This window comes from Thermobia domestica, chromosome 9 (assembly GCF_964235325.1).
Source record: "Thermobia domestica chromosome 9, izTheDome1.hap1.1, whole genome shotgun sequence".
NCBI lineage: Eukaryota > Metazoa > Arthropoda > Insecta > Zygentoma > Lepismatidae > Thermobia > Thermobia domestica.
This window is the reverse complement of record NC_137462.1, coordinates 67177390-67321568: the sequence shown is the minus strand read 5'-3', so window position 1 is coordinate 67321568 and position 144179 is coordinate 67177390. Positions and strand designations below refer to the sequence as shown.

The 144179-nt window shown below is 34.2% G+C and overlaps 1 protein-coding gene across 1 annotated transcript; it reads left to right on the top strand.

Moving 5' to 3' along the window:
• Positions 1 to 33252: 33252 nt before the first annotated feature.
• Positions 33253 to 132812, top strand: LOC145660861 (phospholipid-transporting ATPase ABCA3-like). The gene is made up of 24 exons (XM_081726287.1): positions 33253 to 33283; positions 38539 to 38717; positions 39527 to 39821; positions 40290 to 40573; positions 43398 to 43659; positions 44897 to 45051; positions 46644 to 46799; positions 47119 to 47190; positions 52844 to 52982; positions 63801 to 64053; positions 67922 to 68019; positions 70810 to 70922; positions 77323 to 77769; positions 89445 to 89736; positions 99347 to 99476; positions 100613 to 101046; positions 104100 to 104247; positions 112880 to 112971; positions 118833 to 119097; positions 120917 to 121019; positions 121948 to 122095; positions 125628 to 125838; positions 129350 to 129566; positions 131858 to 132812. Exons 1-24 carry the CDS (start codon positions 33253 to 33255, stop codon positions 132119 to 132121), a joined length of 4788 nt encoding a protein of 1595 aa, XP_081582413.1. The 3' UTR covers positions 132122 to 132812.
• The last annotated feature ends 11367 nt before the right edge of the window (positions 132813 to 144179 follow it).

Sequence of the window (144179 nt, the reverse complement as noted above, 5' to 3'; positions counted from 1 at the left end):
TAGCTACAAAAATCGGCAATGTCAGTTAGTCTCGTAGTGCAGTTGTTTGGAGTGTCATTTGTGAGCAAACCAGAATGATCACCATACTGGTTTGTAGCTGTTATTTGCAGAGGACATTATTTCACATCACACGTTGGAATCAGCCCCCTCGCATGAACATTATATATCTAACAAACTTCTGCAATAAATGACGAATTCCCATATATCCCATTATAAAATTTGCAATGCTTTTACACTTCATCGTGGTACGTTTCTCAATCCGGAAATTTCTATTTTTACCGAGGAAGTTGCTCCAAACCTAAATGACTACACATAATTTTCAAATTAATTCCAAATTTCATTTTTGGCCAAAGAACGTCACATAGTCCTTTGCATTAAATTTAATTTCTTTAACAAACATATTTCTTTAGTTGCAAGAGTAGAATTACAAATACAAAATGGAGAAGACCTGGAAAGATTTAACTTAGAATGTAAATGTTCATTGGGTAATTTTATATGTAATTACAAGAAATTTTATGGAGGAAAAACAGAGAGGTTAATGATTGAATTTAAAAAATGGTTATTAGAAAACAACTGCTGGGTTATTAAGACCGACAAAGAGAGTAAATGTACTCTAATGTACGAGAATGAGGTTAGGGAGAAATTGGTGGAAAAATTAAATAATTAATACTATAACAACATTATAGTAGACCCGTTAAATGAAATTATGAAAAAAAAAAATACTGTTGTATCAGAATCACTGCTTATTGTTGATAACTTGGCAAAAAGCTTAAAAGTTGACGCTCCAGCTTGACTTGTAGTTTATGGTATGTCAAAATTACATGCACAAGAAGTCCTTCTCAGACTGTGAATATCAGGACGTTTTCGTCCGTAGGTAAATGGCTTTGCAAGAACATATCGAACAACGCCTCTAAGCTTAAGTTTATAATTAACAATAGCCTGGAAGCAAAAACTGAAATATGTGCATTTGTTAATACGAATCAAAGTTAATGTCAATTATATAATAAATATATTTTACTCTGTTTTTATAGCGACCCCGTGCGTTCAAAAATGGCTAAGGTTAAGCAAATTTAATAACCCAGAAATCTATGAATTTACAAAAATCTTATATAAGTCTCCATATAATATAATTATTTTAACTTTGAATACAATATATATCTGCAACAGGATGACTTAGCGATAGGCAGTCCTCTGCCGCCACTGTGAGCAAACATAGTTACTGATTATTTGGAAACAAAAATTCTAGAAAATGAGGAATTCAAATACATTAAGTTTGTTCGTTACGCTGACAACAGTCCTTAGTTTATCGGATTGAAGAAGAAGTACATACGTCGTTGAATATGTTGGAGCAAATTGGTTCTAAAATTAAATTTATAGTGAAACGGGAAATATGCGTTTATATAAATTTTTAGATCTTACAATTTATGAAAAACTGAATAAATTTCATACTAAAATTTATAGGAAGAACACTTCAATCAATATCTACGTGAATAAAAAATTGACCAATCTTTAGCAGGTAAAAGCCAATAATTATATTATATGTATTTAAGAGCATTCTGATTAGCAACATTAACTTTAGGTTTATTATAGAAATAGGTTTATTACAGAAATAGGTACATCAAAGGGACACGACAGAAACACATTGAGAAGATCGCAGGAACATACATACATTAAATTTAAGAGCATCAGAACTAGTAAACCAAGTGAAGTTGATAGTAACAGTGAACAAAAATGAGCACCTTTTTCATTAGTTCCTTGTTTGACATCCAAATTATTAAAAATTGTCATAAAGCATGGTTTGAAGATTAGTCAAAACTGCCCTTAAATTTGAAAAGAAGTTTTAGTCAGTATAAGAGCAATTTTGTTAATAATCTTTCATTAAGTGGCATTTATCAATATTTTGTGAATGCGATGAATTGTACACTGGTACATCAAAAAGGAATGTTAATACTAGAGTTAAGGAGCTCCTTAGAGAATTTAAGGATTATAAATAAACTTTTCTAAGACTTACTAAACACCTGCAAAATTCAAAACATAAAATTCAGGACATCTCTACACTACACTGTACTACCTCGCAAAATGATAAATATGAATTTCAAATTTATTACATTAAAGTTCAATATATGAAAAGGAAATCCAGATAAAAAGTGGGACGAGATTAGTTTCAATTTTATTAACAAAAATCAACTAATTCGCATACAAGGTTTTTTACATTAATTTCATTTCATAGGTATTCTGCTATTATTGGGAGCTAATTTCCCGCAACTGACAAGTGAGAAGCTTCCATGCTCCACGGTCTTCCGCTAACCTCTTTGTCTTCATGTACGATTTCTCGGTTATGATATCCTCCATTAATTGTAGTATCCTTCGTCCTCTTCCTCCTTTTCTAAAACCTCCCTCATGATACAGTTTCTCTTCCTCTTCTTAATAATATCTAAAATTGCCCTTTTATTCCCACTATTTCTGATACCCTTTCATTCGTTTTCCGCTCGACCCAGCTAATTCTCTCAATTTTTCTCCACATCCACAGTTCGAAAGTTTCTAATCGTTTTTCATCATTTTTGCGTAATGTCCATGTTTCTGACTCATACAGAGCAATACTTCACAAAAAACACTTTATGAATCTTTTTCTCAATTCTTTGTTCAAGAATCCAAAAAATGGCATTTTCTTCCTCCTAAAAGCTTCTTTCTCCATTCCTATCCTTGTTTTTCTTTCACGTTCACGTTCACATTTCCTATCATCACAAATAATACTACCCAGGTATCAAAAACTAGTCACCTGTTCTATTCTCTCCCCACCTACTTCTATATAGGATTATAATTTGTAATGCATATATAAGGTTGAGACAAACAATTATACAATTTTGTACATAGATACTAAATTTATTGATTTCTTTTATAATGAGCTTGTACACAAGGAACTTTATTACACTTACAACAACATAAATCTTAAATAATGTATGTACATATAGGAAATATTTTTAAGGTGGATCTGCTATACTAAACGCTGCTTGAATAGTGTGGCATTGCCAGATAGAGTCGAGCATTTACTGATGCCAGATAATAAAAGAAGTCATCATGGAATTCTGCTCGGATACTTACTGGAGAAATTAGTTTTCGACCTTATCGCAATTCACAGCTAAGTTAAGCTTCTGGGGCTGCAACGCTGGAATCCAGGAATTTTCTTATTGGGATTACCACAGTAAACGTACAAATTTGGTAACAACACACTATGGCATTCTGCGCAAGTTTCTTCTCAAAATCTATTTCCTTAAATGTAAATTAATATTTAAATAAAATGTGAAACATAACATGAAAAACGGTCAAACAATATATCTATTTCATAATAAGACCGTTACTTTAAAATACTTTCCACATACAAATAAACATTTCATAAAACTGAGCACTTCTAGTAAGATCTAATAGCAAGTGCCATCTTGTGTGCTCATTGTAAAACGAATCAAATATTTTCTTTTATTTGTTTCCATTTTCAATATCAGAAGGCACAACCAAATGAATCAGTGTCTTGTGTTGTAGCTGAAACAACTTGAACTTATAGTACCATATTTATAATATGTAACGTTTCATTGCGCAGTAGTTAAGGGAATGATCTAAAATATGTACTGACTTCTGTTTGGTGATCCACCTTAAAAGAAACTCACCAAACTGATCAGTATTATTATGCAACATTGACACTGTGTAAGCACATCGCATTTAAAAGCATAACAGATTGTTGCTGAAGGATGGATTAATAGGTACGTGGTACGTGTTTCAACGATTTCTCTATAAGTTTCTTAAGTTTGGTGTCGTTAACCCAAAATATACACTTTTAACTTTAAATTGACTCAATAAAATGCATTTTGGAGTGATATATAATATATTATATTAAAAAAATTCATTTTTAAATTTTTCTTAGTTGTGGCAGTATTGCAGCCTAAGTGCGGTATATAGATTGCAGTATAGTGTTTCTATATATAGTTGTAATTTCTAGCGGAAGTTATCGGTGGCCTCATTTTGTTACTGCTCTCTCAGAAACTCCTTGTTTTTTGACTCTCCTTTAACTCTTTTAAAATAAAAGAATATTATTTTACATAAAATTGTAGACTTACAGTCAGGAAGCTCCTGTTTGTACCGTAACTGCTTTAGATTCATGGTTTAAGAATTAATGTACTTAGGATAAATTGAGGTTTCGAATTATACCATAATCATCCGAATTGGACAAAAACTGCAAAAAAAGTTTCAGAACTTTTCTATAAAATACTTTTTTATATTAGGATTTTGCAAGTGGGACTTGTAGGAACGTACTATCCGTCTGTTCGTTACTCCACACGATAACTCTCAAACAAGAGCGATTTTTTAATTTTTTTACAATAGATAGCTAGAGCGATAATCTCGCCCGAGTTTGTTCATGGAGTCAATCCATTAATACTTTAACGGGTAATTGTGACTATAACATCGTATGCTACTCCACATAATAACTCTTCAACGAAAGCGAATTTTGGAATTTTATAACTTACAGTAGCTAGCTAGAGTCATTATCTTAGCTGAGTTCATTAATGAAGTCGATCTGTTAATATCTAAATGGATAACGGTGACATCAATTGTGCCTATCAACATTCCATTTCCTTCTATCAGAACAAAGCTGTATAATTTTAGAATGTTATGGCAGCAAACATTCTCCAGTGGTTGACATATAATTTTGGAATGTTAGAGGTTACATATTGTGCCGTTAGATGGCAGCAAATATCTTCCAGCGGTTGACATCTACCGGACAAAATTGAAACTTCTACAAATAGAAATAGATACGAATAGCAAGAATGCAACTAGGGTGTTTGTGATTATAGCGTGCTTCTGTTTCTTGGCGTTCCGTGGCAAATCACTGTTATTATTATTATTATTATTATTATTATTATTATTATTATTATTATTATTATTACTGGTATTGTTATTATTATATGGTCGGAGGCATGCACTCCCGAACATTTGTTTTTTGATTTGTTCACACTCATACACACTTGAGTTACGATTGTGTTCTGTTTAATATTAATCGCCTCCGGTTACGTTTTGGTGCTATGTCCATGTGGTTGAACGTTTAGGTGCTATGTCCATGCAAGGGTCACTGACTTGGACTGACTAGGTGTTTTGATATGTTATTGTTTCTGTCTTATGCGTTTATAAGATGATAGCCAGTGTTAATGGATGTTCATATATGACTTTGAACATTAATTCTATTAGTAGCACGGCCAATAAATAGGTGTTAGCGCAGTTTTTACTCGAGCAAGATTGTGACATATATTGCCTTCAAGAACTGACCTTCAATGATCTATCATTTGTTTACAATTATACAGTGATAACGAATGTAGCTCCCAACGTGTTAGGTACATCAGTTTTATTAAAACGAGGACTGGTAGCTTCACATATACAATCTCCTCGTCTTGTAAAGCGATTTGCTGTGTCGTAGACAAGTTATGTATCCTCTGTGTTTACAATCTTTCTGGAACAGCACAACGTGTGGCCCGCGAGTGCTTTTATGCGGAAGAGGTTGTTACACTGTTACCCACTACGTTACCCGCTTCTTCTTCTATGGAAAGCAAACTGTATTATGCCCCTCCAGGACACAACTGGTGATTTTAATCCATGTTTAGCTTTTCAAAAGTTCGCCACCCAACTAGGTCTAACAAATATTTGGCTAAATTCTCATCATAATCATCAATTCACATATAAGTTGGCGCAAATTCAGTCTCGCTTAGATATGTGTTTTATTTCAAAAGGATATCTCCCTAGTGTGTTTGACATTCAATATTTACCTCTCAACTTTTCGGATCACTCATCATATTAAGATTTCCTTAGAACATTCCTTGGTTGTATGGTCGTACTTTTTGTAAATTAAATAGTCAACTTTTAACTGACGACATGATACTACAACTCTTTGCTGATAGATGGGAACAGTGGACACGTGCTCAGATAGTTTACCCGAACATAAATATGTGGTGGTGTTATTTTGTCAAACCCCAAATTGTTTGTTCTTTCAGGGAGTGGGCAAACAGAAACGTCAGAGATACAGAGAAATTTGTGAATTTCTACATTCTACCTTGTGTGATCTCTGGAAACAACCAACTAATACTTCAAATATGGCCACCATCATGCGAGTGTAACATCACTTAAAACAGCTCCAATTGAAACATTCTTTTAGTGTATGCATTCATGAAGGGACAGCAGGCAGAATGGTTTCGGAACCTATCTCCTTATACCATTACATACATAGGTTACGACGCCAAAACTCACAATGTATCACAGAGGTGACGTCCACCACGGGAACAATCTTTACGACAGCTAATGGTCTCTACGCCCATTTTCAGGAATTTTATACCCAGCTTTACTCACTTCAGCGCTGCGAACCCTCGTTATCAGCTCCCTTTGTTGCCTGCATTCCACACAGCCTTTCCGATGAAGAAAGACAACAACTAGTCAAGCCTATAACGCTTCCAGAAATACAGGACGTTCTCCGCTCGATCAAGAAGATTGTCCAACCGTACATCAGTTCAGCTCAAACGGCACTTCATATTGGACGGAACATGCATACAACTCTTGCAACCATTCGATATATTATAGCCTATTTTAAATTTAAAAGATCCCTGTAGGTTTGTTAGCTTGCGATTTGCACAAAGCTTTTGACACTGTATCACACGACTTTTTATATAGGGTCTTGCAAGGGTACAATTTTTCTGTACAAATTATATCGGTAATATGTCACCTATACGCAGGAGCGACTTCGCAGTTACAAATAAATGATCATCTTCTTCCACCTTTTGAAATCCTCCGAGGAGTTCGTCAAGGATGTTCGCTTTCAGGTCTTCTGTTTTGTCTTGCTTTCGAGGCCTTACTCCATCGATTGGTGACGCTTAATGAGGGCGACACTCATCCCTTTCGACAATTAACGGTCATTGCCTTTACAGATGATGTGACTATTTTTTGCTCAACCCCTCAACAACTAATGTGTGAGTCCCATCAAGTGGACTTGTTCTGTCCTGCATGCGGTCTTCACCTCAATATGCGGAAAACAACGATCTTTTCTGTAAACAATTTTCATACTTTATTACCAGACCACTTGTCACAAGCATTTGTTCACACGACCAATAAGACTATTTTAGGTGTTCCTTTCACTTTTGAGCCTATAAACACATTAGAAGCCCATTACTTCGAACTTTGCGTATGCAGCTGGCAGATACTCGCCTGCGCTCTCTTACGATTGCTTACAACATTCAATATTTAAATGTGTATGTCAGCTCTAAGTCATGGATCACTGCCCGAATTTTTCCACTGCCAGAAAAATATGTTCTCCAAAAATTGATTCACTCTATGGATGGCTCATTTGGAAAACTTACATCTTTCATGTGAAAAGGCAGGTGCTCTATCTTCAACATAATCAAGGAGGTTTCGGTCTTTTAAGTGTCCATCACAATTGCCTCGCATTATGTGTGGTCATAGCCAAGATGCATATAGACAATGAAACTTCGACACCACATACAGTTTAGTGGCTTCAATGTTGGATGCCTCACCTCTGGCTTAACAATAATCCCGCATGTGTCCACTTTCCAAATGTGTGCCCTTCGTACATTTTTCAGTTAACGCTCGCATGATCCACAGTGCCTTTTGAGGATATGCGGAAACATTGGACCTCAAAACTACTATATGCTGTGTTACTTACGCTCAGGGGTGCCCATCCCCCCAAAGCTGATGGCGCACTCCCCCCAAAACTAATAATCTCTTTCCTCCTCAAAACTCAAGTCCTCTAAAAACAATTGCCCAGTGTAGCAGTAGTTTTTATAGTACTAGTAATTGTTATTTTTGTTGTTGTTTTTATTTCCTGTAGTAGTATTATAGAATGCTTGTAGTAGTAGTAGGGGCAGTAGTAATTATAAAAATGGCATTACTTTTATTAGTAGTCTTGGTAGTGTACAATACTAAATATGTTCTATAAGGATATTGAAGGGTATAAAAACTTCTACACACTGTGTATGGCACAGGTATTCTTTTTTTACAATTAGTAGTATTATTTTTTTCTTTACAAAATATTGATATAATTCCCTTGTTCATGAAAAGTAAGACGCAAGTTACAAGTTATTGAGTTTGATACCAAAAGAAAATGTTATCCTCGAAATTAGCCTACAAAAAGAAGTGATATCCAACAAAAAACATTCCTGTAAAAGAGCCAAGTACGAGTGGCCTAAAAAAGAATTGAAATCACCAAAATAGGCGCCAAGTTCTGGTGGACAACAGTTACAAACACTCACTGGCTCACTTCAAATTTAGATTCGAAACTTGGCTGTTGTCTGTATGATTACCACTAGCTCACAATTATGTCAAACTACTTTATAATTTTCAACAGACAACATAGGCAAGTTTCAAATCTAAATTTGAAAGTGATTCCTTGAGTGTTTGTAACTGTTGTTCACCAGAACTTGGCGCCATCCTTTCACATAGCAACTTGCGCGGTACTTCATTCATAGAGTTTCTAAGCAGGGGGTAGGGGGATTCATTCTCGAGATTTAAAAAAAAATCTCATCGTGTTCCAATGTTATTCTGACGACAGCAAAATTACATATTCGACATTAGAGTAAAATTCTTCCCCAATTTTTTTTATTCCCCCCCATTTTTTTCCTCGATGGCACAACTTGCGCCATTCATCCCTCCTGTGGGCGGCCCTTCTCTCTTAAAACGAACCAACCTTTCCTTTCATACGGCTACTTGCGCGGTACTTCATTCATCGAGTATCGAAGCAGGGGGTACGAGGGTTCACCCCGGAAAATTTTTGAAAATTAGCTTCTCAAAATCGTGTTTCATGCTATTCCGACAGTAAAATTGCTAGTTCGAAAGTAGAGTAAAATCCCCAACAAAATTTTTCTCAATGGCGCAGCTTGCGCCAAACATCCCCCCTGTGGGCGGCCCTGCTTACGCTGATTCCTCGAAGTGCCATACCCCTATGTCAGCAACGAACACCAGATTGTAATTCGATGACTATTTGGAAACAATTCATGCACCCTACCTTATGGAGAGAGTCACGGACGTTTGGAATGGCATTGTGAATAATCTAGTAGTTATCGACGTACGACTTGCTAAAATAGGTCGCAGTAGATCCGAACTTTGTGACTTGTGTTCGCATAGATACTCTCGAGCATCGCTATGCTTCTTGTGTCTATATTCTGCATGTATGGCAGCGGCTATGCGGCTTTGTCGGACTCATTTGCCGCTGTTCTGTGTCCGCCTTTACATCTACTATTCTATTCTTTCCTGACTTTCAATGGTATCTTTCTATGAAACGGCAGGCAGTAGTTTGGTTAATTGGTACTACGATTCTTTTTATAGACCATTACATATCTTATTGTGATCCTTGCCTATATATGGAGTATCTCAACAGGTCAAGAAAAAATCTTTTACTCAACCTCAAGAACAACAACTCTTCGCTCGCTTTTCATAGGTATTATTTGATATCTGACAATTTTCTTTGTACTTGTATTTGTATCACTGTTTCTTTGTTAATTGGCATTTTTCAGTGACAATATCAGGTCTACCAAGTACCTGTGTGCTAAGCTAAATAGTTTTGTCATGTAACTTGTTTTCTGGAAAATAAAAAAAAGTGATAGAGCGCGTTCACCTCTGGTGCATGGGGTCCTTAGTTCGGTCCCAGCTCTCACCAAGTGAACATTGTGGTGGAAGAAATATGTACGTGGGTTTTCTCGGGGTTCTTTCGTTTCCTCCTAAATTTCTTCATTCCACCATTTTATTCGTTTCTCATCATCACCGTCTCCTTTAACCTAGCCGGCATAACCGTGGGACGTAAACATTTAAAGATTTCATTTCACTTAAACTCTGAATAACAGTTATGTAAAATTTGTCAGCTATGATATTTTTAAGAAGTCCAGTTTGCTATCTATTGATGACTGTTTCTATGGACAAAATTTTTGTCAAGCAGAAATTACTAATCGGTGAGCAGTTTTAACTACGAGTAAAAATAAACTGAACATGATATAAAACATAGGTGAAAACAAAACTTGCACCAAGGCTGAAGCAATTTTTAACTCTCACAAAAGTAATAGAATAGTTATCTTACATAGAATAGATTAAACATTTCTGAATGGAAGTGAAAAATATTAAATTCCTCAGAATTATTAAAATAATTCTTATTTAATTCTTTATAAATCTAGAGACATTTTTACATTGCTTTCTTTACAAGAATTTTAGAAAGGAAGAAAATGAGTACTTGCGTAACAATAGAAGACTTCATAAAACATGAAACAAATCAATAATAACAAGAAACACGATCAAATAAGCAGGGGAAAATCAAATGGTAAAAGATTGGAAATACAGAAATAACATAAAGGGCACGAAATAATGAAAGTATTACTTTCTGTTTATGCAAGGATTTTTGCACATTCTCATGGGTTGGTTTTTGGGATTAAAAAAAAACAATGATATTTACAATCGTATTTTTATTATTATCTTCTTAAATAAGTATACCTCTATTGTGGTAATGGTTCTTGTTTTTCTATGTTTAGGTATTGAAGTGGTGTATGGTTTACCTGCAATACAAGTGTTGATAGACAAGACATATATCGGCATGAGAACGAACAATACAAAATTTCAAGTAAGTTCTTTTAACATATAAAATTATCGTGTGTTATTATAATAAGAGTTTTTCATTATATCAAACTTCTTAAATACATACTTTAATATTCTGTTAACATATACAGATGGTGATCAGAAAAATGGAAACACCTGTAGTTGGCAACACGTCAGATGTATGGGTTGGCAGTGGTGTCGTGGCGCCCGCAGCGCCGGACCGCTGGTGGTGGTGTGTTAGGTCGGTCTCCATACTATGTCAGGCGCAGTGGAACAGCAGTGTCCAGTGGCTGCAGCAGACGGAGGTAGTGTAAAATGGGAGACCTCTCAGATTTTCAAAGAGGGCAAATTGTTGGTGCGCGGTTATGTGGAGTGAGTGTGACGGCAGTGGCTACTGTGTTAGGTGTGTCGCGTGGGACAGTACCGAAGGTGATGACGGCCTACACAACACACGGGAAAACCACATCGGGGAAGCGGAACAGTGGGCGGAAGAAAATCATGAGTGACAGGTCACGCCGGGTATTAAAGCGCATTGTCACGCAGAACCGTCGTGCCACTGCGGAGCAAGTGACGGAGGAACTCAATCAGCACCTCCCCCACCCTGTTTCGACAATCACAGTCCGCCACGAATTACATGACATGAACTTACGGGGTCGTGTTGCATGGGCCAAACCGCTCATCAGGGACTATAACGCTTTCGCACGCCGCAAATGGTGCCGCGACCATGCAACTTGGACCGTTGAGGACTGGAAACGTGTGATATGTTCGGATGAGTCATCCTTGACCCTATTCCCAACCTCGGGCCGTGTTTATGTGTGGGGAACGCCCAAAGAAGCTTATGATCTGCAGTGTTTCCGCCCAACTGGGAAACATGGCGGCGGCTCGATGATGCTGTGGGCCGCCATATCATGGTTTTCATTGGGTCCTGTGGTCACACTTAGCAGACGAATCACTGCCAACGATTATGTCGCAATTTTAGGAGACCACTTGCATCCTATGGTCCGGATATTGTTCTCGGACAATGACGCCATCTTCCAGGATGATAATGCACCCATTTACACACCTGGCGTTGTTGCAGCGTGGTTTGAGGAATATCGGGATGAAGTTCAACATCTCCTCTGGCCCGCCCAATCCCCAGATCTCAACATAATTGAACATCTGTGGTCCGTCTTGGAAACACGACTCCGGCGACGATTTCCACCTCCATCCTCTCTCACAGAACTGGCCGATGCCCTGCACGAGGAATGGTGGAAAACTCCACTTAATACCATTCACGACCTCTATGCCTCCATCCCACGTCGCATCAAGGCTGCTCTGAAGGCGAAAGGTGGCCCGACACCATATTAATCTGGTAAGTTGCAATTTCGTTCAGGTGTTTCCATTTTTCTGATCACCATCTGTTTATTTGAAATACTAGAAACGCGTTAAAGAGAAAATTTCCCAGGGGTTAAAAATTTCTGGTAACACTGACAGTAGTCGCGAAACTTAAAGAATGAATGGCAATTGTATGATAGATATAGATAATATATGATATAGAAAATTGTTTAAAAACGTTAATGAAATAATTCATGATAAATATAAGCTACCCGACAAATATCAACGCGATTTATTAGCAACTCATTTCTCATAAGACGTTTTAAATAAATTTGAATATTATATTTAATTGTGGATATTTTTACAAATTTAAAAATAATTGAAAGAACACAGCACATTGATCCAAACTTGTATTAATAGTGACCTAGTTCTTTTAGAGGAATATCAGGCCATATTAACAGTATTTTAGAGATATTGGGCATTATGCAGAGTCGTTCTGACGCGTGATTAGCGCCATACTAAAGAGTCCGACTAATATATGTTTCCTGCGCTAGTCAGGCCTTTAGTATGATGTCAATCATACGTCAAAACGACTCTGCATAAGGCGGATTAAGTATAACGAGTAGTTTGTATTAGTCAGTGCATTACATTGTACAATATCTTCCTCATATATTGAAATAACTGACCGCTTTTTCAGTCTCACGCTTCAAAATATCCATCCGTTCTTGCGAGCCCACATTGTCGCTCAAGTCATTCATGCGACCAAAGTGTTATATCACCTCGATGTCAAGGCGACTTATTCCGGTCAGACTGTCCATTTTCAAATCAATCCCGTCCCAACCCAAGTTTAATCGTTTTTCATCATGGATAGAAGCCTTCTTATAACGTTACTCTACCTAAATATCCAGTCGTTATGTACCAGGAAAGATCTTCTTTCTGCTCTTTTACGTGAACATCAAGTACATAGTTTCCTATTGAATGAGACTTTCCTGACACCGAAGCACTCTGTCTATTTTCCAGGTTATGATTTCACCCGCCACGATGGTCCTCCAGGGCAACGAGCAAACGGCGGAACGGCTATAGGGACCCAACATAAACTACCAAGTCGAATCATTACTTATAACTTTTCCGAACCTCTTCCGGAACATAATATCGTTACTATTTACTTTAAAGCCAGACCAATCACTGTAGTTACCATATATATTCGTCCCCATGTTCGCATACCAACTTGCTTCTTCACTTATCTGGATACTACCTTCCGCTATTATATTATCATGGCTGATATCAACTACCACAGCAGAAGTGATGCTGAGAAACGTGCATTTTCTAATTTTATCAACTTGCATACGAATAGCGAAATTTGCGCTATACCTAGAGCAACCCGTCCATCTTCAAATACCACTCCTGATGTGGTCATTGCGTCTTCTAGTATCATGCCGTATCTCGAGATCACTGTTCTTGATTCAATAGGTAGTGACCATGATCCTATCAAAGTAGATTTACACTTTCCTACCGCCAAGAAACCACAACCGGAAGCTCTTTGTACCCAGCCAAATTTTGACCGAGCTAATTGGATAGAGTACCGAAGGGAATTAACGGATAAGCTAGCCGATGTTCCACTTCCAAACGATATCCCATCATTTGACGCTACGCTAGGCCAACTCACTACGAGCATTCAAACCGCCAGTGGAGTCTCCATTCCTGTTACCACCAAAAATCTCTACAGGCCTAAATTACCCCCTCAGTACCTCTCCTTCATTTCCTTAGCCTGGACTGCATACAAGGAGTACCTACGCACTCGTGATGCTGTCACCCTACGTCTCCATCGCAAATATCTTCGTATGGTGCAAAATTACATCCGAGCGTATAAGAAATGTAACTGGATCAGAACTGTCAACACTTTAGCCACAGAAAGTCATCCAACACGTTACTGGAAACATTTTAACCGTCTTATTGGGAAAACCAGTGCACCTCACTATCCGCTAGTTGAGAACAATACTGCCTTGACCACAGATACGAGAAAGCTAATGCTTTTGCCCGGATTCTTCAAACCACCTTTACACCAGAAGTCCCGCTTCGAGACAGGTCCAATCTCTACCAACGTGTTGCGAAGTACAGCAACCCTCATAATGGGTACCTAAGAACAAATATGGATCATACTCTGGACAATCAGAATTCTTTGACAGCACCTATAACTCCACTAGACATTACCGAGGTCCTACGCCACAAAAAGAACACTGCGCTTGGCTTCGATCGTATCACTTGCTGTCACATTAAGGAAGGTCCAGCTCTTTTATTCCACATTTTGGCGTCGCTGTATACTTTCGTTCTCCGAACCGGCTATTACCCACCCGATTGGAAGGTTTCCAAGGTACTCATGTTTCTTAAGCCACATAAAGAAAAGTCAGACCCAGCATCATACAGGCCAATTCAACTGACGTCAACGTTAGGCAAAATATTTGAACGAATTATCGTTCGCAGACTTCATCTCCACTTTTCAACCCATGATCTTCTGCCTACACACCAAGCAGGTTTTCGACCTAATCACAGCCTCCTCGATAACCTCTTACGTCTAGTTACTATTCTCACCAATCATTATAATAAAACAGCACCTTCCTGTTTACTTCTCTTCGACCTAGAAAAGGCGTTTGATCGAGTGTGGCACAATGGTCTTATCTATAAATTACATTTTTTCTTTTTCCTGCGGCCTATCTTCGGTTGGTGTATCATTTTCTCACCAGCCGTCTTGCTTATATTTCAATAAATAACAGTCTATCCTTTCCAATCTTTCCTTGCACTGACATCCCACAAGGTTCAGCTTTATCGCTTTATTATATATTCTATTTGTTAGCGATCTACCTGTTATGCCAGAACCGATTTACACTTTCACCTTTGCGGATGATACAGCGTTGCTCGCTTGCTGTCAAACCATGTATCAAATCAATACCCATTTACAACGGGCCATTGATGCTTTCAGCAACTGGTGTAGTCGGTGGCGATTAAAATTAAACTGTGACAAAACACAGGCGTTAATCATCCTTCCGCATAAGAGGCGTAGTCGAGTGAGACGTAATCCATCTCTGCTTACTATTCAAGTCCAGGGTGTACCCATCCATGCAAGTACTACCGCTAAATATCTGGGAGTGATCTTTGATGCTAAATTAATCTGGAAACCTCACATTCTTTCAATCAAAGAGAAGGCCCAAAACCGCTTAAATCTATTGAAGCGCCTGGTCGGTACCACCTGGGGCTTACATGCTGACATATTGTTAAAAACTTATAAAACGTTTTTCCGTCTGTGTCTCACACATGGCCACACTGCCTGGGTTAGCGCTGGAGATGAATTTTATAAGCGGCTTCTCTGTTCAACAACGAAAATGTAAATTGAACAAAATCAGCTAATTCTTATTGATTTTGTGGTGCTGATCACGAATTTGAAAGTTATTTTCGAATATTAGCTCTCCTTTTCGTTTTACAGGCATGTCTAATAATAACGCTTTAAAAATAAATATATTCGCTTCGTTTGGGGTAAAATGTTACACTGATCCGGCAACACTGGAGAAACTATATGAACGCTTGGTTTCATTGTGTTCCTTATCTCGGTAGTGTTCTACTATTGTTAGAAAACACAGGTTTAGTGCAGTTATCAGCGTTTTGGGTGTGACGTTTGTGTAGTGCAGGATATAAAAATACAACTACAAGTACGCAAAAATACTGGTATTTCGAATGTATATTTTTAAATAGTTGTCGGAACTATTTCAAATGACATTTTGAGGATTTCAATAAACAAAAATGCCGCGAAATTGTGTAAACAGTGCGGATAGCTTCTGCTACGTGTGTGGGGAAGTGATATTTTCCTCACAAAAGCAGACTATAACACCACTAATAAGAAAAGCCTATCAATATTAGTTTGGTTGTAAAATTGGAGACCAAGATAAATCTTGGGCACCCCACATTGTGTGTAACACTTGTGCCAGCAATCTAAGAAATTGAATTAATGGGAAGGGGCGCTCAATGCCTTTTGCAGTGCCCATGATTTGGAGGGAGCCAAGCGACCACATCAGAGACTGTTATTTTTGTATGGTTCCTTCCGTCAAGAAGGGAATTTCCACGAAGAAGAAGCGGGCCTTGATCTATCCTAACATTCCTTCTGCAATGCGCCCTATTCCACATGGAGAAGGACTACCTGTTCCTGACCCACCTAAAGAATACGATCTTTTTTCTGATGATGATCAAGAAGTTGAAGCTCCTAAATCAAGTACTTCGAAGGACCTTACGTTTGTTGTAGAAGAACCTCCATGTGAACCACATAGACTTACTCAAGAGGAACTAAGTGATCTAATCAGAGACTTGGACCTCTCGAAAAGCAAAGCCGAAATTTTAGCGTCATGCTTAAAGCAATGGAATTTATTGCAGGAAAAAGTAAATATTTCAGTGTATCGGAATAGGGAGAAGATGTTCACTTCATTTTTTACTATGGAAGACACACTTGTGGCATGTACAGATGTAAATGGTCTCATGAGGGCACTTAAAATTAATTACGAACCTACGGAGTGGAGGCTCTTTATAGATTCCAAGGTGAGTTTAAAGGCAGTGCTTTTACATATTGGAAATGAACTTCCTTCAATTCCTGTAGGTTACGCAGTTCGTATGAAGGAATCTTATGAAAACTTGAAACGTTTACTTCAAGCCATTAAATATTACGATTTTCAGTGGCTCATTTGTGGTGACCTTAAAGTAATAGCACTGTTGCTAGGTATGCAGTTAGGGTATACAAAAAATTGTTGCTTTATATGTGAATGGGACAGTAGAGATCGTGGATCTCATTACCGCAAAAGTGATTGGAGTACCAGAGAAACTCTTCAGCCGAAAGTGAAAAATGTGCAGCATGAACCACTGGTAGATCGTAACCGAATTTTGCTTCCCCCTCTACATATTAAATTAGGTCTTATGAAAAGTTTTGTTAAGAGCATGAACCAAGAGGATGAGGCCTATAAGTACCTAAGAGGACAATTCCCTCGATTAAGTGATGCTAAAGTTAAAGAGGGTGTTTTCATAGGGCCACAGATTAGGCAACTATTCAAAGATCACAAGTTCGACGAAATTCTCCAAGGTGAGGAGAAAGCTGCGTGGGAAAGCTTGAAGAGTGTCTGTTCACAGTTCTTGGGAAGACACTGAGCAACAAATTACAAACAACTGGTAGCAAAGTTGTTATTGTGCTACGAAAATCTTGGTTGCAATATGTCTCTGAAACTCCACTTTCTTCATTCACATCTAGACTTCTTTCCCGAATATTGTGGAGCAGTAAGTGACGAACATGGTGAGCGTTTCCATTAAGATATTGCAGCCATGGAGAAGAGATATGAGGGAAAGTGGAGTTCTAACATATTGGCCGACTACTGTTGGACTATGCAAGGGATGCTCCAGATGTAACCTACAAAAGGCAAGCCAAGCAAAGACGCTCAAAATAAAATGAACATAATCCTGTACAAGGGATCACTTGAAACTTTTGTCTACATAAACTGTTTTGCAGTGTAGTTCTTGCACAAAAAGGTATTTGTACATATTTTTCATGTTTTGATGTTAATACTGATTTTTATTACGGAATTGTTAATGTTTAATTTGACCACGGTCACTTTATTTTCTGTATCGCTGTGAAACTGGTATTTGCGCAATTTTGAAAAGGAAATACAAGGGTATAGAACGCTATAGGTTAGGGTACTTCTTAACTCGCCAGCTTATCACATCACAGTGAAATAGATAAAAAAAAAAGTGAAATGTAGGTTTTTACAAGGATTTTGCTTAAATGTTCTATAAATATTAATACATTTGTATATATACAGCTACTGTTGTACAAGGGCGTTTTTTTTCACAACCTGAGCTAAGAAAATTCTTCTATTATCATTTCCTTTCATATTATGCTTAAATGAATGTAAAAATCGCAATTTCAAAGAATTTACATACTTTCGACCAAAATTTGTTGAACAGTGAATCATCGAACGTCATGTATTACGTCTAGCCTACCGCATCACCTTGCCTAGCCCTACTCGCCTTTTGTACGATAAGCTGACCTTTCCGCATATCACTCGACACCTTGAAGATCTTTGCTCTAGGTACATAGATAAAAAATGGACAACTCAGCATCACACCCTCCTGGAAACCATACACATTGATGCCAGTCTTTCCATTCCTCCTAAGTATGCTTATACACCTTTACAGCATCTACTTACAATCTATAGTCAGAAACATCCAGAGCATCCGGATCAACATTTCTTTCAATCATATCATCCACCAGAATTCAATCATCACGTTTATCCATCGCTTGCACAGTGACTCTCATTCTAACAAGGGCTTTCCCGTGTCGCTCATCAGGGTTGAGTAGCCCCAACACAGAAGATAACCTCATTTGTGACTACTAACACTGCCCTGTGAACTGTGGCGTCCATGCACTTCATCTCATCATCATAACCTTGCGACTACTCAGATTTCATAATATTACTTCCTTGTTTATTTTTTTTTCATTTCTATTGTAAAACTTATGATTATTGCAGTCTCATTTTGATGTTACTTAGGCTCTGTGTATTTATCCTTATGTCTCCTGCCATGATTACGACAATAATAATTCACCTATATGTATGAATAAAGTGAGCATTTTTATTATTGTTGTTAGAAAACCTCACAGCCCATACATGTGTTCCACTTCTCACTGAAATTAAACTTAAGACCCTCCCGAAGAGACGACGATATCGTCTGCGGAAAACAGTATTTAAAAAAAAAAAAAGTGCTGAATTGACATACAAGTAAAACGCTTAAGTGGTAGTCATTTTGTGTTATTCCAACACCTCATTTTTTGCTGTGTAAATTGCAGCTTTATTACTTTGTATTTAATTCTATCGCCTGCAGAAAATTCTATCGCCGTCTTTTCATGCAAAGTATTAAAATTTTACCTGTAAATCTTCCAAAATGTGGTGTACCAAAACTACACCAGCACATTAAATATTTACGCAGATTAATATAAATTTAGTTATTATCAAAAACTCTACTTTTATAATACCGTCGATTCAAGTAGCTTCAGCTATACTCCGAATACATACTTACATATATTTCTACCAGCATAAATGTTACGTGCAACCAATATTATATGCATACAATGTATCATCGATAATCATGCAAGATTACTTCCCTATTATCATGCAAAACAGTTTACAACAGAATGCTACCAATAGGCGTACAATTACTCTTATAACGACATGCACTACCATGATAATACCACGTGACATTATGTCACACTTAGGTAGTGCGACTTCGCTGTAAATCCACCCTCACCTGTTGGGGAGTTCCGCGGTGCATGTGATAGTGTAAACATCTCCTACAGTGAGCTGCTGAAGAGGAATTGATTAAAGTGAATAATCCTCATCATTCACCTTCTATACACCTTCACATATACTCATGAAAACATATACATACATCCACAATTACTTTACACGTATTCATTTAATCTATTTTTCACTTTTTCCAACTTTTTCACTCTTAATATCTGGGTAACTGTCCCTCTTCTTCCCGCTGGAAATCCTTCACAATTTTGACCATTTTTACACCTGATTATGACTATACGTTTCTTTACCTGAATTCGACAAATTGTTTCCCCTATTCTTTAACTTTCACAATTAACATTTTTTTTATTTTAATACATATTTCTTACTATATATGGCAGGTAATGAGACTTAAAAGTCGACTAAAAAATGCAAATGGCGACGTCCGCCATTTGTAAAATTCTTTACAAATTATAACAAAATAATTAAATTCTTATACAAGTAATTCAATTTCCACGCATTTTTAACATATTTGGTTTTAAAGCTGATGCTCCTTTTAAAAACATGGTTAAATGGTAAAGAAGACAAGACAAGACCCTCATCCCCAGATAGCAAAAATGACTTGCAACAAACTTGCAGCAGATTTGCAATTCAAGTCTGGCAAACTTGCAGCAGACTTATGATGCAAGTCTGCAAGTTTGATGCAAATTTAATGCAAACTTCCTAGTTGACGCTCATCGAACTTGCAGCACGCCTGCAGTGCAAGTGTATGGTAAGTTTGCAAAGCAAGTTTCTGCAAGGGGTTTACTTGCACAGCAAGCCTACTACAAGTTTCCACTTGCACTCCAAGTCGACAGTAAGTTAGTGCATATTTGACGCAAGTCTCTGCAAGGATACCACATGTTCTGCAAGTCTACAGCAGGTCTTCAGCAAGTGAGTGTAGTAAGTCTTCTGCAGGTATATACTTGCATTACATTGCATGCCTTTTCAAACCGAACATTTACTGTATACGAACAATCACACAGTATATTTTTCTCAACAACATTGTCAAACAATACACATTAAAAATATAAATTATCTCTACATACTGGATACTTACGTAATTATCTTAATTATCCACTTGTTTTAATGCTTCACACACTTCGCACCTACTACAAATGGCGACCTGGCGGGGAGATTTCTAAGATTAGACTTTTGTGCCACCTGTTGGTAGAAACTAGAACTGAGACACTTGCTACAAAGTTGCAGTAAGCCTCCGAGGCAAGTAAAATCTAACAAGTGAAAATAAAATTACGACATTTGCGGGTAACTCTTTCAAAACGCCTGCAGCAGGTGTATAGTGCACGGAAAGTCTAGCAAGTTAAAATCAAATATAGTGAAAGACTTGCTGCAAACCTACATGCTATTAGGGTCCGCTTCCTTGCTCTTGTTCTTGTTCTAGAACCACTATTGTGGTTGAAAATATTAGTTGATGTAGTCATAAGTCATGTCAGCTATTACCCCCAAAAGTGTTAATAAGTATAAAATTGTTTTAAGCAAATTGATATACACTATAGTTCGTAAAACTAAATGGCGCAGACATATTGCCTGTATTAAACTAGTTGTTCTTCAGCTATGGACATTGTAAAGATTAATATTATTATCATCAAAAATGTCCACACTGAGGAAGAATTTGTATCACACTACAAAAGAACTGAAAACGAACATTTGTAAAAAATAAAACTGAATTAAACTGGAGTTCGAGATGGCTGTTCCTACATCGACACCATGTTACCTCCGCCCGCTTCCTTGTGACCAATTTAAAACAGTTAGGGTAACGCTTGAAAAAAAATGTACCTGTTGTCACTTTGCAGATACAAAATTCCAAAGATTATTATTTAACTGAAAATATTATTATTATTATTATTATTATTATTATTATTATTATTATTATTATTATTATTATTATTATTATTATTATTATTATTGTCACGACAATATTAGGTTCAAGTATTTTTTGGAATTATCTAAAGCATTTCATACAATATAACACAAGATTCTGCTATATAAGATTATTTATATCTTATAGATACACAATTTATAACAATTTTCCGGTGCAGGAAACCAGCAAAAGGGCCAATTAAATCAAAGTTAACTACCGGATTAAAAATTAATTACAAGATATATATCAAAATAAATAGTTAATAACAGCAATTACAAATACAGGCACAAATCGAAAACCTGTGTGCAGACAACTAATAACAAATCGAATATAATCAGAGTAAATTAAGAATTCTAAACAATAAAAACTGTAAACGGCTCGAGGAGATTGTTTTTTATACATGTCAACTATTAACAGGTTTTTAAATTATTAATCTATTTTTCTTAGTTTAATTCAATTGCGAATAATCAATGTAAAAGACTCATTTTCAATTTCTTTGCTATTTTATCAATATATTTTAATACAAATGGCTAGAGTAAGATTTTGTACTATTTCCGGTTAATCTCTTTCTTGATAGGCTGGTTTTGCTCCTATCAAGAACGGATAAATAGGATCCTAGTACACATAAAAATTAGTATGTACTATAATTGACAGTACTAAATTATTATGAACAAAAACATCCGTTGAAAAACACATAGTACAGTCGCAGGCCGTAAAGACATGAACAACTGTAACTGTATAAGTAATAAAATGGAGTAGCGACCACTATTGAACGATTATATAACGGTCAATCATGACACGTCTTATTTGGTCCAAGCAACCAACTGTAATGAGCATAAGCCACTATTACACCAACTTCTCAAACTGAATAGGGAATAAACCATATTTCCCCCAAGGTTCTATGAAAAAATGTTTGTGTTCTATTAATATGCGAATATATTCACTTGGGAAACGCAGTTTGATTGAAACTTATCTAGAGACAAATAAACATCAAACGTATCCAAATCTTGCTTTTGATAATTTTGTGGGATACAGTATCAGGCACGTATTCAGAAATTTTCAATGGGGGAGGGCTGAAAATTTGGGAACAAAACTGAATACAACATAGGCCTATCTTGTGTCAATGAACTATACCGACAAACTGTAAGAGATGATTCTTTACATCAAAATAAAAGAAAAAGTTCATATGAACCTATGGGGAAAAGTGAATAGTTTCAGAGCTAGGGCTGTCCAAAAATCGCGAAATAGCCAAATTTAAATAGACCCTATTTCGAATTCCAGAATCTGTGGATGGTGGTCCTTATCAGCGTAAAGGAAGCCACGCATACGCAATCCAAAAATGCATATTTCATTAATTTTCAGTGGGTGTACACAGCATTCCATACAGGGTGAAATTCCCAGACATTCCATCAACTGAATTTTGAGATACGCTCTGACTTTATGATTGGTCCAAAGTAGGCAAACGATAAGTCTTGGTAGCAGTGAACACAGAATCCTTTGGCACGGTGTTGGAAGTGTTGAGGGTCGTCAGCAGAATGGTTTCTCGCACTCGGTAAACGCATGCTGCAATGTTTTCTTTCACGCTTATAAGTGAAGAAAACGTGAAATATATCGTGACGAAATACATCGCATCACACATTATTACGAGCACAAAAAAACATTGAGCTGCCGGTTCCTAACACTTCCGACTTCCCTCCAAAGCATTGGATGCCCATTGTTGTCAAGGCTTACCTTCTGCCTACTTTGGACCCTCCTTGAAATCAGGGTATATCTAAAAACTCTATTGAGAGCATATCTCAGAATTACACCTTGTAAGGAATATCCTGTATACCTATTGAAAATTGACGAAATATGCACTTTTGGATTGTATATGCGTGGCTTCCTTTACACTGATAAGGATCACCATCCACAGTTTCTGGAATTCGAAATAGGGCCTGTTGAAATTTGGCTTTTTCGCGACTTTGGACAGCCCTAACTCTGAAACTATGCACTTTTCATCATAGGTCCATATGAACTTTTTCTCTTATTTTGATGTGAGGAATCACCTCTTTCAGGTTGTCGATATAATTCATTAACACCCTGTATATATACGGTATGTGTAAACATGCGCAGGAGAAAGGTGCCAAGAACAGAGAGAATCAAATTGGAGTAGGGTTTTAAAGCGTCCCGCTGGAATAACATATTCGCATGTTAAAAGTGTTCGTTGGTGTGTGTGTTGTGTGTGTGGTGCGGGATAGGAGGTAAAGAGAGATGGGTCGTTCTGTTGCATATATGCTGAATTTTGTTCTGCATTTCGACAAGAGACATTGAGTGACAATTTCGTGATTTTTTATCTTATCGCTGCAAGTACATAAAAACCTTTGCACTCAATGGGGATGGGGCTCGAGCGAGGTGAACTCCCATAAATACGCCAGTGTACATTATTTTTCCGATAAGCCTTTCAAGTATTTTATGTTTTTACATTTTACGGTGTTTTATATTATATTTTCTGCTTGTTCTTTCGTTTTAGTTACATATCCAGCAATTTCCACAGCCTCCATACGTAAAGAGTGTGTATGCACATGAAGGAGAAGTTTTCCAAGCTCCACATATCGTAATCGTCATGCTTCTGCTGTTGGTGCCAGTGATAAGGAAAATTGTAATGGAAAAGGAAACAGGTATCAAGGTAATTTCATATTCAGTTCTAGATGCACATAAAACAAAAATATGTTGCCTGTTTTGTTATTACTGTATGTATATAATTATAAATTAATACTCTATATTTTGCCCTTGCATAGTCTGTAAATATAGTAAAATGCAAAAGAATTTTTAAAATAGAATTTTACAGGAAGAGGATGGATTTAAATATATATATATATATATATTAAATAAGAGAATCAATTGAGTTATACAGTAAGCTTATACTAGTTGACGCTCTATAAGATGGGAGAATTTTTGTCATTTGGTTCCTTCAGTATTAATACACAGTAGCTTATAGGCGAAGGACAGTAGATTCTTGATCGTGGTATTATTATTATTATTATTATTATTATTATTATTATTATTATTATTATTATTATTATTATTATTATTATTATTATTACAATGATGTAATGATCTAATCATAAATCGTACTTCAATTGATGCTTGATTAACTTTTCCGCGCGCCCCCTTTATGCAAATGTAAGTAAAATAAAAACAAGACTTGTTAAACTAACTGCTTTTTGGAACAAATTACAGTGGTGGAGATGCATGAAAGTAGGTAGACGAAAAGGGAATATCAGGATCGGTGGCACCAACCGGCAATCCGGCACTCTCTGTTCGGACAAATAACCTGTCGTATGGAGTCTGAATTTCAATCCGAGATATGGATCCCGATCCCATATTCGCTGCATATCTCGGCATAGCTGGAAGACAGCTGTTGCTGGAGACCGGCTGTACTGTCTCGCTATGCCCCACACACGCTCCATAATGCTAAGGTTCGGATACCTGGTAGACCACGGTAAAAGGCATATACTGAATAGAGCATGCTGAGTTTATAGTGATCTTTATTATGAACCAATTTTTAAAACATTCATTTCATTTTATGCAATGGAATTAAAGAAGTACATTTAGTTTTCATTTCTGCATTTTCTTTCATTTTACATTACATTGGATCCTTTATCTACTTGTAAACCTCATCTGTGGGAACCAGAGCTCTCATAGACTTTGATCATATGTCACAATAATGCTCCAACCAATGAGAGTGCATGGGCAGACGAAATTAATAACAATTTGTATGAAATGAGGGTTTCGTGATTATCTTTTACGCCTGAGTTCTAGACCTGTGGGCGGGCCTTCGTGAGAGAAGCGGGAAGATCGACACGTCATTGAGGAAGATGGCTGACAAACACAAGGGCCTATTATAAGTTTTGAGAAAATATTTTTCTTGTTATTTTCATCTAACCTCTATATATAATAAGGAAGTATGTAAACTGAAATTGTTAAGGAATTAAATACAAAAAAGTTCGATCATATGTGTATTTGATTCAGTATTTTCTTGGTGCTCGTTATGTGCATAGTCCGCTTATATTAGTTTTCATATTATATTACGTAGGCTATAGTGAAGTTAAATTACTGAAGTTATTGCTTTCAATATAACACTAATATTGTGGTTAATTGCGATTGTTTGTGATGAGGTTGAAACAAAACTCAATTTTGTTTGAATAACATCAGATATTTGCATTGAAACGGCATTTGTATGCGGATAGTTTTATATATATATACATTCAGGTTGCCATTAGTAAAACTGTCAATGAACAGGTACTGGACGGATTCCAAGTTCGATTCCCGAGCTTGGTTATTACGCTTTTTTGGGGGGGGGTCATCCGCAGTAATCATAAAAAGTTATGCTTTCAGTATGAGACGCTTCTTATCCTGTTGGAAGGTGAGGTCCCACAAACTATCCAGATAAAGTTAGGGAACAGAACAAATATACGACGCAGTACTCATACTCCTTTAAGCGAGGACAAGATGTGTATCTTGATTGATCGATTGATTTGTATTTACAACCTTTGATAACAGCGAGGCTATAAGGCGAAGTGAACGTACCCTGGGTCCCTTCGCTCACCTGCACATCTACGAACATACATATGGCCATCACTGTATACGAGACAGAAGTCGCTTAAATACCACCGCCATCCAGTTGCTTCCCGACTGCAGTCTCCCTCAACGCCCCAACGATGCCATCTGTCCTGCATATCAGTTTTGGGGATATATTTGGAGCAGTGAGCATTCATACGTCTTCATCAGCAAGTGGTGGTCGGAAAGAGACATTGCCGCCATCGATCGAGGTGGCACGACGGTCTACTTGTTCAAAGTTGCCGAGCTTTTGCCGAGGTAGCAAGCGGTCGAAAATCGTAAAATAAAATGCTCTTTGCCGACTCTTTGCCGACTGTTGCCGACCGTCAGAGTCGGCAAAACAGTCGAAAAGGCCTCTTTTCGACCTCTGCCGACTCCTTATGCCGGCCGCTTTTCGATGATTACTGTGCCTTTAGGGCTTTTTGCCGACTTCTCGGCAAGACAACTTTCTGATGGCGGCGCCGGCGCATTTAATGCTCATTTCCGGCTGTTTGCCGACTGCTCGGCAAGGCAACTATTCGCCGCGGTAGAAAAACGCTCTGAAAGACGTCTGCATCCGGCGCTGGCAATCTGACCGCGGCATCTGGTCGGCATGGACAAATTGTCCGACTGTAGGCGGCAGAATCATGATGGGGGTAGATAACTTGCAAACATTAGGTATCTGACACTCAGTGTCAAAGACTAGAAGAAATATTTATTTTATAAATGTTACAGATGCTTTCTTTCATTTACTACAATTATAAAGTTACATTTCTTTTATAGGCTTATATGGAGTCATACATTCATTTTTAGAACTATTGGTTATCTCCATGCACCACCGATAAGCTAGCTATTTGTCAAGCAACGGCATGTCAACGTTAAAAAAAAAACTCTGTTTTGTTTCCGTAACATTGTTTTATTTTTAATATACCCAGTGCGATTTTTAGTAACAATGTTTTGGTATTTGTACTTTGGCCAAACATGCCTTATTGTTCACACGATCTCGGTTCTAAAACCCAACATAGGATCTAGTCTCTTAGGGTAGACCTAGAAGGACCGAACGAAGAATAGAAAGCGTTCCCAAGCTGCTATACTGAAAAATTGTTCATATATCAAAATGTGATCGTTCTTATAAAGAGATGTGGTTTAGACAACGACTGTTTCATAAACAAAATGTAAGTTTAAATATTAGTTTACATTGAATAATGGCAACATAAGCCAACTGTTCCTTGTCACAATCAGTGTTCCTTTCAGAAGCAATGTTCCGGGGGTGGGCACTGCTGATCTATTCTATTTCGTTTATATTATAGACGTTTTATTTTGGCCTCCTCGGGGAACACTCTCAGAGCTCCGGGGGGAGGGGTGCCCCCCGAAAAGCATGTCTGGAAGAAACACTGGTTACACTTACTGACCAGATACCCTAACAAGAAGGAGTGCCGTGAAATTGTAGCTGAAGAGAATAAATAAAATACAGCGAATCCAGCACGTTAACCTATAAACAAAAAATGAACAAACATTCATCGTCATTTTTTATCCTTTGATAAAAGTTAGTTTACAGTATTGTATAATACATTAAAAGAAACTGAAATGTTACGGATTTGTATTTTCAATTCGTACTTCAAGTTTTTCTTTCAAAATATGTACTTACTATAGTGCAATCTAATATCGATTTTGAGATAATGAATACATATTTCTGAGTTAGAATATCCTCTCACTCGTGATGGTAAAATAGTCTAATGGGCTTATAACTTGGTTTAACTGTTACTAGTCAAATGTATATCATAACATTTTATTATTTTTTATGCTGCTTTTTTCTTTTTTCAACTGTATTGTATTATAATTGTATATCAGGTTGAGATGGTAGATAGAGTTTCTTATAGTCTTAACCTCGTCATGTAAAACAAGTCGAAATAAATAATGAAAGTCATATGACTGTGATTTTTTACTTTACTTTATGAATGTGAGATGGTTATACCCAGCGACCATTGTAAAACCTAACGAGCGTATTATAGTTATAGTACCTTGGTGACTCAGCCAATATTTATTTAACGTAAATTTAAGGATAATCCCTACAGGTTATAATAATGGAACAAGGAGCAAAACTCTTCACGTTACTGCAAAATCATAGAAATAATAGCTTACGTGATATCCAGGCCCGTATTTAGGTAAGTGCTATTTTGTGCTCGAGTACAGGGCGGCACAATATATGGGGCGGCAAAATTGTGGATTTTTTAAAAGATTCACAATAAAGTAATATTTAAAACTAGCAACCCGCAAAGTCCCGTGCGAGCACGAGAAATAATACTATGTTTAAGTCGCTCTAATTACAGTAGTTACTAATTAGCTAGCTTATCTGATTATTTTTAAATAGTCATCCTCTCCCACTCCCACCCACAGGATGAGGATGAACTTGAACATCATGAAAACTGATACCGTTAAACTCAGCAACCTCGAAAATTGAATTCAACACTAGTATCTATCGTTTCCAATTACTTTTAAAAATCTCACCCCCTCCCTGCGATGTGGAGTGAGAGTTTGAAGTTGAATTAGATTAAAACTGTCACTATTCATCTCACCGACCCCAAAAACTATGAATTCAACTGTAATAATGGTCGTTTTAGGGGGCGAGAAAAATTTTGTGCAGGGGGCGGCAAATTGTTTAGAGCACAGGGGCGCACAATATATAAATACGATCCTGGTGATATCTGCCAAGAGCTGAGGGTTTTGGGTGTGTAGAAAGTTTAGTTTTGAATGGTAATGTCAGTAATCATGACATACATTCAGACAGTAATAAAATGTAGATTTTCTATTGATTATGTGATGATGATGGAGGTGGAAGGGTACAGTGTAAGTCTTCAATTCAAGGCGAAAGATAATCTGTAGGAAAAGGAGGAAAATATTGACTTTTAATCTGGCGATGTATGAATTTCATAGAGGAAAGCAAGTTGTTTGAGTGTGGTATAAAGCTTTGCTAATGTTGTCTACGGTACTGCTCTGTATATCATTTAATAATGCTTTAGTTTAAAAATTTATTTTGTAAAAAAGTGTGGGGGAGAATGCAGATAAAATACAGAACCATATCTGGAAATAGTGTGGCATATATAGAATAATTTATTTTCACATTAAAGATTATTATTATTATTTAGGTATGACGTCTAAACTTGTAGCTTAAGGCATGAAATTATTTTATTAACATTTTAAATTTTCTTTATTTGCAGGAGTTAATGAAAATGATGGGCCTTAAATCGTGGCAGTTATGGTTGGGGTGGCTATTTAATGCCCTGACAATATCTTCAATTGCTATTACCATAATTGTAATTTTGTTGACAGCAAATTTACGAGGAACAAAATACGGAGCTGTCTATTCTTTCTCGAATGGATTCGTTCTGTGGCTGTTATTCTTATCTTACGCAATTACTGGAGCAGTGTTTTGTTTTGCAATCAGCTGTTTTTTCTCTAACAGTAAGTGAATAATGACTAATTAATTCATAATTTTGGCAGTATAGTGCAACGTGGCTGATTTCTTAATATTGAAACCGACATATAAATTGAATTTCTTCTTATCATTTTGTCTCTCCTACTGAAAGAAATATTGTATTTGTGCGTGTGTAATGGGGACATTTTTCTTCAAACTTTTAGATCTAAAAGTAGGGTGTGCAGTACATACGGAATTTTTCCAACAGTTATGTGAAACTACATATGCTTTCACTAAATTACTGCATACAACACGTAGGTTTCGTAATAAAATTGAACAAATATAAACGTAGTATGTAAAATGATTGCATTCTTAAATAATCACTCATTATAACCATCTCTTTCCTTCAATGACCCCGTCCTTTCTAATTTATTTTTCGGCATTATTATATTAGTGGTACTATTAGCGGAATCAATGATTTCTTTTTAGGATGGACGTTCATTGGGAGATAAGTACACAATGCAGAAACCATATTTGTATGGTATTTTAATAAAGAGTATAATAGTAAGTAAGTTAAGTTAGATAATTTTTTTAAAGTCAGAATTTCAAAGAACTTTTATTTTCAGATACTCTGATTTTCTTCCATTAAATTCGTATGCTGTATCTTACATGCAAGTTATAACTTTTTATTTCGTGTAACATCTCTTTGCTTTTTGCATTATCTAGAGTCAGTTTTGAGAGATCTAATGTAAACAAAAGGCAGTGTATTTTCTAATTAAAAAATAAAACAAGAAGCATCTGAGAACTGCACGTTTTGTACTAGTTAAACAAAGTTTCTGTTTTGTTCAATTTTAAAATTATACAACTTTATTTATTTAATTATTTTTGAAAAAAAAATCGTAGGAGAATATTTTTATATGTTTAGATGAAGTACTTACGATTATTATTTTCTTAAAAATAGATATCTAACTGAAGATAATTAGTTGACACAATCTAAGCATAAAAACTAAAATTTATCTATTATACGACATTCGTCTATCGGTTAAAGTATACGATAATAAAATAAACATAATGTTTCCCACGTATAAAGTAGCAAAGATTTCTCTGGTATTTCCTGACCTGGTTAGACTATATCACGAGAAAATATGATATTCCCATGTATAGAGAAGCGAAGGTTTCTCTGATATTTTTTTATTGATTTGGTTAAACTATATAATAAGAAAATAAACTTAATGGTTCTCATGTATAGATTAACGAAGATTTCTCTGATATTTTTATTGATTTGGTTAAACTATATAATAAGAAAATAAACTTAATGGTTCTCATGTATAGATTAACGAAGATTTCTCTGATATTTTTTATTGATTTGATTAAACTATATAATAAGAAAATAAACTTAATGGTTCTCATGTATAGATTAACGAAGATTTCTTTGATATTTTTATTGATTTGGTTAAACTATATAATAAGATAATAAACTTAATGGTTCTCATGTATAGATTAACGAAGATTTCTTTGATATTTTTTATTGATTTGATTAAACTATATAATAAGAAAATAAACTTAATGGTTCTCATGTATAGATTAACGAAGATTTCTCTGATATTTTTTATTGATTTGATTAAACTATATAATAAGAAAATAAACTTAATGGTTCTCATGTATAGATTAACGAAGATTTCTTTGATATTTTTTATTGATTTGATTAAACTATATAATAAGAAAATAAACTTAATGGTTCTCATGTATAGATTAACGAAGATTTCTTTGATATTTTTTATTGATTTGATTAAACTATATAATAAGAAAATAAACTTAATGGTTCTCATGTATAGATTAACGAAGATTTCTCTGATATTTTTATTGATTTGATTAAACTATATAATAAGAAAATAAACTTAATGGTTCTCATGTATAGATTAACGAAGATTTCTCTGATATTTTATATGCTGATTCGGTTAAAATTATACAACTTTATTTATTTAATTATTTTTGGAAAAAGTCGTATGTGAATATTTTTATATACTTGGATGAAGTAGTTACGATTATTATTTTCTTAAAAATATATATCTAACTGAAGATAATAAGTTGATACAATCTAAGCATAGGAACTAAAAATTATCTATTATACGACATTCGTCTATCGGCTAAAGTATACCATAATAAAATAAACATAACGTTTCCCATGTATAAAGTAGCAAAGATTTCTCTGATATTTCCTGACCTGGTTAGACTATATCACGAGAAAATATGATATTCCCATGTATAGAGAAGCGAAGGTTTCTCTGATATTTTTTTATTGATTTGGTTAAACTATATAATAAGAAAATAAACTTAATGGTTCTCATGTATAGATTAACGAAGATTTCTCTGATATTTTTATTGATTTGGTTAAACTATATAATAAGAAAATAAACTTAATGGTTCTCATGTATAGATTAACGAAGATTTCTCTGATATTTTTATTGATTTGATTAAACTATATAATAAGAAAATAAACTTAATGGTTCTCATGTATAGATTAACGAAGATTTCTTTGATATTTTTTATTGATTTGGTTAAACTATATAATAAGAAAATAAACTTAATGGTTCTCATGTATAGATTAACGAAGATTTCTCTGATATTTTTTATTGATTTGATTAAACTATATAATAAGAAAATAAACTTAATGGTTCTCATGTATAGATTAAAGAAGATTTCTCTGATATTTTATATGCTGATTCGGTTAGACTATATCACAACAAAATAAAGTTAATGCCTCCCGTATATATTCAGTACTGAAGGTTTCTCTGATATTTTATTTGTTGATCCGGTTAGACTATATCACAAGAAAATAAACTTAATTGTCCTCTTGTATAGATAAACGAAGGTATTCGTGATATTTTATTTGTTGATTCGATCAGAGTGTATCATATGAAAATAAATATAATGGTTCCCATGTATAGAGTAAAGATGATTTCTATGATATCTTATTTATTAACTACAAGCTTTGTAGAAAAGGTATGATAAATATTTTGGACAAAAAGAGATCATAATAACCATATCATATTGATAGTTAAATGAAAACCACAAATAGGCAGAATTATTTTTGAGGCACATTTTAGCCTCTGGTACACATGGTCCCGGGATCGATCCCGATGAGAGAGCACAAAAAAGTGATCATTCATGTCCATTAATAATATTTCTCCTTTAGTCTAAAAGACAAAAAGAAAACACATTTTAGTGAAACGAAGGAAGTGAAAGTGAATAAAAAATGTTAAAAGTGTAAATGTGTGAGTATTTTTATCTTTTTTGAAAAAAAATTAAAAAATCAAATAATGATAGAGTAATACACTACATAGAATGACAATACTTATATTAAGATCAAAGGAACAATTTCTCAGCTGGTTTTAAATACTTCAATTTTCATTTCCTTCTTAAAATTTCTATCCTCCAGTTGACCCCCCCCAAAAAAAATATTTCTTGCCTTCAATGATTTATCCACACTATCTGTCACCAGAATATTTTCCTAAGTATCCTTTCCCAATTATGCGTTGGAAACTCCTTTCGCGATGGGAAATTATATTTTATAGGTAATTTATGGAATTTACAACCTTCCAAAATTTCTCTTTAAGAACCTCTTAGCTTCTCTTACAACCATTATTCAACGAAGCTAAATTACTTTGAATCTAATTAAGGATGCTGGGGGGAAATCTAGTGACAGAATCGTATGATAGATGTTATACTAGAAAACTTACATTTATTACATTAAAATATAATTTATGTAAAACGAGTAGTAAAACTCTATTATGAAAGTTAAACAAACAGCAAAATTACTTAGATGTTACTTACTATAGGTATCTGAGAAGAAATATGAACATTGACAAAAAATAATATATATTTTATGGTTTATAGTTTCCTTCAGATATACTGAATATTTAACACTAAGTTAACTATCAATAAATTTAGGAACATTTGGAGCGGTAACTGGAATTACTCTCTGGATTGTAACATTTGTTCTTCCTGGTTTTTGTTTGACTTTGGAAAAATTAACATTCACGGAGAAGATGTTACTTGGATTATTACCCAATATGGCAGTTGTTTGGGGGATGGAAAATTTTAACCTGCGAGAAATAACAGGTGAGTAATCTTGATTTTCTATTGCAATTAATCAACAGGTTTAAAGTTGAGAATAAAATATCAGTACATGAATTAATACCATACCGGTGCATTAGTATTCGTTTGTGCCTATAACTCACCTTAATATATGTCAATGTATTTAACTTATGGAACGTTTTCTGTGGTACCTTCTATTATCCTCAGGAGCATTCTTCAAAACATCAACTGCTATTCTTAATCAGATCTCTTGGTGTCAATCATCATTTCTAAAGATTTTACCAGTATAGTTCATATGTACTAAACGCTAGCATTCTTAATAAAATAAAATAAAATACAAATGTATGAATGAGATTATATAAAAAAGTAATTATTACTTTCCAAACGTCTGGATGTACAAAATAACAATAAACACTCTTAAAAAGTCAGTTCTCAATTCTTGATTTGCTTGATAATAGCCAGAATATAGTGAAATTTTATCTAATATTCGTTCAAGAAATTTTAAAGAAGATTATTGTGTTGTTTTGAATATTCAGATATTTGAGAAATACAACCCAATCAAAAACACTCCGTGTCAAAAGAAGCCAAGATCCGGACAAATGCAAAAAATAATGTTATCAATACATCCAATTTCTTTAGCGAAGGTAAGTTATGCTTTCGATTCTGCCAAGTACCTGAAATAAATTTGCTCATTCTAAAAGTATTTAAAAATTTTGGCCAATTAGTTACATTATCAATACAGTCAAATTCTTCAGCCAAGGTAAGTTATGATATCGAATTCTGCCGAGTTCTTGAAATAAATTTCGTCATTCGTAAAGTATTTAAAGAACTTGGCCAACTAGTTACAATTCATCATAACTTACCGTGTCTGAAGAATTTGGTTGTATTGATAACGTAACCAGTTGGTCAAATATAGTAACCCTTCCACTTCTTACTTAACATTTAAATTGTATATGTGCCGATAATAATAATGTGTAATAATTTATGTAAATTGGGCCGCCATTTTTGCAGCTGTTAGGTATATCCCTACAAATGCTAAAGAATAAAATTTTACTTACAATAAAAATATTTATCATTCTTTGGCAACGGCAATCTGACTTATCATAAACTTGACATAATCATAATTCAGAAGATACTGTATATTCCAAGTTCGTGTTTGAACGCTTGAGATCCGTATTGCTATTGTTAATAAAAAAACGTAATTTCAATTGGAAAAGAATTCTTACGAAATAACTTCCAAAATGCAAAGAAATTATCTAGATAAATACTGAAATAATATTGTGTATCAATTTGGTTAGTCTTTATTCACAACAATTGTATATGAATATTTTAAAAAGGAAAAGAAAGAAATATGTAATCAACATCTCGTAACAGGTGAAATACCAAGGATGTTATAAAATAGAGGATTTGCCCATACGTATCTTCAACATATGATCTCAATGAAGCCAAAAAAAAAAAAAAAAAAAAACGAGCATCCTCTGATCCGGCACGTTTGATTGGCTAGTCTCGTTTCCGCCATGATTGTTGGCTCGAAACATTGCGATCTTAGTGGCGCGGAGTGGGTAGAATAGGTGTGGAGAAGCTGTGACGTATGGCTTCACGATTTTGTTGTATGGGCAGATCCTCTATTTTATAACATCCTTATGAAATACTAAATCGTTATTTTCTATTCATGCAATGTCAAAATACATATTAAATCCAAATCATGATAATAGCCTTGCATGCTTTATACACACTTTATAACATACATCACTAACTTACTCTAATATTGGCCCATACATACGTAGAAACTACACACCATTAGTATATTCCATAATTCACATTTCATTACTTACAATTAAACACAGATATTATCGAAAAACAATTTAATCAGTTTATGTGGGCCACTGAGCTTGCATCTGTACCACGATCAAAATAGGAAGGTAATCAGATCTAAATATTTGTGATAATTAATTTTGTAAACACCAGTAAAGAATCATTTCAAATAAAAGTATCCATTAAACTGTACTTTTGTTCCATTGATATTAATTTGCTGTCACCATATGTACAATAATAAGTAATAATCTACGGAACAAAACTAGTTTGAAGAACTTTATCAATACTATAATTTTAAAGTCATTGAGTTGGAAAACCAAGATCACAGCTTTATTCGCCAAGACTTTTTTATTCTGCCAAGATAATAATTAAAATATTGTGCAGTGCTCGGAGAAGGTGCTTCATTATACTCTGTGGAATGAGAGACTAAAATAAAACTATCCCAAATCATGTTAGTTGCCTTTGCCATGCTTTTAAAATTTCAACTTCTGCTGCTAATAAAAGTAAATTGAACTGTAATATTGAAACTGCTAAACCGTTTTCTTTAGTTCTGTCTTAATTTTGCAGAATCCTCTAAGCCTAAATAAGGGTTCAGCTTACGGTAATGCTCAAGTTTTAATAATGAGAAAACGGTTTAAACATGTTAAATCACTGCTGAAAGAAAAGATACATTTTCACTTCAGATATTTTTCCAAATTGGTTTATTTAACAATTTTTCTTCAACAATTTAGTTCAATATTTCTCTGAGCTTTATTAGTTATACTTCAGCTGTCAAACATATCTTACTTCTGATAAAATTGGCAAAACTGCTAAATATATTCCGGAACGGACATTAACCATGACTGGCTTCTATTTGCAATTTCCCTTGACTAATTTCAACCCCAGATGTTCTTCAAATCAGAGGTTTACATGTCTGTTTCAATGGTAACGTTTACATTAAAATATATGGAAATGTAAATATATGCGAGGCTATGAACATAATCCGCCTATCTTTAACAATCGCCGAATTTTCTGGGTGAATAATTTTGATAATATTTAACTCAATTAAAGAAATCGAATATTTAGAATATGAAAATACTAAAATGATATAAATTTACTCAATTCTGAATAATTTTCCTAAATATATGTATTTCAATGGGTAAGAAATTAGATCATTAATATCACTACGCCAATATATTAGTTGGTCAAATCAAAACATGAATAACTAAATGACATAAACGAAAGCTTGGAAAGATTTTTGAATAAATACTATTAATATACAAAATTTATAACAAATAATGCTAATACAAGTATTATATAAAAATTAACAGTTTAGAAAAAATCAAAAATGGAATTCCTACACAAGTTCTTCAAACACTTTAAGAATGAGGAAATTTATTTCAAGAACTTGGCTGAATCGATATCATAACTTACCTTAGCTAAAGAATTTGACTATTGAAAACATTATTATTATTATTATTATTATTATTATTATTATTATTATTATTATTATTATTATTATTATTATTATTATTATTATTATTTTGTACTCGTTCGGAACTTGGCTTCTTTTTGACACGAAGTGTTTTGGTTTGGGATATTAGAACCTTTTGTAGATTTAACTGGTTGCTGCACTTCAGTATACTATGCAGTAAATAGTTAAATAGAATAGAAGATTTCTAAGAATCAACACCACATTTGCGTCTAGCATTAAGTTTTCTGTAATCTGATATTCTCACATGTTTTTTGTACTTTTTTTTAAAGTTTTGTCCTCATTTCAAGATGGCAGCCGAACAATATGTACTTCACATTACTACGTTTATGTATATTTTAATATGTTGATTGGCTTAACTTTAAGGCAGAAATCATTTCTGTTGAAATTATTTCCATCTTTTTTCCTGTGTCGAATCTACTAAAGAGGTACTCTGGGAAGTTAATTGCGTTCTTTTTCATTCTAGCAATGGTACCCGAAATGTTGGTATTTTCCGGATATATACCTAGGTAAATGTTACCCATATCAATGTGCAAACTTTTGTATTTCTAGTTAGTTGTCAACATATTTTTTTCGATGAAGAATCTGACAGTGAGAAGAGATAACTTAAGGATGCTCAACAGTTGTTCAATTTTTCCATTAGTCAGTAGTAATGTCAATCTCGTCCGCAGTTTACGCGAAAAATGCTGCAGTTTCGATGAGTTCATATCTCGATGAACCCCCATACTTAAAGTTTTGTAGAACATTTCATCATTAGTAAGCAAAGGGGCCACAATAACTCACATTCAATTCTAACTCATACAATTTGGGTTTTGTGGTGGATAAATACGGTGCGTGTGGGTTTTCTCCGGCTTCAGCAGTTTTCAAAAATCTTCGAATCTCCATTAGTTGTGGGGCCCTGGAGCAATTGCTCCGCCCTTAATAGGCCATGCTTGTAACTGTCTTAATTTGGCTTTGTAGACGTTTGATAGTTACAATCAGCAGCCATATCTTGATGAAAATGATCATTTCGATCCATATAACAGATAGTCTGTATGGTTGATGGTATTATTTGGGCCCTTTAGCAGTGGTATCCGAAGTATTGGAATTTTCTGGAGATGTACATATTACCTCCTATGAGTGTGCAAAATTTCATATTTCTAGCTAGTCGGAACATACCATTTATGCCAGTGAGGGAGTGAGTCGGCCAGAAACCACGATAAACGCACTTTCAAGGAGTTCATATCTCAACTGCCGATGGTCCTTTACACGTAAGATTTGGTACTTTTGTACATGTTATTACTACTAATTGTGTGTAATTTGGTGTTGCTCACATTATTAGTTACCCAACTGTGATGTCTTGAAAATGACCATTTCGTCCAATGTTGTCGTTCGTGTAAAACTAGTTTGCAGCACAGCCGAAAGTTGGCTACGTGCACTGCTGCGCCCAATGATTTGTTTTAGATTATTCCATTGATTTAGTTGTGTCTTATTTTATTAAGGTTACCGTTTAGTACATCGAAACCATATTAATAAATTCTTAGAAATCATTCTATCGCTAAGAGATGTGATTAACAGTATCAGTTAATGTCTGAAAGAACGTCAGTGGGGATGATACTAACAATACTGTATTTCTGTAAAACTAAGTTAATAAATAAATAAAATCCCATAAGTTCCATGTATCACATAACCTATGCCTGCTTGATGAATTTGTGTTCAATATTGCAAACAGCGTCCGTGACATTCGCCAGAGGTACAATACCTAGTTATATATAGAAACTATTCATGTCTTGTCGAATTAGTGGAAACTATAGATGTGGTTCAACATTTCAGTATAAAATTTTAGTTGACTATAATAAACAAAATATAAAATTTTGCAGGAAAGGACATATTACACTCCATTCATGGCCTTCGAATTTGTAAAAGGGTAAATTTCCAGTTGAAGTTTACGAATTAATGTAAGCATATCCCTTGATAGATAGCAAGAAAAGTCTTAAATGTGCTTTATTTTCAGGTGGAAGGGCCACACTATTCATACTAGAAGAATACAATGATAGAAGTGTGTTGTCTTTGGGTCACGTATTTTGCTTGTTCATAATAGACATAATATTATATGGTTTTGTGACATGGTATGTTGATTCTATAAAACCAGGAAAATATGGTGTAGCAAAACCATGGAACTTTTTCATTAAGGTAAGGGTAATGTGTATATCTACCACACACATACATGAACAAAACAAAATAAAAAGCACAATTCTCTATATTCATTATATCTGTTTTTTCTTCTTCTTAAAAAAATACTTAAAGAATATTTCAGTATAATAAGTAGAGCCCGGATGGTATGTAATTACATATTTTTCCCTTTGCATGTAGTTCTGAGAAAAGTTAAAATTTTCACGAATCATGTGAACAAGATCATTATACCTAGGTTTTCCTTTACATATTTTTACATATTTTACTCAATATTACATATTTTCAGGTATTTTACATAAAATCAAATATTTTAACAGTTTCTTGTAATTCCTGACCATTCTCTACTTGTGGATGTTATAAGGAATAAAAAACAATTTGTAGAAATGTTACAATAATTTCCGAGAAATTTGCCCTGTCCTGCACTGCATTCCAAGCTTTAGAAGGAGGGGGGGGGAGGAACAGAAGGGCTTGAGGCAGTTCATCCCGTCACTCTTTCAAGGAAAGTCACCCTGCCAGTTTCATCCCTCTGACACAAAAGTAGCCGTACTGTGGAAAATTTCTTCATACGAACATACGTCTTGTGGACGTGTTTATCGTCGATTAAGGGTTTGTGAATTGATATTTCGTCATTGCATCGGTTGCATTATCGATAGCATCTAAGTTAAAGTCGTGGGTTACTTTTACAACCGATGGTAAGGTGGTGATTTGTACAGTATGTGACAAAACGATAAGTTGTTCCATGAATACGAACTGTGCTTCATGCGAGAAAGAAACGGGAACCTTCTTACAAACAAGTTCTTTTGACGCAGATTCAACAGGGATCGTATTCATCGGAGAATGAGTTTTTCGCGGACATGTACAGTGCAGTGGTAGCTGCAAACATTCCTTGGAATAAGCTTCACGTGCCAGAATACCGGGATTTCTTGAAGAAGTATTGCAGGCGAAATATCCCGGGCGAATCTACACTGCGGAAAAACTACCTCGATGCTTGCTACAACAAAAGTGTCGAAGCAATTCGCGCTCCGATCGGTGATTCCTATATATGGGTGGCTACGGGCGAAACTACCGACAGTTTGGAACGCTTTGTATCGAATTTAATAGTTGGTAAGCTAGATTCCAACTTTTTCTCCAAATCCTACTTGATATATTGCAAGGTCCTTGAATGTGTCAATCATTCTTCCGTGCCAAGGTTCGTAAGTGATGGCCTGAAAGTGCTGTGGCCTCATAGTATTGAAGAGAAGAAAGTTCTTGTTTTCTACATGTTTTCTGCAGCGTACATGTTAAAGGCAGGTAACGCACTCAGAGTTTTCTACCCCAATTTAGTTCACTTCACTTGTGCTGCACATGCACTTCAACGTGTCAGGGCATGCGTGTCACATGCACTTCAACTTCCCTGACGTGAATAAACTTATTTCCAGTGGTTTTTGAAATCTCTCCAAAGAGTCCACTGTTTCAAGGAACGTCTGCCAAATGTACCTCTTCCTTCCGAGCTGGTGTTAACAAGTTAGGGTACTCGGCTAGAAGCAGTGACATTTTACAATGAACATTTTGAGGACGTCAAATCCGTTGTAGACTCTTTCCCCGCCGACAGTGCAGTTTCTATGCCTGAACGGCAAGCTGCGTTGTCTGGTTCCAAGATGTCTTCTTTGCTTGCGTACATTACAAGCAATTTTGGTTGGCTTCCGGAGAGCATCAAAACATTGGAAACTTTTGAAACCTTGCTTCAGGAATCCCTGAGTGTCCTGGAGGCTGCGAGAAAGAAGTTAGATGTTGTTCGAGGAGAAACTAATGTGAATGTTGCCGCTAAGTTGCACAGGGCGCTGGAAAGGAACCCTGGGTTCGTCACAGTTCTCAGTGTGTGTAAAATACTGAGTGGAGAAATTACAGATCTGCATGATATTTCCCCCGAGAAAATTCACTTCATGAAATACACCCCAGTGACATCATGTGACGTAGAAAGGTCATGAAAATGTAATGTCAGACGTCTTTCTCTCTTTTGAAAACGTCGCACATTGTATCATGGTGCTTTGTTTTTCTAAATAAGTGCCTCAGATAGTGTTTGGATTGTATTTAAATATATAACATTTCTTAAACTGTCATACAAGTGTTTGTTTAGAAATAAACGAGCTACTTTAACTGAGTACAGTGTATATTAGTGCTATTTTTCTAAATCTATGCAAGAATAGTTTTGATAAGTACTGTGAAAACTTTCTATTATATTTGATATGCCCTCTATTAATAATCCAAAATATATTTTTTCCGAGTTGAACTGCGTTTTGTTTCATGTTTAATGAATGACCTAATTATTGGAAAGCTTAGCAAATTCATATTCAAATGTGCTTAATTAAATTAAACATCATACATACAGTATATGTATACAATATGAAGTATTCAAATTGCATAAAAAACAAAATTTTATAGCAAAACATATATGTTTTAGCGATATTTTGATATTACATATTTGAATGATGTAGCTTGTTTGCTTACATATTTATGTACATATTTGGCAAAATGAAATTACATATAATCCGGGTTCTAATAATAAGTCAGTTTGTAGTTGGGAGTTCGATGTATGAATTTGTCATTGAAACTCATATGATAGAAAAATACTGTTAGTTGAATTGTACTGAAGAGTTGCAGACTGATTTAATGTGATACGAAAGTATTCGTTATAGTAACTGCAATATAGTGCTGGGAAGGCAGTAGGTATCACAGACGTCATTGGTGCTCGGAACTTTTGCATCAGAGTAGTTGGGTTGGCAAAAGCTTTTGATTATCATAAGAAAGATGGTCAGTATACGAAGATTCACAAATGTTTGTAGGTAGTAGAGTCTGAAGTAGCATATAACAAGTGAAGAAATTTAGAATGAAAGATTTTACTATCTCTCTTTTTTCAATTTGCTTTGTTTATAGATGAGATTAAGAGTATCCTTAGTATAGGAAGATTCACAAGCGTCTGTAGGTAGTAGAGTCTGATGTAGCATATAATGAGTGAGAACAGAACAAAAGATTTTACCATTTAAAAAAAATGCTTCGTTTATAGCTGAGATTAGGAGTATCCTTGGTTGGAGAATGCTAAAAAGTGATGGTATTTGATACAGGTTCTCCTTGTGTCCATGGCAAATAGTCCAGTATGATTCATATCGGATGGTGGGTGCTCTTGAAGTGGAGATATTGTATATTGTACGGTCTTCTTTGATGTGTACATCAGTGTCTAGACGTCGGTTCCTAGGAGTAGAAAAATAACAATTTGGTTGGAGATGGACTACATGAATTCAATGAGACTTGTTGTTTGTGGGCTATGGCCACAGTTACAGTGCTAATTGGCATTTGGGTTCATATTAGAAAAATGTTATCCATAAATCGAAATCAGATGAAAGGTTAGGAAGATAGCGAGCAGAAAATTTGTAGTTCTAGGCGCTCATGAATATTTTGACGTATTTTGAGACGAAGCAGTGTTATGAGTTTGAAAATAATGGTTAGTGTTAAATGTGAATTTGTTCATGGTTAGGACAAACTGAGCTGGATTAGGACTTATGTGCTGATGGTGAATTTTTGAAGATCTCAAGCTGTGTATTAATGAATTTTTCTAGAATAGCAGTGGAATAATAGTGTATAATAAATTTACATCTATGGATGTTTTGTGAATTTTAGAAATTTGTGGAGATAATTCGTCTTCTTAGGTTGCTGTGTTTTGAGATAGAAGATAGAATTTGATAATTTTTGATAATATAGCTGTAAAATCTAAAATGATAGTTTAAGATAGGTCACGTCGAGGGACTAAGAAACTAGTTGACTAAGAAACATTGAATTTCTTTTTAAATGGAAAAAATATTGGTAAGATCTTTCTTCAGAAGTCTATAGGAAGTTGCTGCTAAGCTTTGGACAGACAGTCTGAGTAATATACAACAACATTGTGGAATCCTTATCTTCAGCGTGAATGATGATAGATCAGAACGCAAGCTGAGATTGTCTTGTCTTCAACAGATGCGATTTGGTAATGTTCTTGGTCCTCTTTATCATCCACACGGAGGCCACATTAAACGAACTATATTAGAACATATATCTACATCTGATGCCTTCTGTGAGCAATCTTATTGCACTTTTATTTTAAAATATAAATCAAATTTCGTATACAATATTGTATCTCCTGCGCATTTCCTCCCTCTATTTCATTTCCTTGTTACAATGCACTCTTCCACATGAAAGACAATTAACTTAATTATAATAACGTGAATGTTTGTTTCGTAATTATAAATTATAAATATAGAAATTTCATAACGAGGAATTGCACAATTTATACCGCTCACCAAGCATTGTTAGTTTCATCAAGTCTACGAGACTCAGATGGGCAGATCATGTAGCGAGAATCGAAGAAAGTAGGAACGCTTTCAAAGTTTTAACTGGAAATCCAATAGGAAAATGACCATTAGGAAGACCTAGGCGCAGAGGGGAGGACAACATTAAGATGGATCTCGCAGAAATAGAAGTACAAGTAGAAACTGGATCGAGTTGGCTAAGGACAGAAGTCAATGGAGAGCTTTTTGAACGCGGCATTGAACCTTCGGGTTCCATAGGCCATGTAGTTAGTTAGTTTAGATATAGAAATTAAATATGGTAGTTGAGCATTGAAGAAATATGAGTTTCTGCAATTAACACAATTTTCGTATTTCCTTACAGTATTTTTCGCGTTTAAAGGAGCAACCTCAAACGGATTATCGTGATTTCAGTAATGTAATCGCGAATTCCAAATATTTCGAACCAGAGGATACCAACCGTAAAGCGAGTATTAAAATACAAGATTTGCGAAAGAGATTTACATCTCGTGGAGGAGATGTACTTGCTGTTGGTGGAATTTCGTTAAATATCTACGAAGGAGAAATTACAGTATTGCTTGGCCACAATGGGGCTGGGAAAAGCACAACTCTATCCATTTTGACTGGTAAGTATTTAAAGAAAAATTACTTATATTTGTAAGTTAGGTGTATTACAAGCAAATTTAATAGTTCGTGCTGTTAAGAACACTTAACACTGTACCTGTGCTAAATTTCTTTAAAAGAGAAAATTATGTCTTAATATCTGTTAGAAGTGTTTATTTTCAAACACTAAGTTCAAAAGTTAGTTTTTAATTCATTAAAAATACATAAATTATATATGCAGGGTAGGATCCACAGATTTTGATAATCCTGCAACTATGCAATAATTGAGAAGTTGAAAATTTACATTATTCTAAGAAAATACTAATTTTTGAAATTGAAATGTTACTGGATAAATAACCTATGGCAATATCATTTAACAACAATTAACTTCTTACCTCATAAATGCTGATGACGAGGGAGAAAATTATGAAAGTTTCCTCTTACCGATATTTTCCTCTTAAAGATTTCTTTCTACATCCATTTGGGCATTCTCTTATCGCCTTAAATTATCTGGTATCGAAGGAAGCTTAGGGGTGATAGGTAAAATCTAACTATGTATTTAGTTGCTTTGATTTCATTAATTCTAATTATTCCTTGTAAGTAATGTAAGTGATTAAATATCTATTTAGTTATTTTTCCAAAAAATCATTACTTACTAGAAGACATTATTCAACATTCACAGTAATTTTTTTTTTTATTTCTTACATATAATATGATTTACATACTATATTTCTTTTCACAATATATCTGAACATAACAAGCATTCATTTATTAATTTCTATGAAGAGAAAACTAAATTTAATCACGAGCAGATCTAGAAGGTAAAATAGGGGGCAGCAAGAACCCAGACTGTAATAGGTATATTATGAGTTTACCATAAATTTCAAAAATAAATTAATAATAGCTTAAATTATTTTTGGCACTCAAAAAAAGTGATGGAACTAGGCCCCCCGGCCCCGAGCTATATCCGTCATTGAATTTAATATATATTAAATTAAATTAATTACAAATTAATGACAACGTAAATGAGTTGCATCAGGTGAGAAAATCCTGGCATGTTGGCTTCAGGCCCATATGTAACAACTTGGAATCAAACTCATTAATATAGTCTATAAACAAGTTTTCTTGTAACAAGCTATTGTGACCTGGCTTTGTAGTATTACTTATTTTACTTTACAGAATAACAAAAATAATGAATCAAACTGTTTTAATTTATCTTGTATTAAGACTAAATGTGTACCTAGACTTTCATCATTTTAGGATCACTTTCTCCAACAAGTGGAGTTGTAACTATTAATGGACATAATATTGAAAGAAACATTGATAGCATACGGGAAAATATTGGATATTGTCCTCAACACAATATGTTATTTGACGAAATTACAGTGGAACAACATCTCATATTATTTGCATTGGTAAGTTCATGTTAATAAAAGCACAGAAATGAACACAAATATAACTAGTGGTCACTTTATTTAACACCACACGCTTCGTTGATATTTAAAAATATCATATAGATATTCATAACTTCTTTTTTGCTTTCGTATTTCAATATAAAATTTCACATCGTGCGGATGGAGTTTAAGTTGGCATGAAGATATCTCTAGATATTATGTCAAAATTCTGTTTCTTTCAAAATGAATTGTTCAAATGTCTCAAAGACTTATATTTTAGTGATGACTTCGTTCAGATTTATTTAGCTCGTCATGAGGATAATGACTGTAAATGTATTTTTTAAAAGTCTCTAAGAATGATTTAAAAGTTTATATTTTATTAGCATTTTCACGTTTTTACTAGGTACATTCACATAACGGGATAGCGATCATGATTCATTGAGACGTGTAGAAACCAGAGTGAGGAGAAATAGGTGAGGGACACAGAACTGGAGAGGGCGCTACAGTCCGAAGCCATTTCTACTTACAGTAGAATGGATATGTATTATACAACTAATGTAGCTTACAAATTGGTTACATTTTGATTGATGACATAGTAATGCCAAGTATATTAAAAGATCTTCTTATATACATTTCTTTCTTTCCATACGTCTTTTAAGGAAATCATCAAATTACGTTTATGTAAATGTACAATTTACACAGAAATGATTCTCACATATTCATCTGCAAACTAAAGTATTTAATATTAACCGTAATATTTTCATATTCGTGCCTATGTAAGCTTGATCTTCATCTTTTACAGTTAGCGTAGTCTCAGTTCCATAAACTTTAACAAAATAACATTAATATTTCTTTTATTAAATTTGAATAAATAGAATACTATTTAAAAAGGTATTTTAATGCTATCGTGCTGATATCCTGAGTCAATCTATATACTGAAACCAAAGTTAACAAACTTACCCGAAATTATGATTATTTAATATTTTACTGATGCTATAAAAAATAAATTCCTTGGAGCAAAGTGCGTGCAGTTTATAAGAGAAGAGTTTGTAGATAGTTAACGTCTTTTGACATATGTGGATGAAATTGATATAAATACATAAATAAAATATAATAATAATAATAATAATAATAATAATAATAATAATAATAATAATATAAATAACTTTATTTTATATTTGTTGGAAAAAGTTTATTTTCCATCTAAGGCATAGGTCTAATAGATAAAAAGAAATAACTTTTCATCTAAAGATATTTTTATCTTAAAATTATGAATAAACAAAGTTTGACAAACTTAGAGTATATATTAATTTTAAATATAAATTAAAGTCTAAATGAAGTGATTCCTGCCAAAATAAAAAAACATTGTATATTATTTTATTTCAGCATTATTACTTTCATGATTAGTTTTCCAATCATGATTAGTGGTTCATGAATAGTATAATTTTCTATTGTACTTTTATTTATTTATTTTATGTAGTTATCAATTTTGCGTTGTTGAAAATCCAGTGGTCTTTATGTTATCTTTTTGCATTACATATCTTGTCAATTAAAATAATAAAAATAATATGTAAATTATTTATAATTCCTTTCAAATGTAATACTTTTGCCAGCTGAAAGGTCGAAGTTTCAGTGATGCTAGAAATGAAGCTAAAACGCTATTGGCTGATTTAGGTCTCACAAAAAAGGCAAATTGCATAGCATCTAACTTGTCTGGAGGAATGAAACGAAAGCTGTGCCTCGGGATAGCACTCATTGGAGGGTCAAAGGTAAATCATATTTCATAAATTTTAAATCATGCGAATTTAGTGTTGAACATTTCCTCTTACTATTATAAATTCTTGGTGTGTATATATATAATTTTCTTACTTATTTCTAAGTTAATTGTATATGTTATTTTTTCTGATTTCTTTTTGGTTTATATTTTTCTGTCCCAAATATTTAAAATAAAATTAAAACTCTATGCCGTATATAGATGAAATTAAGCTCTTGCCTCTACTTAACATGAGATTTACAGAGTTGAGTTTTTCAATCTATTTTTTACTTCTGTTAGGCATCTTAAATAATTTAAAGTTTTGTTCTTTTAAGATTGTGATTCTTGATGAACCAACGACAGGACTTGATCCGGAAGCAAGAAGAAGAGTTTGGGATATGTTACTAGTAGGTGTTGAGTAAATTTCTTATTTATTTATTTATTGTATATTAATGTAATACTACTAATAAATCTTACGAAAAGAATATTTTGTATCCAGTTCTTGAAAGTGAATGTCTAACTTGTTTGCTTAGATATGCTCATTCCATGCCTTTATGTCCAATACTTCTTACGAAACATATAATTGTCCCACTTCTCTCAACGTATTTGGGGTGAATTTCCGTATTTCTCATTCGAAAAGCAGCTGAATTGTATGCTTAAGCCTTATTAAAGTTAAAAAATAATAACAAAAAAATCTATGTCCACAGTTCAGGATAATATATCATTTTTTGCCTACAGCATTTATCGTCATTATTATAACTGTAAAATTGACAGCAATATTACGTAACTCTGCAAGTCAATATGGTGTAAAAATGGACGTTGCTCAGTCACTGTTTCTTTTCGTCTTCCTGTTTTTTTCTGCTTCCTGTTTGATGAAGTATTAGCGAAAGTGCTAACAACATATTTTTGCCATTATTTGTGTTTTGTGATTGCATATTTGCGCTATCATATCAATATATGCTTTCGAATCATAGATGAAATAGTGGACTGCTGTAAACATATTAAAGGTGTGACAAATTCAGGAATGACCATACTCACCGTATCTTTGAATATTTAAAAATAATTGTAATTAAAGGAGTAAGACATTGCAAATAACTTGATACACTATTAACTTAAATATAGCTACCATTAATTATTTAAGAAAACGTCTGAACTTGTACTATGGATACATTTTGATGAATCTAGGTATATGTAGGAGTAGTAACACACAAACAGTTGACACGAAACTATTTAATAGACTCTTATTTAGTATAAGTATTTAATACACAAAACATTGAATATTTATATGGACATAAATATTCAACACATGACCTCATGGTACTTCCTCCAGTAGTGGATGTCGACACTCTTTTTAGGACTTCTGACAAAGGGATCAATCATCCATAAACATATAGCATATACAATCTTAAAAGTCTTTCATCTCTCAAGTTACTTTTAGTCGTGTCTTTGAAGATCGCATCTACAAAAGATCTGGTATTATGTTATACTAAAAGATCATTCGATTCAGTATGTTGTAAACGGTAAAGTCATAATATTATTTATAGACGTATTATGTTACAGAAGGATATTATATTACAGACGTATGGGTCATGTTTTGGCCTAAGAAGTGGCTATTTAGAGAAGTCTGTTTAACATATCAATTTGCAGCCTCGGCTTTTAGGCTATCATACAGACGGGCCATCATCTACATCATACGGCTATCATTCACAATGTTCTTTTACTTATTTTTTATTTATTTATTTATTATTTTATTTCATTTTATTTTTTTATTTTCATATGCTTATCAAATAACAAAATTCTTAAGTACTTGGGGATAAAAACAAACAGCTCCTTATAATACTGGTTGACAGGAAAAAAATCTTAGATCCAGTCCGACAATAAGTGGATTTGGATACAGCACAAATCCGTTAAAACTTCTTTTCTGGACAGTTTTGCAATACTATTGCAATGAAGTGTAGTCAGATCACATCGGTACCAAATAAACTATATACAATTTCAGATAAGAATGTGTACATAAATTATACAAATATTTTGTTGGCATTGTTCTTACCTCTCAAAATAAATTAATTCAGTTATTTTATTTCTCTTAGATGGAAGTTAGCCAATTTTTATGCGACGCAACACATTTTATAACGACTTGAATTTTGTTACAATCACCATACTAACACTAAGCCTGGATGATGCGTACACACTAAGATGACATCCAGCGTTGTAGCTTGTTCCTTTGTTTGAGTCGGTTTTTGCGAAACCTTTTAGCATATTGCTTTTGGAACAAAATTCATAGCAATCATCGAAAGAAAATTAATTCACTGTAATAGTATTAAGTTTTAACTCTTTAATAAAATTAACTGTTTTACAAAAAGAGAAAAAAAGAGGGGGATTAAACTTTGATCTCTGTTGTAAAACATATACAAAACTAAATTAGAACTTTTTAATAGTATTCATTATTCTTCAGGGGTCAAAATGGAAAATGAGAAGTGCGGTATATTATTGTACTCAATATCCAACTAACCGTCCAATAAAATATCTAATTTTAGCATTAAAATGGATAACTCAAGTGCGGTCTCTAGTATAATAGTAATAACAATGTAATAGAGCATTGGATTCTCATTTGGGAGATCCTGCAATCGAATCTCAGGCCAGACATCGTGACTGGAGTTTTCCGTGACCTTCATCCACGCCATGTAACTAACGGAATAGTGCTCTGAACATCTTTTCCGCATCAACTTTAATTTTCATGCGTCCATTTGCGGTACCCTATCTACAAGATATTAAGTACTTTATTTTGTGATGTAAGTCAAAGTTATTATTTAAACATTAAATATATATATATAATTTATCTGTACAAATCAACCCCAATTAGCTCCAGTGTAGTTCTTCCAGACAGCTTCTAATGCAGATGAATTCGTTTTCGTTTTATTCTCAGATAGTCGAGATTGACTTGCTGTAACATCTGTATGGTGTCTTCTTTTTCCAATTCAAGACCGGACAAATTCCTGGGCTTTTTGAAGTTTCCGATTGGTGATCTGTTGGTTTCCAAAAACACTAGATATCACACTGTGTGCAAAGTTAGTGAGTGTTAGAATATTGTTCGTACAATTGCAACTTCGTCCGCACTTGCTGTAGATACAATTATTGTGTTCACAACAACAAATGGTAGTTGTGTGTCACAATTGTCTTTCAATCTGAAATCTGGACCCGATATCAACACTGATTTTAATTCTCGAATGCACTGCTGGGCTATACTTTGTGATAGTTTAAATAAATAAATATAAATACTACACTAATTGAATTGTCACTGAAACACAAATCTGAATCATGAGGCAACTTGTAGAACTTTCAATTTTTGAAGCACTTCAGTGTATTTGTTCTTGTTTATAGTTTCTTCACTAGCGGAGCAATATGAAGCTTGTGCTGTAAAAGTTCTCGCTTGCAAGTCTTCGAAAGAATTGACTTTGTTTCATTCGATTGACTTTCTCTGAACGTAAAGCTATGTTCTGAAAGCACCTTTCTTCGATTGTCTTTAAGATAAGTTGAAAATGTTCATCGGGGTAGAAATCAAAACATTGATTTCAACTTTGCTTGAAAAGATTATGGGCACCTGAAAGTGTATTAGAACGTTTTTGAAATTCTAACAATAGGTCTTCCAGTTCCATCAACCCATCATATAAAAGATCCATATTCCACACGAGAACATTGTCCGTTATATATATATATATATATATATATATATATATATATATATATATATATATATATATATATTAAACCAATGTAGATAGCTCTTTTTTCTGTCTCCTTTTGATCTGTTACCACCGTGATCAAAATGATATACTAATGCTTTAACATCTCCCAGTTAGACACCACATACAGATCTAGCACCTGGTACTACCCATCGAATTCCAAGAAGATCAATTGATCTTAATCTCACACTTGGGGAATGGTCACAGGTTATCAACTCTCCTTGATTTTATGGTGATTTTGAATACAATGAGCAAAGTTTATGTTAGTAACTCAAATTCAATAAATAACCAAAACTACAAGACGAGATATATACTTGAATTCTTCTATATCTTTATTCTTTATCTGTGCCCTCTTCCCTACCACAGCTCTCTATATCAATAGTATTCCACAATTACACTAATCTTGTTACATCAACCTCTCTCTCTCTCTCTCTCTCTCTCTCTCTCTATATATATATATATATATATATATATATATATATATATATATATATATATATATATATATATATATATATATATAAGGTGTTTCCGTGATGATGTGAAAAACTCAGAAGGATGAAAGATGATGCCAAAAGAAACAATTTAAGGACAAGAACGAGTGTCCGGAAATGCATCGTTTCGGAGATAGGGGCCACCGACAATTGATGAGCAACGGTACAAAAACGGTGCATAAAAAAAAAGAAAATAAGAACAATAGATACAATGTTCTTCATCACAAACTCACTTGGTGGTAGATCTAAAGTAGAACCCCTTGCCATATGGGTGCATACGAACACTGAGTTATCATGAACTCTTTTTCCCCCTCCCGCGTAGCGAACAACAGCTTGTTTACAACGTATGGGAGCTGAGGACACATAAAAGCTACAGTACTGGTTATGTAACAAAAAAGGGAAAAGTCGTGTTAAGAAGGTAGATATCTCGAGAAGAGTTAGTAACTTATCCTCTCAGATTTATTTGAAACAAATTAACATTCCTCAGTGTTGCCTCTTAGGCTAAAGGAGGCAGATAATATAAGAAATATGAAAGGAGTTGAGGGAATGAAAATATGCTAGATAATGGGAGAACCGCGAGGAAACCCATGGACACTTCTAGAGAAACCCCTGCTTAATGCAATGACCAACATGGAAAGTTTCTTGGCCATGTAAGTCACGTGTAGTTAGTAATAGGAAATATGACACATGGTATTGCCAGGTAGTAACAATGATGAAAGTGTCATTGACGGATCAGGAGCACACGGACATGTCTGGGAACAATCTACACTGAAAGTAATTCCCCTACCTTCACCCCTCCCTTCCCTCTTTGAAGTATAAATATACGAGATTATCTCAGGGACAGTGAAAACAAATTGGAGGTTAATTGAATATCCGTTTTCCCTAATAAGTTTTCCCGGGCTATAGGCCAGATGAAGATATTGACATCCGACTTTACCAATAACATTACAGTCCCTGAAAATGAATGTCATGTCTGTCCTCGAAACTTGAGATGTCGGAAACTCGAAACGTATATATAAACTAACTAACTATATGGGCTAAGGAGAGACAACTGTGCAGAGTTTCAGTCACTCACCACATCATCTTCCTTCACGACAACGCGCGCCCGCATATAGCCCAGAAGACTACCATGCTGTTGAAGCAGTTTCGCTGGGACATCATCGATCACCTTATTTACAGACCGGACCTCCCTCCAGGCGACTTTCACCTGTTCTCGCACTTGAAGCAGCACCAAGGAGGCCGTCGCTTCGCTTCAGACGAGGAGGTGAAACATTTCCTGACAACGTGGCTGAACTCGCAAAGACAATATTTTTACCAGAAGGGAATATTCAAACTATTTCCACAATGCGATAAGTGCCTTAACCGATATGGAGACTATGTCGGAGAATAACCTAATGTATGTACTATCTGTTGGCTGTATTGGTTGTATGTAATAATATATATGCGTTTCACTCCAGACTTTGTAATCTTACTTTCTGTTCATCCCTTGTAATATAGGTAGCGACACCTGTTAGCGTGACGCATAAACTGAGAGACTGAGACATTGTTTTTCATTATTAGGACTATTTTGTTTTGCTGCAATCAATCTAGTGGTATTTGTCAATTTATTTATGTAAGTTTCTTTTGTGTTTTCTTCTGTATTTTGTATATATAATTGCAAAGACAATATAAAATAACGATTACACTTACTTTATTTCTTTTTTCTTTTAGAAGTTCTCTAAAGAACCATAAAAAAATCCCTCTTGATTGCTTCATTAATTATTCATAAGTGAATTTATTATTAATACAATATTTAAAACGCTCACAACGTTTCTTCTTTGCAGGGAATGCGTGGGGATAGAACCATCATAATAACAACTCATTCCATGGAAGAAGCTGATACTTTAGGAGATAAAATTGCCATTGTATCCTATGGACACCTGATATGTTACGGATCACCCATGTTTTTGAAGAAAATTTATGGTTAGTTGCGAAATCTAGAGAAAACTGCTAGAGAAAATAAACGGTATCCTCACTTGATTCATTCGAATTCTAGTATTGATATTAGGGTGGTGATCACTGGCGGATCTAGCCCGGAGTCGGAGGGGCCTAGGACCCCCAGTTTCTTGAGTGACAAAAAATTTAAACTATTATTTATATATTTTTTGAAAGTTTATAGTGAACTCATATTATACCTGTCATCATCTGCGTTCCGGCTTCCCTCCCCCAGTTTTTACCGTCTAGATCCGCCACTGATGGTGATACTATTATTTTTAGTTTTATACTTCATATGATTATTGTTAAGGAGTCTTCAGTTCTTTCGCTGTAAGTGTAAAGTATTACAATTTTATAATTATTACAGAATACTATTAAGTAAAATCATTAGTTTCCTTCAAATGAAATATCTTTTTAGTAACTACATTTTAAATGAGAAATAAATGTACAGCTCAATGTGAAATCTGAATCAGATGTGCTGATAGTAGGCTCTTCAATCATACATAACAGAAAACGCATCCGTCTATTAAGAAGAGCTGAAATTTGTCACTCATTGTTTGTTTCTTGAAATAAGGTTTCTTTTCAGTATGGTAACTTATCTTACGCTGAGATGGAAATCTACAGTTTAACATGGGTTCTCTTATATTAACCGAACCCAGGTTTCCTGCATAAAAGGAGATAATGCTAACAATTTATCCATGAGGAAACTTAAGAGTTAGGGATTTTCGAAGTATTCCTCATTGCGAACATAAACTTTCATAGCTTCAGGAAACTAAAGAATACTATTTGGAATTATCTAGTTCGTTCTCACACACTATAGTCCGCTGAGTTTTGTGAGCATATCATTGCTCAAGTCTATGGCATCATAAGAAACTTGAAGACATAATTTTACACAATGAGGAAGATATTGATAACATTTACCATTTTGTTTCATTGTGCTAGAGAATTACAAAACTTCCACAGAGACTTCGTTAAAGGTAACTTTTGATATTCCTGTGCAGTCATATTGTATTGTATCGGAGTTGTCAGATTCCGAACCAATAGCACACTGTCTATATTTAGTAAAACATCTGGAATTGTAGTCCAGTTATTGTCTAATTGACACCCGTCCAGTTTTTATCTCAAATTCTTACTTTTATTAAGAAATTACTTCATCATATATTGTCTATATTATTGTTTGTGTTGAATAAACCTTTAATTTCATTAAACAAGGGAAACTATTTTATTTTAAATATTTAAGTAATCTTAAATGTCGGATGTTCACTTTTTTGTACCCGTAGACGTTTAATTCTTGTTGCTACAGTATATTACTTTTTGTGTCTATATTAGTTATCTCACAGAACAAAGAAACTTGATACATTCTGTTAATTTGTGAATTTTTGTAAATAACTTTTATGACTGGTTGAAAAGATGCAATTTAAAAACTCACTAGGTATTGTGAATTAATGGATGATGATCTCTTTATTTGAAACAGATGTTTTTTTTTTTAATTTTATTTTTCTGGAAAATTAATTTGATAATCCACATCATAAAAATAGTTATAGATGAGAAAAACGAACCAGCTTAGTTTTGTTAAGATGTAAGAAAAATATATTTTACACATAATTTACAAGAAAACAATGACGAGTCTTATGCACATATATTTTTAATCTATGTATTCAATAAAGGAAAAATCTAAAATGGGAGAACTTAGTCTGAAAGGGTTTGTAGTTATGTTCTGACAAGGGAATGCATGTTAATGAGATTAAATATTTTATAAAACTGGGAAATATGTTACTCTATATTTTATAAAACTGGGAAATATGTTACTCTATTCAGAGTTAGGGAATGACTGGGGGAAACAGACTCCTCCCGTTAGCGAAAAGAACAACACAGAAATGGAAAATGAATAGGTTTACCAAGTATCCATATTGCAATACAGTTTCTGTTAACGGATTCTAATGAAAAAATAACTGAGGAAAACGATGACGAAAAGTCTGTCACCCACAAGATGGGGTAAGGCCCTTATGGAGAATTTTCCAACATGGCCACCACGCGCTACTACTATTCGCAGAGTTTCACTTACGAGCCTCCTGTGCCCTTCTAATTAAAATAGAGCAATGAATAATACATTTTTCTAAAGCTTATGGATTGCAGATCTCAATTATATAACATTATTTCCCATTTTACCCACCGACTAGAAGAAGAAGAAGAAGAAATTTTAAAAATCACAAAAAATTCGATTTTCCCGAAAATATTTCATCTTTGGCAACACTGTGTGTACAACAGCACAACAAAAACTTCATTATTACATACCTTACACACTTTTGTGTAAGATGTACAACATACACTGAGATCTAGGCCGAGGAAGGTGTCCCAATATCGGATACCCTTTATGGGCTGTATCACTGATTTCAATGGAGGGAATAGATAATTACATCAGAACACTCTGTGACCATTCTTATTACCACATGACGTACATAGTTGTAAACCTTATAAAACGCAGGTTGCAACTATGTAGCATTGATTCCTATTTGACACACCAGGCAGAAGAAGAAGAAGGAAGTTTTAAAATTACAAAGAAGTTATTTATTTATTGATTTATTTACTCTTATTATTGAAAAATTATAATTGTTCTATACGCATGCTGTATCACAGATTTTACTGGAAGAAATATACCATTTCATGAGAACACCCTGCAATATAATAGTTGTCCTCATTTGTTCCAACTGGAAAATTGACTAATAGAGGTTGAATATGGGCCTTAACAGCCTAACAAATTTAGGTAGAAAAAAAGAAGAAAATAATACTGAACGTCAATCTTATTGTAATATACAATTTAGTATTGAATTTTAATAATAATAATAATAATAATAATAAAATACTTTAGAGAAACGGTGCTAAAAAGCCTACTACTCTCCGAGAACGCATAGGTCCGCTATGGTGAATTTTCCAATATGGGCACCACGTTTCCTAGTACCTGATATTATTATATGTTGAGGATTGTTCAATATTTGAAATCTAATTCTTTATATCAATTGAAAGCAAACTCTTAAACAAGTTTTTATTAAATATTTTTGTTAAATTCAGTTGAAAATAAGAATTACATGTACGAGTATAATGTGTATACAACTATGTTAAGTTCTGCTATATGCAACTGTAAATGAACTAAGCAATGTTTAACACTAATAAGAGTAATAAATATTCAAAGTGCATTAATATGCTTGCGAATAGCGTGTCACAAGTAGCTGTAGCAGATATATATATATATATATATATATATATATATATATATATATATATATATATATATATCTTCACTTATAATATCACTTTTATACCAATCATCATCCATGTCAACTTCCACAGAATTACAACTTTACCTCTACAATGAGTACAAGCATTTGTATACATCATTCCTTGCTTTGTAGCATATTGTGTTATGCTGAATTCGCATTTCACAAATTTTAATAAATAATTGGGTGCTGGTAATTGAGCTATTTACACTGATGTCTAGAGCCGTAGCTAGATTTTGGAGCTCGGGGCAAAGTAGAACTCAGTGGACCCCTACACTCATCTTTACATTTTTTTTTTTTTTTCATGTAAGAAGCAATTTTTGTTGTTACGCTACGCTAAATGTTTATCAAACTGCTTGGAAAGACCATTGCAATTCAGCAAAAAGTGACCAATGTGTACTCTTTTACAAATAAAAGCTGTTTTCAAAAGGTTTACTTTAGACTTTTTGTTAAACTTGACAAAACTATCTTTGCTTGTATACAAATCCACTTGGAAAATAGTTATGGAAGTTTACAACTATTTACAACGTTTCATACTATCGATAAGAAATGAAATTTCAATAAATTAAAAAAACTATTTACTTTTAAAATGTTCGAAATGGGTGACGGCACTTATTTCCAGTAATAATTGTAGAGTTTTGTAATTTTATTCTGTATGTGACCACACATAGCATTTTAATTTCAAGTGACCACACATAGCATTTTTATTTAAATTATTTTACGGTAAAAATAATATTTTGTGAAATATAATGGAAATTCAGGAGCCTTCTTTGCGAATTTCTCAATATTGATCGATGGAGTTGAAGAATATGTTTAATGTTTCTCTTTAAAATCCAAATGTAGTTTGACTACTAGATATGTTTGAAATTATAGTAATTACTTAATTTCTTAATGAATATGAGTTCTGAATTTAAGGTTACTTATTATTAATCAACATACTAAAAATACACTAACACATATACAAACACATTATATATATATATTTATATATATATATATATATATATATATAATGTGTGAAGGATACTTATATATTTTGTGTGTATGTAAATAGATGAAAATATCACAAAACTAGATACGTATACACAAAAAATAACCTGCAATACAAGTAGTTGATGGACAAATGATCCCAATAAATTCCTTCGAATTGGAAGTATTTCATTTGTCAATGGAATTCAAAAATAATCACTGGTAGTGATCAGTCGTTGAGTTAGTGGTAGAAATTCGTTGAGTTAGGTCCTGACATCTTAAGCTCCTATTCTACAACTGCTTCGAGTTCGAAAATGTTATTATTCCCCTTTCATTTTTAATATTCCCGCACGTACAGCAGCTTGCGTGTGTCTCTTCACCTATTTCTTTCTCATAACTTCATTCTCATCGCCGTGATTAATCCGATTGTGTAGAAAAGCGTGATTAACTATGCAAACTCATCACCATCAAAACACCGAATACGTATTTCAGACTTTAACCGTTTCTGATTTTGAAAATGATCCTGCGTACACTCTAAGTCGTTACTTGGCACCTTGTATATCACATTGTCATTAAAAAATCATACAATGCATATAATAATTTTCTTTTTAAAAATAATAACTAAATTTTTTTGTAACCCTTATTGAAACGTTTGGGTTGCGAGCGAATCGAGCAAGAAAAGTTTTACCAAATGCATTTCTTTGCAAACCGACAATAAAATTGATTTAATAGGGTGCCAATACTTTTACGGGGCGCTACATCATTTATTCTTTGCCAATACGTTTTACTTCTGCTTGCTCGTTTGGCGCCCTCTTGCTATCAGCGCCCTGGACGACCGTTCACCCCTTCCCAGGCTACGGCTCTGCTAGTGTTAGATGTTCGTGACGCTATTCCCGTCCCCAGCTACATGGACCCATTTCATTATCCATCCACTGTTGAACCTGATGATACACTCGTTGACTATGAAATTTACATGCATCTACTGAGGGAGGCAGTCCTCCCGGTTTCAGCTGAACTGTTGATTTTGTGGCATTTCGTTTAGTGTATCTCCTGAATTTTCACCAAAAAGGTAGACCATAGTTTTGTGACCAGCAATGTGGACTTTTTTCGATTTCCCAACTGTCTTGAAAACAGCAGCATGTTTCTTAAACATTTATATCCTCTTTAACATTTTGATAGAGTCACATTTCCCTGGGCCGTACGGCTTGGATGTTGTCTAGCACTCTAACATAGCATGCGCGAAAATAATGTGAGAGCAAACTTCTTTACCAAGTTCTTGCTTAATTTTCTTAATGTCATAGACATTTTTTTAGTTCGCAAACCGTACTGCAATTTTTCAATAATAAATAAATAAATAACTTCTTTGTAATTTTAAAATTTCCTTGTTCTTCTTCTTCTACCTGGTGTGTCAAATAAGATCAATGCTACACAGTCGAAATCTGCGTTCTATAAAGTTTACAACTATGTATCATGACACCGTGGTAATTAGGATGGTCGCAGGGTGTTCTATATAATGGTCTATTTCTTCCATTGAACATGAGATAGCATCGTGATTCAACCCATAAAGGGTATCCGATATTGAAACTCCTTCCTTGGCTTAGATCTCAGTGGATGTTGTACATCTTACACACAAATGTATAAGGTATGTAAGAACAACTTTTTGTTGCATTGCTGTACACACAGTGTTGCCAGAGATTAAATATTTTTCGAGAAATCGTGTTTTTTGTGATTTTTAAAATTTTTCTTCTAGTCGGTGGGCAAAATGGGAAATAGTGTTACGTCGCTGGAATCTGCGTTTCATAAGATTTACAAAGATGCATTACTCATTGCTCTATGTTAACTAGGATGGCACAGGCTTATGAAACTTCATCGGTAAGCGAATAGTAGTAACGCATGGCGGCCATGTTGGAAAATTCTCCATAGCGGCCATACCCCACGTCGGACTTTTCACCATCGTTTTCCTCAGATATTTTTCCACAAGAATCCGTTAACAGAAATTGTGTTGCAATTTGTTCCCCGTTCAACAACAATTTGCCTATACTATATCATAAATTCTCATTTGATGAAGATATTTAAAAGATTTGGTTTAAATGCAGTCGTTAAATCACTAAAGAATGTAGAAAAACTCCTAATTCATTATAAAAGCTATTTTAAGAAGAATTATAAAATAGTCTTGTGTCTAATGTTTCTTACTCTTATGAACTAACTTACATGGGGCAAAAAAGGAATATGATTTATCAACTAAAACAAAGAACACCTAAAATACTGTACAGGGTGGCCCAAAAGTAAGTATACAATACCATACTGATCAGCTCATTGCATTTTATATCTTTTCGTATTGTTATCCATCAGGTAGACTTAGTTTCTTTATTATTTGTTCTTAATGTCTTTTTACTTATACCTTAAGCTCGGAAAAGCCGAATAAACCCATAAACTAGAATGTTATACTTGACCAATGCAGGGGTGTGTATAGGGTTGCCAGATTTGTAAAATAAAAAAGGAGACACTTTGACTTTAAAAAATCACTAAAAGATTGCTTTTACCGAAACTTAAGTTTGCTTCCAGATTATATCAAACAGCACATTTTAAAGAAAAAGAAAAAATATAGAAATTAATACATTATTAAAGTAAACTAATAGAAAAAGTACAACTGCAAAACGATGACTGACTAGCAGGCAGCAATACTAATGATACCTTTAAGTCATGGTATTTAGTAAAGTCATGGTACTAACAACTTATTTATCCTATCTCCATTCTGGCAAATTTTCTGCATCTTGAAAACCTATTTTATTGATTCACCTCCTGAATCATTCCTGTTTTATTAATTACTTGATCTGTTTTATTAATTAGTCTCCAAACTCGAAAAGGAGGACAAAAGCGCGTCTGGCTTGGGTACAAAGCTGGACATCAATTTTTGTGTCCAAAAACCGGACGTATGGCAACCCTAGGTATGTACCTACTTTTGGGCCACCCTGTATAAGCAAAAGTAACCATCTGACCTCTGTAGTGAGCAAATATTTAAAATATAATAATTTTCCTAATTTAATAAAGTTAAATTTGTATTTAACACAAATAACAATGAGATAGCATCGTGATGAAGTTGTATATTTAGTAGGATTATGAATCTGGGATTAAATTTGGACAGGTATCTACTAGACAAAAATTGAACTGAAATTGTAGCTTTTTTTTTTCTGAATATAGGATGAGAATTGGTCCAGGACTTGGCAATTTGGATACAATATAACATAGCAGTACAGAAATAACAAACTCAGTTCGAGCTCCTCTGTGGCTAAGCGGTTAGCGTACGCGCCTTTGGCGCGGGAGACCCGGGTTCGATTCCCGGCGGGAGCTCATGTGGTTCGAATTCCACGTTAATCAGTAGGTCCACGTCTCATATAGCCTCGCTGCTGAAAAGGGACGCTAAACTGAAATTCAACTCAACAAACTCAGTTCGACGAATTAAGTCTCTGTGAGAATACTATTTTAAAATTACCTACTCGTGGGACTGATTAAAGTTTGTTTTCGTCTATCTTTGCTATGCTCCTACTTTCTATTTTTTTCATGTGCCTGACGAAAACCTACCTAGGTCTGAAATATAGTGTGTCTATATTGAAAATTTGAATAATAAATAAGAAAATACTTGTATAATGATTTCGAGCTGCCATTTTGGGGGGGCCACGGTGGCTCAGTGGTAGAGCGTTCACCTCTGGTGCTTGGGGTCCCGGCTTCGATCCCAGCCCCCGCCAAATGAACTTTGTGGTGGACAAAAACTGTGTGCGTGGGTTTTCTCGGGGTTCTCCCGTTTCCTCCCACTTTCTTCATTCCACCATTTCATTCATTACTCATCATCACCGTCTCCTTTAGCCTAACCGGCATAACCGTGGGACGTAAAACTCAAAGATTTCATTTCATTTTTTCGAGCTGCCATTCGTAATTAATGTACTGAAGACACTGGTATGAGTTCTGCGTACCAGATTACAAACAAATTGTAATCGTATTATCGTAGACTCTGTAAGTTACGAATATGGTGTTAAAAGTTGTATTATTGACTGAAACGATTTGAAGTATTTGTCTTATTCATTAAAAATATATTAAAAATACAGTGTTTCCGGGAATAAACCGACAATCTTCGCATACGTGTTCAATACCTTAATACAAGAAAAAAACGTTTATCCTGGCGACTTTGGTCGTAAACGTCTAATTACGAAAGTTGTTGAGCCAATTTAAATTAATTGCTGGAATCAGTCTTAAGGCGGTTACCTTAAATTGACCCATTCTCCGTAATTTGGCGTTTTCAATCAAAGTCACAGATAAACTTCTTTCTTGTATTGAGATTCTGAACACGTACGTGGAGTATCGTTTTATTCCCGGAACGCCCTATATATTGTGCTTAAACACTAGAAATACAGTGTTTCGAAACAACATCGACAACATTGGGAGGAGATTTCTGACACCAAAACAAGACAAAAAGTATAAACCAACCTGGGTACAGAAATCCGTCATTTCGGAGTTATAGGGTGCCGAAAACATGAAAAAAAAAAAAAAACCTTTAAAGGTCTATAGCTCCAATACTATGGGAGCTACCGTAGTCGGGTCAAGGCTTTACTGAGGAACTAATATGTGTGCTATCCAAAAATACATGTTTCAGAACCATGTGGTACTCACCAACAATTTTTATGAAAAGAGTTTGGCTATGGGCATATAATTTGAAGTACTCACCAACTACCTCTATCCGGTAAGCCCTGTAGTATTAGATCTATGGACCTTTAAAGTTTGTTTTTTCATGTTTTCTATACTCTATAACTTCGAAATAATGGATTTCTGCACCCAGGTTAGTCTATGCTTTTGTCTTATCTTGATGTCAGGAATCACCTCCCAAACGTTATCGATGTTGCTTTGAAACACCCTGTATTTATAGAGTGGATTTCTTCTTAGCGACATCTGTGTTAACGTACTATATTTTTTGGTTGGTTGGTTAGTTACCCTTTCAGCACCGAAACTATGTGAAATGTGTACTTACAGCTTAAAATGGAATCCAATCCACATGAACTACCACCAAGAGTCGAACCCGAAGCTCCCGCGCCGAAGGCGAGTACACTAACTACACAGCCATGGGGAAGGTTTGAACTGTTATATTTTTTGTGTCATAGATTTCTTTCTAAGATAATAACATGAAACTCTAGGATACAGATAACCAAACAATGTAGTGATATAAATAGTGTAGGAAGTAATTTCTATTACTTCAACATCTTATATTTATCATACTTACGTACACTTCTATTTTAGTATTCCACATTTATACCAAATAGAAATTTATAATCTTAAATATTTGAACATGTGATATCAATAATAATAATAATAACTCTAATATAAAATAGCATTGTAAAATACTAATAATTGTATAGATTCCCTTTGCAAAGCTCGTTTTTAAAGAAAAGTGCCAGTAAAAGGAACGTTACTAACATTTCTTGAAAGATGAAACCTCTCATTTGAAGACAATATACGAAATACTGAAAACATACAGGATACTATTTCTATTAGGATTAGCCTTCAATATTCTGCACTTTTATGTATTCAATAGTTACTCTCAGCTATTGTTTTTCAATCCTTACAAAAAAAGAAAAAGAAAAAAAAAGAAAAATAAGAATAGTTGTTTTCTCTTCCCATGTTGAATACGTTCCGTTTAATACAGATTTAATTACATTGAATTATATAAGAAAATTTGCGAAATTGCAAAATTGTTCAGAAAACACAAGTTTCTAAGGATAGGTTTCACTAAAATTAATTTCTATACAATATTTCACTTAATTTTTCCCAAGCTTATTTCCAATGTAAATGTAAAATATCCTTAAAGCCACAGGATTACAAAAAAAAAAAAAAAAAAAAAAAAAAAACTTAAAAACACCTATCTAGAACATATATATTGTGACATTAAACCATTTTCTTCACAAATCGTCTTCCGCACTCTATCTACCAATCGTGCATGCTTGGTGGGCCGCCGTCGCTCAGTGATAGAGCGTTTACCTCTGGTGCTTGGGGTCCCGGGTTCGATCCCAGCCCTCACCAAGTGAACTTTGTGGTGGACAAACACCGTGTGCGTGGGTTTCCTCGGGTTTTACCGTTTCCTCCCACTTTCTTCATTCCACCATTTCATTCATTACTGATCATCACCGGCTCGTTTAACCTAACCAGCATAACCCTGGGACGTAAAACTCAAAGATTTCGTTTTCGTGCATGGTTGCTCACACAATCTGCAGATTTTAGTATAGTGAATATTTTTTGATCTTTTTGAAATTCTGTTTTTGTGCATTGTTCGTTATTGAATGTGCTTGTTTCTTGGTTATTCTTTATTTTCAATATTTAAATTGTGTTTGTAAATCCTTCTTTGTTTCTTTGTAGGTTTATTCAATGTTTCTTGTTCATATTTTTGCCAAGCCCTTATACGTCTGAAAAATTTTGGATAAGTGAACAATATATTGAACAAATATTCTTAATATTTTTAGATGTTATTGATATTATAATATCCATATCAATGATATTAATATTAATACCTCTGTTATAGGTACTGGTTACAATTTAAATATTACAAAGGAGATCAGTTGCGACATAAATAGCCTTACAAAGGGTATTCAAAGGATAATTCCTGAATCCAAAAGAACCTCTGCTGATGGCAGCACGACGTTGACCTATCATCTTCCATCCGATCAGTTGAGAAAGTTCCCCGAATTACTTAAATACCTTGAAGATCACAAAGAAGGAATTGGAATTGCTGGAATCGGGATTTCAATAACAACTATGGAAGAAGTGTTTCTTAGGCATGTATTCTTTTGTGAATACCACATCATCTACGCTTATTTTTAAATGGTAATCCTGCCGGTGGAATATGAGAGTAAAATTTTACTTCAGTTAGTAAAAGGAATGGAATAAATGTTTCATCTCTTACAGTTAGATTTTTTCGTTCTTATCTATATCATGCTCGTATGCACCATAAGATATGGTCAAGACCATAGCCAGGGAAAAGGGAACATTGATGTCAACATCTGCTCAAAATTCCCAATCTTATACTGGATGAAATGACATTTCAAGTTTTTCTACGAGTTTGTTCATTTATTCATCATTGGAAATTGTCATGTTTACATTTTTATATCTGAAGCAAGAAGGATTCAACCGTCCGAAATAAGACTGTCGTATTTCAAAGTAGGTTTTAAGTTATCATCAATTTTAATGAATAACAATTATAATTTTTATGTATTTCAGAATAAAAGGTTTCTCTACAAACTATACAAACAACTACATATATTCAAATAACGTTAAAATTCATTAAAACAGAAAACATAATCAACTTTCTTTAGATACAACTTTTTTTTTTTTTTTTTTTTTTTTTTGCTTGCCTGTAAAATTGACATTTTAGGATAACGATAGTCTTATTCTGGAAGTGTAAATTATATTTGTGCGAATTATTCTTTCTATCTAATAAATTTCTAACTTTAACTGCGAGTGGTAATTTGACCTCTTCTGTAACTACCACACTGCCATTATCTCCTTTATCTCTGCAATATATAATGGGAGGTACTAGTTTACACTTCTCCTAATAATCATTTTCTTTTACTTATGACACGTGAGCTTTATATCCTTTTTTCAATGCTTAATATACACTCTAAATTTATGGTCTCCCAGCTTTTCAATGATCTTTTGCTTATTATGGACATGTACAAAGATATCAATGAAGTTTTTAGGAAAGGTTTTCAACCTCGCTTTTATATATTAAAGAAAGCGAAGGGAACACTTCTCACGAAAATGGATAGTATTTTGAATAGCTGTAAAAATTTATTTTGATCATTTGCTAAACAAACAGCAAAAATTAGTGTTCATTGAGAAAGTGAAATACACACACCAGAACTTATATTCCAGAATCTAACCAAACAGAAATATAAATTGCTGTAAATAAGTTAGATCTCCGAGTGAAATAATTATAACTGGAGGCGATAAATTGTGAAACGAGATACACAAATTCATTCTCCTCATCTGGAACAAAGAAGAATCGCCATAAGAGTGGACAAATCAATCATTGTTCCAATTCACAAGAAACGCAACAATCTGATTGTAATAATTATCGAGGCATCTCTCTTTTGATAAAATGCTATAAAATCCTCTGAAATATTGTTAGCAAAATTGACCCCATACAGAGGTGAAATTATTGGGGATTATCAGTGCGGATTTAGGTGAAATCATTCAACTATCAACCAGATATTTACCATTCCCCAAATACTCGAAAAGAAATGAAAATACAACACCTTAACACATTAATTATTTATTAGTTTCAGAAAGCCCTGTGACTCGGTTAAGAGAGAAACTTATGTAACATTCTTACCGAACTTGGTACACCAAACAACCACATAGATTAACAAGGATGTCCTTAAATGAAACCCAAAGTAAATTAAGAGTAGGGAAATTTGTGTCCACGAAATTCCATGACAAGAATGGCCTGAAATAACGATATAGGTTGTTACTACCATTATTATTCAGTTTTGTACTAGAATATGCTATAAGGAAAATTAAACATAGCAACTAGGGCCTAGAGCTGAATGATATTCACCAGGTAAGATTTATGTTGATGATATCAATCTAATAAAAAATGATACAAAGACAATAGAAAAAAATGCAGAGGTTTCATTAAATACCTGCGGGGACATGAATTTAGAAATAAATGGATAGAAAGCTAAATATATGGAAACTTGTAATGATGGTAACGCTGCAAATTATGGATACGTTAAAATATCAAGTAATACTTTCAACGAAATTGATACTTTCAAATATCTTGAATTAATAATAAACAGATCAAAACTTGTTCTTATTCAGTGCCAACTCTTTTGTTATCGCGAATTCTGTCGAAGAATTTGAAGCTTAAAATATATAAAACGATAAATATATCTGTAGTGTGTATGGTTGCGAAATAGGGTTGCTTTCTTTGAGGGAAAAACGCAGGCTGAAAGTATTTGAGAATAAAGTCCGGAGGCAAACGTTTGGACTCAAGATAAACGGGGAGAATGGCGGAAGTTTAATAACAAGGAACTGCATAATTTATATCGTTTACCTAACATTGTTAGGCTGTTAAGTGTAGATGGTTCAGGTGGGTAGGTCGTGTAGCTACAGTAGAATGGAAGAAAGTAGAAAACTTATTTCAAAATTTCTCTCAATCGGAAAAAGATCATTAGGAACACTTAGGCGCAGATTGGAGGGCCATATTAAAGCCGGCCACACCGCAACCAGAGGATAGGACAACCAGGGATCGGCAAAACTTTTTTCATATATATATAAAAACTGGAAACCTGTTTCTAGAAAAACCGAAATCGGAAAAACTGACATTTCGGTTTTCTCCGAAACCGGTTCGGTTTTCACCGAACACAAAACTATTTCTGTGGTAACGGAATTGGTTTCTGGAGAACTACGAAACACCATTCTGATAAGAAATAGAACCAGTTTTGGAAAACTGAAAACGGTTTCGATGAAAAACAACCGGTTTTGGAGAAAATCGAACTGATTTTTGGAGAAAACCCAAAACCGGCTTCGGAGAAAACCGAAACCAAATTCGGCGAAAAACCGAAACCGGTTTCGGAGGAAAAACGGTCCAGAAACCGAAGACCGGTTTTTGTGCCCAGCACTAGGTACAATACTGTGAGCAATGCTACAAAACCTTGCACTACATTTTAATTTAAGCACGTGTTAGACAAAGCCTTCAGCAAAGTTGTGATTGAGACACAGTCCATAGACTCATTCCTTTCTCCGCATCCTCTCCAGCCTTCCTCTGCCTTGATTTGATTGTCTTTCCACTCTCCGAAAATGTATCTCGCAGAAATAGGAATGCAAAGTAGAAACTACATTCAGTTCGCTAAGAATAGGACTCAATAAACAGCTTTTCTGAATACAAAATTGAACCTTCGGGCTTTATAGACCATAGAATGAGTGAGTTAGTTTTATGATTTATCATGATGTGATACCGTATTTGCGTGAATATAGGCCGTACTTTTTTTTCTCTAAATTTTGGCTTGATAAATCATGGTTCGGCCTATAATCGAGATTTTCCCCTCAGATCATAAATCGTCAATTTCAAAATGGCATGTACACGTATCTTGTGGGTTGAAAATTAATACAATTACAAGATACTGCAGCTTCTTTTGTAAACCATCAAAGACTTACGAAGAAAATAGCAGAAAAACTTAACTTGTTCGCAAAAATTGCTACCTTCCTACTTCAGCTTCCTACTGAAACTGTCCTGTTGGTGATGAGTCACCTTTAGTTATGCGAGAGTTGAAGAAGGGGAGGGAGAGAGATGCAACTCAAAATACTGTTTAATTGAACTTTCTCGTAAATTTAGTAGTGCGGCCTATATTTGAGATTTAATTTTTCTGTAATCTCATGTCAAAAGTTCAGGTGGGAGCTATATTCGCGCAAATACGGTAATTGGGGATTGTATAGGATCACATCGAAGAGGAGGGAGCGAATATCTAAAATATATTTTTTTTAAGATTTTTCAGAAGTTTAGAGTAATGAGTAAGGTTAGATTATCTTTCATTGCAACAAATGTTCATGGAATAGTGTAAGATAATTGCTTTTGATATTTAAATTATATAAAATTTTAAAAAATGCTATTGACAAAAAAACTGTTCTTTTTCTAAATAACAGAGCAGGAGAAACAAATAAAAATGATGACCTAAACAACGGAAAACAATCGTCTGAAGAAGTACCAGATATATGTTGTGAAAAAGGAGTAAGGCATAATAGTGAGTATTGTAGCTATTACTTTCGCTTTGAAAAAGTTATAGGAATATAGAATAAAAATGTAATTGCTGACAAAATCTAGGTAGCACAACTGTTGAAATATGCGAAATACCATTCTAGACATTATATTGCATTAATTCTAGGAGAAACTCCCTTATACGCCATGAAATCAACCCATAACACAAATAAAATTAAGCTGAAAGAAATCGTGGAATTCAGAAATCATTTTAAAATACTGTAGAGCACAATAAATCCTAATTTTGTGCAATGAGTCTTGAAGCGACAGTTTTTCAATATTCTTGCACTTATATTACTTTTTTTTTCTTGTGCTCATTTCATGACTAAAGCAGAATGGGAAAATAATATTTTCTTAATCTGCGGAAAGTTTTTTTTTCATTTTTAGTGAAACTGAATTTAGAAACAATGTTGATATACTGCAGCAATTGCCATAAAAATAATTTTCAGTACTAAAGTAAGTGATGCAGGTATTACAACATACCTTTTCTTAAAACGCTATCTCACCAAAGCAATAGTGATCGTTAAAAAGCGGTCCGTACGTATAATATACAAAAGTAGAAGGGGGGCAAGTAAGACGGGTTACTAGTTTTCAGTACCTAGCTAGTATTATCAGTAAAGACATGAATTGAAAACATAAAATGAATGCAAGGATAGGAATTACTGAAACATGATTAGGAAGAAAAGAGTATATTCTGAGTAATTAATTGAAAAGTTACCAAGAAAAAAAAAACAGACACTAATCAAATATAAGTACGGTGTTCTATGGGCCAGGAAAAGGGAAGCTATGTAAAAGCAAAGAAAATTGACGAAGAGTATTCAAAATGTGGGTGTGCTGGAGAATGGAGAATACTACAGTAGATGGGCTGAAAGGAAAAGTAATGAATAACTACAAAGAGTAGTTGGGGAGAAAAGAACAATTTTGAATGGAACTAAAAGAAGAAGAGAAACTGGCTGGGCCTATGTCTAAGAAGAAACTGCATCCTAAAGGGCATGACGGAAGGAAGAAGAGAAAGATATTATAACTTATAGAAAATGTTAAAAAGAGTAATTGCTATAGTTCGGAGAGATTAGCTAAGAACTGTAGTGCAAGTTCTCAATTTGCAGTAACTGACCTCTCAATGCTGACAGATTACTTATGATGACGATGATTCTTAAAGCTCTAAAGTAAATATTAACATATAAAAAAAGTTTCACTAAATTAAAATGTGAATTTCAGTAAGGTTAAAGGTGTAGCCAGGTGGTACATGCATTTGAGAATTGTGGTCTTTATGTTCAGAGGTCCTTTTCAAATCCCAGGAGCAGTGGAGGTTTCAGCGGATAGGTCGGGTAGGCACAGGCCTACCCAAAAAATATTCAAAATATATATAAATGTTAAAAGGTACAATAAAGAGTGAATATATTTTCCACTATTTATATTAATGATAGATAATTATTTAACAAATAGCATAAACCACCACTGTAAAAGTAATTTCTTACTGTCATTAATCAATCAAATGTGTATATGTATCCATAAACGATGGAGCGGGCCTACCCAAAATTAAAATTCTAAAGCCGCCCCTGCCTAGGAGATGGATGTGCTTCTTTCGGTAGTTAACTCAAGCAACATACTAACACGTTCTTTTTAGCGGGTGAGGGAGGAGGTGCAGAATCCAATGAATTTTAATTACATAGAAATGATGTGATAAAAGCAATTACTATATTAAGTTATAATGAGAAAAAGGGTCGAATATATTATATTCGTTATTTTGTGGCATAGAAATAGTAGTTACAAAAGTTCTAGAGTATAACAAGACACATTTTTGTATTTTGATGTATTTTACTGTATTATTTTTAGCGGAAATCGTGTTAAAAGTGCAATCATATTTGAAATATACATGAAAGCAAAGACTATAGTTACTGCTAGATCTTTCCTTACCGGGAATTTGTTCATTTGAAATTCGTGAGATCACAAGGAAAATTATACAGTAAAATTCATAGTCACGCCAAAATCTTGAAGATCATTTTTATTTAGAAACACACAAAGAACGATTGCCAATAGAGTACTCAATCCAAATAATCTTTTGTGCAACTTATCAGCTGGTAATCTCAAAATAGTAAAGACGAAAACCGGTTAAAGAAAGTATTAGCTGAAAGAAATTAACTGAATATTTTTTTTAAATTACTCATTAAAGAAAGGAAATAACTTGTAAGCTAGTGGTAATTTTAAAACAAGAATGAAGTTAAGGTCTTCTACACTTATTTTTATACAACTTACATTGACTTTTCTAGTTTTTGTTATGTCTGGTATCGTGTAGATGTGATAAATGGATGGAATAAATACTACTGCCATTAGAAAGATGAGCAATCATGACTAATTATAGCGTCATTAATATTGTTTATCTATTGATATTCTCAATGTTTCTAATGAATTAGGGTGGCTTTAAAAATTGACTACTGTATATCAATTTCAAGATTAATATAATTAACACTGTAAATTATCTGCAACTTAAGTTTGAATTGAAGGTTTTTAGTTTGTATTTGTTTCTCTCTGTGGACTATATCTGAACATTTGAAGCTCCAAATCTTCAAATGTCGTTGTTAACTGTCTTCTGTACAGTATATTTATTTCACTCAACATTTACAGATCTCATATATTAATACACAATTTATATCTTCGTCCAGTATACAGTTACAGTATGTCAATTACTCAAAAGAGTAAAAAAAGAGTACAAATAAAATGTAACTTATTATTAAGTTTCTTTACCAATTAAAATATATCTCTACTTTATTTATAGCTGAAAACTCAAATAAAGTTACTGGACTAAAATTACAAATTCAGCGTTTTAGAGCCATGCTTCGGAAAAAGGCGCAATACACGTACATGAGAAAATTCACGTTTGGAGCTTTGGTAAGCGTTTTCAGATTACTAGCTTTGAATTTGACGTCTTAAGTCTTTCTCCTTTGTTTATTTTGTAGAAAGAAGATTGCGTAATGTCTTTAAAAAACTGAAGTTATTTGAAATAAACACATCGTCACATTGATGATGATATACAAAAGACATATGCAAACGAGTGGCATCAACAGGGATTCACAGTGGGAAAGAGATTTGGCTAGAAATGACTCTAAGCTAATTGGGATACCTTTTTTCAAATTTATGTTATTATTAAGGCCTGTCTTAGAAAGGTTTGCACACGTTTAGTGTAAAATGAGATTGGAGAAGAATATAACGATAATTTTTTGGGGAGGGGTACATATGTATTATTCGCTTAAGTTAAACATAAGTATATACTTTTAAGTTATAGTAAGAAACTCAAGCTTCTCTTACCACAGTTTTATATTTAACTATCTGTTTGTTGCCTTGCAACCACATCTTTCTGAAGGATGTGAAATTTTCAGCATATTTACCTGCCTCACATGAAGTGTAAGGGAAAAAAACAAGGAATATCCATGTATGTGCTTTATCGGATGCTTTGTCCTATCTGTTGGTGACTCTTTGTACTATTTGACTTTATATGCCATGCACGCGTAGATGTAGAAATGTTCACGTAAAAAGGGGCGAAAGATTTGACTACCCTATTCTTTTTTACGCGGTTTTCAATATTAAAACTCCGTTTTCTCGAAAATGCAGTTTTGTGACATTCTTCTTTTTCCCCCCTTACCCTTCACATTATCTTTATTTCACGATTGCGCAGTATCACTCAATCTAACGAAGTTCAGGTAAGTTGAGGGAGGAGGTTGCATTTTTCCTGCACAAATTGCACGTCGTTAACTACTCACATGTTACTTTCAAATAGTGTACTGTGGTTTAATCTGATCAGAATAGTAATGCATCAAGGTGCTTCAGCAGGAAAGGTACTAGATATTTCTCAAGACAACGTGTAACATACAAAGGTGCATTGATTGTGACTTTACGGAAAAAGAATGCGCTTCTCTCACCACACTGACAATCTGCCTGCTAGTCAAACACCTTGGAACCATTTTTTTAATGGTAATTTCTCTTCACTATCTGAAATCTGATTTGTACTATTTACGGCAGTAAAATTCTGCAGTTCTGACAGTGTGGAAGATCATATTTGGAGCAAGATTCGTCGTCTAACATAAGCAGTGGTTCCTTTTAGTCAACAATAAGCGATATAAGTTTTCCTCGTTTAGTATTAACATTTCGTTGTTGAATTGATCTCTTTGGCATAAGGCTTTACATTATTCCTTTTACTGATTCGTTCAATGGTAAATTTTGTTGTTTCACAGTTTATGGCCAAATCATGCAGCGAGAACGATGGAGTCTTCTTGATTTGTCTCAGTACTTTTCGTTCTAAGTTTATGTACGTTGTACCGCACATTCTTCCAGTTATTGATTTTTATTCGCGCTATAAATAAAATATGAATAGCTAATGTCCCTGAAGTTTTCAAATTTCGTTTCACTGTCTATCGTGATGTTTTCACCTTCATTGCTATTAAACTGTACAGGGAGTCTCTATATTTTCCAACCAACAACGGAAACTTCGAGAACGCACCTCCGCACATTTTGACGTCATTCTGTTCTTCGAAATAATACCTATTCGTAGAGAAAGTCACATGCATTCTACAATCCACATATTAATCCATTATCAAAACCGGTCTTAGCGAAACTTTTTGGGATATGTATTATTATTATTATTATTATTATTATTATTATTATTATTATTATTATTATTATTATTATTATTATTATTATTATTATTATTTCCTTAAATATTATCGCATTTTCATGAAGTATGGCGTGTGACTTCTTTGAAACTTGAAAATTTGCTTGTGGTTGAAATCGGTTAATGTAAGGGGCTTAATTTTCTCCCCGCTTTTAAAGAAATATATTTCACTTGCTTTTACGGTGCACGGCGTGTCTAACATTAAAGGAAACCTGAGCGAGATTCTGTCACTCGAAACAATAGGTATTTGTTTTTTTCCATGCTACCTTTGTGAAGTTTGTGCTATTTTATTTACATTTTATGTGTGCTGTCTTTGGGACTTCCAAAACAGACAGATTGCAATTCAATTCTGATATTGCTGAAGAATAGAGGAGTAAACGGAAGGAAATTCAACACAATTTGAAAGTGTGTATGCTCCTGTACATTATGCTCGTAAAACATATGCTATTTTGTTAAAATAGGTTGCACATTTTCTTTAAATCCTCTGATGAACTCTGTTGTTTGATTGTTAAAATAGATCAACAATAAAGAGGTGAATTTATCCCATGTTTCAGAACTGATTTTGTAAGAATTTTCAATTTCTACAAAATATAGCGTGTGTTTGTGAGAATTACAACTTATCATTATTACTCAGGATTGAAACCAATCATATGCAGGAATGGTTTGAGAAAAAAAATATGTTTAATGATAACTCACCTTAAAACTCACCCAATTTTCATGAAATATGACATGCTTTTTCTTTCAAACTTCGTAAAAGAGTTGAAAACAGTCAGGGATTAGGAGTAAATTTATCCCGTCTCAAAACAAAAGTCTTTAACGATCACTTACCTCAAATTTACCAGATTTACATGGAGCAAGGTGTGTATTTCCTTTGAGACTCAAGAGTAATTCCTATTGCTTGGAGTTCAAATCAGTGACGGATTTTTTTAAAACTTCGATCCTTATTAATGTCTACGAAACCATTTAACAAAACGAGTATGAATACAAAAGAATGACGCACTGTCACACTTCAGACTTTCCCGGATAAGAAATTTTCAAGGTTTCCAAGTCGCTGGATTGGATGCGGCACTACGAATGTCAAATGTCATTATCGTAGCCACCAGTAGGTCCTAATTTTTGCACTCTGGACAATACTTTGTGGGGAACTATAAAGAATTATATATATATATATATATATATCTGCGTATTCCACAAACAAACATACAATTATGAAATAAATCCTGCGCGCTATCTCAATAGAAACGCTCTGTTCCACGTCAGAGAGGACGGTGGAGGTACTTTTTCGTCTATGGAACACGGTCGTGGATGTGTAGATTCATTAGACTCATAACTATAAACATTTTGAAACTTTTCGCTTACTTCATGCTAACAAACTCTTAATTTACATTCTATGATGAGTATAAAAGACAAAGCTTTCCAAGTTAAAAAATATAAGTTCTTTGTGTTAATTTCATAAAAGCGTTTTAAATCAAATTCATGATGTATACTCTACTTTTTTTTTCTTTATTAGGCAGAATACAGCTACATAGGTGATAAATATCATAAAGTATAATGTTGTAAGTAAATTTTTTTGATATTGATTCAAGTTATATCAATATCAAAAAAAGTGAAGACAGTGAAAACAAAATTTGTATGAAAATACATTCTTGGAACAGATTTATTTATTTATTTATTTATTTATTTAAAAAAGATATTTCATTCAAAAGTATTACAGTATTTCTTTCTCTATATTTATACAAGGTGTTACAAAAATTTGTTACAATTTTTTGGGAATAGATTCCTCACATCAAAATAAGAAAGGAGTTCATTTGGAGCTTTGGTCGCAAGTGCATAGTTTCGTAGTTGCCGAAAACGTGAAAAAAATGAATTTTAAAAATCCATAGTTCTACTACTATAGGACCGCTCTAAAAATTGGTGTGCAAGTACTGAAGCATTCTTAAATATGGATATTTGGATGGTTCACATACCAGTTCCTCAGCGATGTCTTGACACGACTAACGATGAGCCCCATAGTAGTGGAGCTATGAAATTTTAAAGTTCACTTGTTTCACGTTTTCGGCACTCTATAACTCCGAAACTACCTACTTTTGAGCACAGGTCCGTATGAACGTTTTTCTTATTTTGATGGGAGGAAACTGTTCTCAAAATATAGTGACACATTTTTGTAACACTTTCTATACTTAGATGTTTTTTCCCATTACTTTTGTGTATTTAAACGCTAATAGTTGGTAAATATATCAAATTATATGCCCGTAGCCAAACTCCCTCTATAAAAATTGTCAAACTCAGTACTGCAGGATTTTGAAACATGTATTTTTTGATAGCTCACATATTAGTTCCTAAGTGAAGTCTTGACCCGACTACAGTAGATCCTATAGTATTGGAAATATGTACCTTTAAATTTCATTTTTTCATGATTTTGGCAGCCTATAACTCCGAAAGGAAGCATTTGTGCACCCAGGTTGGTCTATACTTTTTACCTTATCATTGTGTCAGGAATCACCTCACAAATGTTGTTGGTGTTGTTTCGAGACACCCTGTAAATACATTGCATGAGACGTAACTTTCAATTATTTCAACCATAAAATATGTAATTTCTTCATCGCATCATATAACATTTTTCATCTTATATTTGAAAAATAGGAAGACATAACTCGAAAAGTGTAGGGGAAATACTTCATTCCTGGAGCAGTTTAGGAAATTTCTGTGCTGTTTTACAATATTTATGAAAGCTGCACCAACAGTGAAAATGTTAAATGAATATGAAAGAAAAGTTAATCTAACATGTTCATATTACCTTATATGAAATCAGATTTCCCATTTTTATTCTATAAACTATTGTTGTAAAATATAAAATTACAAATCAAAAGAAAACTAGTGAAATTATTTGTGGTTCTATTGTAATTTAAGCTTCATGTTTTTTTCTTTCGTTTTTTGTTATATTTTGGAATAATTCACAGTACATATTGTAAGTTATCTCAGAATTTAAAAACGGTTTAGAAAGTACATGAGAGCTACATATGTTTTCTCTGATAGATGTTTCCTTTTCTATAACCAGAATTAAGTAGTTGTGATTATATATAAAATATGTTTATTGTACTTCTCGAAATTGGGAACAAATACTCATTTTCATTTATCGTACTTTTTTTTTTTTCATTTTAAGGTGAATATGTTTATAAATCCTGACCCTAATAATACGACCAGTGTTGCCACAGTCCTAGCTCTGGAGTGGGCTGAAAAATAGTACCAAATTGACACAAAACGGGCTGAATTCATTATTTTATAAAGAAGTAAAGTTCTAGAACACTCCTTCCCCTCTTCCAAGAGTCCAAATCAAGAAAGTACTCTTTTAAAAATTAATTTTTAAAAACATCCAAATAGGAGGACCCCGAACTAGCATTTATTTCTAGTAGATAAAACTTTTCTCGCACGTAGGAAATATAACAGAGGCCGCAAATTAAAAGGGAAAACACTTATCATCTTCAGTATGTATTGTAAGGAAACCAAACGTGCCTCTATTTCAAAGTGACCAATAAACCAAACAGTATTATGGTATTATGGCCATATATGAAAAAATATATAACACGAAGAACATATCAATTACCTTCGAGTTCGTGTGTAAACTGTACGTCATAATAAAATATTAAAATATAAATTATTGCACCTTATTCTTTCCTATTTCAAGGAGAATAAGAGGCTGTAAGAATATAAGGTAAGTAAACTGACATTTGTAATAAAAAAAAAAAAAAAAAAGTCAAACCGGTCCAGGGTCTTAGAACCTTCCCTGAAAGCCATCACAACACATTATTAATCATGTTAAGTCACAATGGTATCTATTATTTCTAACAAGTGCAGCACACATACACATAATACACATACAGAAACATAAAACGTATAACATCACACCTCATGTGCAGTAACACAGTACACATACACGTAACACACAGGTGTAGGAGAAGTTTTACTGACACTTTTGAAAATGTGACAAGTATTTGTTAAATGGGTAGAAGTGTACCAACTTTTTCGCAAAAGGGGCTGAAAATGCCAGCGTGGTACCAACGGGCCGATGAAGGATAAAGAAGGCTGAATTTGGTACAATTGTACCAAGCGTGGCAACATTGAATACGACCAAAAATTTTGCTGACACAAACGATGAGATTGTTGTAATAAATACAGCATCAATCCATTACGAATCAACAGTTCAGTACAATCGACATGAAAAGTTGTTTGTGTTTCGTTAAACAATACTTCAGAGTAAGTCCCTCTAGTTTTACAAAATTTAATCATTTGCTTGCATTGTAGTAGAATATGTCTGTAGGAAGTAACTAATATTGTGTCCTCTTAACGCATTCCGAAATAATTGATATTTAGAATTTATCTTGAAAACACCATGTAACTCTACGGCCAATATCCTGGAATTTAACAATGCAATACTTATTTATTCACCCGAGGAAGCTTAATATGATTAGCAAACTACTTTAATGATTCTGTATAAGAAAGTCTCTAAGTGCACAATTTTAATATATTCTATCAAGTGATTTTTTTTTATTTTTGCCGTCCATGCTTCAACGTTATTTTGTTCATATTTTATAAACTGACATCTATTTCTTCTTATTCATTCAGGTTGCAATTCTTATTGTATGGATAATTCTAATGGTTCTCATTGCTACTGAATTCCCAGAGAGGTATGATGTAGAAGTTCCTGAGACAGCATCAATCAGTAAATATGGGCATACGAACGTTTTTTATGAGGATGAAGATGATGGCAAGGAAGGTCCAGGAAGCTACTACCGCCAATTACTTGAGCCAGTTGCAAACGTTCACTCTACTAATAATGTGACACAAGATCTTCTTAATGCAGCCGAAAAGGATGAATACGAATTTTGGCGTCGTTATGTTGTTGCTGCCATTTTTAATGACTCAGAGAATGTTACTGCTTTATTTTCATTATATAAATGGCAAAGTTCGGTGACTCTGTCTTTGAATTTATTAACCAATGCTATGCTTCAGTATACAACTGGAAGTAGGAATACATCAATCACGGTGATCGACTATCAATTCGAAACATTCGTAAGTAGCGTACACTTTCAATATAATTATTATAAAATTGATGAAGGCATAATGAAGTTATATTGAACTATTCGGGTTTCAGAGCACAAAGAAATCGAATCCAGTTACTAAAATTGTGAAAAATAGAGAGACATAAAGTTCGTACATACTAGGTACCATACTAGGTACGGCTAGTGAAGTAAAGACGTACGGTTCACTTAAGTACATAGAAATGTTAACACTGTTTGTTACATTATAAGACATGTTTACAATATCTGGACTTGAACCTCTAAAAATAGCTTCAGATAGAGATCTTAACGACATTGGGTGTGTCGCGTGGGATGACAACCTTGAATATTCTTATTCTATTCTGCGATGTCTAAGAAATGCCCCAGTGAGTCCTGTAAAGTAGAATATTAATAAGATCAAGCAGTGGCGTATTTTGTGGGCTACCGGGCCTACCGGCGGTAGCCCTAGAATATTACAAAATAAAGTTATAATAATATAAACTAAAGTATATTGATAATTTTGTACTTTAGTATCTTCTTTCAATGATATAAATTTCTGAGAATTTTATGTATCCGCTAACTTCTTTGCACGCAATCTGTCTCTCGAAACCATTCTCTAGCTACTACAACAAAAATTGTATCAGCGCATTCCCCTTCGCTCCACCTCCGCCCACACCGTACAAACGGGCTGCCAGGTAACAGCAGTTGCCTCCAGAGAAATCGGTTTCTTGAGCGTGAGCGAAGACTAAAGGGAAATTATACGATTAATGACAAGTAGTGGAGTAGGGTAATGTCACGAGATAGGGGAATCTTGCAAATCATGATACAAACATGCCACTTAGTAATGTAGTAGATATATACCTAAGAATGAAATTTAGATGTAGACCCCAAAAATCAAACCCTTTATTTGCCCCTGTGACGTCATCATACAACATGGCCGACATGGGCATTACAGAAACACAGTAAAGGCGCATAAACCGTTGATTACAAACGATACATTCTATATTTTGATGTGATGAACTGAATTATGTCTTGATTAAAGTCTTCTACATTGCCATAATAGAAAAAAAGTATCACTATATAACGAGTATTAAGCAGAGGCGGCTCGCGAGGGAAGTCACAGGTAAGATTTGGATTTTTCTATTAAAACTTACAGATGGAAACTTTCCTAATTTACTGATTGTTATATATAACAATTATTATATTAACTTTTTTTTTACTTAATTTGAAGAGAAAAAAACAATAATTTTTACCGGTGCAACTTCCCTCACAAGCCGCCTCTCGTATCAAGATTATCAAGAGTGTGCAGATTACACGATATTTCTTTCCTCTAACATTAACATACCTCCGTCACTCATAGACCACTAATTTCTATTGGAAGTAATTGTTTGACACTGACCATCGCACACACACAATGGTGTGCAGGGAAGAAATAATTTAGCACATTTACATGCACGCGAACACAGTGATTTACACCCACAGTGAACAAGCTCTTGGCAGTGTTAAGACATTTGTTTCAGTAAAGACCATAAAGGTGAGTATGAAGCACCAGCTTTCTTCCAGCTCCATTGCTGAGGATCGGGTATATTAGGTTTTAACTTATGCCACTGAGACCAAATATGTCCACCTTGAAACGCTGCTCGTTTCACATGCTGAAGAAGTGCTCCCTCAGTTGGAGGCACACTTTTCAGTGAAGAACCTTTCTTGGTGACGAGCATTTTCCGACATTCGTTAACACTCTCTGCGTTGCTGCTGCGATCATACGAGTACACAGTAAAGCGCTGCACTTCTCTAAAAGAACTGGATGCAATTTTTGAAGGACACTGTGAAAGCTCCACAAATGCATCAGTGACATATGAGTTTGCTTTCTAAGCTTCCCAGGCTGTTTTCTTCCCACGTCCTGCAAAGGCTGATACCGTATCGCAGCCAGTGAATGCGTGCCAGAATGAAATTGCTTTGCAAATATTGGTTTCAAGCTCTTTTGCATACTCATGGACAGGAAGGTATCTTCGATTCCTTCCAACTCCGTAATCAATCCATAGATGAGACAGGATTAGGTTGGGAAAGGCATGTAAAGCTAGCACCACCACATCAGAATCAACTGTTCTGATGATAATCGATTTGTGACCAGAATCACTGGCCTGTTTGGCATGCAGAAGTAGTCGCGTATCGGCTTCTTCATGTGTACAGAGTGCGAGTTTGGAAACATCAACATTGGGCGTGCTCCATATGCCAGTGTCTTTAGTGCAGACCACAGTCTTGCCTTCTGGTGTGCCAATATTTGACAAGAAGTCTGCAATGAGTTGGAATAACCCTTTTTTGTTATCTTCATTATGCAGAAACATGGTCCAATTTTAGGAATCCGAGTAGAGTCCCCAACTCGTTCTCGTGGTGAAATCCCTCGTTTTCGACGCTCTTCACTTTTCAGGCTGCCTGGAAGATAGCGGTCAAAAACAAAGTCCACTCTAGTTTTGTCCGTGAGGATTGATAATATATATGGTTTCACTTTCGTATCAAAGTAATCTCGAAAGATCTCTGTAGGAGATGGTTTCAACATGCGTATGACAGCAGAACCATCAAGTATCACACATGTGGCCTGGGGAGCATTATGCTGGGAATCTCCGAACTTTTCCAGGCACGTAACATCTGACTTAGTTCCCTTGCGAATGAAACCATCGTCAGAAAGTGATGAAGGATACTCCAAATTTTCATGAGCAAAGAAGTCAGAAAGATCGCCTTGTCGGCTCTGACAAGCAATAAACATTCGGCTGAAAAGAGAACAATCATTTTTCATGATATTAACCTTGCGGTGTGCGACAATGGTCTTTGTGATTTGTTTACGGTGGAGGGCTAGATTATTTCGATGAATTGGTTCAAAAATTGATTTACTGCACTGTATTAGGCGTTCTTTTTTTAAAGCTGTCGTACTGGTCTCTGCCGAGCTTTTCAGCATTGTACACTGATGCAAGTGCATCTTCGCTCATAATGACGTCAGACACTATGCTTACAAGGTCAGTGCCGTCTTGCGTGAAAGGATTTCTGTCGTCTTCTGAAAATGTACACACTAGTCTTGAGACATCTTTTACAAATCGTTTATTAGCAGCCACAGTATCTTCGTGATGTCTGACAATCGCCTTCATCAAGTAACAATCTGTATTCTTCTTCAAAATTGGAAATGGGATTGGCAATAACTGGACCAGACACCATCCACTTCAAGAGCACTGAAGGATTGTCAATTATTCCAACTGCTCCACCTTCAGATTTGACGACTTTGTTGCATTGTTCATGTATTTGATCATGACCCATACAAGAATAAGGACGACTTGTCTTAGTTCCAACGAAACCTCCTCGCACAAACTCTTCATAAATGATAGGATGTCTGCAACTGAGCTCCTGTAATGACTTAACAAATATTGGCATACAATGTGCGTAGTGCGTGTGGTCCAAGGCGAACATCCAGGGACACAACTCTGATAGGGAACTGATGTAGAGTTCAAAATATGCAGAACGCAAGCTGTGCAAGAGTCTAAAGAGAAGCATTTCAAGTTCCAATGCTGTGTACCAGTATTTAAACTGAACGGATTCATTCTGTCTAATTTTAACCCACTCTTCAATTCTTTGGGGACATTCAGGCGATGCACTCTCTGAGTATGCTTTCTTCAGCATTATGTATAGGGCTGCAGATGTCACTTCGTGAGCATATCTCGCTCGCTTCATGTGGAATCCAATTAAGCAATTATCTGCTTTTCCAGCAGTGGTTACTCCTGCTTCCACTAGAAGATTAGTCCACCCACTCTCAGCCAACCAGTTACTCAACATTTCTAAGGTTGCCATTTCAATATGAAGTGGACCCATCATAACTAACATGTTGTTTTCGCCATACTGAAGAGGCTGGGACCACTGAATTTGCTTCGCTATAGCAAAAACGGGTTGATCACAGGTAACCACGGGGACTTGGGAAGGATTAAGTGATGACACAGTCTGAATGATTATATCAAAGCAATGACGAATCATGGCAGGCGAGTTTATGGAGTCTGGCAACAAGGGTAGTAGAACACGTCGACTTGTAGGTTGAATCTTACCACGAAGTTGCTGGGAATGGAAAGCTGCCCAGGTAATATGTTCTTCGGAAATACTGCCGTTCTCTGTCAATAATCTCGATTGCTTTCAACCACATATTTGATAAAATATCTTCCTGTAGCGGTAATTCAACACTATTAACGGTAGAAAGAGGCACGTGAACCATGCAGGCAAGTCACCTTTGCATTTGCGAGACCACTTGTTAATTATAATCCCAGTATCGCTGCGAGGATAAGATGGCTGAATTATAGATATCCCTATGCCGTGAAATGCTTGCGTAGAGGTTGCTGACGACGGGTTGTGATCGATATTGTCTATGGCAGCACAAGTAAAAACGCCAGCTTGAAGGTTATCTTGATGTACTCTCTTCTTAGTTTCAAATTGTTCACACAGTACATTGGTCATGGTGACCGATACCTCCCGAACTCGATCATATGATACACTCACAGCTACTTTATTCAGTCTATCTATAATCCCTCTGTTCTGCGTTTTTGAATGGATCATTAATCCAATGTACAGGGGCAGGGGAGTCTCGCTAGATAGTGGATGGCGTACATTTCCCTGTCCTTGCTTTCTTTCTCGTCTCACTGCGTTAAACCGGAGTAACTGAGACACTGACAGCGCAGCACGGCTTACATTAACAGTTTCTTCATTTGCGATATTAGGACCTTCAAGAATCATCCGTATAAGTGTTACTAGTGATTGTGGAACTGATTGCTCCTGGCAAGCTGTGGTAAAATGCCCATTGAATTGTGGGAAAGCTTTAAACATGTGTTTCCGCACGATCAATGCAGCCCTAGCCAAACACATTCCATCATCTTCTGTATTCTGTAAGCAAACACCGTAAATCAATTCTGCAACGTCTCCCTCACTCAGATATATACTTGGACTTTTGACTATTATAGTTCCATTACTTGAGGTCCAGGTACTCCGCCCAGTTTTAAAGGTTGCAACATATTAAATTGAAGATGACATATTTCCAACAATTTTTCTCTCTTTACCTTTCTTTATTTCTCCAATAATAATGGAGTTGGCCGATTTCAACGGACTTTTGTTTCACCCTGTATAATACTAATTACAGCATTCAGTGACAAAAAATGTACCTTTTATTAGCAAATATGAGTAATAGGAATTCAAAATTTGATGTGAATCGTTTGTAATCACAATTTTATTAGATTTTACTGTGAGAAACGGTGTTTCTGTAATGTCCGGGCGGCCATGTTGTATGATGACGTCACAGGGGCAAATAAAGGGTTTGATGTTTGGGGTCTACATCTAAATTTTATCCTTAAGTACTGGTCTACCACGTCACCAAATGGCATGTTTGTATCACGATTTGCAAGATTCTTCGGTTACCCTACCCCACTAAAGGCATTTTAGGGGTCTCTGGGAATTGTCTGGGACACCTTGAGCCTCTTTCGGTAGCGGTTTGCGTCAACACAACGAAAATTTTGTTTTATAGTATTTTGCAATAGCTCGCATAGCTCTTATAAATACTTGTTTTATTATTTGCGTTTCGTTGCCAAGGCTCTTACAGACTGAGGCTCCTTCGTTGGTTAATCGCATATTTTAGCGTTCTTTATTTATTACTTGGACAGCTTCCATTTACTCTGTTGGATAGGGTTACCACTTATCCAATACAAAATGAAGGGATACTTCATGCAACAAATGAAGGTAGAAATGCGTGGTCGTTTTTTTCGTAATACTAATAAGATAATATAAGTCTTGCTAGTGAAGAGAAAATCATATTTATTTACTTGATAAAAGGAAAGGTTTTTGTTAGTGTTTTTCTTATTTTGAAGAGTGTATAATAACGTGGAACTAAACCCCAATAATAATAATAATAATAATAATAATAATAATAATAATAATAATAATAATAATAATAATAATAATAATAATAATAATAATAATAATAATAATAATGTGTTATAAAAGTTGGTGGTAACCCAAGCCATCAAACCAGTATACGCCACTGAGATCAAGAGCATCCTTCCAAGAATGACTTATTGGAAAAATTTAAAACCTTAATAAAACCCAATTAGGATTTTTATAGTATCTCCTCAACTTACATGCTATACATCTGGGACAAATTTGGTTATTACTAGAGCTCGGAGTTCCATGCACAAACAAACCCCAAAATATGCATGCAAATATGCATGGAAAATATATAAAATATGCACTAAAATATGCATTAAAAATTTTAACTTGTGCACTGAAATATACATCAAGAAAATAAAATTTCAATCTCTTATAAAAATATCTCATCTTAATCGCTTCTGTTGTTTGAACTATTAACGTCTTCCTTAGATTTTCTTCTGTAAATCCTCTGCGTTTATCAGTGAGAAACGTTTTGTAGGTCGAAAAGTTCCTTTCTACATCAGCAGAAGTAACTGATGCACGTGAAAAATATCGAAAAATACCAAATGTCTTTTTGTGTTAGGTCCTCTTTGAATTTCATGTTTTCACAATTAAGTATATTTGCAATGTCACTGATTGTTTTGTACCACTGATTGTGGATTTTGCATAATGCTTGGCAAAGTTTTACTTACGGTATTTTCGCAACACCGTGAGTTTCACTGGACAAAGTCTGCTGTAATTCACCCAACAAGGAGAGCGAATGCAGCAAAGCATTGTTATGTCATTCCAACTGTCTGATAATTTCAGATATTCTCAAGAAGTGGTTGTGTATGTACTTAATTTTGTTCTCAATGCCACTTGTGGAGAAACATTTTTGTAACATATAAATAGCGGCTGTATCATCGAAATTTAGTGAGTTTACAATTGTCTTCACTTGATGATTTAAGTTTTCTGCATAATACAACACAGTTTCTACCTAGGAGCCTCATTGAGTTTAAACTGGTTACGGAGACAGCGGAACATTTTTCGCAACTTCGCGAAAGATACGTACGCGCGAAGGAGCTTTCACAAATACTTTCTTTATATTTGATACAAGCGCGTCTACTTCCAGATATTGGCATCTGATTTTTTCTGCTACACGATGAAGACCGTGTGCAAGACAAGTCAGGTGGGCTAATTTTGAATACAACACTTTATTATATTATTCTATCTATTATTCTATACAACGTTTTATTCCACATCTGCATTTATAAAGTGATTCAGTTCATTTTAACTATAACCTACTTTCTTGTGATATACTCTGAAATATGCTAGTATGCAGCAATAAAATTCGGAAATATGCAGTATCCTGCAAAGTTTACGAAATATGCATGCACATTGAAATTCACTCAAAATATGCACTTATATGCGCTATCATATGCGTCTCAAACGAATCCTTACAAGGCTATTGGAAAGAAAAAATACTTTCCATATGTTTCTGCATGTTACTATAAAAATGCACTTTGCATATAAATCCGGACTGTAGTTATTATTTTAGGTCTGCCCCTCAGGATTTTCGTCGTATTCATTCCAGAACTCCTTAGGATGTATTTATAACTTCAGTGATATATATATATACCTGAGTTTTACTTGGGATTACGATTGTGTCCATTTGGAATTACTTTAGAACTTATTTATTACTTCAATAGTTTGCATTCGCAGTTTGCTAAGAGTTTTAACGGAGTATGTTTAAAACTCTTTTTGATTAAATGATAAAACTGTTACAGAATATTTTGTTTTACCACCTAATCCTCTTCTTCCGTTTATATTAAATGTTTAGAAGCGAGTTCATTAAATAGTACATTGATTGTTCTAGACACTCTTATAAGTATCCATAAACATAAGGAAAGAGTGTAGTTGATGTATGAAAAGCAGCTTTGTCGTGAGTTTTTTCATTGAATCAAATTGTACACCTTAGATTAGAAGCTAGCATACATAAATTAACAGAAATAATGACAAATTTATCATTTGTTGGCCTTTTGGTGAAGAATTACTTGGCATGCCAACAAAAATATAAAATAGAAAAGTCAAGTGTCAGCAGGCTATGATATATTCAAATTAATATCTATTCAATTCAAATCAACTATTGCTAGAATTTTATTATTCTATAAGTATTATTCGGTATTTTCTTATATCTAAATTATTATAATTTCCTAATTATATTAACATTTTGATTTTATTGGAAGTTTATTTTTACCATCTTTTTTCTTAGAAAACAGTGTAATATTGTATTAGTATTTGCTTGAATCGCTGATTTAGTTTCCGAATATCAAAGAATTAGGATTGGAAACTTCCGAATAACTAATAACATATTCCAAACGACTTCCTTTTATGGTTTATACCAAAGGTTTCAATCCGTTAGACAGTGCGTCCCACATTAAATATTTCAATGCCATTCGTAAACCAGTAAGCCATACTCGGTAGTTAGAATACAATACATTGCTATCTATTTGAACAAACTCCATGGCTCTGGATATGTAGCTTAACAAATAAAACACAGTTCTGACCAGAGCATAATGAAATATATTAAAAACTATACTTACAATCTGTTATAGTCTCAGAGTGTTGGTGTCTGATGAAGAGGACGTTAGGTCCTTGAAACTGTAACAGATTGTAAGTATAGTTTTTAATATATTTCATTATGCTCTGGTCAGAACTGTGTTTTATTTGTTATGCTATCTATTTATTTTATTTATTTAATCTGATTTTCATGTTATTTACTTAATTCTTGAAAGAGCATAGGTCACAACAAAGAGTTCTGCGGGCTATGAGTTGAAGGCTACCGGTCCATACAGTTTCGCAGTTTTTGAAACGATGCCTGGAAGCACACACCAGTCTTTTTTCGAAACACCTGTAATTCCTTGCTGGTACACTTGAACAGTCTCTTCTGCGTTGTCAAACGTTTCCCACAAATATTCTCTTTCACTTTCGGGAATAGAAAGAAGTACTATAGCGACAGATCTGAACTACAGTTTGGGTGATAACCCACCAATCAGACGCGTGACTTCTCCAGTTGTCGATTGTGTGTAGACAAATTGTCATGATGCACATGAAGAGCTCAGATACCCGTTTTCGATCACCTTTCACGAGTCTGGAATGCAAACTGTCCAATATCAATATGCACTGTCCCCCTTCTGCTATTTAAGGGGAAACACTGGTCATACTTCTGTTTTGCTTTAAGGAAGTATCCATCTTTCACCGACTAATGCCACTACAGAAAACTTTACTGTAGGACATTCGACTTGAATGTCAAATCAGGTTTCAGTATGCAACAGAGTTCCTCCGTTGAAAGTTCTAGCTCCAGCTAATCTCTGAAAATTGAGGTAAGTTTAATTTAAGAGATGCAGATATGGTAAAAGAAAAGCCTATATCCTGATTATTTGTGGAGGGAAATTTAAAATTTTGGATTGTATGTTTTTTTTTTTTTTTCGAATTGGATTGCTTTCCTGTAAAATTAGTTAATGTTTAGAGTAATTGGAGCAAGTTATTTATATATCCATGCGCCAGTGGCGTAGTGAAGAGAGGGGCCCAGGGGGGCCGAGCCCCCCCCCCCCAAATGGTTCCGACAACTTATTTTGGTACTTTGATGCTTGTAATTTTGTTTCGAAACAAACAACAATTGCCTTCTATGTACTCTATTTCAAAACAAAATATGTCACTAAGCAGTTCCTAAACAAGCTCTGTTCACCAACGTCGTCTTTATTATTTCAATATGTCTGTATTTTGGTCTGTCAGTTCAGAAGATTTACTTGAGTTAGACGTGTTTAGATGTCGAAATAAAACACAATTGCAATCGCGAAATGTCGGAAAATGTTTTACAAAATTGATTAAAAGCAAAAAGAAGACAATTGTTCTAATTTCGGTGAGGCACATGTGCAAAGAAACCAGAAGACAATGGAGAAAAATCTAAACAAGATATTAATTCAGATAATGGCTCGAAAAACGTTTTAGAAAGATGGGTAGAACGGAAAGAAAGAAAATAGTGGTGTTAATTTTGGCGAAGAAGATGTGCAAAAACAGCAATCGAGAAACAACAAAGAAATATTTAAAGAAGAGAAAAATGTAAGCATTATATTATTATTATTATTATTATTATTATTATTATTATTATTATTATTATTATTATTATTATTATTATTATTATTAAAACTAAATCTTTCGCGGCAAGGCCCTCTCCAAACAAAATTCCTGGCTACGCTACTGCCATGTCCACATCAAATCATAATCTATTTAAATTACCGTACTGACGACGATAACGAACCTTTCGAAACGGTTAGAGATGTTTCTTGAAATAAATAAATGCTATGAAAGCTCTTGGCGGTTCACCTTCTTTTACGTATAACTAGCCTCTATCACAGATCTCTATTACGTCATCACTATCATCTCGCTAGAGTTCCTCTGATGGTATTACGTACAAATAAGAGCATAAAATACACACAAGCTACGATGATTGACTAAAAGGAGTTTGTCTCACTGCTTGTGCAGAATACGTAAATAGAATGACAGGATTGTTCTTACGAGAGGTTAGGGTCATCTGGACACATCAGTAAGGTAGGAAATGAGAAGAAGTTAGTAATCTTTCTCCTTCCTGCAACCCATTTCACTTATATGGTATGTAGTCTATAGTTGAATGTTTTGACCTAAAATATTTATAGGTGATTTTTCAATGATTTTTCAATATCTCTTACTATTTTAGCCAGTTCACTTATTACAGGATATTATTGATAGTGCTTGTAACAGATCGGTTCCAAGTGTTTCTGTGAGAAAATGTCTATGCACATATGTGTAGACGCCTAGGTCTATCCTGTCTTATTAGCCAAGGATTTATATTTCCTTTTCTAAAGGTTAAAAATACATCCATTTCTCAATATTAGATTTTGTGACATTATTTGCTACAACAATTTTAAAAGAAATTTTACATATTTAATATCCAATATGTAACTTCATGACGATAACAATGTTGGAACTTCAAGTCTCGTCACCTATTACGACATTTTCTACATGTTCTGATTTTCAAATTTTTCGATCATATAGCGGCATGATTGTACCCAAGCTTGCTGTGATATTCTGCTGTGGACTAGGAAAAAGCAAAAGCTTTCCTCGAATAGAGGTATTGGTGCAGGAAAGTGTGTGTTGAAGTTAGTTTGGTGATTCGAGTCCCCTCTATGTGTTGGTAATCGATCATGAATTTGCCCGAAGCACATTCTCAATAATCTCAAAAGGAATTTCATCAAACAAGACTGACAGATGGATTAGATCTTGCTTCCTCCTACAGAGAGAACTTTTGTTTCGTCACAATTTCAAAACCAAACTAGTATACTTGCGTTCGTGATAAAGGAGAGTGTGGACATGCTCTCTGCGAAGTCCCAATGAAGTCCGCATTTGTGTTTCAGTTAAACAACTTAAAACGTTTAAAGTAAAGCATCACATAAAAATGTTTTCGTGACAGCTGCATGTGTCAATCCCTAGTGGGAACCTGGGACTTTTCGCTCCAGAATTATTCAAACACAAATGCGGTTCTATGTGTTTGTACCCGCACTGAGTTAGAGATGTTAAAATCTCCAGAAGTTCTTCTCTATTTATAGTGAGTTCCCCATGTCCGAAAATTAAATTACTGGGCCTCTTGAAACTGATCCACATCACAAGATAAAATTTATGCTTTTCTGCCTAGTTTATTTAAATCATGTATCATGTTTTATTTATTTCTAGGAGACACCATATAACTGGTGGAGTTTATTTTCATTACATCGGGCAGCAATGTGGTTGTATATGATTCCTATTGGAATGCTTATATTCATGGCATATTACGCAATCTTCCCATTAATGGAGCGAGTCTCAAAAGTTAAGCAATTGCAACTAATGACCGGTACAAACAAATTCTTATACTGGTTGGCTTCCTTTACATGGGACTATTTCTGTTATTTTATTGTGAGCATCACTATTGTTTTTGTTACTTGGCTGGTTGACAATCTGAGAGTTTTTAGTGATCCTTCTGTATTGGGTAAGTATGTTTTCATTATTTCTTCAAAGACAAATACAATCATAAAGTTTTCTATCGGTTGTCTGAACATTTACCTTCCTTGAGATATGTCTATACTTACTATCTTAAATGAATTTGAAAGAACTATCTCTTTATAGTTATATCTAGTACAGAATAAAATACTCCAAGCAACTGGACTAGTTTTTTTAATAAATCATAATAATTCTTATTTGCATCACTAGTAACGTGTCGCACAGATGTTGGAGATTCATAATCTCATTATTAGAAAGAAATTGTGGATATTGATTCATAAGTTTGAAGGATGAAAACGTTGCTGCTGTCTTATAGCTTGTGGTGACACATATACTGAAATGTGATAAAATAATGAAGGACAATTCACCTCTCAGGCGATTACTTCACACATAAATAATACTTCGTTATTACTCAATTACTTCGTTAATACATAAATAATACTCAATTGCAATATCTGCACCCTAAAATTCAATGGCAAAGAAAAACCTCAATCAGTGATACTTATTTTATCCACAATTATGAATCCTTTCAAATTTTGCTAAATCTTGGGCACCAGTTAGGAGTACAAATAGGGTCATTGCCAAGGATAAGTCTCACTAACATATAATAGAGACGAGTAATTGAAAGTGATGGGAAAATGAACGAGACCCTTTTGATTTATAAAGTCTAACATTCTGGAAGTTTCAAAAGTGATATACTTAACACGTCCCTCAAGGAACAAGTCATTTGAAAATAGGAATACTAAATCAGAGATAGAATTAAGTTTAGTATGAGGCATGTCGTTGATGTAATACGCATATTCAGCTTAAGTGGGAAGAGCAAAACTAATTGTTTGATATTTGTTGATGTTTATCCAAACATGTACTCCACCATGGAATATTGTTAACGTCGTGTTATAGGATTAATAATAAATTCCATGGCCCGCTATTCTGACCTAGATCTTTTTTGCAGATTTTCCATACAATATCGGAATAGTAGTACTCTTAAGTATAGGCTCTGTCTGACTTTCCTGACACCCTTTCCCATTGCTGCTTTGTTTTTATTGATTATTAATGATTTCATTATGAATTCATTTATTTTTTAATGATTTTCCTCTAAATACTTTCCTATTGCTGTTTTGTTTTTGTTGATTATTAATGATTTCATTATAAATTTATTTATTTATTAATGACTTTCCTCTACATCCTTTCCCACTGCTGTTTTGTTTCTGTTGATTATTAATGATCTCATTATAAATTTATTTATTTATTAATGACTTTACATCCTTTTTCATTGTTGTTTTGTTTTTGTTGATTATTAATGATTTCATTATAAATGCATTTATTTATTAATGGCTTTCCTCTACATCCTCTCCCATTACTGTTCTGTATTTACTGATTATTAATGATTTCGCTATAAATTAATTTGTTTATTAATGACTTTCATCTACGTCCTTTCCCATTCCTGTTTTGTATTTGTTGATTATTAATGATTTCATTATAAATGTATTTATTAATTAATGACTTCATTTTCGTGCTATGTTAAGACTCTACAGCCTTCTCTAAGCACTTTATCACATGCAGTCTGAAAGAAAAAACTCGCCACCCTTCTCTCTTAAAGAAACCCTGTACTCTTATCAACAGTTGGAATTAAATCAAACAAATATGAGCTTTCTTTGACCTATTGAGATCTTTACTTAGAACCAAATTATTAGAATTTTCAATGTACGACTGCCAGAATATGGCTTTCTAAAGTGAGGTGAATGGCCAAGATTTTTTGAAGAGCATACGAAAAAAAAACTCATTATAAAAGAAGAAAGTTTTAATCTAATAAATATTAATTCTTCTTGACCAATTGAGATCTTTACTTACAAGAGAACATTTCGATTTTGTGAATTCAATTGCTGAAAATGATTGCTAGCACTGGATTCAACGCCAAAAGAAACAGAGAAAATGAGGGTCTTTAGTGGCAGACCGTATACAGACTGGGAGATAAGTGAGGCCAAAGTGCGAAGATAGCACATAGAAAATGTCTACAAATGCCATGTTAATTTTGAAACTAGTAGAGGAATTGAGGTCAAATATTGGACATGAGGAATGCATGGAGAGCTCCACTGAATAGACGTAATGTGAATCATGGGGGACTTCTGGAAAGCCGCTATATGTTGGTTGAGCGGAAGAAGAATACGTCGATGAAGAAATTTTGGAGTTGATCGATTAAGAAATTTTTCCATTTTAAGATTAAACTCTATTGTTTGGAGCGTGTTGTCCAATAAGTGCTTATAATCAATTATATAATTTGTTGTGTGTGTGTAATGTATTATTCCCCTACATACTAACTATCAGAAAAAAAAAAGAAACAGTCATGATACACCTGTTAGACAATAATTGAAATTAACTGAAAAGATTAATTCTGGAACAATTAAAGGAAATAAGTTTCTAAATCCATGTATTCATTCATGGATCTACTTCAATTCCCATCATTCGAATATATTTTTCCTTCTCCACGAGAGAAGATCTTGCTTATCACTCTCAGTATGGATTGAAATTGAAATTGAAGCATGTAAAAAAGTTCGGATCTGTGGAGATTCGAACCCGGCCAACTTGACAGAAATTCAATATGTAAATCACTTACCTATGCCGACCACTTACTTGATGTTTCACAAAAACTCTTAGCTAGTTAAAAACCTTTCATGTAAGTTTAGACGAGCAATTAAGGCTTATGTGAAGAGACGATCATTAGTTGAGTTAATTTTCTTCATTAAGTTTTGTTTAGGTAATTATATTGTAATTCTCTTATTGATTTATTGTTATTAACTATCATTTCAGCTCCATAACTTCATAGATTCAACCTGTTTTACACAAGTTACTGTGACGTGAAACAAAATGTGACTTGTGCGAGAAATACATAAGGGTGTTTTAAAACAACACCGACAACGTTTGGGAGGTGATTCCTGACACCAAGATAAAACAAAAAGTATAGACCAACCTGGTTGCACAAATGCTTCCTTTCGGAGTTATAGGCTGAAATATATATATATATATATATATATATATATATATATATATATATATATATATATATATATATATATATATATATATATATATAAAGATTCATAGCTTCAAAATTGTGGAACATACAGTAGTCGGGTCAAGATTTCACTTAGGAACTAATACGTGCACTATCCAAAAATACATGTTTCAGAATCATAAAGTAGTTCTGCAACAATTTTTATGGAGGTAGTTGGTGAGTACTTCAAATTAAATGCCCGTAGCCAAACTGGCGGAAGTACCACAGGATTCTGAAACATGGATACTTGGATAGGGCACATACTAATTCCTAAATAAAGTCTTGACCCGACTCCGCTAGGTCCCATAGTATTGGAGCTATTGACCTTTAAAGTTTAATTTTTCATGTTTTCGGCAGCCTATAACTCTGAAAGAAAGCATTTGTGCACCCAGGTTGATCTATACTTTTCGTCTTATTTTGGTGTCAGGAATCACCTCACAAATGTTGTTAGTGTTGCTTCGAAACACCCTGCAAATGCATTGCAAGAGACGTAACTTTCAATTATTCACCGCAAACTCAGTCATATCTGATAGTAAATAAATTCTAATGTTGAACAGAAAACCACTTTACACACAACAATTTTGAATTAGCGTAAGAAATTGTCAAGCTGTTTGGGTGAATGGTTTGTCAAATCCCAGAGTAGGTAATTTTTCCTTATGCTTCTAATTTACTCGGAGACTAAAAACATTTCTTTGAATAACTCTTTATCAAATCTTTTCTTTTCAAATTCGATTAGGAAACCGTATTATATGAATTGTATATGTAAAATGGCATTGCTGAAAACATAATATTAAGTATGTTACTATTCTACCATAATATTATCCTCTTGAGGGCGAGGCAGTAGGGTTCAGTTCTCGGTAGGAACTTATAACCTTCTTTGTTTCTGGCATATAACCTTCTCTCGTTACTACGCTCAATGAGACTCTCACACTTCACTAAAATAAGTAACCTTTAATCATGTCAATAGAAACCGAAAAATCGAATTCTAAATTTGAAGACAGCTTATGATTTTAACCAAATTCTTTTCAAGCAAACATGTATACCATGGAGAATCACAAGCTACGTAACTTATCATTGTATAGGCATACCTACTTGTAATGAGGCCTTTTTTCCTTATTTTATATATCACAATGTAAAATACGATAAAACTGAATCGTTTTACGTTTCCATAAAGCAAATATTAATGGTACACAAGAATACCTTTTACTGTTATTTAACCAGAATGTTCCATATGTTTTTCTGAGGGACTCAACGTTTTTACGACGGTCACACTGAAACTAACTTTCACGCCACAAGTTTGCTACACAGGTTATTAGCAAAAATTCATCAGGATTTGAATTAATCGACGAGTTCACTAAATTGTCCATTTATTATAATTTCCACTAACTAGTAATCTTAAACAACGATTTTTGTATCACAAGTGTATTCAATTATCCTCTTTTCCTCTATTATATCACAGAGATTAATACGAGCCATCTTAATAAATAATCTTATTTCAAACAATTTTCATTTAAAACAACATTAGTGAAACAGGGTTCTAAGGCAGGGACTTCCTTTAAATAAATCTCCCGTAAGGAAGGTAACTGGAACTGGAAATTAATCTAAAAATTTTCACACATAATTCACTTTTTCGTTGTGTCATCCTCAGTTGAACTTTTATAAAGTTATATTGACGCTTTTTGTTTTCTTAATATTTGTTTCGTTTTGAACAAAGACGAATTTTGCTCACTTTTTTCCCTTTCCCTCCAAACGCCATTCGCCTTCTTTTCACTCTCTTCTTCGACAATAACGTTGCCAGCTCTAAGTGCGTAGTAGGATTCACAGAAACAATCGCTACTTTGAAGTGATATTAAATAATTATGGAAGATTTGGAGAAAATTTTTCCCTATTCCACTGACCAAGTTACAAGATCTGAAGTTTTTTACACTCTTCAATTTCAATTTCAATCCATACTCGGTGTGATAGCAAGATCTTCTATTGTTCAGAAGGAAAGAGATATTCGAATGATGGGGATTGGAGTAGGTTAATGAATGAACACAAGGATTTACAAACTTATTTGCTTTAATTGTTCCAGAATTGGTTTTCAGTTATTCTCAATAATTTTCTAACTCATGTATCATAAATGTTTTTTTCTTTCTTTTGACAGTGTGTAGTGGAATAATACATTACACACATACAATGAATTATATCATTGATTATTAGCACTTATTGGACAACACGCTTCAAACGATAAATCTTAAAATGTCTTCATGGATCAACTCCACAGTAAAAGCTTGTTCCAGTGTTGCTCCACAGATTTACCAACTGTCATCTCCTGGTTGAAAATGTTAGGTCAGGCACGTAGCCAGGATTTCGCGAAGGAAGGGATGGGTCCGAGACATGAAATACTGTGGTCATCACACCAGGGGCTCGATCATTCTAAACAATTTTACTGGAACATATATTGGTTCGTTTAGCCAGGATTTCGTAACGGGAGGGGGGAAGGAGGGCGTAACATGAAATTCTAAAGGCCCAGGAGCTCGATCAATCTAAACTACTTTACTATCAACATATATTGGTTTGTGAGGATATGTTGGTAAATATTTAGGTCAATAAAATGAGGATATGTTGGTTAGTATTTTAATAAACTATGAAGAAATCTCGAGTAATAAAAGGATAAAAAATGTATTGAAAAAGATGATTTTACAATATTTACGTTCCTTTCTTTGTTTATTCAAATATAACAATTTTCCTTTCATTTTGATCTCAACTGTTATGAAAAGTACCTATTCACTATTATAAAAAGTACATACTCAATAATGTCTTGTAAAATATTTTGCAATATCTGCGTTCCTTTTTCTGTTGAATCAAATGTTAACAGAACTTTCTTTCCACATATATTTTTGTTTTTATTATTCCGTTAACTACTGTCTGTTTCAAATGACAGGTTAAAGGAGCAGTAGAAAATTGTTTTTGAAAAAACATGTTTGATATTGCAAGGATGCGATGACGAAAAATTACGATAAAAAATGTCCACGCTATTACACAACGGCACTATGCTTTCGGAAGCTTGAAATCACCTTGACTAGTAGCAGAAATTCTGTGAATTCCGCAACTTTTCTAGAAATTTCAAATTCCCTGACTCTTCCAGGATATATCGCTCCCCTCGCAACCATGTATTTCAAGTAATACAAATTTCCTCATAAGAAAGAGTAACCAAAAGCTTCATGTAGTTTATTTTTAACGCTGATCCTTCTTTTTTTCATTTCATTTTGTTTCATCCTTCCCTATTTTTTTTTCATTTCTGGTCTCGAAGGGGGGGGGGGTAGTCCGGACCCTCCGGACCCTCCGCCCTTGGCTACGTGCCTGGTTAGGTGTAAGTTGGATTGCATCTAACCAGGTGTTTGCTATAGCAGCAAAAGCAGTGGACCAGGCTTAATGGAGATATAGTAGTCAGTGGACAGATATCAGTATATCCTCACCGCTGGTGTAGTGGTTAGCCCAAGTTCCATTGGTGCACGGGGTCACGGATTCGACTCCTTGTGAGAGAGCTTTGAATGAATTACAATGGTTCGGTTTCCATCACAAAACTGTAGGCACATATAGATTCGGCGCCAAAATGGTAAACTAAACCTCAACACACAACAATTAAGCAAATATGTCATAAAAGTTCTAATTGATTTAGCTCGCTTCATACAGAATAGAAACCAATAGGCTCGTACAGAATATGTTTCAGCATCGATAAACACTGGGATTTCCTAAGTCTGATAGTTACTAAACTATAGTTACTTTGAGCTTTCACTTTCTTCGTGATAATTAAGTGAAAAATCGAAGCAACTGTAAAAGATAAATATTGAGTATGAAAAATAAGATAATTCAATATAAATTAAATGTTATATCGTAAAGGACCTTTCTGTAAGAATAGAAAGAGTAAACACTGATTAGCTTCAATTCATCAAATAAAATATAAATCTATATATATAAAAGAGAACGTACAAATCCTTTGTTAGCTCATCACGCTAATACGGCTGAACCAATTTCTTTCATTTTTGGGGGGTTATTAAGATTTGGACCCTAGATGGTTTTTATCATATCACTTTAATTTTCAATTACCAGTGTCTTGAGATAATTGACCATTCAAGTGTCCATAACGTAGAAATCCTTTGTTAGCTCATCATAGCTAAATCTAACCGTATTTATATGCAACCCACATGACCGTGTCACTCGGCGGGTTAACATAAATAACAGGCGATATAATGTTAACATTTACTCCAATCTTCTATGGTTTTTATCATATAACTTGAAAGCGAAAAAGTAAAAATTATCTAAGTAACAAAGTTTATTGCATTCCGGGGTGACCCTAGCGAAGCAGGGTGAAAGCTGCTAGTTTAATATAATTATTTGCAAATACAAATTTTGAGAGCGCTTTCCTTCACACAATTGGTTAATTGCTTCATTTTGCTGGAATTCTTTAGTTTGTATCTATGAGCCTGAACTTTTCTCGTAAATGCACTTTCCCTTGAAAAAAAAAGTGATGTTTTATCTACTTCAATAAATTCTAAACAGGGATTACCTTTCTGATGCTTCTTAATGTTTCAAATTACGTTTAAATGTTTATTTGTATCCTTCTGTTTTTGTAGACCAAAGAGTAATCATTCTCTTAGTTGAGGCTTTTACACCCTCCATTCCAAAAGAAACCGAACGTTTTAAAAAAACAAAAAAAAGCAATGTACATTTTGGAACAAATCATTTTTATTAATCAATGTATTCCCCTTCTGCATCGATACACATATTTGCACGCTCCAACAAGTTGTCAAACGACTTCTCCATGTCCTTTATTGGAATGGTCTTTAGGACGGCGGTCGTCACCTTCTCAATGGCATCAATCGATGCGTGCCACTTTCCTTTCATCGCCAAATGCAGTTTCGGGAACAGATAGAAATCGCACGGAGCGAGATCTGGTGAATAGGGCGGATGATACAACCGAATAATGTGATTTTTGACCAAAAATTCAGTTACAAGTCGCGAACGATGTGATGGTGCATTATCGTCCAAAAGAGTCCAACTGCCGATTTCGCGATATTCGGGCCGAATACGACGAATTCTTGCCAGCAAACGCTTCATGACGCCCAAGTAAAACTCTCCAGTGACTGTCTGGCCGGGCTGAATATATTCTTTGTGGATAAGTCCTTTTGAATCGTAAAAACAAATCAGCATCACCTTAACTTTTGACTTCACCAAGCGACTTTTTTGGGGTGTTCCTTTATCCGGCGCTCTCCATTCAGCACTTTGCCGCTTTGTTTCGGGCTCATATTCAAAACACCACGTCTCGTCACCAGTTACAATCCATTTCAAGAAGTTTCGATCCTGCCGAGCACTTTTAACGATGTCTTTGCAATGCGCAATTCGATCAACTTTTTGGTCTTCGGTGAGTTTGTGTGGTACAAACCGCGAATTAACCTTCTTAAGACCCAAAACTTCGGTCTAAATGCGGTATGCGGTTGTTTGAGGAATGCCTAATTCCATTTCAATAACTTTCACCGACGATTTTTTGTTATGTTTGATGAATTCACGCACTTTTTCGATGTTTTCTTCCGATAATCCGGTTCTGGGACGGCCTGATCTTTCGTCATCATCCAGCGTCTCTCTACGCGATTTGAATCGCCTGAACCACTCGTAAACTTGCGTACGGGATAGACACTCATCACCATATGCATTTTGTAGCATTTGGTGCGTTTCACTAAAAGTTTTACCCAGTTTAACACAAAACTCAATTGCAGCTCGTTGTTTGAAACTCATTTTCCGACCGATGTACACAACACACTGACAGTTGAAACGCAATAACTTTGTTGCCGTGCATCCAAATGTCATGACATTTATACCAGTTGTCAATGAGGGCTACGCCATCTACCGGTAAAATATTACAACAGATGGCACTAGTGGTACTATTTGTTTTCAAAAGTTCGGTTTCTTTTGGAATGGAGGGTGTATGTCAATAAAGGAAAGAAGACCGCACATACCAATATTGATTAAAATGTCACTGCAAGAAATGCGTTATTAACGGACAACACCCTTCCCTCTTCATCTGTTATCTTTATAGGATGAAATTCGGGATGTTTTGTTCTGCAAATTGATATTTATACATTTTTAAGGTGTGTGAAATTGGAAAGATTTTCCCCTCTTAATCGATTTTAATTACCTTTTTCGTTATTTCTGTGTTCTCTGTTTTCAAGTGGAAGAATTTGTTTACTATCCTGTATTCATCTTTCGATAATTCGTCACTTACAATAATTCTGGTGGGTCTAATTTACAAACATTTCAGAATTAGTCTGTAAAATAACAGAAAATGATTAAGAAACATTCAGGTTCTACGTTACGGAAAATATTAAAGAAGTACTGAAGTTAATTGTAAAAGAACTGAAAAAATATTGTATTATTATTATTATTATTATTATTATTATTATTATTATTATTATTATTATTATTATTATTATTATTATTATTATTATTAAGTACTTATTGGATCATTTTCTACTTAAAACTTTCTGTATAAAATTCTATTTTGCAGGAATTTTGCTGCTGATTCTACTTTTGTATGGATTGAGTATGATTCCCTTCGTATACATCTTCAGCTTTCTTGTGGAAACGAAGACTGGAGCATTTGGTGTTTTAATCTCTTTAAACTTGGTTATATGTGAGTAAAAGACTTCTTTATTACATTAAAATTTTCACGTAAAAATATGGAACTTTTATGAAAATGTGTATTTTTAAAAATGCAAGTAGTTTCCGCGATGAATATAGCAAAATAATCATTAAAATCCCATACAGTTAATTTTCTTTTTCTTCAAAATTATTTATAAATCTTTGGTATTTCCAATTTATTTTGTGTTTGTGATTCAATATGAGAATAATCAAAAATTAAAGTAGGAGTTCAAACATAACTAACTAACTAACTCTATGGTCTATGGAATCCGGAGGTTCAATGCTACGTTCATAAAAGCTCTCCACTGACCTCTATCCTTAGCTAACTATCCAGTTTCTGCTTTGTATTCCTGTTTCTGCGAGATCCTTGATTTTTTTCATTAAAGATGTAAACTTGATAGCGCATAATCTAGCCTTTCCAACGATGTCGGAATCTTTGCTCTATCTTTAAAATGAAGAAAGCTAGTCGATTTTATGTATTACAGGGCGTTTGCTTTGAAATCTTCAATTTCACGCCAATGTGTAATTATTTTCTCAAGCAGTTACGATGATCACTTTGTTATACTCATTAAAATGAATATTTTCGTATTAATATTTGTTAGCTCTTCCTCCCTTTTGGATAGCCCTTCCGCCCTTCTTAACCCTTTTTGGACTGACGGGATTCCTAAGTCCCACTAATTGTATTGTTCTATTATTTCGTCTGGGAGAGTGGAAACGTGGTTTTGGGCTGACGGGACATTCTGGTTCTGTGTGGAGAGGGTACTGTGAACGAGCAACAGATGGCACGAGCGGTTTCAAGGGTTGGAAATAGAGGGACAAATGAAATATTTACAAGCTGTTGTTAGTGTGCAAAAGTTTTTGTAGTGAACACGTCGTCGTCCGATTTAGCGCTAAATTTTATTGGCTGTTAAGAAAGGTAAGACGTTACTGATTTTTTATGTTGTTTTAGAATGATGAAGCAATAAGATCATGGAAGAAAATCTAGTGTGGGGATTATGGTGTTACTTTTATTATGAATTTGCTTTTATGTACTTCTACGTCCCGTCAGGCGGCTAGGTGTATGTTGGTACATAAAGAAACGAACATGTGTTATGATAAATTGTCACAATTGCCTCCAATTGTTTTCTTTCAGAACAATGTCGAAGAGGCTTTCAGCAGTAGAGATTGAAGAGTATCTTCTAGAAGAATTTCCTTCTGATGTCGACACTCCTGTTGAGGACTCAGAGAGCGAAAATGAGCATAATGACGAAGTTGGGAACATGAGGAACAATGAGCCACTAGCGGGACCCTCGAATGCTTACATGAGTAGCCGCATACCAACAGCCAGCGGACCTTCGCAATCACACACTATGTCGGATTCTGATGAATCGGAAGATGAGATACTGGTACGAGATAAAAATTCGAAGAGTAAAGAACCGGACAGAAATTTCAAGAAAAGAGAAAGCGTAACAACTATTCCTATATTTTCTTTGGCAAAAGGAACTATCAGCCAGTTCTTCGGTGTTGAAAGTAATCCAACGGACACCCTTCTGTCAGAGAGCGTAGTAAATGATATAGTGTTTCAGAGTAACTTATATATAGGGTCTACAGCAAAAGCAAAGGAACATCCGTCCAATCACAGCACATGATTTATATGGATTTATGGGTCTTCAGTTTCTTTTTGGTTATCATCGTGTGCCACAATTTTATCATTATTGGAGTGCTGATATTGACTTGTGTGTTCCTGTTGTTCCTCAAACTATGTCACGCGATAGGTACAAACATATTTTATCGAACTTACATGTGAATGATAATTCTGCAATCCCTTCTGATAACCAAGATAAATTGTACAAAATCAGGCCTTTGATAACAGCATTGAACAATAATTTCCAGAAGTACAGACTTCCCGATCAATATCAGTGTGTAGATGAAAGCGTAGTTCGTTTCAAAGGCAGATCTTCACTGAAACAGTACAATCCGAAAAAACCTATAAAAAGAGGCTACAAAATTTGGTGTAGGAGCGATATGTCGGGGTACATATACGAATTTGACGTTTACCAGGGTAAATATGGACAACCAATCTCAACGCAACATTTTGGATTAGGGGGGAGCGTAGTTCAAAAACTGACTTCATCACTTCACGATAATAATTACATTATTATGATGGACAATAACTTTACGTCGTTAGAACTTTTTGAGTGCCTAAAAAGTAATCAAATCTACGCATGTGTAACAATACGCTAAGATCGTTCAGGACTCCTGAAATTAGCACGAGACAAAGATTTGAAGAGAGGTGAATTTGATTTCAGAAGTTCGGATCAGGGACTGACTTACTTCAAATGGAAGGATAGCAAATGTGTCCATTTCCTGTCTAATTATCACGGCACAGAAACTACAACTTTGCAGCGTACACAAAAGGATGATTCTAAAATCACTGTATCAGCACCAACGGTGGTCAAAGATTTCAACGTGCACATGGGAGGGGTAGACAAAGCTGATATGTTGCGTTCGATTTATGATCGTGACAGAAAAGGGAAAAAGTGGTGGCATCGCCTTTTCTTTGCGTTTATGGAAATGACCTTGGTAAACTCCTATGTCATCTACAATGATCTTACGACCATATACCACTTCTTCAATTCAAGAGGCAAGTAGTGCAGGGTCTACTAACGCTTAGCAGGCAATCAGCACAAAAACGAGGAAGACCAGAGCAAGAATCTTCATCCTTGCTTCAAGTAAGCCCATAAAGAGGAGAAAAACTTCATTTTCTGTTAGCAAGGACATAAGACTACAAAATCTAGGAGTGCATTGGCCTCGGTTTGTAACTGAAAGAGGAAAATGCGAATTCTGCTCTATGAAAAACGTGGAGTCACGGCCACACTCAAAATGTACAATGTATAACATTTTTCTTTGCGTAAACCAGACAAAAAATTGTTTCTATGATTATCATCATGCTTAGAAACCTATGCTTTTGACTTGAATTATATATTTTTTTTTATTAGTGCAAACATTTTTTTGTGTAAACGACTACAATATGTATTTTCATACAATACTTTTTGATACTGCGATAAATGCGTATCTCTTGTACACTGTACTTTATTATTGCTTTTTGACATTTGTATGCTTTCAATCATGTCATAAATATTCATCTAATTTGTAAAACAAATTATACCAGCCTTCCCACCAGCGTTTTGTAATAATTTCTAAATAAACAAGTCATCAAAGTATAAGCGATTTCTTTTATATTTTACATGTAAATTTACATAAGTGTAAGCCTAAGTGCCTGACGGGACTTCAGAGTCCCTTTACCCGCTGCGCATTGTTGAACAACAATGGAAGATTTCTTTTTCTTTCAATGATCATATCTACCCACTATGTGCCTAAATTTAATTTTTCATCTACCTGCTATTATTAAAACATAATTCAGTCCAAAAAGGGTTAAATGGATGCTTGCTGGGCCCGAAATTTCATCTATGATTCAAGACTTCGAGGAGGATCAATTGGGATTGCAGACAGAAACAGAATATATGCACCATGAAGAAACATCGTCTTTTCAGAAGAGATTTCGTGCAAAGATGAAAGCGCTTTGTGAGGTGTTAGACGAGCTTGGAAATCCGTTTCTTGAAGAAGGAAACGAATTATTTTCCCTGGAAACCGGCGTTGTAGTGCAAAAGAAACCTTATGATTATTGAAGAAACAGGGAAGAACCAATACAAATCGTACTTAGAAGATAGAATTTTGAATCAACGAGTCTCAATATACTCACCAATATCTAAGAATAATTTCAAGATGTTTGGATTAGCTAGAAAGGCTCGATCCACTAATATGCTTATAAAGTCATTGAAATACGACATAGATCGCTTTTCTAAGCTGTTTGTAATATGCCTGAACAGAGAATTGGATATCGATAACTTCTTTACCTTTGAAAACCAACCATTTCCACCCTCCATTTCTCAGAATGGAATTATGAGAACTGATGATAAAGCTCAGTTGCTTAGGTGCTTTGGTACTGGAGAACAATATATTATGAACGATACAATAGTAGGAGACTGCTCTAACACAGAAAGTGAAAATGACTAGGAGGAATCCATTATACCACACCTTTCTACCATTACGTTAAAGGATGTAGCTTCTCTTAATTTGATGCAATTACGTACGATGGGGCAGCCCTTGTTCACATTCTTAAGCCAATAGTTACAAGTACGTTCCTTGAGTACTCATCAATGATATTTCAAGAACACATGAAACAAGACGCTAACAAATATAATGGGCAACGAGTGGACATTGTATGGGACACTGATAACATATCTAGTATTAAATCTCATACTAGGGAATCTCGAGGTAGTAGACAGAGACTACAGGTACGGCCAAATGGATCATTGCCAAGGAACTGGCAAAACTTCCTTAAAAATTCCGAAAATAAATCTGAACTATTTCCGTTCCTAGGAGAAGAAATAGTAACTTCGGGGTCCTTTTCAGACATTGTAGTAGTATCTACTCATGGTTCAGGAGTTACAACAAATCGCTCTTGTCTTCCGAAAGTTCTCTTGAAGTTTGCAACCACGAAGAAGCCGATACCCGCATTATTTGGCACGTTCAGGATGCTGTACTTCATGGTAAACATGACATATGTATCAGAACAGTTGACACCGATGTTGGGGTTTTGGCAATATCGTACTATTTCGAGTTGAAACTTCAAGGTCTTAAACGGTTGTTCATAAAGTTTGATAGTGGACAACATGCCAGATTCTTCTGTGTCCATGTTATTCCTGAACAACTTGGAGAACGAAAGTCAGTTGCACTTCGCGGTTTCCACGTTTTCAGTGGATGCGACGGTGTTTCGTTGCTTTTTTTTTCGGGCGTGGAAAAGCAACCATGTGGAAGCGATGGAATTCATTTCGTGAAGTATTGGAAGCATTTAAGTTTCTGTCGTTTTCTCAAAATACAATCACAGACAATATATTTGATCTACTCCAACGATATACCGTGTTCTGCTGTGCTCAGACGAGTGACTTAATGACTGCAAACGAGGCTCGAAAGCAACTATTTACTTCCTTCAACAGAACGATGTTCAATATTCCACTAACAGCTGATGATTTGAAGCAGCATATTTTAAGGGCACTTTACCAAAGTGGTCACATATGGGGACAAGCCACATCATTAATCATTAATACTCATTCATTCCGGTTTTGAGTTGAACATCATTAATACTCCACCACTACATGATTGGGGATGGATTTTACTAGATGGAAAACAGCAAAATGTTCAACTCAACCGGAAATTTGTAAGGCAGTAAGAGAACTGATTAAGTGCAGTTGCAAGAAAGGATGTCAGCAAACCGATTGCAAGTCAAGAAGAAAGAACTGTTGTGTACGCTTATGTACAAAAATTATGCAGGAGCTTGCACCTGAAGTGACTTGACGCTTTGAAACTTCTGTTATTCATTTTTTTAAAAGTCTCATATAATACAATTTCTAATAATAATATTTCAAAATAGTATTCTACTAATATAAGGGTTGTACAGCGTTCATTGTAACTGTAGACAAATCAGTGTAACATGCGACTAAACGAGCAAATATAATCTGCTAATCTAATATTTTTTGGGAAATTCATTTTCTTTAATTTGACTCGAGAAAGAAGTATTTATCGTATTTTCTTGAGAACATAATTACACGTTGGTGTGAAATTGAAGATCCCAAAGCACAACACCCTGTAATACATAAAGTCGATTAGTTCCTTTTATTTTGAAGATAGAGCAAAGATACTGACATCGTTGGAAAGGTTAGATTATGCTCTATTATGTTTACTTCTACGTGAGAGTACAAATCTGATAGATTCATAGATTCATAGTCTGATAGATCCATTATAGCAATATTCAGTAACGAATACAACTAAAATTTACTGATAACAGTCAACATATTTAAATATGGTGGCTGTACAAATAACATGTACTAAGTTTAAATTCTTAACTCTTTCATTATCTTTAATTTGACGCAAGAAGAAGGTTTCTTGGGTAGTTCAGTGAGGATATATTATTATTTAAGTAAAAGTCTGTGCCTTCGCGTGAACACCCTATTGATTTCCAAGATGGCGGCCAAACAAGAACGAATTTTAAATATTTTCCATAAGTTAGTTATCTCTATATACGTGTGTTTATATATGTATATATGTAATGGTATATTTATATATAGATATATGTGGTTGTACAAATATATGTGTATATACTATACTGTATGTGTGTGTCGTCTCTTTAAGCGTATGCGTAATTGTATGTTTATCTGTTTATTTTTATATTTATTTATTTATCTGTATTTGTATATATTTATATAATCATTTAATTATTTATTTATGTCAATTATTTGTTAGTTTAGATTAGTTGTTCTAAGATCGTCCTTTGTGTGTGTGTGTGTAATTTACAACAGATAGGAAGCCTCGGTATAGGAAAATACAAATCAGAATACTTGAAGGGGATTGGCTGCTGCCAGGAGCCAATCAGAAGCAAGATGTCTCAGCTCTTGTTTGTATATAAGACTGCACATTTCTCATGTATCTCATAGTGTCTGATGAAGCCAAAATGTTAGTTGGCGAAACTGTAACACGTATGTAGTTTTTTATGTGAATATATTGTTTTGCTCAGCAAATAGTTTGTTTGTGTTTAAGAATTTTAAATGTCTCCATATCTTTTCATAATTCTTTCACTAAATACAGTTTTTTATGACTAAGCCGCGTTACTAATGTAAATTCATACCATGTGGCATTGATGCAGAACGTTTCCTACTACACTGTTCTCATTTACAAGCAGAGGCTTGACCGAGAGTGTTATTGAGCACATGAAGAACACCAAGCGTGCAGGTTTGCTATCTGTAAAGTAGGTAACAAATCCCTTTTCTCTCCCTACCTAGCATCAAAAAATAATTGCTTCACAATCCTCCATAACACATGATCTCTATGGAGACTGGGAATAAACTTTGTTTCCACTAATGTAGCATTATGATACAAAATAACATCAATCCTGTAACTTAATACTGCAATGTCAAACCACAAAAACATCAAATTAATCAAGTAACAATCATATTAATATCAATCAATATCATATTAATAAAGTAACAATCACCTGCGTAGAGAATAAGGAAAAAGAAAATATTTCAACACAATCATATTAATTCGTGCAATAAATAATTAAATTATATGTTCTATCATAAAACGTTTTTTGATTCTCGTGGCTGGAATACAGTGTTCTTATCAAGTGCTTTCACGATTTTAAATAGCTGAGGGTTTGAACTAGGTGTTATATTTAAAGCAGGGATGCAAATAAGCACAAAATTTTACTCGCCCAAAAAAAGGGCTACTAGCCCACATCCCACAATAAAGAAATCATTTGTATAGTATTAAATACTCGCCCGCACCGATGAACCACCCGCTCCGGGCGACTGGGCGAGTGGTTATTTACATTCCTGATTTAAAGCTAGTTAATATTTTTGGATTATTTTGCTTATTTATTTCTTTTCAGCGGTTAGTTTGATAATGTTCGATGAAGAATATGAAGCCACCAATGTAGATATCATTTTTGGACTATTCCCCCAGTTTTCGCTAGCTCTTGGCCTTAAAAACTTTTGGACCTTGCTCTTAGAGAATAAATGGTGTGATATCATTCCTGAAGAGACGTTGGATCGTATGTGTGCAGTGACATCATCGGACTACTGGCTAAAATGTTGTAGTAAGATTATTTGCATAATTAAAATCTTTATCTTTGTCTAGTTACGCAAATTTGGAAGACTTGAGACATGTTTAAATTTAACTTCAACATTTAACAAAATTTAACTTCATAACTCTCAGAATACTGTTACGAGTACAGATTGATTTATTTATAAATAGTAAGGACATTAATTATATCAACTGGCTTCTTTTTAGGTCTTGTTTTCGGGTAATATCTATATATCTATCTATCTATCTATCTATCTATCTATCTATCTATCTATATATATATATATATATATATATATATATATATATATATATATATATATATATATAGGGTGTTCATTTATTATGTAGTCAAAATTTGCTGGTGAAATCCTTACACCTAAACAATAAAAAAAAGCCCATATGAACATACGTTGGAAAACGCGTTGTTTCGAAGTTACGGGATGCCAAAATCGAGAAAATTGCAACTTAGAGGCTGCCTGTAGCTTCAGTACATAATTCTTTATAATTAGATGGCCAGCATATTTGGCAATCACGCAGAAAACAACACCGAAGATTCTACACTTGTGTTAATTTAACACACTGTCTGTGTGTCATTTCAACTACCGGCATTTGACACACAACTCCAAATGGAGAGTGATGTGTTCTAACCACCTGTTTGTGTTATATTTTAACACAAGTGTGTTAGTACATAGGCATGTCGTTGAAATAACACAACGATTTTTTACAGTGTACATATACATATAGATATGGAAATTAGTATAAACGTTTTCATCTTTAATTGACATATAGAAGTAATCATTGTAGTTATTTAATGGATTTTCAGATCAATGTCATGGCCTAACATTTCTCTACGATGTTCCTACACTTTGAAACTTTTGATTGGAAATAGCGTCCGAAAGGTACATCATTGTATAGCAAGCCATATTTAGATTACCCGATAATTTGTTGAAAGAAAATAAAGTGAGTACATGTAAAATACTTTTAAAAATATTCATAAGAGATGGAAACTCTTTCTTTCTCCTTGTCTCTGCTTTCTTAAAAACTTTATTAGTATATTCAGTTTACATATTAAGATGTGAGGAGTATATATGTGCTTTTGGTATATTTAGAAGTTGGTATTTGCAATTTATAAGAACAAGCTGGTCACCTTTTCTATGTACCCCATCTCTATCTATTTTTTTCTAACTTATCTCCTCATACTTGATTCTAGAACTTGTTTCCAGTTGTTGGGATTAAATTATAGGAACGGACATTTTAGTTATATTGCTAAAGGTTTATGTAACTGTTTAATGATGCTAGAATTTGTTCTAATTTCTTTTGGAATCTTTATTTATTTATTTTTTAAAATATAAGATTTACAAACTTGTGATCTGAAGTATAGGCAAAAAACGAAGAAATTTGAGTAATATTTATAAGCGAGTGATAAAATCATCAGACTGGTAAGTGAGAGTTACCACTCGTGAAAGTGACTATGTTTGTGACTCTTAATCTCTTGAACCGCTAGACCTATCTCGATCAAATTTTTGATGTAGATACGGTTCTAGCCTGAAAGTGTTTATAACTATTCACTTTGACGTAGCAACATAGGGTGGAGGGGGAAGGGAAATCAATATATATAAAAATAAAAGTGACTATGTTTGTGAGTTAATAACTAAAACTTAATAACTCTTTAACCACCAGACCGATCTCGTTCAAATTTACAACGTAGATGAAGCTTAGACCTGAGATGGATTTTCTCATATCATTTGACGGTGTGATTTGAGGGTGGAACAGGGGAGAGACATTCAAAAATGATCGATACTTCTGACGCCGTTTAAATCCAAATTCAGCCCCGCAATTTGGGGCGGGAGAGAGGAGGGGCGCAATGACCAATATCCGTGTCGAATTCATAGCTTTCGGGGTCGCTGAGATGAACAATGATACTTCCGATGCCATGCCCCGTAATATGGGGAGGGGAGGGTGATACAGTGGAACTTGGATAATTCGAACCTCAAGGGACCAGTAGAAAAATTCGAATTATACAAAAATTCGAATTAGAAAAGTTTTTGTAAATGGTTGAATAAACAATCAAACTTCAGGTTTTAACATAAAGACCATTATTGGAGCTAATAATAAGTGTTTTAAGTACCATACACTCATTGTAAAACTAGAAAAAACATAGGTTAATACAATATGAAGTAAAATACTGTACTGTAATACGTACGTACATACACTAGCACTGTATTATGCATGAACATTGAAAAAATCATAAAAACAGAAAAGAATATTACTGTATTAATAGACAAATAACTGTCATGAGACTCAAAAAAAAAAAAAAAAAAAAACAGTTTTCAAAAAATGCTGAGATCTTTGCTTGTTTCCTAGAATTTAGTCTCTCGATCATTACAAACGAATCTAACAAATTCAAGGAACGGAATAGTTCATCACTTACTTCATTTTTGCTTTCCAAAAACCGTCTGAGTTGTGTGATGTGCTTCGCTGCCTCGGCCGGGGTGAGTGCGATGACCTTCAAGCTGAGTAGTCTGCGGGTGGGGCGGAAAGCCTGCTACAGGCTTCATCCATTTTTTGGAAAATCCGACCCGATGACTTGACCTCCTTTTAGATTTACACGGCAAAAACTTCGAATTATTCAGATTATAATTCGAATTAACCATGATTTTTTAAAGCATTGTTTGTATATAAAATTCTAGGGACCAAGAGAAAAATTCGAAATAAAGAAGTTTTCGAATTACAGAAGTTCGAATTATCCAGGTTCCACTGTATATAAAATTATCAAAAATGACCAATATCAAAAAGCGCTTTAGTAATAGTGAAAAGTAACTGACAAACGGAACATATTACTACTTTTCTTAATTTAACCCTGCGAAGCGGGTAATTTATGCTAGTGTATATATATATATATATATAGATATATATATATATATATATGGTCGGATACAGAATATTCTAACGGGGTGCAACAATCACACTGAAACTCGCCAAAATGACACGCAACAATATTCTTTACCACTGACAATGCTGGTACATAGAACGGAGGGAGTATTTTAATGAGAGTCACAAGTGATTGCAGAAATGAAATATTTGATCTTCTCTGGCTTGTGTTTTCTTCCCTAGTTGACAAATGTTATATTGTTTTGCATGGTGAATCCTTTTTCCTTTACCTTCACAAAGTCGACTTAAACTATTGCGACTAAGCTCTGCTTTCTCTTAAGCCCTGAACGGAAAAAATAACGGTAGAAAATCAGTGGCGAAGCGTACTATGAGGCTCTGAGTCCGGGCCTACCCTGTTTTCTACCGTATATTTTCTTCATCTTTGGTTTCTTATAAAATAAAGCCAATGCTTCAACATTTCTTTTTTTTTCGGTAACAAAATAGTAGGTTGGGAACACTTAAAGATCCTTCCGTCTGAGCTTGCTAGACAGGCTTACGAGCTATGTTGCTCAGCGAGCGAAGCTATTGTCGCCGTGAATTGCACGCATTGTTGGGAAGGTGCGAAGGCTCGCCTCTGGAAGTTTAGTTTTAGCGTTGAAGACATCTTTCAATGCTAATATGTTATAAAATGATTGCATAAACCAAAGTAGGAAGTTTCTGTGTAGAATTATGTATTTCTATTAGTGATAGTTTGTTTAATTTAGGTATATACTCTCAGGAGTTATTCAGAGTAGCTGTTTTCTTTTTCCTATATGGGACCTGGTGCATAATAGCTTGTAGAATATACGTCTGAAACATTAAATATATGTGTAAATTTACCAATCGCTACCATACAAGACAGAATAATAAAATGTGTATGTAATTTTTGTTGAGTTTTTAATTTCATAGAATCAGTACGGTATTTAGGATTTTCTTTGGGGGCTTTATTAACTTTATTCCTGGAAATGTGGACATTCTGCAATATATATAAAACAATAAAAAGTTGCGATAAAATTTTGGTGAGTGCTTCAGCCCGGAAGCCTCCTCGTTGAAAATGCCACTGCATACATTAGAGTATTAAATATCTTGAGTTGATTAAAATAAAAATCCTTCTCAGAATTTCTAGTGGTCATTACCACGTGATACATTAATTAAATGCAGTATTGTATTTACTTTAAAGTGGGAGATGCAAGTAACAAACACTTATTCAAAAATTTGACAGCTAACTGTAAGAACGTACTTTTTTCTCTCTCCATTTTCAAATGTGCAGGAAATGAAAACAGCAAGTGAGGAGATAATTCCCCTCATCCTCTCTGCAAATCCTAGACAGAAGTGTATATGAACTACACTTCAAAATATTTGTAGTGGAGCTAAATGGGAATATTCCATTAATAGATATTGAGTGTTTTCCTCATGTAAATATTTTAGTAATAATAATAATAATAATAATAATAATAATAATAATAATAATAATAATAATAATAATAATAATAATAATAATAATAATAATAATAATAATAAACTACTTTCCGTCTACTTTTGCTTATATAAATATTCATTCTTTCTTGTTAAATTAAACAACAAAAAACTACTATGTACACATGCATATAAATTTAAAGACTTAGAAATACAACTAAGAAAGTTCTTTAAACTAAACAGATTTGGTAGTGTTTTAACTCAATAAGGGAAATATAATTTTGAACACTTTATGATGCATTAAATGTTATTTGTGTTATTAGTTTATCGGGCCTACATTACTTGTAGGATTACGCTTCGCCACTGCAGAAAATTTCGGAAAGTGTTGTTATTTTTATTGTTAGCTTCTCATTTCGGTAGTGCATATTTACAACGAAGAAGAGGTGCACGTGCACCGGTGTATCACTAAATCCGGCCATATATATATACTGGGTGTATCGAAAGTCTGGGGTGGTAACTTCGTTACAAGTAAAGATACGAAAAATAGAAACAGAGACAGGTTGTGAGAAGTAGATGGTTTTCGATCTTAAATGGTAGATTTTTTCCAATAGCACCGTTTGGGATCAACACTGGTAAGGGATCTATGTTAAATGGAAAGGTGACTTTACCAGTTCAACAGGCTTTTCCTTTGGACCCTCCCATACCAACAATACAGCATTGTTGAGAAACTGATTCGTGGTGTTCTAGATTCCCACATATAGCTATGTGCACGTTACCTGTGTCATAATTAAGTGCCTTTACGTTTTCTTCGAATACCGTACTGGATTTGTTGATACGTTTCTAACATTGTTTGAAATTCCATTTGATTTCTATTATTAGAATTACTTTCAAAGTGTATGCTCTCTAATTTAAAGTTAAATAGTGATTTGTTTTTGTTTTTGGTTAAAAAAAAGAAAGAATATTAGTTATTACAAAATATAAATAATCAACTATTTCTCATCTATATAGTTCTCAAATTTAATATATATACTGAATAAAGTTTTTAAAAAAGCAGAGATAAGGAGAAATAAAGACTATTCATCTTTGGCACTAAGAAATACTTATAGAGCATAGAAACAGGCATCTACACATATATATAAACCAATCAGAATAGCATAGAATTAGATAAATATCTCCTTACGTTGCTTATTTTCCATTAATTTATTTATTTTTTAGAAAATACGTGTAGTAAGAAGGGTATCTGCCACGAAGAAACATCATACTTTTCTGATAATGAAAATAGTATTCAGCGTCAAGTAATATTACTTGTTGCTGATAGTGTGCTTTATTTCCTTCTATTGGTTGCAATTGAGTGTGGACTTCATTTCAATCTCCAAAAAGTGATTATCAGGTTTTTCAAGAAAGCAAGTGTAACATCAGATGTTTCTGATATAGAAGACGATGTCAAACGAGAAAGACATAGAGTAGCACAAGAAGTTCTGGGTAAGTTATAATAAATCTTTCCTATTGCACTGTATATTTTTCCCATATGTAAATGTTGAAAACTGTTTTACTTCTGTATATCTTGCTATTTTAATTTTTAAAAAATTAGTTCATATTTTATTTTTATTTATTTTTTTTATATTATATAGTTATAACATTTCTTAAATGAATCAGTTAATACAAAAAGAGCTTCAGTCAAACAAACGTAGTTTTTGAGAAAAATAAGAAAAATATTGGTTTTGAAACTAATAAAAATTAAAATGAACATTTTTTTTCGTGTAGGCCCTACATAGAAATTACTGTATATTAATCGAATGCTGTATAAAAAAAGAACATTTTTATGCATATTTTCATGATAAAAACAAAATAGTTTTCGTTGTGGACTGAAGCCTTTCTTGCATGTACGTAAAGTATTGACAAAGCCCTATATGCATGTACTTTTTGTTTAATTATTAATTCGTTGCTCTTTTTTTTAAAACACAAAACTGTGTTAAGATGTTGTTTGTCAAGTTCACATGTTGCAGGTCAACCAACCGAATGAGACGAAATCAATAGCTATTGCCACTAACATATAGACAGGGCTGGATCAATCCCATCTGGAGACTCAGGGCTAGAAAAATTATGTGGCCCCTGCTGACTTCACCTAATACATTTCTGTGTTTGATATTTTTGGTGATATTTTATTTTATGATTATGATTAAATCTTTATGATTCTTTGTAGATAGCCAGTTGAGGTTTTGATCAGAGTAGAAGCTCCTGTCAACCTAGTGGCCTAGGGCTATACCCCCCTAAGTCCTTCCCTTAATCCGGCCCTGCATATAGAACAAATATAATTCTCCATGCAGAAGGGGCTTCAGTTTTTGACTCAAGCCCATACTGCTTAGAATAATCGAAGTTGACATATGTTTATAAAACGTTAGACCAATGAAACTGAAGTTCTTTATGCAAAGAAACATAGCTGTACCCAATACGAAAAACTCCGATGTTAACTCAATTTCACCATTTTGGTGACTGAAGTCTCTTTTGCATTAACTAATTCAAGTGTGATCAAGATGTTCTTCATAAGAGCTAATGTCGAACCTTCTGATGATAAAGCCATATTCATATATGAGCTACCTGAAGCCAGACCGAACAAAGCATACACTTTCATGCTTATGTAAATTAGCCCTTATGGAAACAGTGGCAACTTGACAAGAACTACTGTCAAAAACAAATATTATATATACAAATGGTTTGCTTCTGTTATTTCGTAGAACATGGAAAAAAATAATAAGAATAATTTGATTCAGTGATACTATTATTATTTGAGCTGTCTGAAACCAGAGTGCACTAACTATGTTTTCGCCGATTTCTGAATTTAAGTATGAAATCAATTGTCTTTCACGTATTTCACACTGAACCTTATGTCACAACAAACCAAGTGTAGAAATTGACGCGAACAATCACCTAAAGCCCATTTCTCAACGAATGATAGCAGTTCATGTCAAGTAGTTACTGTTTCCATAAAGGCCAATTTCCTACAGCACGAAAAAAATGTTAGTTCGATCTGGTTTCAGACAACTCATATATAAGAAATATTAATTTCATATTTTTCAAAAAAAAAAATAATTTTAGCGTTCCTTTCAGCAGCGAGGCTGTATGAGACGTAACCTACAATTTAACGTGATATCCGAACCACAAGAGCTGTAGCCGATAATCGAACCCGGGTCGGACCACGCCAAAAGCGCGTATACTAACGCCTTAGCCACGAGGGAGTTCAATTATTAATTTCATATTACCATAACAATAATATAATTCCATCCTTAAAATTCAGATGTTTGTTTTCTATTGTTGATATCGTCGCAGGATTAAAATATATGATCATAAATCACCAACCATAGTGAACCGAACTACGTATCTATCTCGGGCAATCCTTTTCCACATTACTGTACAGTGCTTCTTAATTACGCCATACCATCTTGTATGAGAATTTTCTAAATTACTTCTTGTTTCTTCATATAAAGTAGAATTGCTGGTCTGTCGATCATCATTTCTTGTTGCAATATGTTCAGTGTTATTACTAGTAATGCTACTTCAGTGCTTTTATTTTCATTACAATGTTTATCACTTCTTTCATCTATTTTATCTATTGTTTCCCTATCTTTGCTTGTTATTACTAGTATACACTTTCTCAGGCTTCGTCCTCTAGTCTAGTTTTATTTGTGTTCATATCATGGATTCAGATACAGATAAAATGAATTCATTGAAAGTTTACTAATTTAGATACAACGCCATTTTATTTTTAAATACCAAGGTGTACCTTCCTAATGCGCTCCAGCCTACCATAATATTTGGTCGAGGAATTAATTCGTGCGGTTGGTACGCACACATTGAAGCTGTAGTACAAACACAAAATACATAAATACCTTAAGAAAAATATTGTCCATCGCTAGCCACCACTTTCGCCCATCTGTCAGGCAATGTACGGATTCCGTGGCGAAAGAAGTCCTCATCCTTGGAAGCGATCCAGTCAGAGAGCCATGTTTCGATATCTTCTGAAGAAGTAAACCGCTGTCCAATCAAATCGTTGTTCATGCAATCGAACAAGTAGTAGTCCGAAGGAGCAACGTCTGGTGAATACGGCGGGTGGGGTAAAACTTCCCATCCGACATTTTCTAAATAGGTTTTGACCGGTTTTGCGACATGTGGGCGAGCGTTATCATGTTGAACAATAAGTTTATCATGTCTGTTCTCCCATTCTGGTCGTGTTCTGGCCAGAGCTTGCTTCAAACGCATTAATTGTCGTCGATAACGTTCTCCATTCATAGTTTCACCCGGTTGCAGCAGCTCATAGTACACCACACCTTTCATATCCCACCATATGCACAGCATAACCTTTGCACAGTGAATATCTCGTTTTGGTTGTGATGGACCTGGTTCACCTGGTTTCACCCAGGCCTTTTTTCGTTTAGGGTTCTCGTAATGGATCTACTTCTCATCACCCGTAATAATTCGATGTAGAAACCCCTTTCTGCTCTGTCGTTGAAGCAGCAATTCGCAAATGGTTTTTCGTCTTTCAACGTCTCTGTCTTTCAATTCATGTGGAACCCAATGTGACATCTTTTGAATCATTCCCATGGCTTTCAAGCGTTTGGAGACTGTTGTTTGATCAACGCCTAATGCTGCTGCAAGTTGTTCCTGCGTTTGACATGAATCCTGCTCGAGCAATGCTGTCAATTCTTCGTCTTGAAATTTTTTTGGCTGTCCAGCTCGCTCTTGGTCTGTCAAGCCGAAATCACCACTTCTAAACCGTGCAAACCACTTCTGACACGTTCGCTCAGCTAGAGCATGGTCACCATACACTTCCACCAAAATACGATGACTTTCAGTCGCACTTTTCTGCATGTTAAAGTAATGCAGCAGGACACCCCGCAAAAACACTTTATCAGGCACAAATTGTGCCATGTTCACTTAACTACAAACTGGTGTTGTTGACGCTTTAATCCACTGCCCTATACTACGAACGATACACGATGACAGGGGTTTGCAACACATGTGTGGATACACGGAACTGTGGGACGCTCCGTTCGTTGCGCCATCTCTTGTCCACCCGCACGAATTAATTCCTAGACTAAATACGTCTGTTATTTCTTCTCTCATATTGAAACATATAGAATTTTTTGTTGCAGCTAGACATAAGTAATCATTTCCTTTAATTTCATATTTTTAACATCTACACTTTGGAAGTTATTGCCCACTTTAATCTTTTCCATATTAATTTTTTCACTTCCCTCCTCGTTCAAATTAAACTTTAAATCTTACCGTTTTGTGATGTTTCAAAGAGAATAATGCCGTACATAAACAGATAATAAGTAAGATATTTCGTCTAAACGCTCTGCTTTTTAAGATTCAGAGTTAAACGTAACTCCCACAATAAACAAAACAATATTCTTAAGAAAATGTAAGTTGATAAATAACGTCATTGAATTTCTCGAAAGTCGGAAATTTTAAAATTTTGATAAATCATGTAATAGTTTCTCTAAATTATTATATAGAGCTACGTCTGAAATATAATTTTGAGATAAAGAGTTAAAAATAAGCAATTAATTATTTTTTGGATTTTCTCTATTAGAAATATTAATAACTTATATTTAATAACATCCAGATACATAAATCAATATCAATAGAAGCTTAATAAAAATAGAAGAGAAAAAGAGGAAAAATTAAGTGACAAGTAAAATTACTTTATTTACTAAAACTGCTTTGTTTGATATGAAAGCAAGTGGCTGCAAGCGAAGACAAGCACTCGTTTTGTATCCTCGATTTTCTCGTCAACCAATTTGTTATTAGCATGGGCGGCTATTAGGGGAGCAAGAGAGGGCAGTTTTCCCCCACTTTTTTGAAGTGACTCCTTAATGTATATAGCTTCATTTGTAAATGTAAAACTTTTGTACGTGTTACTGGTTCATAGAAAAAAAACTGGTGCCCGTACAATATTTGTCGTTGCGTGAGTACGTATTGTTATTAAAGGAATTGCGTTTTAATTGCAATTCAAAGCAATTAATATTGCAATTGCGTTTTTATTATGTCGTAGCATTTGCTTATAGTGTTTACTGTCTTTCATTTTCTAAGGGTAATAACATACATTTATTAGAATGTGTGGAATTAAAAATATAAGTTGTTCATTAATCTCTAGTTTTAATATAACTCCTCCAAATCAAGCCTCATTATTCATTCCTAGGATTAATATTATCCTTTCTATTTATTTGTTTTGAAAATTTGTTATTAAGTAATCTGATCATACAGTTTTCCAGACAGAATTTTAAGATGTTCATGACCAAGGAATCAAGTCTCTTCTTACACTTTCGTTGTTTAAGAGTACAAAGGACTAGTACCTACTTGCGTTGTTCTTGTCAATTTACTTAATAATGTATGAAATACGATATACGGTATTTTAACTGAAAAATATAGTATCCTATTAGTTATACAACCTTTCGTCAAACAAAATGTTAGAATCAACCAGGAAAACTAACATTGATATACAAATATTCAGATCATGTCCTACCCTCTACTTTTTACGCCCAATCGCCGCCACTGGTTATTAGTTTCTAAAATAATTTCCGAAGAGTGTTTGGCGAAAGTTCACGTAATGAGCAAACAATATGTAAATAGAAATCTAATTTTAAGGGAAGAGATTGTATTTATGAGCGGAAGTAATCAGGCCACTAACCAGTGAGTGTTTATATAGCTGAGCGTCTCTATCCTAGTGTAATCAGACTAATGAAATCCGACAGTGTTCAATGATGAAGCCACCTTACACTTTTCGAAAGAGTAAACAAACGTAATGTTATTATCTGGAGGACACAAGATCCATATGCCTACGAGAATTATATGAGCGACCCACTCAAGATCATCTTGTTTTGCGGTGTAACTCACGAAAAAGTTTAGGGTCCTCCTTGTTCGGTAAGAAAACGAATGTGAGAAAATATACATTTGTGTACTGCACAGGAAGCAATTTTAGTTCCGTTCTTTAGTTTCTAATCTTATTTACATGCTTTAAAGTAAAATTATAAAATATAGATCATGATTTTCGATTCAAGTTTTATTGCACATAAAGTAACCCTAAGCTTTTAGTTTTAAATTAATATTAGCTAAAGTATTAGATTACTTTGGATCTACTCTTTGACTGCACTATTGTGCAGTTAATATTGAGAGTTTTATAGCTGTTTTGAAGCAGTGGTTTGTGCAATAAAGTTACTGTTATTAACAAAGGAATGGATAATATATTAGACATTAAAAATAGTGTACAGAGAATATATTAATTTTTTAATGTATCGTGAAAAATAATAAACTTCATTAGACATTCTGATTTCATTTTTTAGGTCTTCCGGAAAACTTGCGTTCCAATTCTGATGTTTTATTGATTGAAGATTTGAAGAAAAATTTCAAGAAGTTTTCAGCTGTTCGAGGATTACAATATGGAGTTGGTTATGGAGAATGTTTTGGTCTTTTAGGAGTCAACGGCGCTGGTAAAACAACAACATTTCGAATGCTCACAGGAGACTTAGATCCAACTTCAGGAAATGCATATCTTATGCAATGGGACTTAATTAATAACAAACAACAGTATAGAAGTATATCCAACACGTAAAAACTATTTGAGAGTTAGTGTCTTTTTAAAGCAAAGTGGTTAAGGTTCGTACTTCTTGCGTCCGAATAATAGTTTGGATCACACTGAGAAATTATATCCCGTTTTATATACTTCCATCTTATATAAACCCCTTTCACTTCCCCTACACTCATCGAAATATTACTCGAAATCGTTCTTTGCATCCATTATCCGTGCCTGGAATGATCTTCCATCCATACGACAATCTCAGTCCATCATTCTATTCAAGAAGTCGGTTGAGCAGACCATCCATGAATCTCTCGAGACTTACTGGTATCGGACAAAATTGCTGGTTTTTATTCTTCTTACTTTTTATTTGTTTCTCGTATTCCACTAAATGTATCTGTATATATTATGTGTTTATATAATTTATATCGAGTGTTCTAAAAATGGTGCCCAAAAACCACAGAGTATTATTCTATAAGTCAAAAGCAGAAAAATATATACATTTTTATACCTCTCGAGTCCTCACCTGGAGACACAAATTGCACTATGTGGCAACGCCGCAAATAAAAAACCATATATAAGATCTACCAATCTATCAAATAGTTATATCGATTCTCTCCAGATGGCAGCTAAAGTCGATATTAATTGACAGAAGCATCAATTATTAGTGTAGCAATCGATTCAACTGCTTGTTGTATTCATAGAGTAATGCTAATGGCTCTAAGTTAATCTGTGACATTGCCACATTGGGAAATTTTGATTCCCCACAGCGGCTGAAGGAAGCTCCGGAGTGCATACTGTCAAATAACATTTCACTTGATTTTGGCCTATAGAATACTGCTCTACTGTCCGTTGGCGACATTTTTAGAACACCCTATATATCTATATCTATATATATATAAATGAAATGAAATCTTTAAGTTTCACGTCCCACGGTTATGCCGGTTAGGCTAAAGGAGACGGTGATAATGAGAAATGAGTGAAATGGTGGAATGAAGAAAGTGGGAGGAAACGGGAGAACCCCGAGAAAACCCACGAGCACGGTGTTTGTCCACCACAAAGTCAACACGCCGCGAGCTGGGATCGAACCAGGGACCCCAAGCACCGGAGGTAAACGCTCTACCACTGAGCCACCGCGCCCCCTATATCTATCTATCTATATATATATATATATATATATATATATATATATATATATATATATATATATATATATATATATATATATATATATATATATATATATATTGTGTGTGTGTGTGTGTATATGATTGGAGTATAATCTTTGTCATTTCAATAAGTGCTTTTTCAATTATTATTTTATAAGTACTTGTTATTGTAATATTAATATTGATCATTGCATGGTCAAGTGGGAGACAAGGCATGATTAGCCTTAACTACGCCATGTAAAATAAGACTAAATAAATAAATAAATATAGCCTCTGTGCGAAAAGAGATTTTAGATTCATCGGTCAATGAATTTGGGAGCTATTTGGATTAAGAGAATTGTGGTCTAGAAAGCTAGAGGTAATGGCGTTAAAAATCAGTAAGATGATCACGCATCAGTTAGTTGTCGAACTTATTCATGAACTGTAGCGCTCAAGAGTTTAATACAATATCGTTTCTAGTAAATGATTGTTGATTAACAACTATTAGTTTGAATAGCTTTAAAAATACAAAGAAGCTTTCGTATTCCATTTGTACAACACGATATTTTAAATTTTATTAACTCAGGACAGCATTATTGAACTTTTACATTATTAATTCCATATCAAAACTTCGTATTTTTGCCATTAACTTTGAAATACTTTTTGTTTATTCGTTATTATTTTAAAAGTTCCCTGTCTGTAGTCATATTCAACTACCTGACAGTCGTCATAAAATCAATGATCTCAAAATATCTGTACAAATTCACTCTTGGCCAGCTCAAATCCGAAACATTACTGTCAGAATTGTATTTCTAAATTCCATTCAGACAAACTCGTAACACACATTTTGTTCATTTAGTACGATCTAGACCGTCAATAGTTGAACGCTTTCTATTCTTCAGGCTTCCTAAGTTATACAAGGAAATATCACATACACCCGTAGATTTATTTAATTCTGAAACTACATAAAATTCTCCACAATGACGTCATTTTAATGGATAAACTCTGGTCAGCTATTGTCAATCTTTCTTATTATTACTTTCACATTATTATTATTATTATTATTATTATTATTATTATTATTATTATTATTATTATTATTATTATTAATAATAATAATAATAATAATAATAATATCATCTTATGTTATCATCTCATAGATTTTTTAGATATTTCAGTGTAAACTGGTGCTCAGCTGTATCTGAAATTATGTTCGTAAATAAATAAAGAAACTAATGCTTGCTGTTAGTGTTTATAAAGAAATTAGTACTAATTTGACCTAATAAGCTATCATAATTAACGCTATCGCGATGTAAAATTGATAATGAGGCTGACTTTGGTACGGGATTCTATTCGTAATGATGGAGGAATATAAATTTCTGTGGTGACTCCGTATCGTGAAGCAATATGGGTACTACTTGAACTTAGAGGTAGGAACCATAGTCCGCCTAGTTAAATGTGTATATGTGGGAGGCTTTTAGCTCTTCATTGACACAACCCTATTGAGTTAAGCTTAAATTTTGGTTAACTGAATTATCATTAATTGGTAAAATATATTTTGTATAATTTTTGAAACATTAGGAAAAAGGAAGATGTGGTCTAGTTGAACATCAAGTGTAAATAAATGTTACGAAAAAAATATCGCTGTGGTGAAAATAGATATTTAAAGATAGTTATAGTAATTAATAAAATCTCAGTTATGTACATATTACACATTATGTAACTTTTTTATAGTTCTTGGAACAAATAGGATACTGCCCTCAAACTGATGCTTTCATAGAAGCTCTTCCAGGAAGAGAGATGTTAAGATTATTTGCTTCTCTGAGAGGTGTTCCAGAGAGTGATGTTGAACAAGAAGTTAATAAATGGGTTGATGCAGTAGGTATGAACATCTTATTTTTGCTTTGCTGTAACCTAAATCGATACATATTGATGGATTCAGATATAAAGTCATATCTCATTTATATCTATTTTAAAGAAGAAGCAAAAGAAAGCTTTTACAAACATTTTACATCCATTAATCCGTTGCAATTGTGTTCCGTTAATGCCGATTTCTAAATAATATCGATCACAAATTTAGCAAATGCCTATGCGCTTTTTTCTGATATAGTTGAACTTAAATGTATCTTTTCCCAGTTACTGAAATAATTAGATAATTTAGAGATATTCTTTGTGTCAGAAGATAATTATAATTTGCTTATTCTAAAATGTGAAATAGATGCTAGTATACTTAGAAGATTACAGTGATTATTCATCGATTAGATGCAAGCATTTACGCATTTACCTACATTTAATGATAAACTCTAAGCGTTTTAATCATTCATAATTAAATAAAGCAATTGACATGCTTTCCGACGTTCATGCATTAGACTATTGTTTTTACTTTGTTCCTTAAGTTCTCTGACTCGTTTCCTAGGGTATATATATATATATATATATATATATATATATATATATATATATATATATATATATATATATATATATATATATATATATATATATATATATGTATGTTACATTTGTTTTTAGGTCATCTGTCAGGGTTTCCTTAGATTCATGATAGATGATGCAAAGACTACATTGGTCTCCCTTCGAACAATGAAATGCAAGATTCTTTAGTCAGAAACTCTACTGTACGTCTGAAACAAAACTTTCCGCGAAGATTTGCATTCGTTGTACATTTCCACATTTTCTTGACATAGACATTTGGATTAAATATTCTTTTGAAGAATCTTTCCAACAATAGTGTGGCTCTAGTCCAGGAAAGTTATTACTATGCTTTAAAATTGTTATCCTGTTTTTTGTCCATCTGCTTTGTTTGTATCGTCCACCTCTCTCCTCCTTTTCAACAATGCCAGTGTCTCTCATTTTCTTGAGTGTGGTGCGAACACAGCAGTCACTAACATCAAAAATATGAAGAAACATTTTCTCATAAACTTTCAACCTCATTCTGTTCACGGTCAAATAGTAAAATATTGTTTTATTCCGTCTGGGTGCTCCTTTGATGGTAGACTGCAACACTTCCACGTGGCGCCTGATGAATTTCTTTGCAAGTGCTAATTAACTAACTCTAACTCTAAGGCCTATCTAACCCGAAGGTTCAATGCCACGTTCACAAAACCTCTCCACTGACTTCTATCCTTAGCCAACTGGATCTAGTTTCTACTTTGTATTTCTATTTCTGCGAGATCCATCTTAATATTGTCCTCCCATCTGCGCCTAGGTCTTCCTAATAGTCGTTTTCCGGTTGGATTTCCAGTTAAGATTTTGAAAGCGTTCCTACTTTCTTCCATTCTGAGTATATGACCTGCCCACCTGAGCCTCCTAGATTTGATGACCCTAACAATCTTTGGTAACATGTAGTTGCTCGTTATGAAATTTCCGCCATTCCCCATTCCCGTTCCTCTTGGGTCCGAATATGCGTCTCAGGATTTTGTTCTCAAATACTTTCAGTCTATGTTCTTTCCTCAGAGTAAGAGACCGTGTTTCGCAACCATACAGAACAATAGGCATGATTATCGTTTTATATATTTTAAGCTTCAAATTCCTCGACAGCATTCGCGACAACAAGAGATTTTGAACTGAATAATAACACGAATTCCCTGCTTTTAGTGGACATTTATTTTTTTCTGAATATGTTTTTTGTCTGTTAATATTGATCCTAGATATTTGAAAGTATCCACTTTATCTAAAGTATTATTCGATATTTTAACGCAACCATAATTAGCTGTATTACGATCCCGAAGGATTTCCATGTATTTAGTTTTCTCTGCATTTACTTCTAAACCCCTTTTGCAGTAAGTTGCCTAAACTAAGTTGCTAATATCATAGAACTCATGTAAAAGTTCTTCGTGCCTTTTTGTCTGTTTTCAACTTAAAATACCGTCTTTTTTTCTTTAACAACCGGCATATGGATATTTCAGAACTCTTTGCCTAGCAACATGTTTTCCTGTAACTGTACGTATTCGAATTCTTGGTTGCGTAACTTTTTGTTCATTTCTTCCATAGATCCTTTTTCCTTTGGGATTAGTACCTGTATTATTTGCTTTACTTTATTTTTTAATTTAGTTTTTTTTTCTTTTTGCGCAAACATTCAACACCGAAGTCCTCAGGAGACATTGAAATAATTTTCGCAAGCACGTCATCTTTTTTAACTGTTAAGGTCTGTCTGTTCCTGTCGTGTTGATTGGCTTCTGCATCATTCAAAATCCTCATATGACACTTCACATGGTGAGTGCATCCTGGATCGTAATTGAAGTGGTTCCAACCTAAAAGTGTTTGACATTTTCTGCAAGACTGAAATGTTCCTTTCTTACAGCAGTCACCGATATCAGCCACATATTTTAAGCGTACTTCTGTTGCTGAATAAAACGTTATCATTTCCATTGGATTCCTTACTTTTATTCACAAACATAAACAAGAGTAATCTTTATCCAATGAAATGGACGTGTCACCTATGCTCTCCTTTGTATCACTTACCTTTTGAGGGCCACTGTAATTTCACCACTGAAGCAATCTGTATAATCTTCTTGGTTACGGCAGAATACGATTCATTTGATTTTACAATGATCATTGTACTATCTTGCCTTTTAATCAACAGGTCGATCTTAAAAAACTAGTAAAGTATAGTTTTCTGTTGCGTGTCAAATAGTGGACTTTAGTGTATAAAATCTTTGAGTAAAATGCGTTTCAACAGTAGATATGCTTTTTTTTTTTTTTACCCTTATCACTTCAGTTTACAGATAATATTGTTGAACTGCAACGTTGATAAATCTTGTTTGCCGTGACTGAAATACGTCTGCACGTAATTGCATTTTCTTTAAGGTTTTGCCTGATCAGTGTCGTATCTTGAGATACATCACAATGTTGATTTGGTTTAAAATATACAGGGTGGCCCACAAGTAGGTATACACCCCCACAGTGATCAAATATAATATTCTAGTTTATGGGTGTATTTGCTTCAGCTGTTCCGAGCTTAAGGTATAAGTAAATGGACATTAAGAAAAAATAATAAACTAAGTCTGCCTGATGGATAACAATAAGAAGCGATATAAAATACAATGAGCTGATCAGTACGGTGCTATGTACCTACTTTTGGGCCACCCTGTATTTGAGATACCTAAAACAATTAAAATTCTAAGTTCTTTACTATTGACTTTTGAGATGCGGCATTTTATGAGATGATTAATATCATAATCGCATTGACTCGGTGGTAGAGGTTCCATGTTGTGATACTATGAAGTGTGTAGCTCTAAACTTTTTTACTCTTGTTACTCGGTTATCAAGTTCTGGAAGAAAGCCCATTTCGAGTTTTGTAACTTGTGTGTGATTATATGCTATTAATACATTACTTTATAAAAGTTTCCAAACAAAAGATATGACGTAATATATTATATTTTCTTCTTAATTAGGGCTGAGAAACTATGGTGACAGAGAATGTGGTTCATATAATCTTGGAAATAGGCGGAAACTAAGTACCGCCATGGCATTAATTGGAGACCCACCAATGGTGTTCCTTGACGAACCCACGAGCGGAGTAGATCCTGCTGCTAGAAGACATTTGTGGAATACCCTTCAGCAAAGACAGAAGGCAGGACAGTCAATTGTTCTCAGTTCACACAGGTAACAATAGTTGGAAAAGTGAACCTTGCTTAGTAAGGTTTAAAGTGTTATGTTGAGAAGAGATGTTTTGTTTTTTTCCGAAGAGATTTTTGTCAAGATCAAATTTAAATTGGTTTTGTCATAATAAACAGATAGTTAAATTTATTCACCATGAATAATCTTTCGCAAATGAAGAGCTTACTAACAAGGGGGCCGATCCTTGGGAGGCTGAGGGGGTCCGGGCTCCCCCAAAGCTCATGAGGGCCCCCTCATTTTATTTATAAATTTACAAATTTATAAATTTAGCATAATTGGAATGCAATTTGTCTTAAAATCCTCATATATGCTTTCTGCATCTGAATCTGACCCCCCAAATTTACAGAGAAATCGGCGCCCTTCCTTACTAAATATCTTCTATCATATTTCAAAACGGTTTTCTTTTGCCAATTCAATGAAAATATTCCCTTTTCATGATAAGACTTGGGGGACTCCTGAACAAGATTTTCTACAGACGTTCTAAACGAGTTTCTCTGAAGTAAGAACATATTAAATCTCTTGCTCACTTTTGAAAATCTCCAAAGCAGTAAAAATCGTTAGAACCCTCTTCAAGTTAAAATACAAGTAGTCGAATAAGATATTATTATTATTATTATTATTATTATTATTATTATTATTATTATTATTATTATTATTATTATTATTATTATTATTATTATTATTATTATTATTATCTCACTGACACTCTTAAGTGAATTTTTCCAAAGTAGAAATCTAGCTAATACCTAAAAGCCAGGGATTGGATGACATTAAACTTCATGAAATTCCATAGAATCAGTTAGAAGCAATATTTGAGTATTCCAATAAGGTATTTTATCAGGCTTCCCGAAATGAGATTCCCCATCATCGAAACTAACTAAATCGCTTTCTTGCATCCAAACACGAGTATGTCAAGTATCATATAAACCTTTTTAGACAATCTTCAGATACGATTGAGACGGTGTCACTAAATGATGTTTCCGAAAGTCGAAGCTAAATCTATAATTCCGATTCTCCATAAATGGATTCACAGGGAAATGCGTGAAATTGTTACATCCGTTTTCAGACTAAAGTTTACAATCATGCTTATTCGTGTCAAAGTTTAAGAATAACTGAGACCGAATGTTGCTCGGTGAGATACAAAAAGCTATTTACGTAATTTGTTCATGAAAATCATATCTTTAAATTAGTGTAAACAATATTAACTATTAACTGAAATACCTGTTCTTCCACCACAAAGTTCACTTCCCAGCCCCCACCAAGTGAACTTTGTGGTGAACAAACACCGTGAGCGTGGGTTTCCTCGGGGTTCTCCCGTTTCCTCCCACTTTCTTCATTCCACCATTTGATTCATTACTCATCATCACCATCTCCTTTAGCTTAACCGGCATAACCGTGGGACCGTAAAACTCAAAGATTTCATTTCATTTTCATTTCTGTTCTTCGCGTTAAGAGAAAAGGTTTATGAAAATTATATGAACTTATTTCCCATCAGGATACACATGAACTTTAACGGCATCGGGTAATATCTCTATTCGTCCTAACGACACCGAAAATTATAGATTGGACACTACTATCGGTCGTTTTCGATTATTTTAGATGACGAATTTTCCACCTTACTTCTCACTTCCATGCCTATGGGGGTTAAAATTGAATTTCAATGACATCAGAAGTGTCAACATTCATTTCAGACACCCGAAACTAATGGATTGAACACTAATATCGTCGTTTCCAATTATATTTTCATCAACTCCTTCATCCCTTCACCTCTCATTGTTGAAAATCTTGTAAAATCCTGTTAGGCCAAAGTCCACGTATGTACCAAAAATAATTAAAATCAGTGTAACGGTCTAGCAGGAGTTAGCAAATCAACATCGTCAGTCACATTTATTTTTATTTATATAGATAAAAATAAATATTCCAGATGATTTTTTTTTTAATGAACGGTGTTTATTTTGTGATGAAAAATATGTTTACTATAATATAAAAGTTTTAAGAATACGGACATTATTTCTTCCTTATAAGCACATCTAAGAATACATAGATTATCTGTAGCCATCATATTTGTTCCAAAATAAACATCGGACAGCTTGACAACAATATCTTTCGGGTCTTTAACGATTTTATTATAATCCCAGATGAACTATAATTAGGTTGACTCAAAATTGTTTTATCAAGATCGTGAACTATCTAGTTTGTTTAATAGCACCCAAAATTGGTGCTTCACGTTATTTCATAAAATTGTTACGTAGTCGTTACTTAGTCATTTTATGAAGTAATAATAAAAAATATAAAGTAAAACACTACGAAAATAAGAGATACAAAGTAATAATATACATAACGTTCAGTATTAAATGTATGGAAATATTCATAAAAGTAAATAATAAAATTGTACAAAAGGTTTCCTATATTAAATACTTAATAAAGATACAACAATTAATAATAATATCCAGCAAGATATAAAGCTGAAGTCAAAAAACCTATGCGATGTATACAATACTACTACTTAGTGAAAACATTACCTACTACTATAACACATATTTATCTTTGGATATCACTACCCACCTAAATACATAGTACTAATACAGAAAATTTACTTATTTCATGAAGTTCGTGCATGATGATTGGTTCATCCGACGAAAGTTCTGCAAGAAAACTGTTGAAGCTGAAAACAAAGAAATTTTGCAATTAAATTATGAAATTTACAAATATTTGTTATATTCTAATCGCTATTCAGTGGATGCTTGGAAAATGTTATTATTCTGATAATTTGAACCAATATTTGCGTTAATCCAAATTTCTATTTCAGATTATTTATTGTTATTACTCATATCTTGTATGTATACATTTTATTACTATTAAGTTTCAAGTTGTATTCGGATAAAAATAAATTCAGTGAGTCGTCTGAAGGGCAAAACACATCTATTCTATCGCCGGACCTGCGCTTCGTTTACCTACATAATTTTTTACAGATCGCAAGATTTGTGTGGTGAATCAATACAGGCCAAATAAAGCGAATGTACTTACCTTATATGCATTCCTTTGTGTGAAGTTCCATTAACGTTGTGCAAGAACTCTCGTAAGCCGTCATGCTACGAAGAACTGCGATAGAAACCCTACTAGAGCAGAGCAGCAACAGATTGTAAATACAAGTACATTATTTTCAATAATATGACTCAACGATGAAATTATATACCGGTACGCTACTATATACGATATTTGTTTACCGCATTCCAAAGCTCTGCAGATGTGACACGAGGCACAAGGTGTAGTTATAACTATTTCAAATACGTTAGTGCTTTCAACGTTTTCCCTTAATTGAAAATAAAATCTGTCCAAAGCAAAACACTTTTAATTCATAATTGTATTACAGTTATGTATTAAAACATTAGGAAAACATAGTTTCATATAAGATGAATTAACAGTCTATGGTACCGAAAATTTACGCAAATTTTGCATGTAATTATTGATACAATGATATTGATTTATTTTTCAGCATGGAAGAATGTGAAGCATTATGTAATAAAGTTGGTATTATGGTAAATGGACAGTTTGTGTGTTTTGGTAGCATCCAGCATTTGAAATCAAAATTTTGTCAAGGATATACTATTTTAATAAAGGTGAAATCATCCATTCAGAAAGACGATTTAGAAAACTTAAGCCGTACTGTTGAAAGACAACTTCAACCTTGTATATTGAAAGATGAACGCCAGGTAATTCAACTGATTATTTTTTTTTAAAGATCTTATTTATATGGTATCCTTTAGTTTAGTCATTTTTTTCTTATTTGATGTAATTGGTGCCAGTTTACTAATTATAATGATACTATTTTAAAAGATTGATTATGTCTTTTATCAACACCGAAGACCATAGACCATATCTATAAGATACTTGCGACAAACAAGGCCCGGAGCGAAATAAGGCCCAGTGCAAAATTTTATAGGTTAGAATCACTGTAAGAGAAATATGACTACATCACAAGTAGCTATTACTCACACAATGCCTGCTAGAGAGAGACATCATCTTCTTGTACATGCTTAGACAGAATACTGGGAGTATTGAAGCATCAAGATTCCAGTTTCCATATATTGATATAATTTAGGGGGGCAAAATAAGTTCAATTTTTTTCTGCGGCAACTTGAATGTGAATTAGTTTGTTATTCTTTCTTGGCCAGTGCGAGCCTCTGAAGTAGGGCGATATATCGTGTTTGGGCCTAGTTTTTGACTATGGGGGTTCGCAAGTTCGAGTTCTACGTTGGTGTTTTTCATAATGTAAATCTCTATTTTTAATGCATGCTAATGGCTCATGCCACTGTTTTTTGGTATATTTTAAGCACGTTTTCATGCGATTCTGAGCGTTCGAGGTATCGTCGTATCGTTCATTATGTGACAAAGAATAGATTGGTGACATGCGAAGCTGTAAAGGGTGCGATGTATGGGTACACGACGAATGAATTGGCTTGGTCGACACCAATAATGAAGAATTCATTTGCTACAAGTGTTATCAAATGTAAACAATGTTGAAAGTTAATGTGAAATTTGTTTCGAATGGTGATTTGTTTATTATGTGTCGCCCAGGCTTATTCTTTAAATTTAAGTAAGTTGCAACAACTTAACTAACAACTGCATAACACAAGGGAGATTACTTATATCCTTAATATTTCATATCCATATTGTTACTAAATATCGTTTTATTATTAGTATTTGAAGTGCTGTAAAAATGTGAAGTGTTAATTGAGTTCAGTGGTCTCCCAGGTTGTAAAATTTGCAAATGGTGGGCTTTATTTACCTATCGTGCGGGTAATATGGCCATTTTGTATGTTTCTCTTTCAATACGTTTTTCATACATTTAGCTTAATGTCTAAGTTAAAGTAAATATACCATAAAATAGATAAAACATTGACAAATAAAATGCATATAATTTGTTGCCTACTACATCATATGCATGTAAGTAATAAAGCATTTATACTTAGGTGGGCCTTATTAGCCGCAAGAACTTAGTTATTTTGTAGATTATGATTTTTTTTTAAAGTGAAAAGAACCTTGTATATAAAGTTTTGATATAGAATTCATGTATAACGGCAGTACTCGAATAGACTTCATAGCAACAATGCATTATAGAAAATAACAAATGCATAATCATTGAACATGTACATAAATTACTGGTACTCTACTAACATCCTGGGAGAAGTGAAATAATAAATCTGAAATAAGAGGATTTTCGATGTTATGAAAATACCCAACATAAAGATAAGAGCAGATTTATTGCTGAAATAGAACATTTAATTATGGATTTTTGTAATGTCAACGAATACGCTTGTAGTTGGGTTTCTACTTCATTTTCTAAAAGAATATATAAGATATGATAAATACACGGTAAATTCGAATGTTTAATAAGATAGGAACTTTAGTTTGTGTTTTCAATTAGCAAAAGTTATCTTAGCTTTGTTCTCGTTATAGTAAGTTTGTTAGGAACTTTAGTTTGTTTTCAATTAGCAAAAGCTATCTTAGCTTTGTTCTCGTTATAACAAGTTTGTTTACTTTTATCGAATGGTTAATTAGGTAGATTATAATATGTGCTTATCATATACCTAGGTAGACATTAAATAATTTTAGAACATTAGATTTCAACAATAAAGTCATGTGTTGGCTTATTTTTGTTATCCATCTAAATTGCTCGAAAAATGAATCTATGTTCTCGAATATATCCACACTTCCTAAATTTACCGGTTAGTAGTTAACTGTTTATTGATTGTGTGAGTGTTTCCGCTCATACTCCGATTACTGTAATTTGTTAACATGATTCATCATGTAATTAAATCACTTTTAATCAAAGCAGTGAATCGGAACATTAAACACTTTTGCCATAAATTATAATTGTTCCATCAGTTGAACTGTTGAACACTTAACTTGTTTAGTGTCACAATCTTACCCTAAAATATTGTTCTTGTGTATCATTTTCATTTAGTGCAATAAACATATCTAATTAGAGCTACATTTACAGGGCGTGTTACATTATCACGTAACAAATCCATATACTTCTTTGGCGAAGTTGTTCTCTGCGATGGAAGAGATAAGAAGGGATTATTCAGCAGTTGAAGATTATTCTGTTTCTGAAACAACTTTGGAACAAGTGTTTCTGTTGTTTGCAAGGAATCAGGAAAAAGAGAGAAAACCCAAAGGAAATCTTCTAACTAGGAGTGCCAAAGCGATTTACAGAAAAGTCAGAGGACAACGTGAAGATGATGCAACGCTGATTGCACAATAAGAAAACACCTATAAAATGTATAATAGAGTGCATTGATTTAAAAAAAAATTAACGAGAGGAGAAAATGGATTTTTTGATGTGTATTATTGTGTTCATAGAACTTGTGTACGTACAATTTGAAGAGCATTCTCGGTTTGTAATTAGTATTCGATTAAAATACGATTTCATTCAGTATGAACTTAATAATTTGGTGATATTTCATTCCCAAATATTTAGTCCACAACCCTACAGCCCTAGATTAATGTGATTTAAATATCCGGCAGACATGTATCACTTTCAAATGCTACGTAAATAAAATAAGCATTACATGAATAGTCAAAGTACCATGTCTCTGTATCCATACTTTTGCCATTTCTCAACCAGAGGCTGGAATCCACATCGAAAAATTCAAGAAGTCTATATGTAGAGGTGTTGTCTCGTGCCGAACTCCTTTATCACATTTTTGTGATTAAGTTAGCGGAAAAAATATATTAAGTGGGAATAAAGTTAGGATAATAATATTCCTCAGGGACGGTTTTATACAGCAACCCAGTCTTTCCAACGATATCTGTAGATACCATAAAGATGTGTGAAACTTCTCAATGTTATTTCTCTTTTTAAACCGCAGAATACTACGTGAGTGGTACAGGAATTTTGTCCTAAACTGGCACTTGTGATTTTATATTGACACTTGTATATGTTAAATTTTTATTTCGCGGAGAAGGAATAAATTATTTTATTAAGAAAGCCTTCAGTATTGAAACTTGTAAGCTCAGTAAATAAAATAGCTTCAAAATCATTCAATCTTCTACGCTTGAAACTAAACAAAATTATTTTTAAGAAGTAATTATTTTAAGTTGTCATTATAGTCAGAAACAAAAGGAAAAGAACAAACTTGTATTCCATATATTGTTAATGTATTTAACAGTGTAATGAGTACGGATTTATGACTTTGCAAATTTTATAATCGAAGTTTATGATTCTTGTGTTACTCGTTTCTATTAATGTATTACATGCCTCTCTCAGCTTCCTTTTCCAACATGATATCCAGGCATGTAACTTACCTGGACTCTCTAAGTGCAGCAATGAGTGAGGAGTTTTGCAAAATATATAAGATTATTTGCTTCCATAAAATTTTATAGATTTGTTTACTTCAACAAGCTAAAATGGGAAGATATACACCGAAGAAGGGAAAATTCTTCAATAAACTGAAGGATAAACAATATACACTAAAGTGCTTTTCATTATTTAGAGTTCTGTTTTGAATATGTTTATTGCATAGAAGTAAGCGACGATTTGTTTTACTTCAGAAGAATAACCTTCAAAGAAACAATATGAAAGAGTATACTTTTCATTTCTTATGTTCACAAACATATAGATGACTAGCAATGAAAGATGTTTGACGTTTGATATTACTGAAATTTTGCCAGTAGTGGTAGCCACAAAGTTATAACAATATATCTATTTTTCAGATCTTTTCAGTTTTCTTTAACATCAACGTTAAGAAAAATATGTATGTGTGCTTTCTATGAAAATCTATTAAGTGATTATTCTTTGATCAATATACAGCGGGGCCGCGGTGGCTCAGTGGTAGAGCATTCACCTCTGGTGCTTGGGGTTCCGGGTTCGATCCCAGCCCCCGCCATTGAACTTTGTGGTGGACAAACACCGTGTGCGTGGGTTTTCTCGGGGTTCTACCGTTTCCTCCCACTTTCTTCATTCCACCATTTCATTCATCACTCATCATCAACGTCTCCTTTAGCCTAACCGGCATAACCGTGGGACGTAAAACTCAAAGATTTCATTTCATTTTCAATATACAGCGTTATAAATATACTATATTTTTAATATCAGATTTTGTTTCATATAACTGCTATCCGTCTTCAAGTTTTCACAGTTGGAATCTATGACTTTAACGTAAATCAATCTTTTTATAGATCGCTGCAAACTGTAATGTAAGCTTTAAACATAAACTGATTAACAAATCATTCATATATTTTGACGTTATTCTATATATGTATACAGCTGTATTTTAATGTATACTGTTAAGAAAATTATTATTGCAGAAAGCTATGGATTTTATGATGATGATGATGATGATTATTATTATTATTATTATTATTATTATTATTATTATTATTTTGTAATTAAACTGATTGTTAGTACTTGAATTTCACTTTAATTTTGAGATTATTATTAGAACATTGAGAGAAAATGACTGTATACAGTAATGAAAGGTTGGAGAAATATTAAGATATCATCTCATATCTTTGTCTCCAAATAACGTATTTACTTTTAGTAATGTAAAGCTGCAAGCAACGGCGGATCTAGCCCGGGGCCGAGGGCTAGGCCCCCAGTTTTTTTTTAGCAAAAAGAATAATTTAACCCATTATTCATATATTTTTGAAAGCTGATAATAAACTCATGATATACCTGTTATGCCACTGATATTACGGACACCACCAATTTTTACTTTCTACATCCGCCACTGAAAGTTTGGAAGATTCTGATTGTGTTCTTCACTCTTCACTCACTCTCATAAAATTTGTAGTTTTTTTTATAAGGGTTCAACATCATATGCTACGCCCCCTTTGCCCGCTAAGGCGCTGTCTCACTAAAACAGCAATCCAGACTTAAAAAAATGCATACCTTTTATACTACAAGAACGCCAATTTTCACATTAATTGACCAAAAAAAGTTTCTTCCCATATGCCCCTGCTAAGGATATTTATACCGAATTTTTTGTGAATTTTGGACGGGAGCTGTAGCCCCTTACCAGTCACTGACACATGCAAGAAGCAGGTCTGGGAAGTTGGCCTACCCAAATTAGCTTACCCACTTTTATCTACATGAGCCGTTAGGTCCAGGTTAGTTCCCGTCAGTTCTTACTAAAGTTATGTTAGTTCCGCGATTTTAAAGAAATTATACACAAAAACAAATGGGCAGACCAATTTCACATCCGAAGTTGGTGTACCTAACAACCTTTCCCACATTTTTCGGCATAAATCGTTGGTTCCACATTAGTTCTCGTTAGTTCTTACACAAGTTCCGTTAGTTCCGCGATTTTAAAGAAATTATACAAAAAAATCGGTAGACCAACTTCACATGTGAATTTGGTGTACCCAACAAACTTTCCCACATTTTTCGGCATGAATCGTTAGTTCCCGTTAGCTCTTGTAAAAGTTACGTTAGTTCCTCGCTTTTATACGAATTAGAACAAAAAGGTGGGTAGGCTAACTTCACATATGAAGTTGGCGTACCCAAAAAGCGTTCCAACATTTTTCGACATCAATCGTTATTTCCTCGTTAGTTATCCTTAGTTCTAGCACAATTTCCGTTATTTTCGCGATTTATACAAATTAGAGCATAATCAAAAATGTGTGGGTAGGCTAACTTCACATATGAAGTTGGCGTACCCAACAAGCTTTCCCACATTTTTCTACATGAATCGTTAGTTCCTCGTTAGTTCTCGTTAGTTCTTAGAAAACTTCCGTTAGTTTCGTGATTTTGTATAAATTAGAGCATAAACAAGAATGTGTGTTTAAACTTACTCACATGTGAAGTTGGCGTACCTAACAATCTCTATCAGATTTTTTGACATGAGTCGTTAGTTCCTCGTTATTTCACGTTAGTTCTCAGAAAAAGTTTAGTCAATTTCGGTATTTTATACAAATTAAAGTACAAGTAAAGTTGGTGGGTAGGCTGAGTTGATATGTTAAGCTGGCGTGAACAAGCAGCTTAAACACATTTTACTACGTGATTCGTTAGTTCTTCTATAATTGCCTTTAGTTGTTACAAAAGTTCCGTTAGTTCCGCGATTCTATACATATTAGAGTATAAATAAATATTTTTCGGTACGCTAACTTCACATGTTAGCGTACCAAAGAAACTTAGGCAGGTTTCTCGATATGAGTCGCTAGTTCTGCGTTAGATCTTATTAAAGTTACGTTTGTTCCGCGATTTTATACAAATTCTATGTAAATAAATATTAATCCTTTGCGTTCCAGATGTTATTTTCCTATGTGCTTGCTATAGCATTTTATGACATGCGCATGGATGTCACTGGATCTCAAAGAGTTAATGGGTACGCTAATTTTACATGTGAACTTGGCATACCGAATCAGTTTTCATGAATCGTTAGTTCTTTCTTAGTTGCTGTTAGTTCTTACAAAATTTACTTTAGCGGAACTTTTGGTCGGAGAAGGGTTATAGGACTTTTGATATTTTGACTCGAAATTGATGTCATTTGATTCTACACGTCTTACGTAGTCTACACACTAAATTTCAACTTGCCCAAGTGAAGGGATCCAAAATTATGGGGGTCAAAATTTTCCCAAAAACAGGGGATTTTTTAAGGAAAATAGTGTTCGAGAGCGGATTATATTATTACATTCTGCAGGTGAAAACAAATCCAATTTTGTAATTATGTTTATCATTTGTGGGGAAGGAAGGAATTAGATTTATGGGCTGTCGGCATGTTTGGCCATTTAGCCCGTCACGTATAGTATCTTGGGTAAAGATGCTCCACTGAGTGAAGACGCCCCTGCTTGAATTCCTCAAGGCCTGTGACTCGGATTCACAGCACTTGCCATACGCGTGAAAGTGTACTCAGTCTTGAGTAAATATATATGGAACTTGCATCGGAGAAAAAAGCTGCTTTTGTTCAGGTCTGTTCACAAATCTAAGTTACTCTTATTTCAGTCTATAATTTTAGAGAGTAAAACGTAATAATTCTCTTGACGGTAGTTAAATAGAAGTACATGTATAAACCATAATTGCTTAAGAACTTCAGTTTTTCACAAACGTTAATATGCTTTGTTGTGTTCTTGCGTCCATGAGTATGTCACGTGATCGACTGGGGCGTCTGCTTTAAAATTGGGAAAGTTGCCCCAGTGAATTCCCCATTTCTACAACAGTTTGCAACTAACACCATTAACGTACCTCTTTCGATATTTCCATAATGGCTTGGTCACTCCCATATATTTCAAATAATAAACTACAGTATCTTACTCCACTAATCCGAACTACATTTAATATCCAACCACTCTGTGCATTTTCCCTTAAATCTGCAAACTTCCTACTAGGTTAAAACTGAACAGTTTCTATTTTCTTCCTTCCTTGCTGAAACAAAAGTGTTCTTTAGACAACCTAGAAATGATGTCTCTATACTACGTTATGTTGCATAGGGCATTTTATGTAGCATATCATTTGGCAGTTGGACACTTTCTTCGTATATTGAAAGTAACAGGGATTAAGTCCTTCTACACTTACATGAGAAGTAAACAAATTCTTTTTAATTCATGGAATTGTGCTAATGCACTAGGTGCAGAGAGGTTTTAATTTAAGATTATTATTATTATTATTATTATTATTATTATTATTATTATTATTATTATTATTATTATTATTATTATTATTATTTTATTTACTTAAGTTTCCTGAATATTAAGCAATATTTCACAAAAAGGTAGTATTTTTAAACAAATGTGTTCGATATCAAGTTTTCATAAAGTAGTCACTCTCTCCTATAAATAATTTCAGAGGGGCCGCGGTGGCTCAGTGATAAAGTGTTCACCTTTGGTGCATGGGATCCTTGGTTCGATCCCAGCTCGCACCGAGTGAATTTTGTGATGGACAAATACCATGTGCATGGGTTTTCTCGGGGTTCTCCCGTCTCCTCCCACTTTCTTCATTCCACTATTTCATTTATTTCTCATCATCACCGTCTCCTTTAGCTTAGCCGGTATAACCGTGGGTCGTAAAACTTAGATTCGATTTCCAATCATTCCAACCCAAACAGTTGCAGGAAGTATGTCATTTCGAATAAAACAAACTACTCTATAAAATTCTGCGTATTATTATTTTTTATATATACAATTTTAGTGGACCTTATTTCTAAATCGAAGGGTAAGAGGACTAAATTCACTCTCTTATTATTATAGATTCATTTCAATTGAAGCAGTTAAAATAGTTGGGAAAAATTAGAAAGCCATACCCTATATTCCAGTGTGCCACAACCGGATAACACAGCACACTGGTGTGTCCAGCAAAATGAACAGTGTGACGCAAACTTTTACCTATTATTTACAAAAGTGTTTGTCGAGTTTATTTTATTTATTATTTTCAACGATTCTTCCACGGATCAGCTGTCTATATACAGTTACAACAAACAAGTATCACATTGAGGGAATAAGTGTAATTATTTACTTTAATAGTAATAGAAAGGTATATTTTCTTGTATTTTCTACCGGGAATAACTGCATCCGGTGTAGAAAGCTGGAACTAACAACAAAGGAAACCGATGTGCCAACCACACACCACCCTATAGTCGTGAGTGCCACAAGTCCTTTTCTACGTCTTGGCACCCTAAGGCCTTGGCATCGAAATAACTTAAGTCGATTGCACTTCCATGCTTAAATAAATAAATAATGTAAATAACTGTTTCGTTTTCTGTTTATTATTATTATTATTATTATTATTATTAATAATAATAATAATAATAATAATAATAATAATAATAATAATAATAATTTCTTAGGAAGTTGACTGCCATATGTATGCACACGGCTCTCCCGTGCAGCGCCTCGTGTATGATTTTCCATACACAAACTATATATTCCAAGTTTGTTGTGTTCGTGTTATAGGTGTGTTTGTAATTAGATGCATATGGCGTAGAAGTCAAAATTTAATGTCCACGCTACGTATATGCAAAACCATAGACAAAGAAATTTATGAACAAAGACATTTATGGCGCTTAAACAGAAGGCAAAAATAAATAATTACTGGCGGATTGTTGCTCATAGTGCACAGGTGATAACGGTTAACAGTGTTAAATTTAAACAAACGGAGTTTTAATTAAGCACGAATTTAACTTATAGTGTACAGTGAGGAAGGATCAGGAGTTCGCTAGGATCGTTACAATATCGAACTCACTGAAATGCACTGCAAACCTGTCTGCAAGCCCCCCCCCCGTAATGTTCAACAGATATTGTGTTTTAATGCTCATTTCAGTGCAAACCTACATAGGCCTACGCACTTCAATACTCAACGAAGGTGCAGACTATTCATGAGTTGCAGTATTAAACTCTCTCACCCACTGTATTCTCCTAACATGTCTCCCAGCGATTACATTTTTGGTATCTCAATCACTTCCTAGTAGGATAGCTTTACCTAGAGACCACTGATTAACCTGGTATTGGATGTTTCATTTTCTTACCTTTGGAGTTGACAGTCATCGGTTGGATATTTCACATGCAAATACCTAATATTAACAACGTTTCTTCTATAACTGCGTAATATTGTATTATTTCTTTGTATTATTCATTAGCTTGGTTAGGCTTGTTTAAACACTTTTCTCTTTGCACCTAGTTATTATCTATACCTTAACGTTGGATAAAAATACACTAGTTTTCACCCGGGAATCAAATCCAGAACCAATGCACTTGAACCATTTGGCCACAACGAGGCACATTTAAAAACAAGTTTCGATTTTGTTAGGAAAATTGATTTAAAAATATATTTAAGAATGGGTACGGATGAAACGCACTGAATTTTCTCGCTCGAATTTCTTAAACTGACTCGTGTTAGGCTGCAGCTATTACTGAAGCATTTATTTGGGAAATGCGAATAAAATAATGTGTTTTGGAAAACTTTGTTCGAAGCAACTTACGCCAAAAGTAAAGTACTCATTGGTCATATTTCTATTAGAAATAACTTACGTCATATATTAGAATTATTAAGGAAATAATTGTATGTGAACTATGAGCAAAAGCGTCTGAGTACTTTATGAGAAAATCGTCAAAAAAGTCTTCCGCAAGAATAAAATATCCCTTGTATATCTTTTCAGGACAAACGAGTTATGCTATTTATGAAATGCAAACAAAATTGCCTGAGTCGTTCTCGAGAAAATCGTAGGGTAAAACTTACTCCGAAAAGAAATATACCACTTCTAGCTTTTTAGGATGATGGAATTATACCATATCGTTAGGTTATTTATGTAACATTTATTTATGAAATATGAACAAAATTGCGTCAGGCGTTAATGAGAAAATCGTCGGAGAAAAATAAACCAAGAGTAAACTACTACTTCTGAATGTTCACAGGACGAACGAGTTGTGTCATATTGTTAGATTATTAATGCTACATTTATTTATGAAATGTGATTGAGAAAATTGTTCGAAAAAACGCATTCCATACAGTAAATTACACCTTATGTATTTTTTCAGAGCAATGATTCATACTACGGTGAAGGGTTATTAATAAAATATATATTTGTAAAAAAAATAAGCAAAATCTTTACAGCTGTTTCTGAGACAATTTAACTATTTTAAATTTTCATCCTTCAGTAAACTACCCTTATTTTTAGGTGTCGGAGGATATAGAATTCGAAACGATAAAGTGTTATAACGTCGAACAGTATGGCCTCTATTTGAGTGCATGTAAAAGCGTGACGAACCGACAGACGAACAGATGGACAGACATTAAAATCACTTTTTTGATATGTGGGGGCGTGAAACTTGAATTCATTCAAATCTCGAATTCGATTTTTATCACTATCACTACAATTTCTTCTTCGAACGTGAAAACGAATAGGACAACGACACGTAAGGTGATAATTTGTAATCCCCAAAGTTTAATGATTTACGTTTAATGAGTTGCCATGCTGGAAAAAAAAACTTACGCCTGTTTGCTATATCATTTTAATATAAGTTTTTTCACGCTACTATATAATACAGAAATATGGCATGATTATCGTTCATATTCATGCTATCTTTTGGAAATATTCGTGTTCGGCATACATAGATTTGTATAATTTAGTTACGTTCAACGAAAGCATTCTTGCACTTGTGGATATGAAAAAAAGAGAGAAAGTAAATACTCTAAAAAGCAAAAAACACAAGCACACACACACATAAACGATAATTTGACATCAAGTCGATGTAACAAGGGGTAAGATTGGAAATACTGTCAAGGTCGCGTATGTTCTTTTTCCTGTTCCTGACACACAAATCCGAAGTGAGTTGTCTGCTGTTCAAGAACGGGCGGAGAAGGTGTAACATACAAGACCATAAACTGAAAGCAATCGCTGTTTCCAATAGTAGGCGTACACGTATTCTAATACTGAATAAATATGTCGATTAAAGGATACTATCAATAAGTTATTTCCTTATTATATTGTTTCGGTTCTTATTAACATCAAAATTGGGTTGGGATGGGATTGGATCTGGTGTCAAAATAACTGCTAGTCCGCCACTCTATCCACCTAACCACGTAGAGTACGTTTTGTTTGCTTTCTTTTTCTTAACAAATAGTGCTCATAACCATGGTGCGTATCGCTTCGAACCTTAAGATAAGAGTTTTTCTGTTTAATTCTATATTTTCGTACGACATCTTAGTTACAGAAGCTAATTTATATTTGGCAAACCATCTAGACACTAGATTTAAACCAATAAATTCAATATTTTTCTCCACTTTCCAGTTCCTTCCTTCGTCTATCGCCCCTCGTTCACTGCCTATTGTCAATTTCCTTTGGCAATGGTGCTCTGCTACTGAAAATCCCTCGAAGGCATGATTGCTAGTATACAGAAGACCGAGCGTAATTTTGTTTTTTGCTTATATTTTTATTATTTTATTATATTTTTTGGAAATATCTCCTTAGATGGATAGCTTTCTATCATCTCCACATACTACTAACTGAATTTTACTCATAAACGTAAGGAACATGGAATAAATGCGAAAAATCGTGAGTTACAGTATACGCGCAATTTTGTTTTTGCGCATGTGGGTGCGTTAAAAAGGTTATCAGATTGACGTAAACAACATTTCTTTCCTATAACTTTTTTCTGTGCTACATATTTATCTAGATTGTACCCCAATAATTTCTTGTGTAAGGCAGGAACAACGGAAAGTAATATTCCAGGTTGATTACTTTTCCCCTAAGAAACCACTGTCCTGCTTCTCGAGTCTAACAAAGCTAAAAGTGTTCTAGATTTTACATATATATATATTAAAGCGTTGAGAGGAATCGCTCAATTACGAAAAAGGATAAAATGTTTGGATTTCTTTAGTAGAATGGACTTGAGAGTAGAACGATATTATGAATTTAATGATAGAGTCACTTCGTTTCCATAATCATGATTTTGCAATTTAAAGCTTAAAAGATAGAGGAAACATTGCTCATGCTAATTTATTTCTTTTCGTTCTTTGATTATTGTTGGATTTAGCGAATGTTCCACTGAGATAAGAAATTTCTGCTCTCGTCTCGATTCTCGTTTGACGAGAAGTACGTTTATAAATTCGAGTTGAGATAGGAACTTTCTCGAGTCACGTGAGAAGCACTACCCAAGTCTTTTATCTAAAGTGATTGTGCGAACATAGTGAAGAGCATTTATCAATGTTCAAAGATACATAAGTTATTACACAATAGGCTATATTCCAAAAATAAATATTATCTAAATGCTGTTATATCACACCTTCGTGGGTCTTTCGAGACGAAGATCGATTCTGATAGCTTCTAGATGAAATTATAAGAAGAAAATATATCAGCCATAAATTTTGAACATAAATTTACAAAAGAGATGAAACGAAATAAACTTTCCGAGAATCAAGACGAGACAAAAATTCTACTAAATGTACGGCCAGGAGACAAGACGAGAATACTAGTGAAGTTGAATTCGGACCTATAGTGCTGTACTCCCATGGGAATTGATTACAGTATCACACCTATAAAAAGTGTCTGCTAACCAATCAATTAGATGACGATTTTCTGCACAAGTGTGCTATTGTGCTTTGTTGTTTGCATGAAACACCAACCATTCATCTAACAGACAATTACGCAAGGTACTTGGTACTATTTTATCAGACGGTTGTATCAAATATAACTCAATTAACACAGTAGTAACAAACTTGTGCTGCCTTAGAAATTGTTCCTGAACAAGAATAAATTCATTATGCACCTTGTAACCAAGTTACAAGAGGTCTACGTTCAATGTTAACGGCACACTCACCGAATCAACTTTTGGAATATTCCATTCTATTAGATTCTCAACATAGCTAAAGGAGAAGTATGAATGACAGCGTAGAGTTCTCTGTGGCTGAATGGATAAAGTCACGGTTCGATAGCTAAGAGGTACATTATTCGAGGCCCGTCTCGGAAGCTGAAGATTTTTTAAAATTCTTAATTCCTCAGACCTTAAGGTCTTTCTTCTCCTTCGCAATCATCTGTTGCTCTAAAACGAGTTCTCCATCTTAATTCGACAACGTTAGATGTGATCCTCGCAGTTCGGAAACTTTCCTTCTTGTATTTCACAAATCACAAATTTCGTCATAATATGGATGCTGTCTGATCATTTTTCCTCCAATTGTAAACTTTCATATATAAATTATCCCTCACTGTCCCCAAATTTTAATCCCTCTCTTCCTCAATGTCGTCCACTATGAACGCACATGGCTTGGGATCAAGCCTTCGGCTCTTGAAACCAAATGTAAGCGCTCTAGAAATGTTCTATCGTAACCCTATAGGTTTTTTTGCTAAAAGCAGGGTCATTGTAGATTTTGTTGGAGGCATAAGAGTCTCACTTTCAATATCATTGTTTTACTATACATTTTTTACAAAAAAAAAATCATATAAAATAAATAAATAAAATAAAAATGTAAAATAAAAAAAAATGTAAAAAAATAAAAATAAAAATAAAAATAATGATGATGATACTGATATTGTGTTTCTGTATGATGTTCCCTTTCCTCGAGACTATGGCTGCGTGAATGTGTCACTGACCGCTGAACGCGAACCCACCGGGCCCAGACGAGTAAGCTATCAACACCCACTGACCCATCCACTACACCAATCATCTCCGGAAAATAGAACTCAAGTTGACCCTAAATATAAAGATTTCTAAGCCTCCTTCATTCTCACTCGCAGCCCAGTATCCCGATCCGCAGTTCATAGCCTGCATCCCATCGCGAGATAAGGTTACAAACTACAATCCGACAGAACAAGACACTGACCCAAGAGTGAAACTGACGGTGAGTGCTTCGAAAATCTAAATGTGTGTGTTTACTAACCCAGATAAAAAAAAAA

What these genes read in the sequence shown, in the direction of transcription:
- LOC145660861 (XM_081726287.1), top strand. Translation starts at nt 33,253, where the DNA reads ATGGAAAATTTTAACCTGCGAGAAATAACAG. An exon ending in GAGTTTGGGATATGTTACTA is followed by an intron (nt 47,191 to 52,843) that starts GTAGGTGTTGAG and finishes TCTTCTTTGCAG; the next exon opens with GGAATGCGTGGGGATAGAAC. An exon ending in TTAAACTTGGTTATATGTGA is followed by an intron (nt 99,477 to 100,612) that starts GTAAAAGACTTC and finishes GTTTTCTTTCAG; the next exon opens with AACAATGTCGAAGAGGCTTT.